This window comes from Xenopus laevis, chromosome 6S, assembly GCF_017654675.1.
Source record: "Xenopus laevis strain J_2021 chromosome 6S, Xenopus_laevis_v10.1, whole genome shotgun sequence".
Taxonomy (NCBI): domain Eukaryota; kingdom Metazoa; phylum Chordata; class Amphibia; order Anura; family Pipidae; genus Xenopus; species Xenopus laevis.
Genome location: NC_054382.1, coordinates 129,265,343 through 129,409,521, shown reverse-complemented (window position 1 = coordinate 129,409,521; position 144,179 = coordinate 129,265,343). Strand labels below are relative to the sequence as shown.

The 144,179-nt window shown below is 39.6% G+C and overlaps 1 protein-coding gene across 7 annotated transcripts; it reads right to left on the bottom strand.

The window, feature by feature from the left end:
* Positions 1-41,120: 41,120 nt before the first annotated feature.
* phf20l1.S (PHD finger protein 20 like 1 S homeolog) lies at positions 41,121-117,812 on the bottom strand. 7 transcript variants are annotated; one of them, XR_005962328.1, is made up of 22 exons: positions 117,579-117,790; positions 115,351-115,470; positions 110,675-110,846; positions 107,440-107,524; positions 104,215-104,303; positions 103,118-103,349; positions 98,743-98,868; positions 95,939-96,021; positions 72,615-72,813; positions 64,484-64,633; positions 63,595-63,774; positions 60,987-61,187; positions 60,014-60,064; positions 58,755-58,856; positions 56,671-56,829; positions 54,483-54,664; positions 52,233-52,332; positions 49,294-49,489; positions 47,459-47,798; positions 46,711-46,867; positions 42,943-44,698; positions 41,122-42,798 (listed from the first exon to the last, which is right to left on the bottom strand). XR_005962328.1 is itself a non-coding variant. In XM_018223975.2 (21 exons), the coding sequence occupies exons 2-21, from the start codon at positions 115,431-115,433 to the stop codon at positions 44,556-44,558; spliced, it is 3,030 nt and encodes a 1,009-aa protein (XP_018079464.1). In that variant the 5' UTR covers positions 115,434-115,470; positions 117,579-117,790; the 3' UTR covers positions 41,122-44,555. The 7 variants fall into 7 exon arrangements, 6 of the variants coding, with proteins under 6 accessions (XP_018079466.1, XP_018079464.1, XP_018079465.1 ...); XM_018223975.2 differs by having other exon boundaries at positions 41,122-44,698; XM_018223977.2 differs by lacking the exon at positions 115,351-115,470 and having other exon boundaries at positions 41,121-44,698; positions 117,579-117,812.
* Between the last annotated feature and the right edge of the window lie 26,367 nt (positions 117,813-144,179).

The following is a 144,179-nucleotide window of genomic DNA, read 5'->3' as shown; positions in this document are numbered from 1 at the left end:
TTTTTTACTCAGAAATCCACACACCAGAGCCAGTGCAATCCAGCCAGGAGCATCCTGAAGGCATTGTGGCAGTTATCAAGCCTGGAGACCACACTTACAGACGTGTTCCGCCTGCTCCACGGACTGGAGAAAAGGGTGGACCTCCTGGACGAGGGAAAAAAATTAAAAAAAATTAAAAAAATTTTTGTAAATAAACATTTTTTGTACATTCAAAATGGTCTGTTCTTGATTCAAAAAATATATGTTGATGCAAAATATATGTTCTAAAGAATATTGATAGAACGCGTAGGGCTTAAACATTGTTAAACATATACAGCATACATATCGAACAATCGAGTTTTCAGCTATAGGAAAAACTAAAAAGTGAGAAGCTGAAAACAAACATGATTGTTATAGTTGAACTACAACACTTTGTTAATGCGTGGGCCACAAACCGTCTAAAACAAACTACAATAAATTCACCTCCCTTTGCATCTACAGGGCCGACACAATCCATGCAAAATGCTGTGAAACTAAGAGTATTGAAATGATCAATGCAATTTGCAGTCAACGAACAGGTTTGTGCGATAATAAAGCAAGATGACAGAGAATAACTCAAAATATCTTGATGTATTTCATTCAAAAAATAGCATGAAAAGGGGGAATGAATTGTGGAGAGGATTCAGAGACGTCCCACTAAGCAAACTTTAAAGCGCATCACAGTTGTCTTTAAACATGAGAACATCGTCATGGAGGATATCCTGTTCTGGCTAAGGCGGCATGGTCTCACCCCTTCCAAGATGCCTCAATCACCATAGATTATGGGATGGCTCTTTTAAAGTGACCATAAAGCTGTGGACACGTGGCCAAGCCCAAGTCCACTTGCCAAACTACTTTTTCATCTGTAAAGATAGAGGGCTCATCTATGCCGGACAACCTAGTAGTCTGTGTTTTCACTGTGGGAATTTAGGACACTATGCCTCCACCTGCATCATTCGAAAATGCTCCAAATATGGAGAAGTAGGCCCTGAAGCTAGCTCATGCCAAAAGATTTATTGCAATTTGTGCGGAGAACCAGATCACATTCATGATGATTGTCCTATGGCGTGGTATAATACATACAAGCTCATGGATATTGCGGCGGCTATGCTCACTGACAACAATATCGAAACGACCACAGGTAGCCTCAAAAGAATCGGAACCTGCAACTGTCAGTGCACCAATTGTCACTCAAGCATCAGTTACAACCCCCACCTTCCAAAGTTCATTCTCCTGCAGAAATCAGGCAGTCTCTTGCAGAAGCTCACTCAGGGCAACTGGGTCCTACTACTACGGAAACCAACTGCACTTGACCCTGTCTAGAAATCCGGCCATGTTTCTTCTGTCCCCAATTCTAAACCAGTTTCTCCTGAAAAAAAAGTATGGCCCTGCCACTACTGTTCACAAATCGGCATAGTTGCCACAGATAGCATACAGATAAAACTTCTGGGAAGAAAGCAACATCGACAAAAACTTGTCAGGGAACTAACGAGAGTCAGCCATCTGCTTCCAAGGTCCCTTTCACTGGGGCCATCAACACACACCTTTCCAAAACTCCTCCTTGAGATATTACACCAGCCCAAAAATGGCAAGACCCACCAGATACCTCCCAAGAGCTCTCCTGTGAGGAAGTAGTTTGCTCAGAAAGAATTCCTGCAGAGGAAAAGAAGCCTTTCCTACTTCAAATAGGTATGTGATACTAACAAGACTTGCTGATAGTGACTATGGAAACTTCCAAGGAGCTTGGGGCAACTCCATAGATCCTGGGGACATCAACAGTATGTTGTTTACTCATGTCAGTGACACTCCCAGCCTCAGTCATCAGGGTTGACCGAAGCTGAATCATCCAGTAGTTCTGGTGAGAAACAAGACAAAAGGATTGATGAATCCTCTGAAGGCTTAAAATTTAAGAAATCATTATGGCTTATCCTCAATTTCAATTACTCTCTGTTAACTCATGCAGCATAAAGCCCGACAAGGCCAGGTTTCCAGCTTATGACTGTCTAGCATCATCGGGAGCAGACATCATCTGCTTACAAGAAACCCGTCTCAACAACAAACTGCAAATAGCTAAGGCCAGGAGCAGGCCTGGACTGGCAACCTGTGGATTCTGGCAAATGCCAGAGGGGCTGCCACAAGATGCCATAGAAAGTCACTATTTAGTGGACTGGTGGGGATCAGATTGGGCCTCTCTGCAGTAGTTATGCCAGGGCCTATTTTGACTCCCAGTCCAGATCTGGCCAGGATGGACTGACGGCTATGAGTCTCCTTTTGTTCTCTAGCCAAAGAGCCTGCCGCAGGAGTTGGAATCCTCTTTAGAGAGCTGCTCCAGCATAAGATCCACAGGCCGGCTGAAATTATGATCGGAAGATGTCTCTTACTCAATATCTCTCTAGGCAATGAAAAGATCAATGTCTACTCCTGTGCAACAGAAATAGTTACGGGCAGAAACAGCCCAGTATCATCATCTTCTGCCCCACGTGCTACTTGTGGTCGGCGATTTCAATCAAGGCCTAATTTCTTCAAAAACACTTCTGGGTCGTTGAGAACAATGGTGCACGAGGCCGGCCTTATGGACATTTTCTCGGCTAATGGGAGAAAGCCTGCACACAGCTATATTTGAGATGTTCGAGGATTGACTTCATCTTTGCCAACCAAACTGTTAATTTTACAGACTGCAAAAAAGTAGGGGTAGAATTATCAGCCCATCAAGCTAAGTCAGTTATTGGAGCTTCATCACTCCCACAAAGGAGAAAAGGCATGTGGAGGCTGGGGGCATTAGCCCTTGTCGACCCAGCAATTACAGACTCCTTTAAAGATTTATTGCTATTGCAGTTAGACAGAATAGACTTTTATGAATCCTTATCAGACTGGTGGGAACAAGAAAATACTTCCTTCATGCACTTGTTTCAGTCGAGGGCATCAGTCAAGGCCACTAAACACTATAGGGGCTATCTTGCTTGGGGATCCAAAAAAATTGGCCTTTGAACAGGGATTCTATTCCCCGAGCACAACAGTGTGGGTCAACTTACATCAAAAAGTTAAGCAAATGTGAAAGATCATGCAAGTTTCATAACCAATGCTGCAGGTCAATAATCTGCTATATGCTGCCTTTAAAGATTCTTACCTGCAACAAGTAAGTAAAACTTCAAAGAATCAGAAGCTAACGCCAACAACGTTGAAAGCAGCAGAAATGTTGCCTTACATCATTGATTGGAAGATTTGAACAAAATATCTAGCACATTTGTTGCCGTTTACTGGTGATGCCTTCTTTACACTACTGCTTTCTTTAGCCTTATTTCCAGCCTTTGAATTTTCTTTGTGGGATTTTCCTTAGAAGTTTTCTAAGTCTTTGCTGGACCTTTTACTGGCAGTACCTTCTTTGCTGAACCTTTTACTGGCAGTACCTTCTTTGCAACACTTTTTAAGCTTATTTTCAGCCTCTGTATCATCGTTCACGTATTGCTCCTCAGAACCTTGCCTTTTCAGGATGCTTTGCCTTCTTCTACTTCCTCTAAATCCCCTTTCTTGGAACCAAGTCACAGTTTGTGCGGCCTCTGTCAGTTGGCACTTTGTTTTTCATTAGAACTTTGAGTCCCGCACAAAAAAAGTTCAAATTTAAACACTGGTAGAATTTTGCGTTTTGCAAATATTTCGCTAAGATTCGCCCATCACTAACTCTGACTTGATCTATTCAATTCTTACACCTTCACATTACACATAAGGTAACAAGAGATTAGGGACTGATCGTAATAAAGAGAGGGAAATGCATTAGTGATCTTATAAAGGCCAAAGGAACCAATTTGGAAAGGCCAAAGGAACCCATTTGGAAAAGCCAATTTCTACTAGGTTCACTACAGCAAAGGGTACGGCCAAAGGAACCCATTTGGAAAAGCCAATTTCTACTAGGTTCACTACAGCAAAGGGTACTTAACCATGTATGAACTGTAGACACTGCAATGGCATAATACCAAGAAATATGGTAACGCATCCCCAACATGGTTATACATATGCTATAAAAGGTTTCTTTACTTGTGACAGCAAGGATGTAATTTATTGCATTAAATGCCCTTGTGGACTGGCATATGTAGGTCAAACTAGCAGAGCTATAAAATTAAGACTCAATGAGCATAAATCCACCATACGTCCACCAGCCCACCCGTTATAAAAGATAGCCAAAAAAATGAAACCAAGAAGTATAAGAGTGAAACTTTATTAGAACACTTTTTCAACCAAGGACACAAGTTTCACAGGTTAGATGGCAGATTTTAGAAAAAGTTACAATTAACAAGGTCATGATAAGAATTAAATATTTTTGCAAAGGGAGTGCTATTGGATTTGGTTGCTACAATCCAGGCACCCCAGAGGATTAAATGAGGACTTCATTATGTCCTTAAGCGGGCAGGCGGGCCTTGGGGTAGCTCTCTTGTGAGGGGAGAAGAGGCAAATAGGGAGAGGGGAGAGCTGGAAGCAGAACAAAGGAGTTGGGGGAATACTTTTGATTGGAAGCAACTGCGAGAGACCGAAGGGAGGGGAGAGAAGGAAAGGTAAAGTCCAGATAGGGAGGGGACAAAGTGATTTGCTCTCTTGGCGGAGGCCTGTTTCCTCGCGGCTGAAGAGGAAGAAGATGTGTCCTTGCAGGGGGAGACAACAGAGTTTTGCCTCCCAGGAGAGGCCTCTCCGCGAGAATGCCGGGCCACCTCAAAGGTCCAGCGAAAAATAAACTATGCAGTTCATCAACTAGAGCATCATGAGAGGGCTGCAAGGCAACATGCTCGAGATCAAGTAAAGGCCTGTCTGGCAAAATGGTGGCTTGGGCACACTGTGTTGCGCACTCACATTAGGAGCATTTGCAAACAGGCTCCAGAGCGGCGTTTGAGCAAGGATCCCTGGGCCTGATGGTTTGGTTATTGAGAAGCCCCATCCCGCTTATTATGTACCACATGATGTCACCAAGCGGTGGTTCCAACGTATGGTGTGAACCAGTTTTTTTTTTCTTAAAACTGTCCGAAGTGTGACAATAAGTCCAAGTTGAATGAAAGTTAATCTGTTGTAAAAGACAACAGATCTCTTATTTCGGGACTCCCACCTTTTCTCCGGGGATGTGATGTTTTCGAAATTATGCCAAGTTGTGTCTTATCTTATTGTTATATTGCCTAATCAGTATATTTGCAATAACCTTATACAAGAAATAAGGCCAATTTTGATGATTATAAAAAGTTTATAGCATCTCATACTATTGTGTTCGTCTTACTTTTTGATATGTATGATTGATATGTATGTTTGTAATGAGAGGAAGAATGCACGAGGACGTGCTTTATATAACCGGGCGTGAGTGTAAAGTGGATCCAAAATGATGTCATCAGCAGCCTTTTTATTCCATCATCTTAGACACCACTGCAGACATATCAAAAAAAGGATCAGCTTAGTGTGGTTGTTAGATTTTCTCTCCAAAAACCATGAAATAGTTATAAGAAATTCAGACAAGGGAGGATCCATAGTGGTGCTTGATAGGCACTAATATGAATCTGAAATTATGGAACAATTGAATAATCAAGAATCCTATCAAAAACTGGGAAGAGATCCTACTGAGAGTTTTCAGATGATACTAAATGAGTTCCTACATTTTGGCAAAAATATGGGGATTTTAAATGAGAATGAAATTGAATATATCTCGTGTCCCTACCCAAAAATCCCAATATTTCATACTTTCCAATACTTTCATACACAAAACTTTAGAACAGCCGAAAGGCCGCCCCATAGTCACAGGTATAGATTTGCTAAATGAGGGTCTTAGTGAGTATGTGGATAAACTTATCCAAAACATAGTAGTCCAATTACCCTCTTTCCTAAAGGATGGTGGGGATGCCATTAATAAAATAGAATGATTAAGTGGCAACAGGGATCCATGTGGTTAACTATGGATGTCACAGTTCTCTATTCTTCTATAGTACACAGACATGGCCTGTATGCTCTCCAATATTGGTTAAGAAAAAGTGAATTATATACGGTTGAACAAAATCAATTTTTATTACAGGCAGTTGAGTATTTACTCACACACAACTATTTTATGTTTAATGGAGATTATTATCTCCAGAAGTGTGGGACAGCGATGGGGGCACGATTTGCGCCCTCATATGCAAATCTCTTTATGGGATGGTTTGAAATGTGTCATACTTTTGGAGACAATACACCGTTTGCATCCAATATCAAATCATACCATCGCTATATTGATGATCTGATATTAATATGGGAGGGCACTGAGGTACAGCTACAAACATTTGTGGACTATTGTAATAACAATGATAACATTAAGTTCACATATAAATGTGATTATAATACCATAGAATTTTTGGATACAGTTTACCTCAATCTGTGATGACAATATACATACTGATATTTACAGGAAATCGATCAGCAGGAATTCCCTATTATGGAGAAAAAGTAACCATCCGGAACCTCTCCTGAAGGGCATACCGACTGGACAATTCATTAGACTACGCAGAATTTGTTCCACTTGGGATGCCTTCCAGGTGAATGGGATCGGTTACTATTAAGGGGGTATAAGACAGAAAGTATTAAAAAAGCACATGACAAAGCAGTTTTGTGCAATAGGAATGAATTACTATCCAGTCACTCTAGTAGGAATAGACAGGACACTTCTGACAAGAGAATGAGGTTTATTACTACCTATTCTTCTGAGGGTGTGGCGCAAATATCTGCAAGTGCAGTAGATTTATAAAAAGGATCGACTTAAATTCAGAGTATAGAAACTGGGAAAACATATAAGAATACAACATATGTGAATTGTAGAACTACTAATGTGATCTATTTGGCAACTTGCAGATGTGGCAAGCAATATGTTGGCAGGACTCTAAGAAAATTTAAAGACCGAGTCCTGGAACATATATAGTTTGTATTAACAGACTGGATGCGTCCTCTGCAATAGCTGAACACATAATTGAGACACATGATGCTAATGAGAACTTTGTATCATTTCAGGGGATTGAAACAGTGAGATTGGAGAAGAGGAAAGGAGCCATTGAAACATTAATATCCAAGAGAGAGATCAAGTGGATGTCTGTATTGGATACGGTCACACCTAATGGGTTAAACAAAGAATGTGACATTAAATACTTTATAGACTAAATTTCATTGATAGCAATAAATATATATATTTATATATAAAAAGTTGCTTGTATATAAAAAATAAAAGCCAATTATTTAGTACTATATTGTTGGGGAGCTGCGCTTTAGATATGCAATCTTAATCAGTGTAATACCCATTTTTATAATAGATGACATGAGTGCGATAGAATGGTATAAAACTAAATAAAATGTATTAGCTATATATTTAATACAATGAAATGCGAATCGATTTAGTGCTTTAAAGGATTAAGTATAAATATATACGTTTAATACCATATAATCTGCATCTTGTAACCTTTTTTGTATATACTCTACACAGAAATATGAATTGTCACATGGAGATATATAAATGTATTCGTGTTTAAAATCAACATCATATTGGAGAGTAGTTTTAACAGTAATTATAGATTATGGATCTTTTTTAAGTTACGTTGAAGAGTGAAGTCACAGCCATTGCCTTGTAATGAACTAAAAGCACATTATTTATTTATTTAAACACAATATAAGCATATGGTAATTTTTAGATTTTTAACACAATATGTGCATTTTTTTATAAATTTTTGTGTTTAATATTTATAGCAATATTCTAATTGCTACCTCTTCTCTCTCTTGTCCTAAGGGTCCTTGGATTTGTGTTTTTTTTAAGGAAGTTAGCCTCTACTCTATACAGTCAGGTAAGGTAAAATTTGAGACCACAGTCCCCGGTACTCACCTCAAAATTGAAGTAGTGCTCATGGGACAGCTCCACCTTCTATGAAATTTCCTTTTCCTTGCTTTACTTTGATTAATTTTGAGCACAAAGCTTAATTAACTGAAATTGATTAATATTTATTAAATCGCTTAGTCAATAACTTTTATGAATTCAATTATAACTAGTTGATTCAATCAATGCACTGCACTTTAAGAAGTTGTAGACTACTTACCGTAGACTCAACTGAGAAAATTTATGAAGCATAAATTATAATTTAACCTTGAGAAAAAATGAATTGATGGTAGTTAATGAATTGAGTAATTAATTCTGGGTGTTTAATTCATTGGTTGAGTAGATTTGTAAATAATTAATTTTGATCACTATAAACACTATTGGGGTACTTACAATTAATAATAAATTGATTTGTTTGCTGTAGAAATTTGGGAAGTATGGGGTACTACTTTTTCTGTATATTTTCACAATTATGGATGGGTGAAATTGACCAGTTTCGTCAAAAATTCGCTGCTGGCGAAATGTCGCAGACGACTATTTACTATGGATGCCAAAAAATTTTTGTTGCACGTCGCCATATAAGTCTATGAAACAGAAAGCAATTTAACTCAATAAACAATATGCATAATACTTAAATTCTACCTCATTATTCAATGTACAGGCATGTTAAGTCTGGAAATGTACTGTATGTGGCTTTTGTATTTTAATTATCTGTCCTAAGCTTGTTGCTGTACTTTCAAAAGAACAGGTAATGGAAATGTTACCAAACAATTTTGTGCATGAAAAAATAGTTTACTAATACCTGTAAAAGTTTTTAAAAGTGTTCAGAATACGCAAAATTATTATTAACATCACATCTATAGTGTGTACTCCCTTTAGCTATGTGATGTTTCAGACTGTTGCTGAAATAGAAAGTGAAAATTGTTATTTGCCTAATTTGACTTTTTTTTTAGAATTTTTTTGGCTTGTAGGGATGGGTAGACTTTAATGGGCGTTGGCGAAACGAAACAGGTCAAATACGTCAAAATACGCCCATCCCTATTCATAAGCTCAATACATCTTCTCTACAGTCAAATTTTGCACATGACTTTAATCCAGTCAAACTGGAGAGTAGATGAAAAAAGGAGAAATCATGTCTTGTAAAACGTCGGGCCTAAATTAATAACTACTTTTAATAGTTCATCCACCCCTGCTGAGCGCAGGTTAAATGCAGCACATAAAAGGTAAAGACTATTAATTGAATTTACATGGTACTAAAGATCTGATTCCATTGTTTGGGCATTTGTGGGTGTCCTTCAGTATTCAGCTGCCAAATTTTATATTATATTAGCAGAATGCCTTTTGCACAATTTAGCAGTTGACAATACCATGTTTGTGGGTGTATTATTTCCTAAAGAAAATGAAGACTCAATATGAAGATAATGCAGTCTGCCAGCAAGTAATTTGTGGACAATTCTTGTATATGTTATTGTAAATTGCAACATGAAATTATACTATTTAATAGGTGAGAAATGGTATGGAAAATACCACCAAATTTTGCCCAGGTAGCCTATTTACATTATCCATACAGAAGTTCCCACAAATATATAGGCCCCTGTTGTTTCACCTAGAAGGCACCTTTCTCTCCACATTTCCATATAGAGTATTGGCAAAATGTCTCAATAGCCTAGGGATCCCCAAAGATCATTTCAAATCCCATTCATTCAGAATTGGGGCAGCTAACAGCAGCCCTTTGGGGGTTACCCGATTCCTAAATAAAAATAATTGACCGATGGAAGTCCATGTGAGACCCGAGCGAGTAGAATTTATGCAATCTCTCTTAAATTCCTAAGAGAATGATTTGGATTTTGCACTCGTATTTTTGGAACAAACAACGAGCAAAAAGACAACCTTATGAAATTAATGGTCTGAATAACAGAACTTTCAGAAAATGTAGAGGGGCATTATAGGCCTCCACTGGCTTTCATGGATATAATTGCTGCAATGACTGACAAATGGGTTTGCCAGAAGTAATTAGCATTCAACCCAGGAGGCAAACAAGTTTGGAAACATAAGATGACTTTCATCAGGGTCATGAAGAGAGATTCATAAGAAAAGTTATTATTGCCAGAGACTGCAGTTAGTTTGGTTAAAAATTACACTTAAAACTGATTTGTCAGACAGCAGCTCAATAACCACTGGGAGAAAAAAAATGATTATACCATTAAAATTATACCATCTACAAATTTAAATGAACATATAATTTGACTACCCAGACATGTAAATTAGAGAATAACCAGTGACAGAGTTCATTAAAATGAAATTGGCAAGAATATATTTAATGTCAGGTTGAAGGCCATAAAAAGCTTGCCATTTGGGGAAAGGCCAAGACCTAATGAGAGGGTCTCGGCAAGGAGATTTCTTTTTAATTTAGCTCTTGGCCATGAACTAAAGGGTAGGTTCAGGGCCTGGAAGCAGCATATTATATTGAAGCACAACAGAAGTGAACCTGTTTGGTTATACGTTTTAGTTATAAGTTATGAGTCAAATTTTCTTGTTGGTTTACTGAAATCCTATGGCAATACAATTTCCTTAATACCCAAATGTGCACCAACCTGGTATTGAGGTTTCTGTGAGTGGATCTGGATGTTTCCCTTTTGAGTGACACATTTTGTAGCACTACCTACTTGCTTCCCATTGGCTCTTAATTTTAAATAGTGTGTATGTAATGTTCAATGTTTAGCCTATGACTAAGTGTCCTTGGTAGGCCCTGGTTCTTAATTTTTGAAAAAATAATATTTAAGCTTTTTATAACCTTTTACCATCTGACTCCGGCTTTACTATTTTTTGGGCAGCCTCCTTTGAAGTTTCCTGGTATTTGCTCCCCTTGCTGAAGGTCTGGGGCCCACCATGTACAGCGGTAAGCTCTTTCAACACATTTAAACGTAGCATATACTGGTTACATATTTGTAAAGCTGGTTTAAACAGTTTGCTTCTTCCATGACATAACTAAAGTAAAGCAAGGTCTAAGTGGAATGGTTTGATTTTTAGATGAAAGTCAGGGGGCACCATCTGAAGGAGACGTTAATCCTGTTGGAATGGCAACTGTCTAAGAGTTTAACAATGTTATTCCAGAAAGATCGGAAACTTGCAGATCTGGCTTTTTTTGTTTACATTTTTGGAGGTAAAGAGATATTACTAGTGATGAGATCCATTTTTAACCAAGTTTTGTCCCAAAAAAAAAGATGGCCACAGACCCCAATGGGTGAACAAAAATTGTTGCATCGCCCATAGACTTCAATGCATTTGGCAATCTTCGCCATTTCACAAATTTTCAGTGAAGAGAAATGGTTTAGATATCACTAAATATTATGAACTAATTTGCCATCAAACAAGCAACAAAAAGGTTTTATGATTATTTGACAATAAAAAGGTGGCACCTATTTAATTACAGATTTATATAAAAATTGATTACACACCCCTGCTTTGAAAAAGGCCTTTACCTGAAACTCAATTTACTACGATCAAACAGGTTGGAGAGTAATGGAGACTGAAAGAGATGTAAGAGATTTTTAGAAAAAAGCAACTTAAAGTGATACACAAAAAAATGCATTTTCAAAATATTAATCTACATTAAAAGTTACCTATAGATCACACGGATCATTTTGTCACTGATTGTTCTGCTTTTCTAAGTAATTATTACTTGAAGTTCATAAACCTGACCAACCTGTCTTTTCTTAACCTGTCAGTAGTTTCTAATGCTAACGGACTACTGCTGCAGATATGGCAGCCCCCTCATACAGGAACATGGGTGTAAGAAAGGTAATGTACTTTTATGGCAAAATTATAAATAGCATTCAAAGGGAATGTTATTATAGATATAAAAAATGATTATTTTCTGGTGTCAGTATCTCGATATAGAGAATATTTCTATGATGTGTAGAGGTAGTTGAAAAAAAAGTCTTCCAGTGATTAAGGAAAATCAGTTAAAGACGCTAGTATATTTTACAAACACATGCATCCCCATGTTTAAGCTTTTACTGAATATCATTTTGTGCGAATTACCGTACTTTTACCAGCTGATATTATTGAGATATTGGTTCATAAACAAATCCATGGATATATTATTGTCTGTATTTGCACTTGTTTCTTTTCCCTTCTTCTACAGAGTAAATTAAATGTAGAAAATATGCTGGCTCCTACCATGGGGAGTATTAATGCCATCTTTATCATCTTTTAGGAAATAAAAATGTAGCATACTTTAGCAATTTACAATGCCAGCAAATTACCATAATAATGTAATAATAATAATAATGTTATGTTTTATAAAAGGACATTAAATATATTTGTGAAAAACGTTACATTTAAAAACCTTTTTAGATAATTTATTGCATACCTAATAAGATAACCAAACTCTGGTATCAATTTGCACAGATACTATTCAGTATTAATATGACTGGTTTTGACATGTATTACTTTATGTAATTAACATGTATTATTACATATCCTTTCATTTTAGAGGTGGACATGAGAAATCCCCTTCCCTTAATGCACCTATTTAAAGGGGTTGTTCACCTTTGAGATAACTTTTAGTATGATGTAGAGAGCGATATTCTAAGAATATTCTATTTGCAATTGGTTTTTATTTTTTATTATTTGTGGTTTTTGAGTTGTTTAGCTTTTTATCCAGCAGCTCTTCAATTTGCATCTTAACCAATCTGGTAACTAGGGTCCAAATTCCCCTAGCAACCATGCACTAATTTGAATAAGAGACTGGAATGTGAATAGCAGAGAGCCTGAATAGAAGGATCAGTAATAAAAAGTAACAATAACAATACATTTGTAGCCTTACAGAGCATTTGTTTTTTTAGAAGGGAGTCAGCGACGATCATTTGAAAGCTGAGTCAGAAGAAAAAGGCAAATAACTATAAAAAAATAATGAAAACAAATTGAAAAGTTGCCTAGAATTGGCTATCCATGATAAAACCACACTGATTTTAATTTATAACCTATAAATCAAGATTGTGAAAACATTACTTTAGATTTTAAATTGAAATCTTAAAAATCTAATTTCCTGTTTGCTCACAGTGATACAGTGATACACAAGAGACCTTGTTTGGACTACATTTGTTTATTGTGTCTCTGCATCCCTCGTTTTTTGTTTTTTTTTTTGATTAGTGTTTTATTTATCCTTCTCTTCCCCGAAATCTCCAGGTGTTGAGTCACAGGTCAGCATGCTGAATGAGGGTGCCACTTATGATTTTTTACCTGGACTGGGTGGAAACCCTGACAAATAAGAAAAAGAACACAAAAACATTTTTTGACAGCTGGTTAACACAAAAACTCTACCATTAAACACTAGACAGCTAACTATACAAACATTCCAACATACCACTTGGTAAGAAACAGAACTACTGCATGGAGCCAAACCTGTCCAGGAGGCTGAACAACTACTCATGAGTGCAGAAAATCTACATCTAAAAAATACAATGGAACCCCCCAGGAGTCATTACCTCAATAGACTGTTAACAGGTCATCTACCACAAACATTAATAATACTAGTAACCTGGCAAACCACCTACATAAAACAAACTGATATAAGTACTGTATATCACACCTGTACTGTATAATGGTAAAATTTAGAAATGCTAATCACTATTTCTGATTTCATAACTACTTGATTTGTACTTGAGTTGTTTTACTTTATTACATGTTAATTCATGTGTAAAACATAAAGAAATAAAATTATAGAAAAAAAAATGGCGTTATCCCTGAACATGTCAGATTTTCTTGTCACAAGGTATCCCCGATTTACTCCCAAAGATCAATAAACCCCTAATGAATCCACTAGGTAGGTCTATTGTATCCAGGATATGTTTCGTTCTTGAAGCATTATCAAAATTTGTAGATGGCTTTCTGCAACCATTGGCAAATGAAATACCAGTTTTCCTAAGAGATACAACCAACCTGACTCAACACAGAAAACTGAAAACTTAAACTGGACACTTATGACCTCATATGGTCTCCCTGGACTGCCACAGCTGGCCCTACCTAATTTGCTCATTTGCTCCTGCATCCACTATCTCCCTGTTTTTTGCCTATACGGTTACTGTGACTCGGTGACACGGTGACACTAGACATTGTATGCAACATGTACTTTTATTTTTTTATTTTATTTTCTTCTGTTTGTTTTCCTTTTTCTTTGTTTATGTCTATGTGTTATAACACAGGTTTGCAAATCACAGCTATCTTTTGACATTCTGTATCTGATGATGCACCTGAATAAACACAAAGTTGAAAAAAAAAAAAAGAAAACTGAAAACTTGGGGCATGATGTTTAATTGTGCAGCATATACACAGTTTAAAGGTTATGGAGGATACACTCCTCACTACTAAGTTTTTATTTCATTGTCGATTGCCCTTCCCTGGTTCTGCATAAGAACAATTTTAGGTTTGCAGGGGAATACTATTGGCAGCAGGGTGCTGTGGTCACACAATCTTTTGCCGATCTATTTAGCTATCATTTAGAGAAAGAATACTTACATCAATATTTTCGCTTTAAGGATGACATCCTAGTATTGTAGAAGAGCCCTGTACAACTTTTTGAAGAAATGATTCACGTTGCAAATAAGGCATACAATACTATAAGTTTCGCAACAGAAATTGGGCCACTTCATTTCTTGGATGTATATCTAGCAATTACATATGGAACACAATTTTACATGCTGCCAGTTTTTTTCCCTAAGTGTAATTAAAGCATTTTCAAAAGGCCAATTTTTAAGGACCCGTAGGACTTCCTCAGACAATAATTGCTATGCAGAAGTGGTTAGCAACTTGAAGAAACAGTTTGTTAAGAAGATATAGCCAAAAATGTATTAATAAATGTGCTGAGGAAGCTGTACAAGTGAATAGGACAAACTGCTATCCGATAAACATAAGGAAAGAGGTTTCTCCTCTTTGTCTCTGTTTGGAAGCCACAGTAATTTATATTTTTATTTTGTTTAGGAACTTTATTTAGCCGTTTAAGACCCCAAATAGGAATGAGAGTCATGTCATTATGCAAACTTATTTATTGGCTTTTGGGAAGGTTAACTGATTATTGGCATGAATGTCATTTGTTGGTGGAGATATATTGATGATAGGAAGTTCATAAGGAAGGGATCCAAAACTGCCACTTCAAAGTGTGGTAAAGCTGATATAGAATGACAATATTTACATACCAATATCAGCTTCCTTGAGTTACATTGAGGGAAAAATCTATTTTAACGCGTAATTTTATAAAGTTGATTTTTGTAATTATATTTTAGTGAATCATATGCACCCCCCCATTGAAATAGAATATCCTATAAGGGCCGTCCTGTAGGTTAAAAAAAACTGTTCAGAACCAAAGAGAATTTGCTTCAGGTAAAGAAGAGAATACAAATCCTTGCTGGGTTGGGGCATAAAAAGTGCACCATAATTTAAAGATGATCATTTTAGTGATGAACTATTTTCAATTTCATATTTTTTATGAACAAAGATGCAAGATGGCAACAGTCTTGAATGTGGCTCCCATCTATGCCAATTTTTGATTTTTTTTTTTTTTAAATCTACTGGAACAGTTCTATAATGACTTGAAAATGTTCTCCTGTTTGAAATTTACAATGCAATATGACCAATATGACTTGAATTTGTACGTTAGTTGTATATGTGAAAAATGGAAGCTTAGTTGTTTAACCAACTTGTTTATTCCGCATTTCATCCAGCACACATTAAAACACCTCTACCTGAGGAATACATTTTGTAAAAGAGGTTATCCGAGTGGTGTTTTAGAAAGGCGATGAGGCAGTCTCGAATAATAAGGGTATGAAATGTAAAAAAGAAAAGACAAAGCTATTATAATGTGCTGTCTAGACAATGAGAAAGCAATTGTAAACATTAGATTATCTGGGGGGTCAGTCTTCTAACAATTGATGCTTTTCAACATCCACCTCTGTTATATAAATGCTTGAAAACAAACCACATTTTCATTCTCAAAATATAGTAACTCTAAGAAGGTTTCAAATATACATTTCACATTTGCAATGCATTTCGTAATTTGCAAATGAACCTGCTATTAAAAGCAGCAGCTTCTCTGGCTATTTATATTCTTTGTGATATTGGGTGTGGGGGATCTATGAAATTTGTATATTACCCTACTACCTATAAAATTATCCCTACATTTTTCACATTTTCATCCAAAACACATTTAAAAAGGCAATAAGTGGAGATTTTTTACAAATAGAGAAATTGTTCAATAACATTGTTTTACAGTTCAGGCAAAAGAACAGCAGTTTCCCCCAACGGGAGATAAAAGCAAGCCACTTAGTTAAAATTAATTGACACCCCACCTAGAGTTTGCCTGAGGGCACATGGGGATTCAGCTGGAAAAAGGTTCTATAGTCTGGTGAGGCCAAAATTGTGCTGTTTGGCCATCAGACTAAACTTCATTTTTTGACACATAATCCCCACCGAGAATCATTGTGGTGGCACCATGTAATGGTGGTGCTTTCTTTGCAGCAGGCCCACAAAGTCATGTTGGTGTAAAAGGAAAAATGAACATAATAAGTTAGAGAAACCCTAAGCAAAACCTGATGCAGGCAAAAAACTTGCATTTGGGAAATGTCGTACAGCAATTAAATGACTAAGCATATAGTCAAAGCAAGAATGGCTTAAAGCAAATATTATTGTCCTGTACTGGATACGTCAAAGTCCAGCTCTCAATCCAATAAAGAATCTGTGGCTGGACCTGAAAAGGAGGAGTCAGGAACTGTCTGGAATCAAACTATGGATTGTGTCTTTATCTGTGACTGAATTAATCTGATTCCTTGGTTTTGACATCTGGTCTGTTTACCCAATCTTGCGTGCATGCCTGCTGTCTGCCATTGACCTCAGCCTGCCTTGTGGACCTTATTTGTCTTCCGGCAGCCCTGACTCAGCCTGTTACTGGACTCTAGCCTTTTTCTGCCACTAGCCTCAATCACAGCCCTGTATTTGAAATTACTGTTCATTGCTATTGATGAGCAAATCAATAGACTCCAATCGGTGAAAGCAAATTGGTCGCCCATCGACTAGAGAAATTTTTGCTATTTCGCAATTAATATACACAGCAGTGAAATAAGTATTGAATACATAGGTTTAGTCCTACTTGATAGCCTATAAAAAGGTTTCTCATTACCAAGGTCTCACACAAGAAGCATCTCATGATGGGTAAAAGCAAAAAGCTCTATCAAAACCTTTGTAACCTTATTGTTGCAAAACACTGACGCCAATGGTTTCAGACATATTTCCAAGCTTCTGAATATTTCAGTAAGCGCCATTAAGGCCATAATCTGAAAGTGGAAAGAACATAATTTCACCCTAAACCAGCCTCGACTAGGTGACCCTTGTAAGCTTTCTGACAGGAGTCAAAAATATAATCAGAAGAGTTGTTCAAGAGCCAAGGATCACTCGCAGAGAGCTGCAGAAGATACAGTTGCTTCAATGAAAACAATAAGTAATGCACTCAACTGACATGGCTCGCTCACCAAGCAAAACTCCACTGCTGAAGAAAATTCATGTTGATGCTTTGCTGCACAACATTTGGAGAAGCCAATGAAATTCTGGGAGAATACAGTCTGGTCAGATGAGACCAAAATTAAACTCGTTGGATGTCATTGCACACACTGTGTTTGGAGGAGAACTGGCACAGCCCATTATCCTAAAAACATCATACTAACATTGAAGTTTGGAGGTGGAAACATCATTGTGGGCGGTTCAGCATATGGTACTAGCAAACTTAATATAATTAAAGGAAAGATGAATGGAGAAATGTACCGGGATATTCTTGATAAGAATCTGCTGCCATCTACCAGGACACCGAAGATGAAACAAGGGTAAATCTTTCAGCAAGACAGTGATCCCAAACACACAGTCAAGGAAACTCTCAATTGGTTTCAGAGAAAGAACATAAAGCTACTACAATGGCCCAATCAATCACCCGACTTGAATCCAATTGAAAATCTATGGAAAGAACTGAAGATCAGAGTTCATAGAAGAGGCTAACAGTACCTTCGAAGACATTTAAAGACAGTTGGTGTGGAAGAATGGGCCACAACAACGGCTTTTCTATTAAGTATTAAATACATTTCAGTAAGCGTGTTCAATAATTATTCCCAGGGGCATTAATAGTCATTGAGTCATGAAAAGTGGGAGTCAATTTCTCTGATTCTAGAACTCAAGAATTTAGGAAACATGATTTCTACTCTATTTACCTTACAAACCAAGATATCGTCATGTTCCAAAACCAAGTAGAAAGAGATCTAACTATTGCATAAAGAAACCTTTGCTTAATCTAAATATACAATGGTAAAAATCAAACTGCATCCCAAAAGCAAGCATTTAATACTCTAAAAAGGTGATGAGTTATAAGAGTAGCCGGCAAAGGACGGCTAACAGTTATACACTCAAGATTACCTGAATGAGGCACTACGACAATTGTCATAAGGAATCAAGAGATACTTCCAACCAACCTTTTCAAAAAGTTGGATTAGAACTAAATAATTTTTATATGGTAGCTCAATATTGTATTATAGATGAAAAAATAGCTGACTACCTAACAGTGGATAAAACCAGTAAAACCCATTTTTCGCTGTCTACTTAAAATGTATAAAATTAGAGAACCACTAGGTAGATCGATCCATAGCACGAATTGGATATTTAGGTGAATCTTTATGCAAACTTGTTGTCCTTTGCCTCCAACCACTTCTCCTGAAAATACTAAGCTATTATGCAATACAAGCCCTAAAAAAATTATGATTTAAAACTTACAACTGAGCTTCTACAGATGTAGTCCGACTTTATTTATATATTCCACATTTACCTATGTCATTATTCCATTATCAATCACCAACACATATACTAACCAAATTATTTTCTTAAAATCAATTAAGTATGTGTTTTCAGGGGGTTGTGGTACAGCTAGGAGTACAAAATTTGCACCAGCGCTATCCTTTATTCAACATTACAGTTATATAGATGATCTATTGACCACCTGGCCAGGGACCTCAATTGCAATTAATCGAATTTGTCAATTACAAATATGTAGTCTCATAATTATGTATTTTAAATTACCTAAGTCTTTCCACTATCAAACACCATTGCATGAAACAGAGCACTTATTATACTAACCAAATTACTTAACTAAAATCAATTGTGTACTTGTTATCCTGAAACTCTCCTTATAGATCCACTGTATGCGTGTTTTAGATATGTTTACTACTATCCAGGTTTGTAATACATATTTGTAATTTACACTTGGTTGATCCAAATTCAATACAGCATCATTTATGTTTCAGGAAGTAGCTCCAGAAGTCTGTTACATAAACAGCCCTACAGCTAATATAATGTTGGCCAAACATGAGCCAATAAACATTGAAACATTTTACTATTAACCATAACAGGAATCATCAATTCCTTATGGAGTTATTGGTAGATAGGATGTGTATGAAGCACATGAATGGGAATTTGTTAGCTTCATTAAACAATGTAGAAATGTATTGGGTTTCAAAAGTCATATGCTTTAGAATTTCATTAGACTTTTTATTTAGGGTCTCTTTCTAGGGTTAAGTAAAATCTATACTGTGTTTATACACAGCTCACTGCAAGTCTCCAAACCGTCACAGGGATAGGCACCACTTGTGTTAAAAATGCTGTTCTGGTAAGGTGCTTAACCACCATGCTGGAATTTTTGCTTTATTTCTGTGGATTTCAAATGTGTTCTTTGATGGGACCCTTTTTAATAAGAAATCTGAGCGTATATTCAAAAAGGGGGGTTGTGGGTGCACTCCTAAGGCTAAATTATAATATGTTTAATTACAATGGAAGTTCTTCTGACCTGGCCAATTAATCAATGCACGTTCCCTGGTCCCCTAAATAATTCAATAAATATGCAAGTGCATGTATTTTAAAAAAAACAGGGTTTTTTGCTACAAAGTTATGATCATAAAATTGATAAGCCTCCATACCTTGTCAAGGTAAACCCCACACAGTGGTCCCTAACTTGCTTACCTGTGGTCATAGTATAAAAGGTCTTTACCTCTCTGCTTAATAGCATTACTTGGAGTAAATGTCTCCTGAACCTTGGTTTCAACCTGTGGGCTAGATCCCCCCACACCTGCTTTTGCGGCTTTTAAGGGAGAGACAAGACTGCCCAAACCAACAATATTGTATTAGAAATATATTCATTTTATTACAATATTACACTAATTGTTTTCTTCAGTATATGGTTCACACATCAACAAGATGAATAGGATCTACTGACCTCAACCAGAGATTTTTATCTAGATGTGTGTTGGCTCATACAGCATCCAGTGTGCAGTAAAACTCACCCATTATCATTGATATGGTCAATTTTAGGTTAGTCATACATTTGATTCAAAATGTACAGCTTTAATAGCATACTGCAAATAACATTTGTTGGTTTTAGATTTGAAGTACTGTGTAGTTGACCTTCAGCCCATATAAATGAATACCTACTGAGACCAATGAATTGGTTTTTGGGAGTTCAGACCCATGTGTTTTTAAAAGATATCTCATACGCTATCATTTCACCAGTATTTAGGGCAGTGTTTAGTCCGTGTTGGGCACATACAGTTTTGGGAAGACAACTGTGCATACTCCTTGAACAGAGTACCATAACTTAATGGGCAGCAACAGACTACTTTTGTAAATATAAATGCAATGTCTAGAGCAGGCATGGAGATACTGCTCTGGAGTGTGGTAAATGGCCTGCTTAATTGAACTATTAAAGGAACTTTTAAAAAGGATGATACAGAATGTTAACTTGCGTTCCCTTGTCAATAAGCCATTTATAACACCAGGCAAGTGAATTTTCAATATCTTTATTACAAATAGATTATTATAAACTGTAAAGCCAGACAGATTTTAAGATTTTGAAGATATATCAAGCTTTGTCACATTAACCGAGACAGTTTGAAAGGGTAAAGCAAAAGTTGTGCTCATGTTCTGATACTGGGACTTGTCAAAATAGTATGAGGAAATTACACTACCCATTGAACTTAAAAAAAAACCACAGCAGAGCACAGCTTTCTCCTCCAGACCCACTCCTCAAAGTCTGGCATCCCTGCATGAATTATAGATCCAACATCTGATTTACTGTTTTTTGTGTGAATAAGTGTACCCAAGATTCCCAATATTACTTATTTTCCTGATGCTGATAAGAAAATCCTTTAGAATAATATTACGACTGTACTTGTTTATTAGTTAAATGTGCCTTTACTGACTGATGGTATAGCCTACCTGTCCTATTTTATATTTTTACCAAATCGATTCCTCATTTTTAATTATTCTGTTATCTTGAGCTTAAAACTCATTTTGCAGTGGCCTTGCAGCCCACGCCAATGTGGTATATTTTACACTTGCAAAACACCAATAAAAATGATTGTTTAAAGAAAAAGTTGTTTTTCCCATGTTTACACGTTTGGACCAACTGCTTTACTCCAGAAACATACAGGCAGGTTAATTTGATAACCTTAAAACTTCTGCATGCAAATAAGACAGAACAGATTCTAATATCTAACTTGATGTTTTCCCAAACTAAATTTTTCTCAAGTACCCTCATGCACTTTTTGGATTGACTTAATCCAAGTCCCCATTTCACCAACCTTCCAGTGAAATACAGCCAGCCTACTGGAAAGTGACTAAAAAAAATTCCTAAAACCAAACAGACCATTTACAGTACAGCAGGTTTCTATCTTTTTCTTCATTAGGATTATCAACATAGAAACGTCATAAGGTGTGGGACCGGTTAACTAGAATGCTCGCTAACCGATCTTTCCTTAATTTGGATCTTTATCCCTTTAGTCTGCTAGAAAATCATGTAAACTATAAATAAACCAGATAGGCTGGTTTTGCTTCCAATAAGGATTCATATCTTAGTTGGGATCAAGTTTAAGGAACTGTTTCATTGTTTAGAGAAAAAAAAACGTTTTTAAAAATTGGGATAAAATTATTGTAAATCTGAGCTTTTCTGGATAATGGGTTTCCAGATATGGGTGGATCCCATGTCTGTACAGTAAATTTCACCATCAGACTCAATCCCACTTGAGCCGCTCTTCAGTACAACCTAAACACAGTTCTTCCCCTGGTTACTTGGCCTTTATAGTGTTTTCTAGTGCTAAAACCACCCTCATTCAGTCGGAAGCACTTTATTATCGGGAGAAACTGCCCTTTCCCACCCACTTCCAACACAAGAGACGGCTTCTCCCTCACTCCGCTCTGTATTAGTATTATCTGGGGGTATACTATCTGGTCTCACTGCATTAGGCAATTCTAAAGTATTCGCTGGCACACGGGGCCGACCCCTCCATCACATGCACCAGGCGTTAATGTAAGAAGGCCAGGGTGGGCAAGCTGTGCCATACATTCTAGTTCACTGCATTAGGCAACAGCCCTACCCCATATAATTCTGCTTTAGTTTTACAAGCCAGAGGTTACCCCCTCAGGAGGCCCAATGTTCAGCTAAAAGCCCACTTAGGAAGCCCAGCTGTAAGGCCTCTCATTTATTACCTCATTGTTGCCCCTAGTCCCAGTCAGCAAATAAAGCTGACACAGTAGCAGCACTTTCACCAAACAAGTCCCCTTTCCAGTGAGCTCTAACACCCAATTCTAGGCCCCACGTTCAACACCAGGTGTTCACATAGTAACACGCGCCCAATCCCTCCTCACAGAGCTGAGCGACACTTCCCATCCCCCTCAAAGTGTAAACATTCTTAAATCCTTAATTAAACCGCAGGCTCTACTGAGTAAACAGCGGGAGAAAGAAAAGCCAGCGAGGTCACTTCTGTTGTATCGTTCCCGCCATTATTTCCCTACTCTATCATTAGGCCGTTACAATTCCATTCCCCTCACCCCCGCCACTCGATGTTCCCCCAAGTACACCCTTATTTCAGAATGACGCAGCGCGCTCCGGAGTCGCCTTTTAAAAACTACCTCACGTGACAGTAACTGGGCGGGACATAAGCGTAAGGAGACGTAAGAGACTCAAACTCGATAGCCAATGGCTGTATGGAAAGGAATGAGCAAGAGGCGGGGTTTGGAGATAGTTCTCTTGGCGAGGGGCTATATGGGCGAACTACAATTCCCGTCATGCCTTGGCGCCTGATATAGAGAAATGGCGACGTTGGGAGTTGTAGTTCTTTGATTTTTGGTATTTTTATCCTGAGCTGAGCCTGATTTTAACATAGACACAGGGGTGTAATTAGTGCAGGGGCTGCACATTGTCTCCCACTCAAATCTAATTGATATTTGAGCAATATATAAGTCTAATGCGTGTTTACTTCAGTATTTGTATCTGGTGAGCAGTGATTATTATTATTATTATTATCCTCATGTGGGGTCTCCCAGTATTTGCTGAAATGACCGACCTGTTACCAGATTTACACAGCCGGCCCCATGACTCGCTCATGTTCGTTGTCCCCTCCCTTTTATTGGCCCAAATTTTCATCATCGGGGCCGAAGCAATGGGGATTGGCGCACGGGAAATGTAAAAGACTTTTATCTCTTGCGCATCCCCAGTATTTCTGAACCAATGTGGTTGGGCTTCATGCCGCCCCCTAAAATGCTGTAACTGGTGTTGCCACCCGGCCGCTATTGGACTGTCTGAGCCGTTATATCACTAGAATCACAACATTACTGATAATTTACTTGCCTGAAAGTTTTAAAATGTCCCATAAACCCTCCATCCTCTTATTCACTCCACTGCCAACCTCCCCTTCTACCCACAGACCACCCATTTTCCTACTCCATCCCCCCCCAGCCCAGCCCACCTGTTTTCACGCCCCACACACTATGGACCCGCCCCTAGTGACATCATCGACCATCTCCAAGTGACATCATGGGCTGCCCCCCAAGATAAAGGCCGATATAAAAAAATGTTTTACAACCCTACCTGTAATCCAGAAGTGTTTCAGCTGCCCCTAAAGGTGGCCATAGATGCAGAGATCCGCTTGTTTGGCGATGTCGCCAAACGAGAGGATCTCTCCCCGATATGCCCACATTGAAGTGGTTGATATCGGGCTGATCCAATCGTGGGCCCTAGGGCCCAACGATAGGATCAGAAAGCATTCGTAGCAGGTGGTCAGATCACGGGACCTCGTACACGCAAAGATGCGGCCACTATCCAACGGGAGTTGGATAGCCTAACACATGGGCCGTTAAGTTCCCGACTCGGTCTGTCGGCAGCTTTTATCGGCCCCTGTATGTTGGAGCTTTAGTACAACAACAGATGAAGATCTGGCATCCCTGATTAACATTACAGTTTCTCTGTTGCACAAGCCCCCCCCTCATACTTAAACTTAAAGGACAAGGAAATCCTGATTCACTTGCAGGGGCCAAAACATTAGGTATTTCCAAGTAGGGTTACCACTGGTCCGGTTTTGACCCAATCAACCTGGTTTTCAGAAGGGCTGCCCAGGTCAAGACTGCCTGCCAGATTTCAAAATTAAGAAAACCTTAGATTTTCCTAGATTGATGCAGAATGGCCCATCACCATGTCATGGCCGCCCCATGGCATCACTCAGTCAACCTTGCGAGGTCGCAGGCCCACCTCCCCTGCCTGGACCTTGAAGTCTCCAAAGGTGGTGACCCCACTTCCAATTGACTTCTTTTAGAAAAAAAAAAAGTAAAAAACATTTTTTTAAATGCCATCTTAGCTTATTCCCAGACATCCTTGGCTTGTGTGAGCACAGTAGAGAAAGCAGCATAGGCCAATCTCTTACTGGTCTCTCTTATAGTTTCCCACCTGCAGTAGCGAGCGCTTATATAATGCCTGGTTATGCCCCATGCTCCTCACTTGTGTCAATGGACAGACAAAGGCAGTGCCCTTTTAAAGAATTCCCTTAATCCTCGGTAAGGTAATGGGTACAAGAAGAGCAAATTAAAAAATATGAGAGGTAAGTGATAAAAGCAATGAATGGAAGAGAGGAGAGAGTGAACATTTCAGAAGAAGGGAAGAGCACAGCAGAATTCTGTACAGAGTCAGGAAGAGTATAGAGGAAGAGGGCAGAAGAAAAGAGGAAAATGTGAAAAAAAGAAATGTGATGAAGAGCCAGACATCACACCCCTACTGAATTCCTTCATAGTCATCGGTGTAACTGCCACATAACTTGCTCACATGGCACCACTACATTAACATGTTGGTGTATGGGAGGGAGACCACAAAATGAGCATACGTATTGCCATGACTGAGCTCTAGGCATCCACAAGACCACCACACTGCCTTATTTTTTATGCATGGTAATGTGTTATTATGTGTAAATTGTCCCCCAATATTGTATATTACACATTCTGAATAATTCCAAACAAATAAAAATGTCTTTCTATTCCAAAGTAGAAACTTGATGATACAATGGTTGGTTGTGCTGTTTGTGAGGAGCCAATGCTGTGTATCTACTCACTAACATGACAGAAGTTTGGCACAAACTGCACTACATATATGTAATAAAGAAAAACTGAAAGTGTGGACTTCTGTTGAATGCAGTAAGGAAGTGGCACAAATGCAGTGTATGGGTTCAGCTACAGGGTCTGGGCAGGCAGCAAGAAAAACAAGAGAACAGGCATAAGGTCAGGGCAGGCAGCAAACAAGCGGAAAACCAAAAACAGGCCAAGGATTAAAATTGGCAAGTAATCAACAGAGGTGACAAAGGCAGAACTGAAACAGACCTAGAGGACTGGGCAAGAACTTGAAGCTCGGACGAAGCAAATGGGCTGATGATCCAGCACCAGAGTATAGGAGAGGCGGCTTAAATAGCCCCTTAATGAGCTGTTGCCTGCAGCTGGATCATGGGCATGGTTATCAGGGACCACTGACAGGGGGATACTTCACTGACATTATCCACCACATTCCCACTGCCTATGCATAGTATGTGGGTATGCAGAAATACAAAAATATTGAATCTAATCTTACTACTAATAGTAGAAATCTAGGCGAAATTGAAGATGAATTTGCAGTTTAATGGGAAAGAATGATTCCATTTCATGAACCTCCACAATCTCCAGACATAACGATAGATTGTTTAACCGATCCACATTAGATTAATTACATTTAGGATACCAAGAAATAGGGGGTCTACAAAGAACCTAAAACTTCAAGATATTTTTTCATTTAAATTACTGAGATTAATTTGACATTTGGTAAACTCGTTGAAAATGAAAGGTTCATTGTGTACAGAATTTATGTTTTTATGCGATCCAGTTTTGGAGATTCAAGTTTGGCGAGTTATTTACTTTTTTACAGTTTGCTTTTTTTTCTCGGTTCATGAAATTTGTGTTATTTTTATTTAATAGCCTAGTGCTTGAGAGGAAAAAAAAAACAATTGTGATAAAAGCTGTGTGCTTTTTCTTCTGAGATTATGTTTATAAATCAGTTCATTTAGTGCGTTATCAAAAACATTGAGGCACAGACTTAACAATTAAATCTGGAAAATACACTGACTATTTAAATGAATATTTTTAAGAAGATTTATTTTTTCCCTTTCTGCCATAATGCCTGGGAAGTTGGTTCTTCCATAAAGCATACTATTCAAAGCTAATGGTTGTTCACATAGGGAAAATTACTTTTTTCTCAAGTATTTCATTTTTTTTTAATTCAGATTGATGTTTTTAAAGGTTTTGCTATCTTAATACAACTCTCTTTGATAGATTTACAGGAAAGTATTTCTTCCAAATTTAGATCACAATGACCTTTCTCGACTTTCATGTAAAGTATATGGAAAAAAACATGATCAAATGATCTCCAGGGCATGGGAAAAATCCCCAGGATTTCTGACCGAAAAAATCCTTAATGATTTAAGGATGTTTTTGCATTCAATTTAAGGTAATTCAGAGCTTTATCCAGAATCTTATTTATTGTGAATATATCAAAACAAAATTTCTCAAACCACTCCAGAATTAAACCTTTTTTAGAATTTGGATGAGAATATAAGGACTTATTTAATTATGATGTAAAGATGCAATTTTGAAAAATCTTAACTATTTCCTCAGATCATTTTACATTTCACCCTTATTATCCATCAACTTTACAAATTTACATTTTTTTGGTGCCCTGGTTGCTGTACAGAAACTGAATAAATCCAACTAAACAAAAGTTGATAGGGGGAAATTCATTTTCTAAACCACTCCACTCGTTAAACCTCCCCCTGGGATCATTATCATCAATAGACTTTAGAGCTGGTCTCGGTTTGGTCTGCTAATAAAGAATATTTATGATAAACAAATCAAAGAAAATTAAATGAACCCAAATGAGACACGCTGAATCTTCACACTGTCCCAAATGTGACCAACCATGATAATGCAAAATTTAGGCAAGTGGTATGGGAATATAGTTGTCTGTTAAATCAATCTTACTGCCAAATATTTGTTAGATTTATGATATCCTTGTTTATAAAAAATTGGGTCTATAAAAGGAAGTTACAGATAGATCAATTTCCTCTTTCATTTCTCAAACATATTCAAAGAAACTAAAGGTAAATATGCTTTCTTACAAAACAAAAAATCCTTAGCATTAATCTAACTGCCACATTTTTGTTAGATATGTGATATCTTGGTTAATAAAGAAAAATAGGTCTACAAGTTTTTCAAATATTTTTAAAGAAAGCTTTAATTTTTTTTTCATCTCTAAAATTTCCAAATATTTTTAAAAGGGGGGCAGGGAGACCATACAATACAAAATACAATACAAAATACAAAAAGGAAAATTTTGGACCACCTATCTATACAATTTTGTTTCTAGATGAGTAACTTTCAGTGAAAAAAAAATATGTTTTAAACTACTCCACTCTTGAGCTTTCATTAGAATCCAAAAGTAATTTCATAAAATTTTCAATAGTTTGTGAAGATTCTCCATGGTGTTCTAGTAAAAAGGCTCTGAAACTTGCCTACATCAAAGACCCCAAGCAAGCAGCTAAGCAGCATTGGGGGGGCGGGGATAACAGAGGAGCGAGATCCAGGTGGGCTGAGATGTATGAAGTGCCAGATCATTTGTAAAAAGCCAGTTGCCTCAGCCTGGCATCTATGGCACCTCCTTTTGTCTCTCCTGCCAAATATGTGCACTTTCACTGGTGACCAGTAGACTTGATGCAGGAATTTCTATTGTATTCGTCTGTTGCAGGACAACAGACGAATAAAATAATTATAGGAAACAATGAAAATTTTATGAAATTACTTTTGGATTCTAATGAAAGCTCAAGAGTGGAGTAGTTTAAAACATATTTTTTTTTTCACTGAAAGTTACTCATCTAGAAACAAAATTGTATAGATAGGTGGTCCAAAATGTTCCTTTTTGTATTTTGTATTGTAGCAGATTTATTCTGTTTGGAAGTTCAGCAGCTATGCTGCAGGCCAGGCTTCCATGTGGTTGTAGCACCCCCATACCTGTCTCTTTAAATGGTGGAACAATGCCTTTGGAAATGGGTGTTGGTCTGGGCAGTTTCTCTCTCTTAAAAGCCGCAAGCGGGGGAGGGTTAATCTCATGGAACCAATGCTGGGGTCTAGGTTATCTCTCCCCTTTGAAAGCTAATGGCGGGGGAGGACTAAGCCCTATGATGAAAACCAATGCCCAGGTCGGGAGACCTTATTTTTCAGGTAATGCTCTTATGCCGGGAGGCTTTAGCATTTGAAATTATGACCAGAGGTAAATAGTTAGGGACCGCCATATGGGTTTTACCTTGACGTGGTATGGTGGCTTATCAATCTTATGATCATAATTTTGTAACTAAAAAACCCCCTGTCTTTGTAAATACATGCATCTGCATAGATTACTGATATGACAGGGGACCAGGGAATGTGCATTGATCAATTTTTCTTCTTTTTTTCTATGTCTGTAGTTAATTTGGCCAGATCAGTAGCACTTCCAATGTATTTTAGTACATTTTTATTTAGCCATGGAGTGCTCTCACAATTTTTCCTTTTTGTACTTTTTTTTTATAATACAATAGTTTGTGAAGATTCTCCATGGTGTTCTAGTAAAAAGGCTCTGAAACTTGCCTACATCAAAGACCCCAAGCAAGCAGCCAAGCAGCATTGGGGGTGGGGGATAACAGAGGAGCGAGATCCAGGTGGGCTGAGATGTATGAAGTGCCAGGTCATTTGTAAAAAGCCAAAGGCACATCCTTTTGTCTCTCCTGCCAAATATGTGCACTTTCACTGGTGACCAGTAGACTTGATGCAGGAATTTCTATTGTATTCGTCTTTTGCAGGAGGATATCAGGAAGTGGTACAAGTTGCTTCTTCCCATTGATCCTCTTCCAAGTCTCCTAATGTGTCTCACCATTTGAGGTTGGTGAGGTGGAAGGGAGCTATTGAGGCTCTGGCCAGTAGCCAGTAAATTTGGGAATCCAATTTTGCAGGAGGTTGATTGAAAACTTAGTAGCATTAACCTAATTGCTATATTATTGATAACAAACCATTCACTTATTATTTACTTACTTATTGTAAACTGATCCTGGTCTGAGCGTTTTTAGTTCCATTGTTGAGTACAGAGATAGTAAATGAGACAAATTTTTATCATTTATTGTTAATTTAGAATACTTTGTTATTTCTGTGGAACTGGATATATATATATAAACTTAATGAGAGGACCAGCACTCAATTTCATTGTGAAATCAATGTTTCTTTATTTTTCAATGCATATCCTAAAGACAATATATAATAATAATAAAAAATAAAGATACATTGATTTCACGATGAAATGGAGTGCTGGGCCTCTCATTAAGTTGTACTACATATTTTGACCATTACACCTGTAATCATTCCTGATCCGGTAAGTGAGAGCACAGTACATAAAGTATATATATATATATATATATATATATATATATATATATATATATATATATATATATATATATATATATGTGTGTGGATATATAAACCTCTCCCTGGGATCATTATCATCAATAGTCATTATATTTTAGACTTTAGAGCTGGTCTCAGTTTGGTTTGCTAATAAACAATATTTATGATAAACAAATCAAAGAAAATCAAATTAAATGAACCCAAATGAGACACGCTGAATCTTCACATTGTCCCAAATGTGACCAACCATCAAAATGCAAAATTTAGGCAAGTGGTATGGGAATATAGTTGTTTGTCAAATCAATCTTACTGCCAAATAGTTGTTAGATTTATGATATCCTGGTTAATAAAAAAAATGGGTCTATAAAAGGAAGTTACAGATCAATTCCCTCTTTTATTTCTCAAACATATTTAAAGAAACTAAAGGTAAATATGCTTTCTTACAAAACAAAAAATCCTTAGTATTAATCTTATTTATTAGATTAGATTAAATTAGATTTGTGATATATTGGTTAATAAAGAAAATACGTCTACAAGTTTCTCAAATATTTTGAAAGAAAGCTTTACTTTTAAAAATCATCTCTAAAATGTCCATATATTTTTAAAATGGGTGGGGGGACCATCTGGACCACCTATTTATACAATTTTGTTTCTAGATGAGTAACTTTCAGATGAGTATATGTTAAACTCTTATCAGAATCCTGATGCGAATATAATGACCAAAAGTTATTTCAGAAAATGTTCATAATTTCCTATAATTATTTTAAATAAAATTTTTTGCTATCCTCATCCTTAACTTCGGAGCTGGAGAAGGTTTTGTCTGATCTTTTGTGATTTTTGCTAATAAAGAATTAGCTGTATTGTTTAAATTATTAAGAGTCCCTTTTATCAAAGGTTGAATTAGAATTCATGTGATTTTTTTTTCATATGAATATACTCAAAATTCGACTGGGAGGTTATTCAAGAAAAAATGTTAATGCGTTTTGTTTTTTTTGTGGTTATATGACTACTTTAGCAGGTGGGCCAGACTTCATTGAGATGCTAAATAAAATATAAGACAAAATGATGTTGAGTAATAAACAACATAAAGTAGACCTTTCATTAATTTGGGATACCTGTAAGGCAGTAATTAGGGGGAGGGGGTTACTATCTTACAAAGATATGTATTAAATAAATCTAAATAAAGTGTTTATTAAATAAAACACAATTAATTTATTATAAGATTTTATAAAGTATGATTTTTAAGCTCAATCCTTCAAGATAAAATAACGTGGAGAAAATTTCTAAGATTACTTTCAAAATCTGAATCCTTAGATTTAGGGGCAGATTTATCAAGGGCCCAATAGTAAATTCAAATTCAAATTTCCGGGTGTCAAAATTCACACATTCGAATTTTAACTCCCCCTATTTTAATGTAAAATAGAATATCAGATTTATCACACCACAACCATGGAAACAGTCCTAATTCGAACATTCGCCACCTAAAATTGGCCAAGTTCATTTAGTCAATGGCAGAGGTCGTTTTGAACCATTCGGAGATGTTAATAGCCTTGCTGAGATTTGTATGAATCGAATATGATTTGAATTTTAGCTTGGAACCAGTCGAATTGTGAGTATATTCAAATTAAAAAAATTCACATGAATTCGAAATTCGACCTTTCATAAAATGGGCTCTTAATAATTTAAACAATAAAGCTAATTCTTTATTAGCAAAAATCACAAAAGATCGGACCAAACTTCTCCAGCTCTGACGTTAAGGATGAGGATAGCAAAAAATTTAAAATAATTATAGGAAACAATGAAAATTTTATGAAATTACTTTTGGATTCTAATGACAGCTCAAGAGTGGAGTAGTTTAAAACATTTTTTTTTTTTCACTGAAAGTTACTCATCTAGAAACAAAATTGTATAGATAGGTGGTCCAAAATTTTCCTTTTTGTATTTTGTATTGTATCATTGTATCATTCTCAGGTGGATGGGTCCTCAAACGTCTACATAAAAGAAACGAACAAGCTCACTTACCTTGCCAGGGATTCACCAACCAAATTTGACAAAATCCGACAGCACTGGATTGATGTGGAAGGACTGGTTCTTCTTTTTTTTTTTTTTTTTAAGATTTTCTTTATTGAACATTTTCCATAACTTTTGTTTATAAAGACTAGAGATGAAGAAGAAAAGAAGTTAGGAAAGAAGAGAAAAGAGAGAGACGGGTTCCCGATTTCACCATCACAGTTAAAACATGACCGTGGCAGTTTAACAATGACTTTTAGGCTTGGTTGTCTAAGTCCGGTGCTGTATCATCTAACCAGCGATCCCAGATTTTCCCAAATTTTTCCGGACAACCACGGGCTAGATAAACCAATTTCTGCTTAGGAAGTGTGTCGTCTATCAGTTTTTTCCAGAATCCCAGAGTGGGCGGTTCCATGGCTTTAAAGGTCAGTAGTATTGCCTTTTTAGCATAATGGAGAAGTTGGTGGAGGCATATCCTGTCCCCCGAGGGGAGCCTTAGGTCTCCAATCTGCCCCAGTAAACAAACTTCCGGTGTCCGGATATTAGATAGACCCAAAGAGGAGTCAATAAAAGTGAGTACTGAGGTCCAGAAACATTGTATCTTGGGACATTCCCAAAACACATGGAAATAGTTGCCTTGTTCTACCCCGCACTTCAAACATTGATCAGGATAACCTGGGTAAATTCGAGCCAGCCTGTGTGGTGTGTAATAAACCCTATTCAAAAATTTTGTGTGAATGTATCTGTCTTTTATTGACATGTTTATTTCAGGTATCTGCTCAAGTATTTCTTTCCAGGATCCCTCGTTCAACCCAGGTACGTCCTGGACCCATTTACTTCAAATAAGCTCTATCGGGTCAAAGTTCCCCTGTAGGAGGATGGTGTAGAACCAACTAACAGGCTTAGTGAGCTCAGGCCTGCTTTTTTAGCGTTCCAAAGTGGTTTCCATAACACTGAGAGGTTCTCTGGTAAATTGCGCTACAAACGCATACCTGAGCTGTAAGTACCGGAACAACATATAGTTAGGTAATTGAAATTCTTGCTTCAATTGGGCAAATTGCTTCAAACTCCCTGAGGACACAATATCATTAAGAGACCTCACCCCTGCATTAGCCCACAGACTAACACTTGGTACAGCCCTGAAGTGGGTGAGATGCTTGTTGCCCCATAATGGGGTCCATTTTGACCATTTATCTCCTTTCCTATACTCTGCAGAGACAGTCCTGTCAAATATTTGGATCACTGATTTCATATTTGGGTATATAGAGGGTAACCCTCTGTGAAGCTGGTTTGTCAGAGCTTCAAAAGAGGAGATTACAGCAGCATCCAGAACAGTCGCCTGATTGTTAGGATCAGGATTCAACCACCACCATGCATAGACTAGTTGACTAGAACAAAAATACAGATAAAAATTTGGTAGAGCTAAACCACCCTTTGACACAGGGGCCTGTAGCATCTGCAAAGAAATACGAGGTCTTTCTCCTGCCCAGACTGCATTTCGTATACAAATGTCCAGCTCCTTGAACCACCTCTTACTGGGTATGATGGGTGCATTATGAAATACATAGAGGAATTTTGGTAAAAAGATCATTTTTATCAAATTTACCCAGCCTGGTAGGGATATCGGAAGGGTACTCCATGTTTGTGTTCTCCTTCTCAGGGCACCAACCACCAGGGAGAGATTCAAATCTATGTATTTTTGCGGGTTTATGTGAATTATGATACCTAGGTACATAAAGGAGGTAACCCATTGTAGCTGCACCCCCCGAGGTACCTACATTGTCATTGGGGAACAGCACAGATTTTGCCCAGTTGACCCGAAGGCCAGAGTTGTTGCCAAATCCTTTAACTTCCCTTAAGAGCTCTACTAGGGAGTCCCTGGGGTTGGCCAGATATACAAGCATGTCGTCTGCATATAATGAGATTTTTTCCTCTAACCTTTGTAGTTTAAGTCCTTCAATTCCAGGGTTTTGGCGGATTAGGATAGCTAATGGTTCTATAGCAAGGGCGAACAGTAAGGGGGACAATGGGCAGCCTTGTCTGGTCCCTCTGGCTAGCTGGAATTCTTGGGATAGCTCTCCATTAACCAGTATTCTGGCTCTCGGAGCATCGTATAGCGCCTTCACCCAGGTGACAAATTTTTCTCCCAATCCGTATCTTGTTAAAAGAGGCCAGAGATATGACCATTCTACCGTATCAAAAGCTTTTTCCGTGTCCAGAGATACTACCACCCTTTCCCCAGCAACCTCATGAGTGGCCCATATGTTAGTGAAAAGCCGTCTGATGTTGATATCTGTTGCCCGATTGGGCATAAAACCTGTCTGATCGGGATGAATTAGTTGACCAACTACCCGCTTTAGTCTGGTGGCCAAAATTTTTGCCAATATTTTAATATCGGTGTTCAAAAGGGAGATGGGTCTATACGATTCACATCGGTCTGCTGGTTTACCTGCTTTTAAGATAAGAGTAATTGTGGCTAGTTTAGAGCTTCTCGGTAAAGATTCCCCCTTCAGTATAGAATTAAATAAGGAGCACAACCTAGGCACAACCAGGGCTTTTTGAGGACTGGTTCTTCTTGATGGAGATGGTGCAACTCATGTACATTGTGAAACATGCAGGGTACTATATGTTAGCTGATCTGACTGACAGCACCACTATGGAACCCCCAGGTGGGACTACCTCTCAGCCCCCTTATCCTCTTCCTTATCCTTTTCCCCCCTAACTATTACAATCCAATAAAATGTTATGTTTTTTTGAAAAAGTTTTCAGTCAACAATCCCCATCAATTTATGGATGAATTGATTTTGTTGTCATCTGAAGTAAATTGCCCACCGTTGTCTCAACTGTCTTCTCAAAGATTGATTGCCTACCCTATTTCTTATAGCCTCTTGTAGACAAAAATGATATAGGTATGAGAGTACAGCCTCTAGTGTGCCATGAATAAAAAGCAGAACTCTATTCTTTAATCAGAAAAGTCAAAGGGTAAGCCAAGTGTAACGAAAAAAATCAACATTATGCTTTTTGCATTTCTGGCGAAATTATACCATCTGAAAATCAAGAATTTTATGATATATTGTGCTATAACCCAGGTGAATAAAACTAAACTCTTGGGGGCAGATTTATCAAGGGTCGAATTTGAAAGTGGAAAAAACGTTGAAATTCGTCCATCGAAATTGGATTACTTCGACTTCGAATGTCGAAGTTTTTTTATCAAATTTGGCCGTTTCGGGCGAACAAAATAGTTCGATCGTACGGTGAAATCCTTCAAATCAATCGATCAAACGATTTTCCTTCGACTTCTAAAGACTTAGCCAAATGTTGGCTATGGGTTCTAGGAGGTCCCCATAGGCTAACATAGCAATTCAGCAGGTTTAAGATGGTGTAGTGTCGAAGTCAAACTTTAGTACTTCGATTTTCGAGGTCGAACTTTTTTACTTCGCATCAAAGTTGAATTTAGGCCTATTCGATGGTCAAAATACCCAAAAGTTAGTTTGAAATTCGAATTTTTCAATTAGAAAATTCACTTTGACCCTTAGTAAATCTGCCCCTTGGTTTTCCCAACCTTTAGAAAGAATACATTTTCTATAATTTTGTACAGCCATTACAAGTTCTCTAGAAGTGATTTTTGTTCCCAAAAAGGATAAACGTTTTCCCCCTGATTTATCCAAAGGATGATAGCTTTAAAGTATATATTCAAAAGTGTTTGAGATTAGTGATGGGCAAATTTGTTGTGTTTTGCTTCAATTAAAAACTTTCTGCCGCTCGCTCAATTTTGATGCCGGCGTTAAAGTTGACGGGCGTCCACATTTTTTTTGACACTAGCAGATTTCACAAATGTATTCACTGGCCGCAAAACGCAGAAATCGACGGGAATTTGCACCTGCCGAATTTATTCGCCCATCGCTATTTGGTATGTCAGTGGAATGCTGTTCAAATTAGAATCATCAATTAGATTTGAGACAGACCCATAAAAATTGTGTTTATTTAGCGTTAGCTTTGTTTTTCTCCCTATTAAATTAAAGCCATATTAATTGGGAATAAATCAATCTTTTTCTGATAGAGTGTTTATTTCTTTAACTGTTTTCCAAAGAAAAGGTTTCACCAGAATCTGGTTCTACTATATGCCTAATTTGGTAAAACTCCTTTTTATTCCATTTAGGGGAATTCTGACCCCTCTCCTTTTTAGGAAAACCCTTTATATAAGGGGAAAGGAACGGAGAAATATTACAACAAATGACTCTTAGAGAGAACTTTCCATTATAATAGTGTAATCATCGATTTTAACTGTAAATCTTGTTTATTTTTCCAGAATTTTTATTTTCGACGTTGAGGATGTAACACATTAGTCTTTAAAGAGTCTCTAATTAGTTCTAATGTTTGGTTATGCGTATGTATTTTCCCTACTCTATTTTATTATTTCATTCTGCAGTTTAATAATTTCAAGGGCCTATCGGCTCCTAGAGGAGAAGTCCGGAAAGAGAATCAGGGTCAAGCCAGGGGTCAGGAAACAGTAATTCTGAGAATTTAGGAAACCCAGGAACACGATTCAGCAACTCCTATGTTATTTTTTTTTATTTTCAAAGTTCATACATAGATGATATTATCCTATATATATAATATCAAAACAGGGGGGTTGTGGGAGCACTCTAAAGGCTTTAAAGTATATATGTAAGTATAATAAATGCTATTGCATATGTACCCAAAACAGGGGTTATTTTGTTACAAAGTTATGATCATAAAATTGATAAGCCACCATACCACGTCAAGGTAAACCCCGAATAGCGGTCCCTAACTTGTTTTATATTTTATGTGCATTTTAGCATTACCTGTAATCAATGTCCATTGAACGCTGTTTTTTCACCGCCATTCGGGGTTTACCTTGACGTGGTATGGTGGCTTATCAATTTTATGATCATAACTTTGTAACAAAATAACCCCTGTTTTGGGTACATATGCAATAGCATTTATTATACTTATATATATACTTTAAAGCCTTTAGAGTGCTCCCACAACCCCCCTGTTTTGATATCCTATATATATATATATAGATTTAGATCCTTTTTTAAATTAAGATTATCATTAACATTAAACAGGAAAAACAGTATCTTGTACTTGATCCCAACTAAAATATAATTAATCTTTATTGGAGGCAAAACCAGCCTATTGGCTTTATTTCATGTTTATATGATTTTCTAGTAGACTTAAGGTATGAAGATCCAAATTATGGAAAGATCTGTTATCCAGAAAACCTCAGGTCCAGAGCATTCTCGATAACGGGGTCCCATACCGGTGATAATAAAACAGTCGCTTGTAGTTGATCCCAACTAAGATATAATTAATCCTTATTGGAGGCAAAACCAGCCTATTGGGTTTATTTCATGTTTATATGATTTTCTAGTAGACTTAAGGTATGAAGATCTAAATTACGGAAAGATCTGTTATCCGGAAAGTCCCATTCCCGAGCATTCTGGATAACAGGTCCGATACCTATGCTTATATTTTTATATGTGAGGCAAACTACAACATTTTTGCACTTTTTAAAAAAATTTTTGTAATGCTTTTCAAGTATTGTCAACATCATGGTCAAATGTTTAAGCGGAAACCATTTGCGATCCATTCAGCCAGTGGGTCAGTGTGTATTTCAGATGAACTGTTAGTAAACTCGGTTGAGAATTCACATGAGTTGTATTGAGTTGCTCTCAGTGTATCACTTATTAATCCCACATCTTGCAGTCAGAAGATCTTGGTGTACAGTATATATGACCACTTGGCCTCCGTATTGGGATACATCCCTGTTATGTTCTATTCTCTTTATTTTACCATTTATTTTTGTAGTACAGGTATGGGATCTGTTATCTGGAAACCTATTATCCAGAAAGCTCCGAATTACGGAAAGGCCATCTCCCTAGACTCAATTTTATCCAAATAATCCAAATGTTTAAAAATGATTTCCTTTTTCTGTTAAATAATAAAACAGTCGCTTGTACTTGATCCCAACTAAGATATAATTAATCCTTATTGGAAGCAAAACCAGCCTATTGGTGATTTTCAAGTACGGAAAGATCCGTTATTTGCAAAACCCCAGGTCCCGAGCATTCTGTATAACAGATCCTATACCTGTACTGGGAAATGTTCTTAAGCATAATGGTTAAATGGTTTCCATCCCTTCTAAGGTGCTTAATGGTATAGAGATGTCCCTCAATACTCAAATAAAGATATAATAAAGGTGCTGATGATGTAATGAGTAGGCGGACGCCATGTTAGATCACGATTATGTTTTTTGTTTTACCTGCAACTCACTTGCTTTTAAGCTTAAAACTCTCAAACTTGGTTGCCCTTTTATTGGCCACCACTGGGACCACCTGTAGCTGGAAAGGGTGGGAACTACAACACGGAGCTGGTCACTGCTCCTGTATAACTATAACAAACAAGGGAAAGTTGTGCTCACCACTAATTTTTAAAACCATTAGGCGGGGGTGCAATGAGGCTGTGACCACAAAATACATATAGACAAATACAAGAGTCCTCTGCACTCAACCCATTATCAATATATTTAAGACAGAGACATTTTAGGGGGAATGTAATGAAATTTTTTACAATTATGCAATATAGAGGACTCTAAAAATGTTGGATAATTTAGATGGGCCATTCAGTAAGGATCCTTGTTGATCTCTGATTTTAGTCTGATTTTAGTGTCAAGATTTAGAGAGGTTAACGGGAACATTATTTGCTTTATTGGTATAATTGGAAAATCTTTCTTTAGAAAAGAAGGGGTTGGATGGTGTTTAGCAAGTGAGGGAATACAGGGATATGGGAGATAGCTCATAGTACAAGTTGATCCAGGGACTGGTCCCATTGCCATTTTGGAGTCAGGAAGGAATTTTTTCACCGTCTGAGGCAAATTGGAGAGGCTTCAGATGGGTTTTTGCCTTCCTCTGGATCAACTGGCAGTTAGGCAGATTATATATAGACTTAAAAGGTTGAACCTGATGGACGTGTGTCTTTTTTTCAACCTTACTTACTATGTTACTATCTATGGAACCTATTTCAGCTCTGATGGTTTTACAAACCAGAACGAAGAAGTGAATAGGGACCTCCTTTTTCCATTTGAAGCAGAGGTCTGCCAAATCTCTAAGAGAAAAGCTATCAGAAAGGAGAGAACCTCCAGCCAACATGGATAAGACAATGAGTAATTCTAACACCATGTCATGCTCACTCAAAAGTGGTGGAGGTACTGCTGAAGATGACAAAGGAGACCTTGATCTTGATCTCTGCTTACAGCCAAGGCCTTGTCTAGACTCTTTGGTGTGTATTTGAGTTAGTTGATGTGACATCTCTGGTTTTCTTCCTCTCTGATCTCTTTTGGGGAGAGAATTACTACCTTCAATTTTATTTTTAATAGAGCAAGGAGAATTTGAACAAGTTTGATTCATGAGATGTTCCACAAAATGGGCAACCATTCCGATTAGAAGAAAAGAGGTTCTGCCTAAATATTGGGAAGGGGTTTGTTACAGTGAGAGCTGTGAAGATGTGGAATTGTCTCCCTGAATCAGTGGTACAGGCTGATACATTAGATAGGTATAAGAAGGGGTTGGATGGTGTTTAGCAAGTGAGGGAATACAGGGATATGGGAGATAGCTCATAGTACAAGTTCATCCAGGGACTGGTCCCATTGCCATTTTGGAGTCAGGAAGGAATTTTCCCCCTTTGAGACAAATTGGAGGCTTCAAATGGGGATTTTTGCCTTCCTCTGAATCAACTGGCAGTTAGGCAGTTTAAAAGGTTTAACTTGACGGACATGTGTCTTTTTTTAAACCTAATTACTATGTTACTTTGTATTGGAAGCAAAACCAGTCTATTGGGTTTATTTAATATTTACATGATTATAAAGTAGACTTAGGGTATGAAGATCTAAATTACGAAAAGATCCCAAGCATTCTGGCTAACAGGTCCCATACCTATACCAGGGATGCATGGGTTGTCATGGCATCAGGGTTTTTTGCCCAGCAAGGTGCAGGGGTGCAATATAAATGTGCAGGTTGAGAAGGTACTTGAAGGCATAAGTCCCCTTAGGTTACACCAGAGCTGATGTCAGAAGGGGCAGGCTCCAGAAACAGTATCCCGCCTATGGTGAGAATAGAGCCCAGCCGCCATACTGCAGCTGGCCAATGACAACCTGGGCCAGCCCACACCCAAAGTAACAGCCCATTTTGTGGCCCAATCCTGCTGACCTGTGGGTAAATCCACTGGTTTTGGATTGGCCTGCACAAATGTGATATAATGAGAACCCTTCCATACAGCAAGTGTCGGTCGGGGTCCAGGCCACACCAGGACTGCTGCCTCAAAAGCATGCACACCCCCAGTTGCAAGTCCCCCTTTGCCTCCAGGGGCCCCCTGCTCAAGCTGCACCTCCTCCAGCCAGCCTCTTGCAGTCTCTATCGGGGCCACAGGCAGCTCAAATAGTTTGAGCCGGGGAGTGGGTTTGGGTCGGGGGGCTGCCAGTTTTTTCCCAGTTCAAACCTGCATACAGCTCATTTACACACGGCACACACGTGGAATAAACACTCCATTCCACTGGGATTTAGAGAAGCTTTTTTTTTTTATTGAATCTTTTCCTTTGCACAATTGTCAGATACAATATTTATAAATGGCAAACTCTTCCCTTTAGCCTTTGGTTTGTGAGGATTTCAGTACAGACTAAACTCTGACAAAAGTAGGATCAGGGGGACCTCTAAAGAACTGCAATAAAACACATATCTTCCATATAGTTATTTTAGTGGTTGCGTGGCGCTCAGACATGACCATTCGCTGTCATTTCCTCATGCCCGCTGAGGATGGGCGCACACAAGAAAAAACAAAATAAGCCAGCGTTGAATTACAGTTATATAAAAAATAATAAAATATATACAGATTTATTCAGAACACTGCAAAAATATAGGGTTACAATGCATATAAAGTATCTCTAGATCAACCAGCTCCCGGGACCGCCAGCACCACTGTAATGGGATCGTCCTGTTCCCTGTAGTAGTCATTTTGGCACATTTATTTAAAAATGTTGGCATAAAATACCGTATATACTCGAGTATAAGCCGTCCCGAGTATAAGCCGAGGTACCTAATTTTACCTCCAAAAACTGGAAAAGCTTATTGACTCGAGTATAAGACGAGGGTGAGAAATGCAGCAGCTTCTGGTAAGTTTCAATCAAAAAATTGAGGGTTTCTGCTCCCATCGGAGGTGCCGGCGTCTCGGTTTTGGATGCCGGCGACCATTCTTGGACGCCGGAGAATATTCTTGGAGACTATTCTTGGACGCCGGCGACTATTCTTGGACACTGGCGACTATTCTTAGGCGCCAGCGACTATTCTTAGACGCCGGCGATTATTTTTGCGCTTGGCCCGAGTATAAGCCGAGGTAGAGTTTTTCAGCATATTTTGGGGGCTGATAAACTCGGCTTATACTCGAGTATATACGGTAGGTCTAAAAATGATCATTAAAACAGCATTGTGTCCACCAGTTAGAGACACTCCGGTAGAACTCAGCACATCATGATGGGGATCTGCACCTCCACAAATGAATATCTATGTCTCTCTGTTTAGTACTGATGAGCAGTAAGGAAAAATATATCCATTTCTAGAGACTCAGGTCTCCATCATGATGTGACAGTATTTCAAGTGCTAAGTTCTACACCAAAGAGGAACCTGGGACTATGGCCTGAAACATAGCTCCTGAATCTGTAGAACCTGGCCACCCTAGGGTGTCTCATACCATTTACATCACAGAGGATCCTGGGAATATGGTCAAACATAAATTCTCAAACTGTAGTACATGGCCATCCTAAGGGTCTCATACCATTTACACCAAAGAGGAACCTGGGACTATGGCCTGAAACATTGGTTCTCAAATTGTAGGACCTGACCACCCTAGGGGGTCTCATACCATTTACATCATAGAGGATCCTGGGACTATAAAATGAAACATAAATTCTCAAACTGTAGTACATGACCATCCTAAGGCTCCCATACATTAGAGGATCCTGGGACTAAAGCCTGAAACATAGGTTCTCAAATTGTAGGACCTGACCACCCTAGGGTGTCTCATACCATTTACATCACAGAGGATCCTGGGAATATGGTCTGAAACATAAATTCTCAAACTGCAGTACATGACCATCCTAAGGCTCCCATACATTAGAGGATCCTGGGACTAAAGCCTGAAACATAGGTTCTCAAATTGTAGGACCTGACCACCCTAGGGCGTCTCATACCATTTACATCACAGAGGATCCTGGGAATATGGTCTGAAACATAAATTCTCAAACTGCAGTACATGGCCATCCTAAGGGTCTCATACATTAGAGGATCCTGGGACTAAAGCCTGAAACATAGGTTCTCAAATTGTAGGACCTGACCACCCTACCAGGTCTCATACCATTTACATAATAGAGGAACCTGGGACTATGGCCTGAAACATAGGTTCTCAAATTGTAGGACCTGACCACCCTAGGGGATCTCATACCATTTACATCATAGAGGATCCTGGGACTATAAAATGAAACATAAATTCTCAAACTGTAGTACATGTCCATCCTAAGGCTCCCATACATTAGAGGATCCTGGGACTAAAGCCTGAAACATAGGTTCTCAGATTGTAGGACCTGACCACCCTAGGGTGTCTCATACCATTTACATCACAGAGGATCCTGGGAATATGGTCTGAAACATAAATTCTCAAACTGCAGTACATGACCATCCTAAGGCTCCCATACATTAGAGGATCCTGGGGCTAAAGCCTGAAACATTGGTTCTCAAATTGTAGGACCTGACCACCCTACCAGGTCTCATACCATTTACATAATAGAGGATCCTGGGAATATGGTCTGAAACATAAATTCTCAAACTGCAGTACATGGCCATCCTAAGGGTCTCATACATTAGAGGATCCTGGGACTAAAGCCTGAAACATAGGTTCTCAAATTGTAGGACCTGACCACCCTACCAGGTCTAATACCATTTACATAATAGAGGAACCTGGGATTATGGCCTGAAACATAGGTTCTCAAATTGTAGGACCTGACCACCCTAGGGGTTCTCATACCATTTACATCACAGAGGATCCTGGGACTATGATCTGAAACATAGGTTCTCAAACTGTAGTACATGGCCATCCTAAGGAGTTTCATACCATTTACACCAAAGAGGAAACATAGGTAGGACCTGACCACCCTAGGGGATCTCATACCATTTACATCACAGAGGATCCTGGGACTATGATCTGAAACATAGGTTCTCAAACTGTAGTACATAGTCATCCTAAGGAGTTTCATACCATTTACACCAAAGAGGAACCTGGGACTATGGCCTGAAACATAGGTAGGACCTTACCACCCTAGGGGGTTTCATACCATTTACATCATAGAGGATCCTGGAACTATAATGTGAAACATGAGTTCTCAAACTGTAGTAAATGGCCCCCATAAGGGGACCATTTACACCACACAGAAACCTGCTCTTTGCTAACAAATTGCATCAGCCCAAAGTTCTTTCTCTACAAGCACAGGCATCTTGAAGGTATCCCTTGGGGTTGTCCAGGCCAGTCACAATAGTGGACACTTTACTATACTGAGCATGTGAACAGCCCCAATGGATCCTGAAGATGGTGGGGCATCATTTAAAGGAAAAGTATCCTAGGTGTTTTCATCAAAGGTAGCACTGGCCCAGGACCCAAGGGATGCGCCTACATTCACTGGGCTTGTGCCCGACAACCTGGACCTTCCATTAAACTGCACTTTTCTTATCCTTTCATCATTTTTCAGATGTTACGGATCCCGGAATGATTATAAATCACAATAATCCACAGTGAGAAGGCGGGACTTTTTGTTTGAACCCATAATAAAAATTGATGATTAAAGAAAAGCAGATGGTCGGCACAGAATGAATGACTTGGTGCCTTACTGCAATGTGGGGATGATCCAAATCCATTCTTGCTGTTCAGCCAAATCAAATCTGAACCCTCTAAGTCATGTGACTTTGAATATGTAAAACGGGGTTCAGATTTGGTTCGGTTGTGGTGATATGGATTTGGTGCATTTCTATCGGAGACATTAATTACGCTGGATTGGCAAAGATGGACACCACCAGCTGCCTGATTGGTTGATGTGGTATACTGGAAGTCATATCACCCCCCTTTTATTCATCTCACCCTGAGCTCAAGCCTCTATACTACTGAAAGATCTATAAAGTGCTAAAATCCAGAATCCATTTGTAAGTATTGCAGCAGTTCCATAAAGCCTGGACTGATCTCAATTTCAGCCTTGCTAATGACTAAGAGGATGGAGCCAACTTTAGCAAAGCAATTAGCACACACAGATATTCCTGCTGTATATCAGACACATCCTCCCTCCAGCTGCTGGAGGATGCTGGGAGTTGTATAACAACGGCTGGAGGGACCGCAGATGGAGCCTTGAATATTCAGTGCTGCTTTAATGAGAATCTGCATGTTGGATTCCAATCTGAAGTTTGTGTGAAGAAGAGACCAAAATTAAATGCTAAAATACACCGGGGACACAATGATCATCCGCCATCTTGTTAATGGAGCTACAAGTGTTCTCTTCCGTGGCACTGCCACTCCTTGCGCCACGCCTTCCATCTCTCAACTAACTGCTTATCCCTTTGCCGGGTTAAAAAGGATGTATTAATAATCCTCTCAAAGGATCAATACTAATAATATATATATATATATTTGTTTCATAAAAAATTTTTTTTTCTTTTTTGTATCCTAAATAGCAAAAGAGTTCGGCACAGACCGCCTCCTGCTGCTTTTTCTATCGTCATACGGAGCAGACGGTGGCGATTAGCTGCACTTTGCCCATGTCCATAAGAAGCTGCTTCATGCGTCTCTTTAACTGCTGCAATCTCCCGAGCGGATCCGGCGGCTCCAGCTCCCCAGTGAAGTCCAACCAGCTCTCTAGGACTTGGAATGAGAAACAAAGGGTGGATTATACTTGTACCGAACCCTCCTTTTAGATTGTAAACCCCCTTTACCTCCTGCACCACTCAGTGGTGTAACTATAGAGAAAGCAGAACCCGCAGTCACAGGGAGGCCAGATTGTGGGGTCTGCTTCCTCTATAGTGAATAAAAAAAAACTCCTCCCCAGCTGCTCTCTTAAAGGAGAATTCAAAAAAACTCTCCCCCCTACCCAGGGTAGACCCCCCTCTCTCCTCCCCCCAGCTTACCTGCCCCCACCAGGCAAATGCCCCTCATTGTTTACTCACCCCTCCGTGCAGATCAGAAACGTAATTAGAGGGGGGCGGGCCCTGGCGCAGGATGCGCAGCCGGGCCCCCCGCCCCCCTCCGTACACCCGGAACTGGCTGGGAATATGCGCCCCGTTAGTTCTGCCACTGGTGCAGATTCTGGCCTTGGAGTTCACGGTCACTGTCTTCTTTCTTCTGTCTTTTTCTGAAGTTTCGGCACATGCGCAGCTGGAGAAAATTTACGGTCCCGAACCACTGCGCATGCACCGAAAGTCACGAAAATGTCCGAAATTTTTTGGAAAATGTTTGTGACTTCCGGCACATGCGCAGTTGTTCGGGACCGGAAATTTTCTCCAGCTGCGCATGCAACGAAACTATCCGAAAAACCCCAAAGAAAGAAGATGGCAGCCATGAACTCCGAGGCCAGAATCTGCACGGAGGGGTGAGTAAAAAATGAGGGGCATTTGCCCGGGGGGTAGGTAGGCTGGGGGGTTGAGGAGGGAGGGGGATCTACCCAGGGTAGGGGGGAGGGTTTTTTTTATATTACAGGTTGAATTCTCCTTTAAAGGTGGCCATACACATATAGATCGGCTTGTTTGGGATTTCACCAAACAAACAGATCTCTCCCCGATATGCCCACTTTGAGGTTGATGATATTGGGCTGATCCGATCGTGGGCCCTAGGGCCTAACGGTCAGATCATAATGAAAGAATTACAGGTGGTTTGATTGCGGGACCACATCAACAAACAGATTCGGCTCAGGATCAGACTGGATTTTTAGCCCTGTCGGATCAACATCTGCCCAACTTTTGGCCAGATATTGATCGGGGAAGCCGTTTGGAGGTCCCCATACATGGGCCAATAAGCTGCCAACTCGGTCTGTCGGCAGTTTTTATCTACAAGTGTATGGCCACCTGGCGAGCAAGGGGAAAGCAAGTCGAGTGGGCAGGGCCGGGGCAGGGCCGGGGCAGGACATGGGTGGGGCAGAGGCAGGGGAGGAAGTGGGTGGGAGGATGGGAGGGGCCCAGCGGACTCTAGTTACACCACTGACAGCGCTGTGGAGTATGTTAGAACTTTAGATACAAGTGTGCTGTGCATATTGATGTAGGCCACTAAGGGAATCCTGGAGCTACTGACTGGTCCGGAGGTGGGGGGTTAGCTTCTGGGTTCCCCTGCTTCAACTGGAGCAGCAGCACTTACATTATTAGCTACTGACTTAAAGGGGACCTGTCACCCAAAGAAAATATTCCAAATCCTATTTTATAACATTAGTCAAGCAAATGAACTTTAATTACTTTTAAATTATTAGAATCTTGTTTCCATCTGTCTGGGAATTCATAATTATAACAAGCAGGCAGGAGCCATTTTGTGGACAAGTCTTGTATCATCTCAGAATCTTGTTTGTGCACCAGAATGAGGGACCTGATGTCCATCCCCATGTCCTGGCTACACAATTAAATGGTGAAGAGAACGGGGGAATGTGGGGAGAGCAGTGACATGTAGGAAGTGCTGAATGGAAAGTGAAAGTAATTGCCTAAGGCATAGAGGAGGGGCAGACAATATTTGATTGACAGCTGAGATTTTTAAATGAGTTTACAACAGCTATGAATGCTTTAATAAAAAATGAATTTGCTTTTCATTTTTAATTTGAAAAGGACTTTTATTATACAGCTTTTTATATCTGGGTGACGGGTCCACTTTAAGGTTTATTTGCAGTATATGAGACTTACCATCCACCTCCTTCTCTATGAGGTCCATTCTGCTGCTGACTTCATTCTGCACATTCTCTATGTGAGCCAAGAGGTTCAGCTGCCACTGAAGATGTGAGTCCACTTGCTCCTCCGTTCCTCTCCTCTCCTGAGCCACTTTATTCTCTTCCACCTCATTCTGAATAAGGAAAAAACACCAGGGCATGAGAAGGACTGGGAGCTGGATAGATAAATATTATAGTCAGGGCACCGGCTGCACTGTGGTTAATGAATATGTATTATCCAAAGCTCCACTAACCATGGCACATCAGGAAGCCTGAAGACAGCAGAGCTAATAATAAATACATTAAACGATAAGTAAACCTTTAAAATAGGTGAATGTAAAATGGATGAGGGGGCTATTCTAAGCACTTTTGCAATGTACATTCATTATTTATTTTTCTTTAATTCCAAGATATTAAGGGATACATCTACTGTTAATATGAATGAATTTTGTTACAACGGCGCCACCTGCTGGTCAGTTTCCCACCAGTCTGACCACCAAGTAGTCAAGGAAGTTGTCAGGAGAAAGAAAGAGGCTGCTCTGATGTTCTTCTGCTTAGTAAAAAAAAATAGAAACCTTTCTCAAAACTTTCCTAAGCAGAAGAACATCAGAGTAGCCTCTTTCCATAATTTGGAGCTTTCTGGGTTTCCGTATAACAGATCCCATGCCTGTACAAGCTTGTTCAATAATGAATTTACAAGAAGTGGTCAGGATGATGCCCATCACCTGTTCGTTCTTCTTCTCTGTCTTTAAAGAACATGTTTTTGTGTCGCCCAGAATTTCCCTTTTTCCAGTGGCAAGGAATGTTCCTGTCTCATTATTGCAGCAGGGGGGTTCACTGGATGAATTGAAGTTGGGGTCACCGTTTGGAGGCCTCTGATAACTGTGCTTGTTGGATATATATGTGTCTTCTGATTTACAAAGCCGACTGGGGGACCCTGTGTGGTTTTGCCCACATGTTCTGTCCGATTGGTTAATGCAAAACGTTCTTTTCTCATTGGCGTCTCCGCCCTCCTTCTGCTTCCCGGGACACGCCCACAGTCGCAGGTCCGGGTGTTCTTTGTTACTTATAGGCAGAAAAACGATTTAGTGACAGTCCAGGTAAGGAGAGACAGAAGGGTTGCACCTCATGACAAATAGAGTGTATCCATGTCAATACACAGGAAAATACCCAGGTATCATGTATTATTATTATTATTAGAGGGAAATACATCAAGGTGTGTATATCCAGCTCCATGACTGTACTCAAAGCTCAGCTCTATATTAGTTGCATGCTGGGATGTGGCAGACAAACTTAACTTTATTTAAATACAGAGAAGTGATCTCAGTAAGGAATGACTCTACTCTGCAAAATAGAGACACTTGTAAATAATCATTAAAGGATAAGTAAACCTTTAAAATAAGTGAATGTAAAATTGATGAGGGGGCTATTCTAAGCACTTTTGCAATTCACATTCATTATTTATTTTCTTTTAATTCCAAGATATTAAGTGATACATGTACTGTTAATATGAATGAATTTTGTTACAACAGCGCCACCTGCTGGTCAGTTTCCCACCAGTCTGACCAGCAAGTAGTCAAGGAAGTTGTCAGGAGAAAGAAAGAGGCTGATGTTCTTCTGCTTAGGAATAAAATTAGAGAACTTTCTCAACTCTTCCCTAAGCAGAAGAACACCTATCTCCAATATACTTTAATTAAAAAATGTGTACTGTTTTTATAATATAATAACCTGACTGTGTGCAGATGTACAAACAAAATCTAACAAAATAACTGCCTTTTGCACAAATCCTGCATGTAGAGAGACATGATGTCTGGTGAGTTTAATAGAGTGAGCTCTAATACATCTTCTAGGCAAAAGGAGCCCCCCCTATAAGATATATTGGATCTAACTGTCAGTGACTATCTGACACCCAACTGCTGCATGAAGACAGAATGAAGAGAAACAGATGCTGAGAGAGGAATAGTGAACATAAACGTCATTATTTCAGAAAAAAATACAGAATATTTAATTGATTGTATTTAGAAAGTTTCTTATTTCAGTATGAAGTACCCCTAATGTATAGGCGCTAATTAAGTGAAAAAAAATATTTCTTTTGTATATACAGTAAGAAAAAAGAGGCAATCTATATTGTAGTCTCAACATCAATATGGCAAGACCAACAATTGACAGTTGATGATGCAGTTCAAATGTCATCTTGTACCACAGATTCCCAAACCTGTCTTGAGGCTTTGTGCTCAGGGATATATTTTGGGAATATCGGCACAGAAAATAGATCCACCCACAGCTGCTGCATCAGGATCTACAATGCATGAACCATTGCTATGATCAAGGAGAGGAGTTGGGCTGTACTCAAACACCACAAGTACAAATGGAAACCAGTTATTTCCTCATTGTGTATTTTCTTAATCAGCCAAAGTAAATAGAACGGACCTTAAAATTCTACTTTGACATTTTTGGAATATTCCCCCTTTACATGGGAACCCCCCGCCCCCACAAACACATCAAAGCAGAATAAAACAGCAAGCGGAACCGCTCCCTTGAGTTAAGCAGCGGCTCTTACTTCAATATGGCAAACTTGAGCGGCAGCCCGTACATGATCTCCGTTACACTGAAGATGTCGGCCAGTAAGTGGTGAGTGGAGACGATCTTTTTAGCATTCAGGTAGGAATAGTTCTCGCTTACAAAAGACAAGCCGCATAGGTGGCCTTTATTGAACCAGTCTCTGTCGTATCGGTATTTCGCACTCCACCTCTGACCTGTGGGAGTTAAGAGAAAATCAGAGAGTTGAAAGCAATGAAGTGGAATTCTTACACATAACAATCATTGGGATTTACTATTCCCCCCGGGGAACAAGTGACAGAGCACTAATGGGCACAAGAGTATGTCCCTTATTTCCTATTTAACTTGAACCCTGAGGGGTGTTGCACTGGATAAAAAACTGCTTTTGTCCACTGCTTTACTCTAGGAGGCACCGAGGAAATAACTGTTCCAGAGCACAAGCAGCACAGCATTTTTAACACATATATATGTGTGTATGTATATATAGTGAATAAAGTACCCCCTTTTGTAAAATATAGGGATATTATAAGTTACCGAGGAGTTTCATGACCATATAAAAACACGAGGCCGAAGGCCGAGTGTTTTTATACAGGTCATGGAACTCCGAGGTAACTTCTAATATCCTCATATTTTACAACTGGGGGTACTTTATTTATTATAATACACAAATTTCAATGAGTCATGTGACAGAAATGACATCAGAACTCACCGTTTATAACTGATGACATCAGAACTCACCGTTTATAAGGATATAATTTACAGGATATTCATGGCTTTTGTGTATTATATATATATATATATTTCAAGATGGACCAGCACTCCACTTTCAATTAAGTAGTTTATTTACAACATCACTCATGTATCAGGCCCCAACGAGGGTTGAAATGTTGGATACACAACTGATGTTGTAAATAAAGCTACTTAATTGAAAATACTTGGAGTGCGGGTCCATCTTGAAAAATACATGCATTATTTGACCAAGCACCCACGAACGGACTAAGGAGTAAGAGTGCGGGTACCTTCAGAAGTACTATATATATATATATATATATAGTACTTCAGGATCCTGACGACGGCTCCAGGTGAGCCGAAACACGTTGATACACCATGCACCAATAAATAATCTTTTGATACACGCTAGATGGCGTCTGCTGTGAGTGCTTTCGTGGACTGTAATAATTATTGATTGGTTAGCACCCAGTAATTGATCATATGAATGGTGAGTGCTGATAACCTCTACATATATATTTATATATAACCTACCTATCTGCCAGTTGATCCAGAGGAAGACAAAAACCCATCTGAAGCCTCTCCAATTTGCCTCAGAGGGGGAAAAATTCCTTCCTGACTCCAAAATGGCAATGGGACCAGTCCCTGGATCAACTTGTACTATGAGCTATCTCCCATATCCCTGTATTCCTTCACTTGCTAAACACCATCCACAGCGCCGGATTTCAATGACGGGCGCCCCTAGGCCGCGCGGTCCGACCAGGCAGCCGCGTGGTCCTAGCGCTCACCTCCCCTTCCCAGCACGCCGGCGAAGAAACGCCGGCGCAGCTGCTGTATTTGAATGGGGACGCACACGTCCCCATAATGCAGCTGGGCGGCATGCCGCCAATATTTTTTTGCCGCCCTAGGCCCGGGCCTATGCGGCCTTGCAACAAATCCGGGCCTGACCATGCAACCTATCTAATGTATCAGCCTGTACCACTGATTCAGGGAGACAATTCCACATCTTCACAGCTCTCACTGTAACAAACCCCTTCCCAATATTTATGCGGAACCTCTTTTCTTCTAATCGGAATGCATTGGGAACACTGCACATTCTATTCCAAATCAAAACATGAAGAAACATCATATATATGATCATATATGTGTTATTCCTTTACAGAAAGTGAAGAAAAGGGAATATCAGACTGTTCCAAATCCCCATATCATGATGCTTGTGCCCCCGGCTTCACTCTGTACTGTGACTTCAATTCAGTGTTTGGGGCTCGTCTGACAAACTGTCTGTGGCCCCTAGACCCAAAAAGAACAATCTTGTTTCATCAGTCCACAAAATGTTGTGCCATTTCTCTTTAGGCCAGTCATTGTTTGCTTTGGCAAATTGTAAGCTCTTCAGCACAAGTCTTTTTTTCACCAATGGGACTTTGCCGATAACTTGGCTTCACATAGTCGCCTTCTAATTGTAACAGTATCACAGGGAACTTTACTCCTTCTTTCATCGTCCTGGAGCTGATCATTGGCTGAGTCTTTGCCATTTTGGTTATTCTTCTATCCAGTCCAATAGTCGTTTTTTGTTTTCTTCCATGTCCTTCAGGTTTAGGTGCCAGTTTAAAGCATTTGAGATAATTTTAGCTCAACAGCCTATCATTTTCTGCACTGCTTTATGTGTTTTCCCCTACTAGGAAATTATTTGTTCTTCTGCTTAGGAAAGATGTGAGAAAGGTTTCTAATTTTATTCCTAAGCCGAACAACATCAGCCTCTTTCTTTCTCCTGACAACTTCCTTGACTACTTAGTGGTCAGACTGGTGGGAAACTGACCAGCAGGTGGCGCTGTTGTAACAAAATTCATTCATATTAACAGCACATGTATCCCTTAATATCTTGGAATTAAAGAAAAATAAATAATGAATGTACATTGCAAAAGTGCTTAGAATAACCCCCTCATCCATTTTACATTCACTTATTTTAAAGGTTTACTTATCCTTTAAAACGTGAATGCCATTACTGAACACTATGTATTGTTACAGATCGGTAAAACAAACACCAATGTTTTTCTAAATCAGCTCCAAATTCCCAAATAAATGCGTTTGTGTTTTATCAAGTGGTGCCAATAGAGCTGGCACTTCCTCTAGAGCCGGGCGTGGCAGAGCTATGTGGGCTCAGTGAAAGGGGTTAACAAGAGAGGTGGTGACAGGTGACTGATGAAGACTAACCTGGGGGGTCTCTGCAGATGTAGCACAAGTATTGCTCCGGAATACTCTCCTCCAACAGCCCCATACAGGCACTATGCTGCCAGCACAGACATTCTTCACACTACAGCAAAAAGATGGAGTCAACATCAAAACAACCATGAGGGAAAGGTAACAATATGTTAATCTGGGATACAGAATGAGTATACAGGTATGGGATCTGTTATCTGGAAACCTGTCATCCAGAAAGCTCCAAATTACAGGAAGGCCGTTTCCCATTTTAATCCAATAATTACATTTTTAAAGAACGATTTCCTTTTTCTGTGTAATAATAAAACAGTAACTTGTACTTGATCCCAACTAAGATATAATTAATCCTTATTGGAGGCAAAACCAGACTATTAGGTTTAATTAATGTGTAAATGATCTTAAGTTATGGAGATGCAAATTACGGAAGATCTCTTGCCCAGAAAGTCCCATGTTTCGACAGGGTCGGACTGGGCTGGCAGGACACCGAGAAAAAACCTGGTGGGCCCCCAGACGTCCCAGACCCGCTCCCTGCATTCCTTTTACTAACCTCCCTTCCAGACACCGGCAGCGATTGCGCGCCGTAAAAAGTTACATTTGTGGACACGCGGGGCAGGCTGTTGCCCGTGGCATACCCAGTCCGAATATTGGGTTCTGAGCATTCCGGATAACAGGTCCCATACGTGTATATATACAGTTAGGCCCATAAATCTTTGGACGGACAACTTTTTTCTATTTTGGTTCTGTACATGACCACAATGAATTTTAAATGAAACAACTCAGATGCAGTTGAACCGCAGACTTTCAGCTTTAATTCAGTGGGTTGAACAGAAAGATTATATAAAAATGTGAGGAACTAAAACCTTTTTTTTTAACACAATCAATTCATTTCAGGGACTCCAAAGAAATTGGACAAATTAAAAAAGTGAAAATAAAATGTTCATTTCTAATACTTGAAACCCCTTTGCTGGCAATGACAGGCTGAAGTGTTGAACTCATGGACATCACCAGATTCTGGGGTTCCTCCTGTTTAATGCTCTGTTTGTTTGTGGGCCTTTCTGTCCCAAGTTTAGTCTTCAGCAAGTAAAATGCAGCTCAATTGGTTACAAATCAGGTGACTGACTTGGCCATTCAACAATATTCCACTTCTTTGCTTTAATAAACTCCTCGGTTGCTTTGGCTGTATGTTTTGGCTCATTATGAAACGCCTCCCAATCAATGTGAGTGCATTTAGCTGGATTTGAGCAGACAGTGTATCTGAAGAGCTCACAATTCATTCTTGTGCTTCTGTCCTGTGTCACATGATGGATAAACACTAGTGTCCCAGTGCCACTGGCAGCCATGCACGCCCCAAGCCATCACACTGCCTCCCAAATGTTTTATCCATCATGTGCTATGCTTTGGATCATCAGCTGTTCCAAGCCTTCTCCAGACTTTTTTCTTGCCATCATTCTGCTAGAGGTTCATCTTGGTTTCATCTGTCCAAAGAATGTTTTTTTAGATGTTTTTTTAGCAAAGTCCAATGTAGCCTTTGTATTGTTGATGCTTATGAGTGACTTGTACCTTGCAGTGCTAACTCTGTATTTACTTTCATGCAGTCTTCTCTTTATGGTAGACTTGGATATTGATACTCTACCTCCTGGAGACTGTTGTTCACTTGTTTGGCTGTTGTGAAGGGCTTTCTCTTCACCATGGAAATGATTCTGAGACCACTGTTGTCTTCTGTGGACGTCCAGGTCTTTTTGCGTTGCTGAGTTCAGGGATTTCTTTCTTTCTCCGGATGTACCAAACTGTAGATTTTGCCACTCCTAATATTGTAGCAATTTCTCGGATGGGTTTTGTCTGTTTATCTGCTTCCTTGATAATGACATAAAGGAATTGCACCCACCTGCCCATGAAATAGCCTTTGAGTCAATTGTCCAATTACTTTTGAGCCCCTGAAATGAAGTGATTGTGTTAAAAAAAAGGCTTCAGTTCCTCACATTTTTATACAATCTTTTTGTTCAACCCACTGAATTAAAGCTAAAAGTCTGCGGTTCAATTGCATCTGAGTTGTTTCATCTAAAATTCCTTGTGATAATGTACAGAACCAAAATTAGAAAAAAGTTGTCTCTGTCCAAAGATTTATGGGCCTAACTGTAGATTTGCAGCTCCTAACACTACTTTCAGGATTCAAGAAGCTCTTCTATGATGGTACATTGTTTTCCACGGAGCACCACCCAACCTGAAGAGCGACGTCCCACTTACCTGAATCATGAAACCATTCTCCTCGTCCATCTCACAGACGCACCGCACAATCTCATTCCCAGCGCCCTCTTCCTCCTGCGACTCCTCAAAATTGGCCGAATCAAACTCCTGGTTGTATTCGTCCCCACTAAGAATCAGGCTTTCCGTAGAAGAATCATCCAGAAACTCCATATCAGAGAGATCTAGATTAGGACCAAAGGACTGAGCTTTACATAAAGTCCCCCTAGATTTATCTTTTATAGGCACAACGATGTCTTCTATTCCCCCCTTTAATAATATTATCTTCTGACTTACCCTTTATTCACCTGTTCTACAGACATTTGATTGACGGTTGCAAACAGTTTATCCTCTAGTCTTTAATGTGCTCTGATTGGACCACAAGTTCACACAATTACAGCACATCTAGGGGGTTATTTATCAAAATCTAATTTATCTCATTATTTTCTGAAAAATATTTTGACCAAATCAGCAGGGGTTATTTCCCCTTATTTATCAATACATTTTCCCTAAAAATTCCAGTGCGGGAAAAAAATTAAAAACAAAAAACATACAACAATTCGAATTGTACAAATTTTTCGGATTTTTTCCCGAAAACCATGAAATCTTTGGATTTTTGCACGAAACCCAGCGCAGATCAGGATATCTTCGAGACTTCTCCCATTGACCTATATACAACCTGGGCAGGTCTGAGTGCCTGATTTTCAAACATCTTTGGGGTATAATAAATCCTGAAAAAATTTGAGCATTTTATGATTTTACAGTATAAAAAAACAGTAATTATTCGAGTTTTTGGCATTCGGACTTTAATAAATAACCCCCAAAGTGTAATGTTCAGAAACAATGGCAAGATTGTGTACCAGGAAAATTGTGATTAATTCTAAGTTACTTTAAATTTTACAATAAAAATTTGTATAACATTAATGCCAGTACCTGTCTGACTGGTTATAAGATCTGCATTGCTGGTTCTGATCCATGAAACAATGATGCAGAAGCCAGCAGATATACAGACCTGCAAAAACCGGCAAAAATTTGCCAGCATTCTCTTCACACCCATTGCAACACTTCGCCAGGCGAAAATTCGCTCAGACAACAACAATTCACTAACATGTGGAGTTTCGTACTGGGCGCGGAATGCTGGCGACTATTTGCTAGCGTTACTTTGGTAATGAGAGCATTTCAAAGCGAAGATGCTCTAGCGTTCATTTCTTAATTTTCATATGGCGGGAAAATACATTACATTTCCACTGTTAATTATACAAGTCTAGGGAACCTTAATAAATACAAGAGAGTTAATATAATGCCCTACACATGAGCCCACTGTATAGTTTATGTTCCATATGTTACAGAATGTTTGGAGAAAACTGGTTACAAAATTTTTTTTTAAGGACTTTTGCAGCCCATCACTCTGAAAAAAGGAAAAGTCGCCAACGACTTGATGCCTTTTCCACTCACAGAATATGATGTAAGTAGCAGAAGACTGAGGAAGATCTATGCACTCCAATCTAGAGTCCTGTGTGGGTCCTTATTTTGGAACCCGTACCCGACCCGTATCCGCATTCCGCAACCCGCATTCTTACGCACTTGGACCCGCTACCCGACCTGCAAGTACCTTATCCGCAACCTGGACCCGCTGACCATCAAGAATCAGAAAGGGCTGTCATTGTAAACCGGAAGTTACATCATAGGAAGTAGGCGTGATCAGAAAAAGGAGTAAAAATCGATATTGAGAAGACCTGCGGTCCGACCCGCAAAACCGTAGAACCGCCGACCCGCGTCTATACCCGTACCCAGAACTTCTACCCTCAATCTGCAGGGTACCGCAGGTTTTCGGGTACCCAACCCGCTGCAGGACTCTACTCCAATGCACCTCACCTGGTCTGAGCTGATGAAGGCAAGTCTGGCGAAAGAAGTAACGTTCAGTAAAATCCGCGCATAAACGTCCATTCCCCAGAGCAAAAATTTGCTTGCGACGGAGTTTGAATGACCACTAGCGTCTGTCTCTTTCACTAGCGAATTGGCGTCTGCGCCCGTTATTAAATTGGCGATGTCCCTGCGGGTGGTAACGCTAGTGAATTGTCGCTAACGTAAACGCTAAGTAAATCTGCCCCCTCGGGAGAACGGACCTGCTACATTGGTTCAACAAACGTTTGAAATATCTTCAGAAGTCTTGATAGAGAACAGCACTTACTTTCTCCAGTGAGATCCACAGACAAGATTGCTCGTGGGAACGGAAATGAATGATGATTTTTCACAGTTAATATGTTGCGGAGAGATAAAGTGCGGGGGGATGAGAATGTCACTGGGGAGGAAGATCTGCTCATAAATGCCTCCTCATCATCTGAATATTCTTTTACAGGACAAAAGAAATGCACATTACATACAAGAACTGCATGATATTGTAAATATAGATAGTGAAATAAATATATAGTGAATAAAGTACCCCCTTTTGTAAAATATAAGGATATTATAAGTTACCGAGGATTTTCATGACCATATAAAAGTACGAGTGTTTTTATACAGGTCATGGAACTCCGAGGTAACTTCTAATATCCTCATATTTTGCAACTTGGGGTACTTTATTTATTATAATACACACGTTTCAGTGAGTCATGTGACAGAAATGACATCACTACTCACCGTTTATAAACGATGACATCAGAACTCACCGATTATAAGGATGTAATTTACAAGACAAAAAAATGTGCAGTATATTAAATCACCAGTAGGTGTCACAACCACACCTTCCTTACTACAATTTAATAAAAAAAACTATTTGCATTTTTACAGGTATGGGACCTGTTATCCAGAATGCTCAGGACCTGGGGTTTTCCAGATAACAGATCTTTCCATAATTTGGATCTTCATACCTTAAGTCTACTAGAAAACAAAGGGAGGGGGTGATATCACTCCAACTTGCAGTAAACTTGAAGTTTATCAGAGCACAAGTCACGTGGCTGGGGGAAGCTGGGAAACTGACATATGTCAGATTTCAAAATTGAATAGAAAAAAATCTGTTTGCTCTTTTGAGAAATGGATTTCAGTGCAGAATTCTGCTGGAGCAGCACTATTAACTGATGTGAAAAAAACATGTTTTCCCATGACAGTATCCCTTTAATGTAAAAAAGCAAGTAAAGGAATAGGTAAGGCCGATGCCAATGTGCAGCGCTGTGTTCATGGGTCACACGCTGGTCTGTGCCCTGCACCCCAGGGCTTTGCTGACGACAACCCATTCAGAATGACTGGTTGCTGCTAGGAATGCAACAAACCCACTATTTTGGCATTCAGCAGAACCCTGAATCTTTCATGGAAGATTCTGCAGAACCACAACCTAATTTTTAAAGGATAAGTAAACCTTTAAAATAAGTGAATGTAAAATTGACGAGGGGGTTATTCTAAGTGCTTTTCCAATGTACAATCATTATTTATTTTTCTTTAATTCCAAGATATTAAGGGATACATGTGCTGTTAATATGAATGAAATTTGTTACAACAGCGCCACCTGCTGGTCAGTTTCCCACCAGTCTGACCACCAAGTAGTCAAGGAAGTTGTCAGGAGAAAGAAAGAGGCTGCTCTGATGTTCTTCTACTTAGGAATAAAATTAGAAACCTTTCTCACATGTTTCCTAAGCAGAAGAAGATCAGCCTCTTTCTTTCTCCTGACAACTTCCTTGACTACTTGGTGGTCAGACTGGTGGGAAACTGACCAGCAGGTGGTGCTGTTGTAACAAAATTCATTCATATTAACAGCACATGTATCCCTTAATATCTTGGAATTAAAGAAAAATAAATAATGAATGTACATTGCAAAAGTTCTTTGAATAACCCCCTCATCAATTTTATATTCACTTATTTTAAAGCTTTACTTATCCTTTAAGGGCTAAACTCTACAAGTGTTTTTGTCAGATGGTGTTGGATCGACAAAACAAAACCGACAAGTTGGATGTAGTCGCATGGGTCAAAATTTAATGGGGCTGATAAAAAATCTTATTCATAAACTACATGAAGCATTTTTCATCTGACACAACAATCCGGTCGGATGGGAATGCTGCGACTTCATCCTACGAGGTAAAACGGATGGTGTCGGAAAAAAAACTGTTTTCTCACTGAAAAATATAGACTGTCGGGAATTAAATGGACAAAAGACTCGATCAGCTTGTGTAAAATCCTACAATCCTACAAGACAATTGATTAATATACTGTATATAGGGCTTTACACCCCCATGTCTTTTTACTGAAGCCTGTGCAATTAGAACCATATTCTCTAACAGTTACCGTGCTGCTTTGATTTCCTTTTTTTCTTTTTCTTCTTTTTCTGTTTGGATTTCAAGTGACCCTTCTGTATTTTTTCCTTCCGATCTTTGTCTTTCTTTTTCCCTGTAAAAGCAACCGTACTGTGACTCTATAGCACAACGCTGTTAATGAAACATTCTATTAGCTCTGCAGTTTAAAAGCAAAGGGTTATACCCAATATCCTAGTCTGCTAGGATTGCTCCCGTCTGCAGTACACTAAAGGCTAACTTAAAGGGATACTGTCATGGGAAAACATGTTTTTATAGTTAATAGTGCTGCTCCAGCAGAATTCTGCAGTGAAATCCGTTTTTAAAAAGAGCTAACAGATTTTCTTATATTCAATTTTGAAATCTGACATGGGGCTAGACATATTGTCAGTTCCCCAGCTGCCCCAGTCATGTGACTAGTGCTCCGATAAACTTCAGTAACTCTTTACTGCAAGTTGGAGTGATATCACCCCCTCCCTCCCCCCCCCCCAGCAGCCAAACAACAGAACAATGGGAAGGTAACCAGATAGCAGCTCCCTAACACAAGATAACAGCTGCCTGGTAGATCTAAGAACAACACTCAATAGTGAAAACCCATGTCCCACTGAGACACATTCAGTTACATTGAGTAGGAGAAACAACAGCTTGCCTTAAAGCAGTTCCATCCTAAAGTGCAGGCACAAGTCACATGACTGGGGCAGCTGGGAAATTGACAATATGTCTAGCCCCATGTCAGATTTCAAAACTGAATATAAAAAAATCTGTTTGCTCTTTTGAGAAATGGATTTCAGTGCAGAATTCTGCTGGAGCAGCACTATTAACGGATTCATTTTGAAAAAAACATGTTTTCCCATGACAGTATCCCTTTAAAGGAGAAGGAAAGGCTTATTTACTTGGGGTGCCAAAAGTTAGGTTATTATATTTACATACCTGACACCCCTATCAGGAGAAAACTGCACCGGTCCAGGGGTTATTACAACAAGCACCACAGAGAGATCACCTTCCGGCTTCTTGTTTCTTCAGATTTCTCGGGGCAAACGCATGCTCAGTAGAACAAAACAAATAAAGTTTGGATTCTCACGATACTGTGCATGCGCACCCACGTAAAGAAAGAAGAAGCCGAAAGACGATCGCTCCGTGGTGCTCACTGAAATAACCCCAGGCCCAGTAAAATAAATAAGCCTTTCCTTCTCCTTTAAATGTAAACCTCCCCTTTAACATTTCTACACAGACTCAAACAAAACATGGACATACCAACTGATGTAGGTTTCTCCTCAATTTTTACTTTCTTTTCTTTTATGACCCCTGTTAAATGCAGAATATATATCTATTTATAAGGACTGCAGTCAGTAACCCACTGGGCCCCCTATAGCTACTGGGCCTCCTATAGATACTGCGCCCCATATAGTTACCGGCCCCCCCTTTAGCTAATGGGCCCCCTATAGTTACTGGTCCCCCTATAGCTACCAGTCCCCCTATAGATATGGGTCCCCTCATAGCTACTGGGCCCCCTATAGCTACTGGGCCCCCTATAGATACTGGTCCCCCTATAGCTACCAGGCCCCCTATAGCTACTGGTCCCCTTATAGATACTGTTTCCCCCTATAGATACTGGTCCCCCTATAGCTACCAGGCACCCATAGCTTCTGGGGCCCCCTATAGCTTCTGGGGCCCCCTATAGATACTGGTCCCCCCAGCTTGAATGGCTGCCCCCATGGCTACACAGCAGCTTGTTTATATAAACTATAGTAGTACTTATCTGTTATCTACTGTGTATCCTGTGCTTGAATGGCTGCCCCCATGGCTACACAGCAGCTTGTTTATATAAACTATAGTAGTACTTATCTGTTATCTACTGTGTATCCTGTGCTTGAATGGCTGCCCCCATGGCTACACAGCAGCTTGTTTATATAAACTATAGTAGTACTTATCTGTTATCTACTGTGTATCCTGTGCTTGAATGGCTGCCCCCATGGCTACACAGCAGCTTGTTTATATAAACTATAGTAGTACTTATCTGTTATCTACTGTGTATCCTGTGCTTGAATGGCTGCCCCCATGGCTACACAGCAGCTTGTTTATATAAACTATAGTAGTGTTTCTGCAGTAAACACACCAGTTGTACCAGTGCAGGGCAACAGTACATTATATTTTCATTCCTTTAAGTGAATTGGAAAGATGTCGGTGACAATTTGATGTGGGGAAAACAAAAGGAAGGGCGGTTTACCAACTTCTGAATGCTTGTCCTTCTCATTCACTTTCTTTAGGATTTTTTCCTGCACATTATTAGGGATTTTGCCTGATCCCCCAGCAGGGAGTGTTTTTTCTGTTCCTTCTGAAGCAGAATGTTTCTTCTTTTTATTCCCCTTCGCAGGCCTAATGCTGTTGGGCAGGGCTGATTTCAAGGCATGAACTTGAGGGGACGAAGCTGAAAAGACAAAAGTGTTGCAGAACATGACAGGCTTCTTTGTACAACTCTTCTGGGTGCAGCATTGAGTACTTTGGGATGTAGTATTGATACCTCTGAGAAACAATGTCTCACCAGCTATTCTCTATTCTCAAGTGAAGTGGATTCCAAGTCTTGTTTTACAATTACTTATACTAGATATACCGTGACCTGGAGGAACGAAAATCTTCATAGTCAAGTCTCCCGCAAGGTTTCTTTAAAGGATAAGTAAACCTTTAAAATAAGTGAATGTAAAATTGATGAGGGGGCTATTCTAAGCACTTTTGCAATGTACATTCATTATTTATTTTCTTTAATTCCAAGATATTAAGGGATACATGTGCTGTTAATATGAATGAATTTTGTTACAACAGCGCCACCTGCTGGTCAGTTTCCCACCAGTCTGACCACCAAGTAGTCAAGGAAGTTGTCAGGAGAGAGAAAGAGGCTGATGTTCAGAGCAGCCTCTTTCTTGTTGTGAACTTTAAGGGTTTGGCCACAGGAACAGATTCGGGGAGATTAGTCGCCAGGCGAAGAAAACAGATTTGTCGCCTGGCGACTAATCTCCCCGAATCTGCTCCTTTAGCCAGACCTTAGATGGATATTTTTATGATGTAGTTTTTATTTCTAAATGACACTGTTTACACTGCAAATAATTCACTGTACAATATAAAATTTAATTCCTGAACAAGCAAGTGTATTTAGTTGTAATATTGGTGTGTAGGTGCATCTCAGGTCATTTTGCCTGGTCATGTGATTTCAGAAAGAGCCAGCACTTTAGGATGGAACTGCTTTCTGGCAGGCTGTTGTTTCTCCTACTCAATGTAACTGAATGTGTCTCAGTGGGACCTGGATTTTACTATTGAGTGTTGTTCTTAGATCTACCAGGCAGCTGTTATCTTGTGTTAGGGAGCTGCTATCTGGTTACCTTTACTGCAGTAACTGACCAATGCCTGGGCTTCTAGAATTCAGCAGGGGACAAGGTGCTAAATTGAACACAACTCCAAATGCCAAAACCCAGAATAATTTGTTTTCCGAATTTTTATTGGAAAAAAAAGTTATTATACCCTGAGGATGGAAAAAGTCGGAATCTGAAAATCCAGCTTTTCAGAGCTGCCCAGGTTGTATATAAGTCAATGGGAGAAGTCCTGAAGATATCTTGATCTGTGCTTGGTTTTGTGCAAAAATACGAAGATTTCATGGTTTTCGGGCAAAAATCAGAAAAAAACAGGTGGAAAATCAGAATCAATTAGTACAATTTGTTTTTTTCAGAATTTTTTTGGGTTTGTTTGCACAGGAAATTTTCAGGAAAATGTATTGATAAATAAAGGGGAAAAAAAACCTGTGCGCATTTGGTCAGAGTATTTTTCAGAAAACAATGAGACAATTTCAGGCTTTTATAAATGGGGGGTGATCCAGTGCTAAATGTCTGTCAACCACTAAAGCTGTCCATAGTTTTCTGTGCAACAGGACAAACAGCGTGGCAGTATAGATTATAGATTATATTCCAGCTCTGGTGCCCTACAAAAGAAGTTTCCATCCCATGTGATCACTAGGGGGATATAAATTCATAGATGGACTGGGATCACAATTTCAGTTTCCTGCCATGTTCTTAGCAACTACAGCTCCCAGCATCCTCCCCAGCACCAACAAAGGCCTTATTTGTGTTTGTTAACAGGCTGCTCCTTTCAAGGGGCACACACATAATAAGGTAGGTCTGATTTTATCTCAACATTTTCTGCTAAAAACTCAGATCAAATCCGCTCGGGTCTTTTTGTGCTTATTTATTATTACATTTTCCCGAAAATTTGCTTTGCGGGAAAAAAATAGATTTTTTATGATTTTTTATGATTTTTCATCCGATTTTCGTGATTTTTTTGTTTTTTTTTAACTTGAAAACTCAGATTTTTACCTAAAAACTCTCGGGGTATTGCACGAAACCCAGCGCACATCAACAAACTTATATGCAACCTCGACAGGTCTGAGATTCCGGATTTTCAGATTCGGACTATTCCATCCTCTGGGTTTAATAAATTCTCAAAAAATGTGTGATTTTTTTTAAAAGTCCAATTTTATTTAAAAAAAAAATCATGAATTTTTCATGATTTCTGCATACGGAGTTTAGTAAATAACCCCCTAAATCTCTTGTGTGTGGCATTTCAGATGCTATGATCAATGCAAAAGGTAATAACATTTAAAAAAAAAAAAACAGTGACAATGAACCTTAGTCCGGTTCCCTAGCAACCAGATATAAGATATATAGAAAGCCCCTTTAGAACCCCACACAAAATGAACAATAGCAGAATTGCTGACATGAATCTCATATGCAGCATATTAAATGAGCTTTACCTTTAAACAAGCTATACATGTATAGACAGAGGAGATGTACCTGACGAGGCTGTACTGCTATGTGCTACCGATTTGGAAGAACAGGACAGGCTTTGTATATTTTCCTTTTCTTTACTGGGGCAGGTCACATGGTCGGAGGATTCAGGGAGTAAAGGTGCCGTGGGCTCCGCACTGTGGCTCAGATCCAGAGGCTCCGGCTTCTCGGGGGCATTGGCGGGTACTGAACAAAACAAGAGAATACTTTAGTACATTGCTGGATCTAGCCAGGTCCGTATATATATATATATATATATATATATATATATATATATATATATATATATATACTGTATATAGACACTCTTGGGTGGGCGTTGGGTGCCTATAGAACTGACAGCTCTCACTGGAGACTAACAGCTCAAATCCAGATTTCTATTCTATGTGTACTGTATATTGTGAGTGGGTCCCTAAGCTCAGTAAGTGACAGCAGCACAGAGCATGTGCAGTGAATCAGCAGAAAAGAAGATGGGGAGCTACTGGGGCATCTTTGGAGACACAGATCTTTACTGCTAAAGGGCTGTGGTTGCCTTGGGCTGGTATAAAAGCCAAAAACATAATGTATAACATTTCTAGCTACTTCTTTAGTTTTACTTTCCTTGTCCTTTAATCAACATCCAAGTGCATGGTTCCTAGGGCAATTCAGTCCCTAGCAACCAGCTGTAGGCTGAATTCTAAAAGGAGTTCTAAAGTCAAGAGCTGCTGATCAAAAAGCGAAATCGTTCACAAAAATAACGAATTGCAACTTCTCCATCTAAAGGTTCATTTGAAAGGTGAACTGCCCCTTTAACTAGACTATTCTGGGAAGTTTTTCAGACATATAGGTAGTTTCCAGCCACACAGGAGTTAATCAGAGCCCCGTCCCTATTGCCACCCGCAATGGAAATAATTACCCGCGGCTGCTGAAGGGCTTTGCTGCAATCCTTTCCCATTGCCGAGTGGAGGGCAGGGGAAATCTTCAGACAATGGAAGGTTTGATCTCGGAGGCCTCCTTCGATTCTTGCGCCCTGAAGTCTTAGCAAGAGCTGCAGGCTGTGACGGACCTAATTAACAAAAGAAACTTTCATTCATTAGCAACACGGGGGGGGGGGGGGAAGCCAATGAGTGTCTGGTGCAAACCTGCTCATTAGGAAATATCATTCTAAGCAACTTCCCCCATAGAAATTCATTACAAAATCTCAGCTTGTAAATGGAAATCGCCATTGAAGGCCATAGAGCTCTCCCTTTTTGTGTCCAGGGAAACATTCGTGTCTGTTAATCGGCTTCTCCTACATTGTCCCAAATGCATACCTCCCAACTGTCCCTTTTTCGGAGGGACAGTCCCTCTTTTGACAGCTCAACCCGCAGTCCCTCATTTGTACTGGAAAGTCCCTCTTTTCTCTGCACTGAACAGCCAGAAAAAGAAACTAAGTTTCTCACTCAATTGGCTTTTAGCAGAGAGCCCAGAACAGCTAACAGGTGCAAATAAGATACTTTGTAACAATTTTGAGACACAAAAACACAGTTTAGAGGAGAAATATTTTCAAACTTTCATAACCTGCCAAATTTTGTAAAACAAACATGGTAATTAGGGGGTGTGGCCACAGAAAGGGGTGTGGTCAAAAAAATTGCTGCGCTACATGAGGAAAAAATTTTTTTGTCTCTCTTTTTACTTCCAAAATGTTGGGAGGTATGCAAATGTCAGAGATCAGAAAGAGACTGACGGGCCTCACAGAGCAGTTACAGTCACAAAGAGTTGGAGATTCTGTAATTAAAGGGGAACTATTGCAAAAATTAAAATTTAATATAAGCTCCATTATTCTGAAATAAGACGTTTTCTAAATAAAATCAATTGAAAATTCTGCAACTAATCAAGTTTATCGTCACTATCCCTCTCTCAGTATCTGTTTCTCTTCATTCTGTCTTCATGCAGCAGTTGGGTGTCAGATAGTCATTGACAGTTAGATCCAATATATCTAATAGGGGGGCTTCTTTTGCCTAGAAGATGTATTAGAGCTCACTCTATTAAAATCACCAGACATCATGTCTCTCTACATGCAGAATTTGTGCAAAAGGCAATTATTTTGTTTGTACTGGAATGAGTTATTTGAGTGAGCTCTAATACATCTACTAGGAAAGGGAACCCCCCTATAAGATATATTGGATCTAACTGTCAATGAATATCTGACACCCAACTGCTGCATGAAGACAGAATGAAGAGAAACAGATGCTGAGAGAGGAATAGTGAAGATAAACTTGATTATTTCAGAAACAATGCAGAATGTTAAATTGATTGTATTTAGAAAGTTTCTTATTTCAGTATGCTTAAAATTTCATTTTCGTGACACTTCCCGGTTAAAAGACCAGTAACATAATTTTCTTTTAAAAAACAAATTGTCTCTAAAACACCAAGGCAGTTTTAACTTTCAATTCACAAAGTCTTTATTAAGACTTTGCTCCTCTTCAGAAACGGCGACCGGGCGACAATCCATCATGCGGCGCTCGATTTCTCCTCCCTGCCTTCTATAGGAGATAGCCATGGAGGAGAAATCGAGTGCCGCGCCATGGATCGTCGCCCTGTCGCCATTTCTGATGAGGAGCGCATGCAGAGAATCGGTAAGTAATTTCTTAATAAAGTCTTTGCAAATTGAAAGTTAAAACTGCCTTGGTGTTTTTTGTTTTTTTGTTACGTTGAAATACATTTTTTATAACTTTTTTTTTATGTCACTGGTCCTTTAACGTACATTGGAACGTTGCTTAGAATGACAAGTTCTTTCACTTTACAGTTTTCTATCTTAGGGTTTAAATGCCCTTTAGGAAAGACTTCGTCCAAGGCAAGAAAGAGAGCAGCTCCATGTCTCATGGTGGAGCCTACGCTAGAGCGCAGTGTCATCCATGGAAAGGAAATGACAAATTTATATTTCTTTTCAGCTAAAAATGCTTATTTTAATTATTTTTTTAAAATCTTTAAATGGATCTGGAGAAGAATTGCTTTAAAGAAAAGGTCTCCAATTAAAGGGGGGAAAACTGTCGCAGTTTCCTTTGCAAGCCTGTGAATTTCAAGGTAATTATTTGAAGCAAAGTGTTGATACTCTCCCCCCCTCCTGATGAGTATAGTTAGTATTCTGCGTCACACACCAGCCATATTCCTTATTCTAATCCATTTTACAGGGAGAGGGAGCAATCAGATAAGGTAATAGAGGTGGAGGGGGGGAAGTGATATAAAGCAGGGGATCTAATAGTGTTGTTTCTATACAGGTTATCTGGAAACCCGTTATCCAGAAAGTTGAGATTTACGGAAAGGATGTCTCCCATAGACTCTATTATAAATAATCTAAATTTTTAAAAAAAATTAATCCCGTTTTCTCTGTACAGGTATGGGATCCCTTATCCGGAAAACCAGTTATCCAGAAAGATTCGAATTACGGAAAGGCCATCTCCCATAGGGGCAAATTCACTAAGCGCCGAACGCTAGCGTCAATTCGGTAGCGTTGGGCATTTTCGTTACTTCGCAAATTCACGAACGCTGGCGTAGATTCGCTAGTGTTACTTCGCACCCTTACGCCTGGCGAATTTTCGCTACGGACGTAACTACGCAAATTCACTAACGCGCGCAGTGTACTGAACGCTACCTTTTACGCCAGACTTCCTTCGCCACCTCAGACCAGGCGAAGCGCAATAGAGTAGATAGGGATTGCTTCCAAAAAAGTCAAAATTTTTTCTAAGTCCCAAAAAACGCTGGCGTGTTTTCTATATTATGGGTGATGGGCTGAAAAAGATCGAAAATTTTTTTAGGGCTCCCCTCCTTCCCCCCTACCTTTCCTGACTCATGGCAACTTACCTATACAGTGGGCACATGTGTAGGGAAAAAAAAAAAAATTATTTGATGATTTGAAGGTTTTCTAGGCATTTGTAGTGCTGATACGTATTCCTCCATTGAAATTTGAATTTGGCGCCGTATGCAAATTAACCTTTGCTAGCGTAACTTCAATTCACTTAGCGAATCAACGCTAGGGCAACTTCGCAACCTTACGCTACCCCTGAGCGCAACTTCGGATTTTAGTGAATTTGCGGAGCGCTGGCGAAACTACGCCTGGCTCAACTACGAATCTTAGTGAATTTGCCCCATAGACTCAATTATAATCAAATAATCCAAATCTTTAAAAATTATTTCCTTTTTCTCTGTAGTAATAATAAGGGCAGAAACTGCCTCCCCTGCCGGCTAGAATGTAAATCGCAGGCGGAATGGTACTCAGAGAGATTCCTTTTCTGAAGTCGCCTGAAGTTTCCTCGTGACTTAAGGTATGAAGATCCAAATTACAGAAGGATCCATTATCTGGAAACCCACAGGTCCTGATCATTCTGTATAAAAGTTCTCATACCTGTACTTGATCCCAACTAAGATATAATTAATCCTTATTGGAAGCAAAACCAGCCTATTGGGTTTATTCATGTTTACATAATTTTCTAGTAGACTTAAGGTATGAAGATCCAAATTATGGAAAGATCCAATATCCGGAAAACCCCAGGTCCCGAGCATTCTCGATAACGGGTCCCATACCTGTGATAATAAAACGGCACCTTGTACTTGATCCCAACTAAGATATAATTAATCCTTATTGGAAGCAAAACCAGCCTATTGGGCTCATTTAGGGGCAGATTTATCAAGGGTCAAATTTCGAAGTAGAAAAAACTTTGAAATTCGGCCATCGAATAGAATCCTCCGACATTCGAAGTCGGAGGGTTTTCTACATCGTACAATCATATTCCGATCGTACTTCGAATCTAACGATTTTATCATACGATCGTTCGATTTTCCCAAAAAATCCTAAGAAAACTTAGCAAAACACACAGGAGGTCCCCCATAGGCTAAACAGCAATTCGGCAGGTGTAAGTGGCCAAGTATTGAAGTCGAAGTTTTTTTTAAAGAGACAGTACTTCGATTATGGAATAGTCGAACGATTTTACTTCGAATCGAAGGTCAAAGTCGTAGTAGCCTATTCGATGGTCGAAGTATCCAAAAATTACTTCGATTTTTTTACTTCGAAAATTCCCTCGAATACACTTCGACCCCTGATAAATCTACCGCTTAATGTTTAAATAATTTTCTAGTAGACTTAAGTAATGAAGATCCAAATTATGGAAAGATCCGTTATCCAGAAAAAAAAACCTACGGTCCAGTTCATTCTGGATAACAGGTCACAATGTGTAATAATAAAACAGTAGCTTGTACTTGATCCCAACTAAGATATAATTAATCCTTATTGGAAGCAAAATCAGCCTATTGGGTTTATTTAATGTTTACATGATTTTTCTAGTAGACTTAAGGTATGAAAATCCAAATTACAGAAAGATCTGTTGTCTGGAAAACCACAAGCCCTAAGCATTCTGGATAACCGGTCCCATATCTGTATCAAGAAGCCTAAAGAGAGATGGGCTGGGGTGTTCTGGCAACACAAGCCTTTCCATGTACCCCTTTACTTGCTGCCTGATGAATTCTCATCCCGGGATTCGTTAAATTACAATAAAAAAAAAAGAAATCTTTCTCGAATCAGCATCGCTAATAACGGAGCAATTTATAAATAGAAAGGGATGTTGCTGGGCAGAATTTCTCAGCTGGTGTAGCAGCTCCTTCTCACAGAGCGGTATACAAAGGGTTAATCTGAATGCTCAATACTGTAATGATTAGAGGCCAGAGACAGACTCGAGAGGTTTCAAATAAACGGAGACGGCACCAACATAGATCTATATTCAGTATGGATGGGGGTATTCTGGGAAGCAATGGAAATGTCCCACCGGCTGGTGACACAGGGCTCTGGCCTCTCATACTGCCTGTGATTGGTGGGGAGATGCAGTGTTATCCAGTACAAGTATAGGACCTGTTATCCACAATGCTCGAGACCTGAGGTTTTCCAGATAAGGGATCTTTCCATATTTGGATCTTCATAGCTTAAAGGGATTCTGTCATGATTTTTATGATGTCGTTTTTATTTCTAAATGACACTGTTTACACTGCAAATAATTCACTCTACAATATAAAATGTCATTCCTGAACCAACAAGTGTATTTAGTTGTAATATTGGTGTGTAGGTGCATCTCAGGTCATTTTGCCTGGTCATGTGATTTCAGAAAGAGCCAGCACTTTAGGATGGAACTGCTTTCTGACAGGCTGTTGTTTCTCCTACTCAATGTAACTGAATGTGTCTCAGTTGAACCTGGATTTTACTATTGAGTGTTGTTCTTAGATCTACCAGGCAACTGTTATCTTATGTTAAGATGGCCATAGATGTATAGATTTTTAAAAGATCTTTTCGTTATCGCGAGACCACGATTATCTCAAAACAATCGTTTAAATGTACGATTTGTCCATCAACTAAAAGGACCATTTCAAGCAATATTGCCAGGAAAACCGAGGGTAGTTGTCTGCTTGGCCCTGCAAACATAGACAGATTGCACTGCTGGGACCGACAACATTTTTTTTAACTTGGCCGATCAATTTTCTGACAGATGTCAGACGAAAAATCGTTAGCTGCTATCTGGTTACCTTCCCATTGTTCTGTTGTTTGGCTGCTGGGGGGGAGGGGGTGATATCACTCCAACTTTCAGTACAGCAGTAAAGAGTGATTGAAGTTTATCAGAGAACAAGTCACATGACTTGGGGCAGCTGGGAAATGTCTAGCCCCATGTCAGATTTCAAAATTGAATATAAAAAAAATCTGTTTGCTCTTTTGAGAAATGGATTTCAGTGCAGAAGTCTGCTGGAGCAGCACTATTAACCGATTTGTTTTGAAAAAATTATTTCCCATGACCGTATCCAGTTAAGTCTACATTTATCCCTTTAAAGGAACAGTAACACCAAAAAATTGAAGTGTTCTAAAGTAATGAAAATATCATGTAGTGTTGCCCTGCACTGGTAAAACTGGTCTGTGTGCTTCAGAAACACTACTATAGTTTATATAAACAAGCTGCTGTGTAGCATGGCGGAATTTGAAAAAAGGCTATGGCACAGGTTAAATAGTGGAAAACAGAAAACCCCATTATGTTCTAGAGAGCTTATCTGTTATCTGCTCTGTAACCTGAGCCTTTTCTCCTTTGAATAGCTGCCCCCCATGGCTACACAGCAGCTTGTTTATATAAACTATAGTAGTACTTATCTGTTATCTACTGTGTATCCTGTGCTTGAATGGCTGCCCCATTGCTACACAGCAGCTTGTTTATATAAACTATAGTAGTACTTATCTGTTATCTACTGTGTATCCTGTGCTTGAATGGCTGCCCCCATGGCTACACAGCAGCTTGTTTATATAAACTATAGTAGTACTTATCTGTTATCTACTGTGTATCCTGTGCTTGAATGGCTGCCCCCATGGCTACACAGCAGCTTGTTTCTATAAACTATAGTAGTACTTATCTGTTATCTACTGTGTATCCTGTGCTTGAATGTCTGCCCCCATGGCTACACAGCAGCTTGTTTATATAAACTATAGTAGTACTTATCTGTTATAAAGAACAACTGGATGAGGCAAGAACAACCAACTCATCTCTAATAATTATATTACATTAAAATAAAAAAAATTAATCCCACAGGATGATCACTCAAAAATATTTTGTCATTACAAATAATTAAGGATGCACCGAATCCACTGTTTTGGATTCAGCCGAACACCAAATCCTTTGCGAAAGATTCGGCCGAATACCGAACCAAATTCTAATTTGCATATGCAAATTAGGGGTAGGAAGGGGGAAACATTTTTCACTTCCTTGTTTTGTGACAAAAAGTCACGCGATTTCCCCCCCACCCCCTAATTTGCATATGCAAACTAGGATTTGAATTCGGGCAGAAGGAATCGGCCGATTCCAAATGTAATAGTCCCACGAAATACAGCACCTCAAATAAGGTTTTTTTTTTCTTATTTGGGTGGGTTTGTAAATTAAAGGGATGTTCACCTTTTAGTTAAAGGGAAACTATCACAAACATTTTATATAAGCTTCATCATACGGAAATAAGAAACTTTCTAAATACAGGTATGGGACCTGTTATCCAGAATGCTCGGGACCTGGGGTTTTCCGGATAACGGATCTTTCCGTAATTTGGGTCTTCATGCCTCGAGTCTACTAGAAATTAATTTAAACATTAAATAAAACCAATAGGCTGGTTCTGCTTCCAATAAGGATTAATTATATCTTAGTTGGGATCAAGTATAAGCTACTGTTTTATTATTACAGAAAAAGGAAATCATTTTTAAAAACTTGGATTATTTGGATAAAATGGAGTCTATGGGAGCCAGCTATTCCGTAATTCGGATATCGGGTTTCCGGATAAGGGATCCTATACCTGTACAAATTAAATATCCTGCATAGTTTCTGAAATAATCAAGTTTATCTTCACTATTCCTCTCTCAGCATCTGTTTCTCTTCATTCTCTCTTCATGCAGCAGTTGGGTGTCAGATATTCATTGACAGTTAGATCCAATATATCTTATAGGGAGGCTCCTTTCCTATCAGATGAATTAGAGCTCACTCAAATAACTGATTCCAGTACAAACAAAATCTAATAATATAACTGCCTTTTGCACAAATCCTGCATGTAGAGAGACATGATGTCTGGTGATTTTAATAGAGTGAGCTCTAATACATCTTCTAGGTAAAAGGAGCCCCCCTATAAGATATATTGGATCTAACTGTCAATATTTGTAAGTATATATGGAAACTGGTATAATGGCTCCTCCTCTAGATCCAGTGATTGGTATTTTTGGCTTGCATGGTGCTAATATGCCAAGCTACATAGAAAATAACCCAATTGTTCCCCTCTTTCCGCTTACATAGAAACATAAGGAACAATATAAACAGGAATTGGGTTTCTGTGGATTTACACTACATGAATTGTGCAAAACTGTCAGATTGCTCCTAAATGTCATTCATAGGGGAATTATGCTTTGGCCTCCAGCCCACAAGTTCCACTAAACCCAAGCTCACTACACGCATTTCTGAAAAGAAGAAAAAAAAAAAAAGGAGAGAATTTGGGGATAACGGTCGGGTCCTCGCCTTGCGTTAAGTCTGGAACAATAGGGGACATGGGAATCTTTTTACACCCTGAGGCATCTCCAACATCTCGTTTGTCTTTTCTGCTGCGAGACTTCCCTGAAGACAAAGCTGCCGGGAGCAGAGTGGGCTTCAATGTGCTGCGAGGGTGGCTAATGTCACCTTCATTTTGTTTCTGACTCTGAGGTTTGGGAGAAATCGCCTGAATAAGAGAAAATAAGACAGTTATATTTGCATTACGTACCATTCGAGTGTTGATGTAGGGTGTGTGCAGATAAAGAGAGGTCATATGAATATACAGAATCCATTAATAATGTCAACACCCCCCCTCTGAACAAATTTACCAGATTCAGTGAACTGTTGTAGCCTTCATTTTCCCAAACATAAGGGATCTCATCTAAACTCTGTATCAGATCCCTGGATGTCAGACTAGAAGAGATCCAGGCTCAGATAATGGACTTCAAATAAATGTAAATTATTGTTCTTTAAAGCAAGTCCTATGAGCACCTACATTTATTGTAGATAAAGGTACGGGACTGATTATCCAGAATGCTCAGGACCTGGGGTTTCAGGATAAGGGATCTTTCCATAATTTGGATCTTCATACCTTTAGTTTACTAGAAAATCATGTAAACATTAAATAAACCCAATAGGCTGGTTTTGCTTCCAATAAGGATTAATGATATCTTAGGAGGTTAAGAAGGAGGACCAGACCCAGGAGGTTAAGAAGGGGGACCGAAACACAAACCCCAGGAGGTTTAGAAAGAGAACCCAAAGGAGGACCCAGACCCAGATGTTTAGAAGGAGGGCCCAGACCAAGGAAGTTTACGAGGATCCAGACGCAGGAGGTTTAGAAGTGAGGACCAAGACCAACGAGGTTTAAAAGGAGGACCCAGACCGAGGAGGTTAAGGAAGAGGACCCAGACCCAAGAGGTTAAGGAGGAAGACCCAGACCCAGGAGGTTAAGAAGGGGGACTGAAACCCAAACCCCAGGAGGTTTAGAAAGAGAACCCAGACCCAGAAGGTTCAAAGGAGGACCCAGACCAAAGAGGTTTAGGAGGATCCAGATGCAGGAGGTTTAGAAGGAGGACCCAGACCAACGAGGTTTAGAAGGAGGACCCAGACACAGGAGGTTAAGAAGGAGGACCCAGACACAGGAGGTTAAGAAGGAGGACATTATTACAGTATTACATTTTTATAAAAAAAATGGAAAACCGGTATAGGAATACCAGAATACTTGGACCTGGGGTTTTCCAGATAAGGAAATGTATATATGTAATATGAATTCCCATATCTTACATTTACTATAAAATCATTTAAACACAAAATTAAAGGCAATAGGACTGTTTAGCCTCAAATAAGGATTAATTATCTTATTTTGGCTCAAATACAGAGCACAGTTTTGGAATTCCAAAGAAAAAGTAAGACATTTTTAAAAACTGAAATATTTGATTAACATTAAAATGGAGCCTATGGTAGATGCCCTTCCCGTAATTCGGATAATTCAGGATAATGGATCCTATACCTGTATTTTTATATTGAATTAAAAAAAAAAATACTATTATTGCACCAAATTCAGACTCTTATAATCAAATGACCGCATGACTGAACTTCCAAATTTTTGTTTGCAGATGGCACGTCTAAAATCTTTTTTAAATGGACGTGCAAATAAGGGTTTTTGCATTCAGTTCAGTATTGCCGAACCTTGAGCGATGCACATGCAGCTGGAATACACGATACATCATTAATCAGGGGGTATGATTAGGAAGATTTTCATTCACCCAGGTCATGGTATATCTAATATAAGTAATTTAAAAACAAAAAACAACTGAGTAATTATTAAGAAGCTGCTTGGATATGTAGTGAAATGTCTTCAATAATTACTCAGCAAGTCCAGTTTATTTATTTTTTTTTTTTTTAAATTACTTATATTAGTTAATCAGGGGGTAATTAAAAAATTTAGGAAAATGTTTACTATACATATTATTGCATATACGCATTGGTCAAAAGATCCAATATGGCTACATTTGGAATATAAACCACACCGCAACATATAATGAAAGAATAAAGTAAAATTCTTGCACATAAGTTCAGCCTGATATGATAGATGGCCTTGCGATAATCCGGTGCTTGGAGTTTTTCGGAGAGCTGGTTTCCAGATGAGAAATCCCACATCTGTACACAAGTTTCATTCATGTCACATTGCCAAGTATCATTCATAAGTTTCGATTTTAAAGGAACAGTTCAGTGTGAAAATAAAAACTGGGTAAATAGATAGGCTGTGCAAAATGTTTCTAATATAGTTAGTTAGCCAAAAATGTAATATATAAAGGCTGGAGTGAACAGATGTCTAATAAAACAGCCAGAATCCAACTTCCTGCTTTTCAGCTCTCTAACTCTGAGTTAGTCAGTGACTATAAGGGGGGCCACATGGGACATAACTGTTCAGTGAGTTTGTAATTGATCCTCAGCATTCAGCTCAGATTCAAAAGCAACAGATATGACCCATGTGGCCCCCCCTCAAGTCTCTGATTGGTTACTGTCTGGTAACCAGGGTAACCAGTCAGTGTAAACCTGAAAAGCAGGAAGTAGTGTCTGACTGACGTGTTATACATCAAATCACTCCAGCCTTTATACATTACATTTTTGGCTAATTAACTATATTAGAAACATTTTTTTATTTTTCACAGCCTATCTATTTACCCAGTTTTTATTTTTACACTGAACAATTCCTTTAAAAGTTATGTTTGTGTCTGTCTGTCTCCATCACTCGGGCGGCCTATTACAATCATGCAGTGTTATATAAAATAAAAGCAAAGATCTGATTGGTTGCTATGAGCAACATCACCGGTGATGTTTTTCTCCACTGTTACTGTTACACAGCACTATATATATATATATATATATAGGCCTCTGTGTGTATAGCCTTAAGATCTTAATTCTCAGGTTCAGAGAATGCGTCTCGTTATCAGATAATTGCTTTCCAGACGTGCATCTCATGGCAAGCTTTTTTGTAAAGCCACAGAAATGTGCCAAATACAGGTATGAGATCCGTTATCCGGAAACCAGTTATCCGAATTACAGAGAGGCCATATCCCACAGACTCCATTTTAATCAAATAAGCCAAATTTTTTCAATGTATTTTCTTTTTCTGTGTAATAATAAAACAGTCGCTTGTACTTGATCCCGACTAAGATTTAATTAATCCTTATTGGAAGCAGAACCAGCCTATTGGGTTTATTTAGGGGCAGATTTATTATCGAATGGCTTTACTTCGACTTCGAATATCGAAGCCGAAGTATTTTTCACCGAATTTGAACGTTTTGCGGTCAAAGTAAAATCGTTTGATCGAACAATGAAATGCTTCGAATCGAACGGTTCGAAGGATTTCATCCATCGATTGAACGATTTTTCTTCGACTCCAAAAAACGTAGAAAACTGCTCTAGAAGGTCCCCATAGGCTAACACAGCACTTCGGCAGGTTTAATTTGGCGAAGTCTTGAAGTCTAAGACAGTAGACAGAGACAGTACTTTGATTATCGAATGGTCGAACATTTGAACTATTCGAAGTCGTAGTATCAAATTCGATTGTCGAAGTATCCAAAAAAATTACTTCGAATTTAGAATTTTTTTACTTCGAAAATTCCCTCGAATTCATTTCGACCCTTGATAGATCTGCCCCTTAATGTTTACATGATTTTGTAGTAGAATTTCGAATTATGGAAAAATCCGTTATCCGGAATACAGCAGGTCCCGAGCATTCTGGATAACAGGTCCCATTCCTGTACTATCATAAAAACATGGGAGAAATATCATCAATATATATATATATATTTCTATGGAAATGAATGGGAATTGCTACAGCTTGCTTGGACATCCCAGCTAATTCCATAAACGGAATTGTATTGTATTTATTGATATAGCACCGCATATGTAGGCAAGGCTTTCCAAGGCTTAACATCAGCAGGGATATCATTTTTAGAAATGAAGACAACGAGAATAGATACGCGAAGTAATACTCCCACGAAAAATAAAAATAATCTTTACATTTTTAAAAAATTATTTCCTTTTTCTCTGTAATAATAAAACAGTAACTTGTACTTGATCCCAACTAAGATATAATTAATCCTTATTGGAAGCAAAACAAGTAAGGTATAAAGATCCAAATTACAGAAAGATCTGTAATCCGGAAAACCCCAGGTCCCGAGCATTCTGGATACTTTTTTGCTGCTTTTGTAATGAATTGATACTTGAAGTTCCCAAACCTCACTGTTTTGCCAACGCCGACAATCCCATCTCAACCTCCCAAGAGTTTCTAATGGAGATTTCCTTTTTAAGTGCTAGGTGTTTCAGTACATAGTTGGCATGAAGCCCCTGCCCTGAAGAGCTTACAATCTATTAGAAAGAGGAGACAGAAACACAAAGGGGTGGGGAATAGTGATGTGCGTGTCAGGGTTTTCCTGACCCGCACCCGACCCTAACCCGCCCTGCTCCAGCCCGCACCCACGCTTCCGGGGTCCTTTTATAGATCCGCCCGCCGAAGACGTCACAATGATGTCACAAAAGGGGCGGGTCGAGCAGAGGCGAGACTATAAAACCGGAACCTGGAAGTCGGCATTTGAAGTTGGCGGGCGGGGAGAACAGGGGAAGAGCTCAACCCGCAACCGCACGAGAGGAGCAGTGTGAGGTCGACCCGAAACCACCCGACCCCCGGGTCGGCCCGCACATCACTAGTGGGGAACAAGTGCATAGTTCAAGAAAATATTGTTATGGGGAAGACTAGTGAAGTGCTCCAGTAGAAAGTGATTTTTGAGGAGTTTTGAGAAAATTATTAGGGTACGGCATTCCAGAGGTGTGGTGCAATCAGAGGAAACATATTTTCTGTACAAATCAGTTCTTGGGACGAGTATAGTATGTTGTGAGCTGGGCACAGAGCCTGGGAGGGAATGCATGGGGAGATGAGAGCAACAAAATAAGAATTTATACTTGTACAGGTATGGGACCTGTTATCCAGAATGCTCAGGACCTGGGGTTTCCGGATAACGGATCTTTCTGTAATTTGGATTTTCATACCTCAAGTGTACTAGAAAATCATGTAAACATTAAATAAACCCAATAGGCTGGTTTTGCTTCCAATAAGGATTAATTATATCTTAGTTGGGATCAAGTACAAGCGACTGTTTTATTATCACACAGAAAAAGGAAATCGTTTTTAATAATTTGGATTATTTGTTTATAATGGAGTCTATGGGAGACAACCTTTCCGTAATTCTGAGCTTTCCGGATAACGGATCCCATACCTGTACCCAGGAGACTATCAGCAAGGTGGTTGAGAGTTCTGCAGTCGAAGCGACACGACTGGATAACGTTGACACATGGGAATTACTAAATATTCATACAGTGTTATCAGATGCCCCCCCAAAAAAACTCCCCTGCAAGGGAAGCTACATGAGCAAATGTCATGGCAACCAGTGAGTTCTCATAAATAGCGAGTGTTGTACGAGACAGTTTGTCTGCAAGTTGATTATACGAGGTCTCTGTCTCCGCATGGTCTTCCTCCTGGTACTCCTGTTTCCTTCCACACCCCAAAAACACAGAGGAAGGTTAATGGGCTTCGGATAATATTAACAATAGTGAGTGCGTGTGTGTATATGCAGGGACCCTGTGTATATGGGGCAGTCTCTGGAAGGTTTTGTGCAAAATGCCGGCACAGTTACTATAAAAGAATAACACGTCAATGCTGACAGCAGCTTTCATGTAAAATAATGCATTTTAGGTTTAGCGCTTCTTTAAACTCCTTAAGAGTCAGATGCAAAGCTTAACAGTTTGATTTGTCATTGAAGCAGGAAACTCAAAGGGGCTCATTTATAAACACTGGGCAAATTTGCATCTGGGCAGTAACCCATGGCAACCAATCAGTGATTCGCTTTTTACAGTTAGCTGCAGGGTGAATACTGAAAGCGATTATCTGATTCGGTGCAATGGTTTACTGCCCGGGAGCAAATCTGCCCAGTGTTTATAAAGGAGCCCCACAGTTCCTAAATATCCCACATAATGTACAGAACATTATAAACAATCGTTAAAGGATAAGGAAACCTTTAAAATGTGACTGTAAAATTGATGAGGGGGCTATTCTAAGCACTTTTGCAATGTACATTCTTTATTTATTTTTCTTTAATTCCAAGATATTAAGGGATACATGTGCTGTTAATATGAATGAATTTTGTTACAACAGCGCCACCTGCTGGTCAGTTTCCCACCAGTCTGACCACCAAGTAGTCAAGGAAGTTGTCAGGAGAAAGAAAGAGGCTGCTCTGATGTTCTTCTGCTTAGGAATAAAATTAGAAATCTTTCACAAATCTTTCCTAAGCAGAAGAACATCAGAGCAGCCTCTTTCTCCTGACAACTTCCTTGACTACTTGGTGGTCAGACTGGTGGGAAACTGACCAGCAGGTGGCGCTGTTGTAACACAATTCATTCATATTAACAGCACATGTATCCCTTAAAGTGGACCTGTCATCCAGACATAAAAAGCTGTATAATAAATGTCCTTTTCAAATTAAACATGAAACCCAAATATTTTCTTGTTTAAGCATTCATATTTAATATGAACTAATTTAAACATCTCAGCTGTCAATCAAATATTGCCTGCCCCTCCTCTATGCCTTAGGTAATTACTTTCACTTTCCATTCAGCACTTCCTACATGTCACTGCTCTCCCCACATTCCCCCAGTTCTCTTTACCATTTAATTGTGTAACCAGGACATGGGGATGGACATCAGGTCCCCCATTCTGGTGCACAAACAAGATTCTGAGATGATACAAGACTTGTCTTAATAACAGTGTCCACAAAATGGCACCTGTCTGCTTGTTAAAATCGCTGGGGAAACTTTTGCGCTGGCGTCTATGGGGAATCGCGTAAAATCGCCAGCGTAAAAACACACGCGGCGATCTTTTTTCTATTGTCGCTCGAAATCGCCTAGCGAGGCAATTTCGAGCGACAGTAGAGAAAAGATCGCCGCGTGTGTTTTTACGCTGGCGATTTTACGCGATTCCCCATAAACGGCAGCGCAAAAGTTTCCCCAGCGATTGCTTAAAAGTCGCGGCGAGAAGTCGCCGCGAGTCAAATCGCGGCGCTATCGCCTAGTGTGGCCTTAGCCTTAAAGGGATACTGTCATGGGAAAAAATTATTTTTCAAAATGAATCAGTTAATAGTGCTGCTCCAGCAGAATTCTGCACTGAAATCCATTTCTCAAAAGAGCAAAAATTTATATTCAATTTTGAAATCTGACATGGGGCCAGACATATTGTCAATTTCCCAGCTGCCCCCAGTCATGTGACTTGCGCTCTGATAAACTTCAATCACTCTTTACTGCTGTACTGCAAGTTGGAGTGATATCAACCCCCTCCCTTTACCCCCCCCCCAGCAGCCAAACAAAAGAACAATGGGAAGGTAACCAGATAGCAGCTCCCTAACACAAGATAACAGCTGCCTGGTAGATCTAAGAACAACACTCAATAGTAAAATCCCATGTCCCACTGAGACACATTCAGTTACATTGAGAAGGAAAAACAGCAGCCTGCCAGAAAGCATTTCTCTCCTAAAGTGCAGGCACAAGTCACATGATATGGGGCAGCTGGGAAATTGACAAAATGTCTAGCCCCATGTCAGATTTCAAAATTGAATATAAAAAAATCTGTTTGCTCTTTTGAGAAATGGATTTCAGTGCAGAATTCTGCTGGAGCAGCACTATTAACTGATGTGTTTTGAAAAAAACATAGTTTTCCGATGACAGTATCCCTTTAACAAGTGACTAGACTGAAATGAAAAAAGTATCAAGAGGCTGGAACAAGGAAATATAAACAGAAAGGCAGCCCAGTAGCCGACATAATGCAGCGGACACATTCATGGAACTTTAAACTACTAATTATTAACAGATATTTAAATGAAACATCCTTACGGAAAAGAGAGATCTGGTCAAATCAGAACAATCTTGTTTCATTGGGAAGGAAAGACTTGTATAGGGGGAATGTAATAAAAGTCGGTAATGGAAAAAGCATTCGCAATGCGAAAAGTTATGTCTTTGCGCAAATGAATTTTGCTTTGCACGAATTTAATATCGCTTTTGTGAACCTGAAAACAGTTTAGCGATCACATCCGACAGTGGAAGAAAGTTTGGGAATTTTAACGTTTGGGCCAGTGCACAGTGAATGTAATAAAACGTGTTACTGAAAAAGTTAAGTTTGCTCCAAAAGATGACGAGACCTTCAAGCATTTCTTAAAAGTGCACAAGTAAAATTTGCAATGCAATAGTTTAAGGACGAATATTACATTGCGAGATTTGAACTTTTATTCTTAGGGCAGAGACAGACGAGACAATTCGAAGAGATTTAGTCGCCGGCGATAAATCGCCTCTTCTTCAGGCGACTAATCTCCCCGAACTGCCTCCATCTACAATCTAAATCGCCAGCTCTTGGTTTTCTGAAGCTCAAAGTGGAAATCTCCTCGTCTGTCTCTGCCCTTATTGGTGAGAATGGTTTTTCTCTTTGCGACTTTTATTACATTCCCCCTTAAAGGGGTGGTTCACCTTTAAAGGGATACTGTCATGGGAAAAAAAATTTTTTTTCCAAAATTAATCAGTTAATAGTGCTGCTCCAGCAGAATTCTGCACTGAAATCCATTTCTCAAAAGAGCAAACAGATTTTGTTTATATTCAATTTTGAAATCTCACATGGGGCTAGACATATTGTCAATTTCCCAGCTGCCCCTGGTCATGTGACTTGTGCCTGCACTTTAGCAGAGAAATGCTTTCTGTCAGGCTGCTGTTTTTCCTTCTCAATGTAACTGAATGTGTCTCAGTGGGACATGGGTTTTTACTATTGAGTGTTGTTCTTAGATCTACCAGGCAGCTGTTATCTTGTGTTAGGGAGCTGCTATCTGGTTACCTTCCCATTGTTCTGTTGTTAGGCTGCTGGGGGAAGGGAGGGGGGTGATATCACTCCAACTTGCAGTACAGCAGTAAAGAGTGATTGAAGTTTATCAGAGCACAAGTCACATGACTTGGGGCAGCTGGAAAAATGACAATATGTCTAGCCCCATGTCAGATTTCAAAATTGAATATAAAAAAATTTGTTTGCTCTTTTGAGAAATGGATTTCAGTGCAGAATTCTGCTGGAGCAGCACTATTAACTGATTCATTTTGAAATTTTTTTTTTCCCATGACAGTATCCCTTTAAGGTAACTTTTCATATGTTATAGAATGGCCAATTTATTATTTATAGTTTTTGAATTATGTGCTTTTTTCTTCTGAATCTTTGCAGCTTTCAAACAGGTGTTGAGGACCCCATCTAAAAATCAAATGCTCTGAAAGGCTACGAATGTATTGTTATTGCTACTTTTAATTGTTTATCTTTCTATTCAGGCCTCTCCTATTCATATTCCAGTCTTTTTTTCAAATCAATGCATGGTTTGCTAGGGGGATTTGGACCCTAGCATTCCGATGGCTGAAATTGCAAACGGGAGAGCTGCTGAATAAAAAGCTAAATAACTCAAAAAGCACAAATAATAAAAAATGAAAACCAATTGCAAGTTGTCTCAGAATAGCACCCTCTGCATCATACTAAAAGATTTCTCAAAGGTGAACAACCCCTTTAAGTGTTAAGTTTTTATATTTTTTTAAGGTTTGTTTGTTTTTTATCTCCCATCAAGCAGGATTTAATAATAAAAAGTCATTATGTTCGACTTCACATTTTAGAGACTTATTTTCCTTCGAGCGAATGGTGGCTCTTCTTCCCAATTAATATCCGTCGTCTTCTTCCAACAGAAAATGTCCAGGCTAAATCCTTGTTCTTGTCCTTCCATACTGTGCCTCATCCTCAGTTACGGTTCCGCATATTTCATTTGTATGAATTATAGCCACAACATGTAAATAAACAGACTTTATTGCACATTTTCACATCGGTGAAAGGCATGAACTACAACTCAATAATAAACGGCTGCATACATCATCAGCTCCATAAGAAAATAGACACATTGCTTTCAACACTTAAGTGCAACTCGTTTCTACTTTATGCAACAATCTCACATGAAAAGGAAAAGAAAAAACATCAACAACACCGGTCAGTTTTGCATTATTTCCTCTGCACAAACAGGTAACACTTCACAGTAATGAAACCTACTTTATTATTATTATAATGTTTCAGCTTTGGATTAAAAAGGAAACTCCCGACCGTACACTAGTGAGTGTTGTCCTTTAAAAACCTATTAAAATATTTTTTTTTTCCCCGTTGGTTTTATTAACAAAATACATTGTCGGTAACTAGCACGCTTATAAAATAAACGGAGTTGTAAGAGAATGACAGATAAAGCGGGTTTCCGTTTGCCAAGTGCGAGAATTATCTTACAAAAAAGTTCGGCGAAAAGTGCTCTAGGTTAGTATTTTAGGTAAAGGTGTAAACAGCCAGGACCACGGCTCTGCGAGTTTCAAGTTTTATTTTTGTTTTCCCAAAAGGGGAAAAAAAATTGATTAATGGAATTTATAAATGTTCTAGTTGGTGTGAAGCAGGAATGTCCAGCCTCCAGCCCCAGTGTTAAAGGATAAGTAAACCTTTAAAATAAGTGAATGTAAAATTGATGAGGGGGCTATTCTAAGCGCTTTTGCAATGTACATTATTTATTTTTCTTTAATTCCAAGATATTAAGGGATACATGTACTGTTAATATGAATGAATTTTGTTACAACATCACCACCTGCTGGTCAGTTTCCCACCAGTCTGACCACTAAGTAGTCAAGGAAGTTGTCAGGAGAAAGAAAGAGGCTGATGTTCTTCTGCTTAGGAAAGATTTGAGAAAGGTTTCTAATTTTATTCCTAAGTATAAGAACATAAGAGCAGCCTCTTTCTTTCTCCTGACAACTTCATTGACTACTTGGTGGTCAGACTGGTGGAAACTGACCAGCAGGTGGCTCTGTTGTCAAGAGAAACAAATAGGCTGCTCTGATGTTCTTCAACTAAGGAATAAAATTAGAAACCTTTCTCAAACCTTTCCTAAGCAGTAAAACATCAGAGTAGCCTCTTTCTTTCTCCTGACAACTTCCTTGACTACTTGGTGGTCACACTGGTGGAAACTGACCAGCAGGTGGCTCTGTTGTCAAGAGAAAAATAGGCTGCTCTGATGTTCTTCTGTTTAGGAATAAAATTAGAAACCTTTCTCAAACCTTTCCTAAGCAGAAGAACTTCAGAGCAGCCTATTTCTTTCTCTTGACAACAGCGCCACCTGCTGGTCAGTTTCCCACCAGTCTGACCAGCAAGTAGTCAAGGAAGTTGTCAGGAGAAAGAAAGAGGCTGCTCTGATGTTCTTCTGCTTGGGAAAGGTTTGAGAAAGGTTTCTAATTTTATTCCTAAGTAGAAGAACATCAGAGCAGCCTCTTTCTTTCCCCTGACAACTTCCTTGACTACTTGCTGGTCAGACTGGTGGGAAAATGACCAGCAGGTGGAGCTGTTGTAACAAAATTCATTCATATTAACAGTACATGTATCCCTTAATATCTTGGATTTAACGAAAAATAAATAATGAATGTACATTGCAAAAGTTATTTGAATAGTACCCTCATCAATTTTACATTCACTTATTTTAAAGGTTTACATATCCTTTAAATGACAATACCCAGTGTCGGGATGATTGAAGGACAGGCTGGACTGCCCAATAAAATACCAAAAGGTTTGTTTTTCCTCATAGATCCCCTATAAAACAATCACAGCGCTAATAGTAAGTAAACATAGCTGGAGAAGTATATATGGCTCAACTGACGAGGCAGGAATCTACTGTAGATTCCAGACGGTTTACACCTGATGCAATGTCAGTTTATTCCCGATATAGTCACATAGAAAAATGGATTCCAGACTTGGTCTAGCCAAGAGAAAGTGACCGCTTGATACACATATACAGCAGGGAAAGCAACACGGTTTCAGAAACTCATGAGAATAATATTGGGGTTATAACCATATATTCCTGTTGCCAAACCTCTCTGGCAGCGATATACAAAATACATTGTAGAATGTGCTTAGATCATATTCCGTGTGAGCTGGATGGACACATTAAGGGGCAGATCTATTAAGGGTTGAAGTGAAAATTCGAATTTTTTTTTTGGTCAAAACCCTCAAATTTGAATTGTGAGTTATGCAAACTCCCAGTTTTAATTCGAATTTCGAGATTTATAATACTCTGGCCCTTTAAGAATTAAAGCTCGACTATTCGCCACCTTAAACCTGCCGAATTGCTGTATAAGTCAATGGGAGAGGTCCAGGGAAGTTTTTTAAATTCGATTTGAGTTTTAATAATTTGTATCAAATTCAATTCGAGTGTTCGGGTCAATTAAAAAAAAAAAGCGATTTAAAAAATAAATTTAGTTTGGTCGCATTTCGAATTTATGGAAGCTAAAAAAAAAACAAAAAAAAAACTCACATGAATTCAAAATTCGACCCTTGATAAATGTGCCTCCTAGAGTTTCTATTGGCCCAGCTAATTATGCTGTATAGTTCCATTCTGTCTTTGAAACATACCGAATTTCTCTTCACCTTGCTTGGAGCACTCTGCTCCTCTGAGGACAAAGGCTTGCCCATATGTTTAAATATAAAAAATATTCACACAAAAAAAAAAAGAAAGAAACTAAAGGACTTATTTAGAAACTTAAGTGCAAAGCTCTATATGTACCCAAATTATTATTTTTTTTTTTTTTTTTACCCACAAGCAGAATTTTCTAAAATTTCCAGGGATGTAGAAGTTTCCGGATCATAGAGGAGTTTGAGGTCTTCGGGCATCAATGTACTGTAAACGATCACTGGGCCAATTCTGGAGATAATTACAGTAGGGAACATTTTTCAGGAGCAGTTTAAGGTGCAAAGTGCAAAAACTGGCACAATCCACCAAATTTTCTGCACTTTTTTCCATGCCCTGTACTTTAAAGGGATACTGTCATGATTTTTATGGTGTAGTTTTTATTTCTAAATTATATTGCAAATAATTCACTCTACCATATAAAATTTTATTCCTGAATCAACAAGTGTATTTATTTTAGGGATGCACCGAATCCACTACTTTGGATTCGGCCGAACTTCCGAATCCTTCACAAAAGATTCTGAATCCGAATTTGCATATGCAAAATAGGGGTGGGAAAACATTTTTTACTTCCTTGTTTTGTGACAAAAAGTCACGCGATTTCCCCCGCCCCTAATTTGCATATGCAAATTAAGATACGGTTCGGCCTGGCATAAGGATTCAGCCGATCCAAATCCTGCTAAAAAGGCTGAATCCTGGCCGAAACCCAAGCCAAATCCTGGATTCGGTGCATCCCTAATTTATTAGTTGTAATATTGGTTTGTAGGTGCATCTCAGGTCATTTTTCCTGATCCTGTGTTTTCAGAAAAAAACAGAACTTCATAATGGAACTACTTTCAGGCAGGCTATTGTTCCTGCAACTCAATGTAATGGAAGAAATCGCAGTGGGACTTGGATTTTTACTGAATGCTGTTCAAAAATAAAAAATGCTGCAAATGTATGTTACATAGTTACATAGTTGTGAAGCTCAGAGGCCTTCCTTCCCTCGATGGACACATGGCAGGTAAGGGCTGTGCTCTGTACTTCGTGTTATTACTCTTTGAATGAGCATTATGGGGGTGTGCATTTGTCTGGGGTCTCTATAAAGCACCCCCAGTGTTAGCGAGAAAGAATAAAATTCTGTGTGTGCAGATTCCACCAGGACCCCCCCCTTACTTGGATGGATTCTGTTCTCAAGCTAACTTGGTCATTATCATCTTGACCTTGAGGAAGAACCATCTGATAATCTGATAAACCATCTGATAAAATGGTAATTTGAGCAGCTCTTTGTTTTTCTGTGCTGTGAAGCGAAATCTCTATGCTCTCGCAATGGTAACGCCCTTTTATGCTCGTCATACGTCCCCAAATTTATAAAAACTTTGTGATTTCTTTGTTTGGGGGTTCTGACTCTTTGTGAGTTCAGAATCCACGAAGCTGGTGTCAAATATATGTCATTTTTTCACCTCATGTGGTCTCCAGTTCTTGAAGTTAGGGTGTATTTCATTAGGGACAAATTTGTTGTATGCATTAAAGGAGAACTAAAGCCTAACTAAAGAAGTAGGTAGAAATGTTATACATTATGTTTTGTGATTCTGTACCAGCCCAAGGCAACCACAGCCCTTTAGCAGTAAAGATCTGTGTCTCCAAAGATGCCCCAGTAGCTCCCCATCTTCTTTTCTGCAGATTCACTGCACATGCTCTGTGCTGCTGTCACTTACTGAGCTTAGGGACCCACTCACAATATACAGTACACATAGAATAGAAATGTCACAATATAAGGCTGATAAGTAATTAATACAGATAATTACTACATGGCAGCACAGAAACCAGTGCAATTAGCATCAGAATTTAATAATCAGCAAACCTGTAGCATCAGCTTATATTACAGCCAGGGAAGCTCATTTGCTGCTGGATAATTAGTGACGAGCCCTAAGCTTAGCTTCTCAACAGCCAATCAGAGCCCACTGAGCATGTGAGTGTCACAGACACTTTCCAAGATGGTGACCCCCTGTGACAAGTTTGAAGTCCTGGATCATTGCTGCTATTGACAAGCTGAAACTTTAGCCTCGTGCAATAAGTTCACTATATAAAATATGGCATTTTAGCCATATTTACTTTTAGGGTTTAGTTCTCCTTTAAGGAAAACCCTGGCAGTAAGATCTCCACACGGTGCTAATTCCAAGGCTCTGTTGCATTTGTATTTTCTGTTCTCTGCACCTTATTGAGAAGGCAGAATTCAAGGGCATTTTGTCATGCAAGTAACTTTGAGAACAGTATATAAATCCATGCAATTTTGAGCCTTGCACTTGCGTTCCTAAATGAAGCCCCTTCAAAAAAAACCCAACATACATTCAGTTGTATAAAAGAAAGTGCTTGCAAAAGTATTTCCCTATTACCATGGAAGCCTGTGAGTGGAAAGACAAGATAATGATGCCACAAGCAACTGGGTTACGGGTTTAATTCCTGTCCACTGGTAGAGTCCTGCCGCGGGTCGGGTACCCGCAAAAAATGAGAGTACCCTGCAAAATCAGGGTAGGATTTTCAGGTGCGGGTATAGATGCGGGTCTGCTGGTTCTGGGTCTCATCTAAATTTCTTATGTTATGTTGTCTATATTTTAGTCCTTTTAAAATTTTACAAAACTTTTTTCTGACACGCCCACTTTTGATGATGTCAGCAACATCACTTCCTGTTTGATGGTGGTCAGCGGGTTGCGGGTCGGGTTGTGGAAGCGGATCATAGTGGGTAAATAGGAGGGTTACGATTTGGGTTGCGGGTGTCTGGGTCTTAGAAATTGGTTCCGCGCAGGACTCTTCCGCACTGCGAATCTTGACAGCGCTATATAAATAAATGATGATGATAAATGATGACTCTATCCACTGGTTCCCTAAATAAGCTTCTATCAGAGACACAAAGATTCCCAGGCAAAAACACACTTTGGCCAAACTAGTTGAACAAGCAGCTCTTTGTGAGATCGACCTGCAAGCAGCCAGTCCCCCCATTGCTTCTCAGTAAGAACAAATGGATAGGTGCCATATATATTGTATTCACAACTTCTGCCCCGATGATGGTTTTATTATATATAATGCTTGCTAGAACTATACAATGTAATCATATCCCTGTAGGAACTCAACTTTCACTGGTTTCAAGCATACCAAATATTAAAGGAAAACTTCAGCCCCAAAATGAACACTTAAGCAACAGATAGTTTATATCACATTAAGTGACATATTAAAGAATCTTACCAAACTGGAATATATATTTAAATAAAGATTGCCCTTTTACATCTCTTGCCTTGAACCACCATTTAGTGATGGTTTGTGTGCTGCCTCAGAGATCACCTGACCAGAAATACTGCAGCTCTAACTGTAACAGGAAGAGATCACCTGACCAGAAATACTGCAGCTCTAACTGTAACAGGAAGAGATCACCTGACCAGAAATAATGCAGCTCTAACTGTAACAGGAAGAGATCACCTGACCAGAAATACTGCAGCTCTAACTGTAACAGGAAGAGATCACCTGACCAGAAATACTGCAGCTCTAACTGTAACAGGAAGAGATCACCTGACCAGAAATACTGCAGCTCTAACTGTAACAGGAAGAGATCACCTGACCAGAAATACTGCAGCTCTAACTGTAACAGGAAGAGATCACCTGACCAGAAATACTGCAGCTCTAACTGTAACAGGAAGAGATCACCTGACCAGAAATACTGCAGCTGTAAATGTAACAGGAAGAAGTGTGGAAGCAAAAGACAGAACTCTGTCTGCCAATTGGCTCATGTGACCTAACATGTATGGTTTGTTTGTGTGCACTGTGAATCGTAGAGTCCCAGGGGACGGCCCTTATTTTTGAAAATGGCAGTTTTCTATTTAAGATTACCCAATGGCACATACTGCTAAAAAAGTATATTACAATGAAAACGGGTTATTTACATGTAGCAGGGTTTTACATATGAGCTGTTTAATGCAATATCTTTTTATAGAGACCCTACATTGTTCGGGGGGTATAGTTTTCCTATAAATAGGAACGGGTCCGTATCAAAGAGGTGCTGCACGCTAAACATTTATCTCCAAAAGCCCCCATAGCCGCCCCCAGCCCCACAAACTTTCATGAAGCCGACCCTCTGACACTGAAAATGGTTCCTCTGCAGTTGTTTCAGTCACGCTGGGCTGGGGTCGGAGCAATCCTTCCATAGGCTAATTACAAATGAAAACAGGGCTTCAGCCTATGGAAGGATTGCTCCGCCCCCAGCCCAGCGTGACTGAAATAACCGCTGAAGAACCATTAGCAGTGTCAGTGGGTCGGCTTCTCGAAGGTTTGGGGGGCAGCTACGGGGGCTTTTGTAGGTAAATATTTAGCAGGCAGAACCTCCATGATTTTTATAGGAACATGTCAATATAGGGAAGGGAATATCATTTAATTGTGACTGGATCTTGGGACTTTTCAATGCACAATCACACAAGCTCAGGCCGGGAACCAGCCGGTCCACTGACTCGTGCCTACATCGAGAGGCACTTCATTGTCCTTGGCAAAGTCACATGGAGCTGATGTCTTAAGGAACACTCATGAGTTTCCTTGCCAAAATATGCCCCACGTGCACAAAGGCCAACTCCATGGCTCTCCATTCAGACACAGGCTCCAGCGGATCTGCGGATTCTCACCCACACAAGTCGAGACTACCACGTCTAGCTGCGCCCGAGCTGAGGCTATGTATTCGGGTGGCAGCGGACGAGTGGATGATCCCCTACATGTGGCTGTAGCCTAAACGTGTATCATTAACCACAATTGTCAGCAGGCTTTCAATAAAAGTGATGCTAAAACTTGCATTGCACACTGGGGCTCATTTATAAAGTTTGCGCAGCGCATATTTTTTCGCAAATGGTTGTATTGCCTATGTTTTTTCCTGAATGCTAATATATTGCACTGCTCAATGTGCGAAAATAGCGCTGACAGTAACTTAAATTCGCACTTTGCGAAACTGTTTTGAGAATATTTTCTCCGCCACTAAAGTTTTGGCGTAATTCAGTCGCAGAGTGTGCGCATAAATAGTCGCAATTTTTGAAATATTTAAAAAGCTCTTATAGACATTCGCATTGTGAAAAAAAATTCACATTTTTGTTTGCACCACTCTTATTCAGCTTTATAAATGTAACCATGTACAGGGCAAATATATTCACTTTGCGAACCAATCTGTCTGGCGCAAAGTTTATAAATGAGCCCCACTGTCTTTTCCAGCTGAAGCTCTTGTCTTTTCTAAAAAGATTTCTGTTAGTCAGATAATCCCATAAAGACCAGCAACAGTGGGCGTTACTCTGAGATTCTCCAGGCCGAAAGCTATGAAAAGTATGAACATCTGAAGATCGAAATTACAGAAAGATCCATTTTCGGAAAACCCCAGGTCCCGAGTAATCTGGTTAACAGGTCCCCATACCTGTATAACAGTGGCTCATGAGCAACGTGTTGCTCACCAACCAATTGGATGTTGCTCCCAGAAGCCTCAAAGAGTATAATTATTATTGAATTCCAGGCTTGGAGGCAAATTTTGGTTGTATAAAAACCAGTTGTACTGCCAAACAGAGTCTCCTGTAGTCTGCCAGTCCACATAGGGGCCACCAATAGCCAATCACAGCCCTTATTTGGCACCCCGGGGACTTTTTTTTCATGCTTCTGTTGCTCCACAACTCTTTTAACATTTGAATGTGGCTCATGGATTAAAAAGTAGGGAACCCCGATATATAATATGCCAGCACAGGAACTAATTCAGCAGGAACAGCCCCTAAGTTTGCTCATAGTCTGTACAGAAAGATCCCATACAACTATGACACATAGGTATTTCCTGTACTAAGCACAATTCAGCAGGAACAGTCCCCTAAGTTTGCTCATAGTCTGTACAGAAAGATCCCATACAACTATGACACATAGGTATTTCCTGTACTAAGCACAATTCAGCAGGAACAGTCCCTAAGTTTGCTCATAGTCTGTACAGAAAGATCCCATACAACTATGACACATAGGTATTTCCTGTACTAAGCACAATTCAGCAGGAACAGTCCCCTAAGTTTGCTCATAGTCTGTACAGAAAGATCCCATACAACTATGACACATAGGTATTTCCTGTACTAAGCACAATTCAGCAGGAACAGTCCCCTAAGTTTGCTCATAGTCTGTACAGAAAGATCCCATAAAACTATGGCAGCATAGGTATTCCCTGTACTAAGCACAATTCAGCAGGAACAATCCCCTAAGTTTGTTCATAGTCTGTACAGAGAGATCCCATAAAACTATGGCAGCATAGGTATTCCTCTGTACTAAGCACAATTCAGCAGTAACAGCCCCTAAGTTTGTTCATAGTCTGTACAGAGAGATCCCATAAAACTATGACACATAGGTATTCCCCTGTACTAAGCACAATTCAGCAGGAACAGTCCCCTAAGTTTGCTCATAGTCTGTACAGAGAGATCCCATAAAACTATGGCAGCATAGGTATTCCCTGTACTAAGCACAATTCAGCAGGAACAGCCCCTAAGTTTGCTCATAGTCTGTACAGAAAGATCCCATACAACTATGACACATAGGTATTCCCTGTACTAAGCACAATTCAGCAGGAACAGTCCCCTAAGTTTGCTCATAGTCTGTACAGAGAGATCCCATAAAACTATGGCAGCATAGGTATTCCCTGTACTAAGCACAATTCAGCAGGAACAGCTCCCCCAGCCTGCATGGCTAATTAGAACTGCTAATTAGCCATGCAGGCTGTGGATTCCATATGTGTTTGGGTTTTAAGGGGCGAGGTGGCAACCCTAGGCTTTGAGGAGATGTGAGAATTTGTGCTGCAAATGTGCCTATACTTTGCAAATTAGAAGTTACCCCTGCCTCTGTATCATCAGGCCACATCATAATGCTATACAGGTATGGGACTGGTTATCCAGAATGCTTGGGACCTGGGGTTTTATGAATAAAGGATCTTTCCATAATTTGGATCTTCATACCTTAAGTCTACTAGAAAATCATATAAACATTAATTAACCCAATAGGCTGGTATTAATTACAATAAAGATTAAAGGAAAACTATACCCCTCAAACAATGTAGGTCTTTATAAAAAGATATTGCTTAAACAGCTCATATTTAAAAAGACATGTAAATGAACCATTATCATAATAATATGCTTTTTTAGCAGTATGTGCCATTGGGTAATCCTAAATAGAAAATTGCCATTTTAAAAAATAAGGGCCGCCCCCCTAGGATCGAAGGATTCACGGTGCATACAAACAAACCAAACATGTTAGGTAACATGAGCCAATCAACACACAGCATACTGTCTTTTGCTTCCACATTTCTTCCTGTCACAGTTAGAGCTGCAGTATTTCTGGTCAGGTGATCTGTTCCTGTTACAGTTAGTGCTGCAGTATTTCTGGTCAGGTGATCTCTTCCTGTTACAGTTAGAGCTGCAGTATTTCTGGTCATGTGATCTCTGAGGCCTCACACAGACCATCACGAAATCGGGGTTCAAGGCAAGAGATGTAAAAGGGCAAGATTTACTTAAATATATAGAACAGTTTGGTGAGATTCTTTAACATGCCACTTAATATGATGTAAACTGTCTGTTGCTCAAGTGTTCATTTTGGGGGTATAGTTGGGATCAAGTACAAGCTACTGTTTTATTATTACAGAGAAATAGAAAACACTTTTTTAAAATGTGGATTATTTGGATAAAATGGAGTCTATGGGAGACGGCCTTTCCATAATTCAGAGCTTTCTGGATAACGGGTTTTCGGATAACGGATCTCATACCTGTACAATAGCGTCTCCTAAGTAAATGACAATACAGCAGAACTAAGAATGAAATAGGGAAAGAATATATGCTGTTACCTTCTATATGGTAAGAACCATACCCTAAATCCATATTGATTTCTTCCAAAAAGGAATACGTGAGTGCAAAAATAAAGGCCCCTCTGCATTGGGATCAAATGAAAAATTAAACATGGTCCCTCTGTTTAAAATGAATATACCTTTTGTGGAACTGCCCACCAGGATGAACCCTAATGTTCAGTGTTGCCCTTTGCATACTTGTTTTGAAGAGAAACTGAAAATAAACAAAGCTATTGGGCTACAAATGCTGCACATTACAATTTGTCTTTCTGTACCAGCCCAAGGCAACCAATGCCTTTTAGCAGGGAAGATCTGTGCCTCTGAAGATGCCCCAGTAGTTCCCCATTTTCTGAGCTCATGGACCAACTCACAATATACTGCATAATGTAGACACACAATGATAGCTCAGAAACCAGTGCATTTTGCATTACAATATAAAGGAAAACTAAAGCCTAACTAAAGAAGTAGGTAGAAATGTTGTACATGATGTTTTGTGCTTCTGTACCAGCCCAAGGCAACCACAGCCCTTTAGCAGTAAAGATCTGTGTCTCCAAAGATGCCCCAGTAGCTCCCCATCTTCTTTTCTGCTGATTCACTGCACATGCTCTGTGCTGCTGTCACTTACTGAGCTTAGGGACCCACTCACAATATACAGTACACATAGAATAGAAATGTCACAATATAAGGCTGATTAGTAATTAATACAGATAATTACTACATGGCAGCACAGAAACCAGTGCAATTAGCATCAGAATTTAATAATCAGCAAACCTGTAGCATCAGCTTATATTACAGCCAGGGAAGCTCATTTTCTGCTGGATAATTAGTGACGAGCCCTAAGCTTAGCTTCTCAACAGCCAATCAGAGCCCACTGAGCATGTGAGTGTCACAGACACTTTCCAAGATGGTGACCCCCTGTGACAAGTTTGAAGTCCTGGATCATTGCTGCTATTGACAAGCTCAAACTTTAGCCTCGTGCAATAAGTTCAGTGTATATAATATGACATTTCTAGCCACATTAATTTTTAGGGTTTATTTCTCCTTTAATAATAATCCCCACAGCATCAGCGTGAAAGCTCATTTTCTGCTTGATGATTTTCTGAACAGCAGCCCAGAGCCCACTGAGCATGTGCAGAGCCACTGACACACAAAAGATGGCCTAACAAGATCCAAGATGGGGACCTGCTGCGGACAATTTTGAAAGCCTGGATTATTATGGTTAGGGCTCTTACTGAAGAGCGGTTGACGCTGCACTCCCCTGTGTTCCGTTTTTCTGCATTTAGCCGCAGGGGAGCGCAGGAATAGACACATTAAGCTGTTTTCAATGGGGCTGTACTCACACAGGCGCGTGTAGGCGCCGAACGCAGGAAAAATGCAGCATGTTGCGTGTCAACCTGCGTTCGGCGCCTACACGCGCCTGTATGAGTACAGCCCCATTGAAAAAAGCTCTATTCCTGCGCTCCACTGTGGCTGAAAGCAGAAAAACGGAACGCAGGGGAGCGCGGCTTCAACCGCTCGTCAGTAAGAGCCCTTATAGAGCTGCTGAACCTCTCTGTTGGTAGTGTAAATTCAATGTAGTATAAATTCAATATAAAAATACACGCCATGGGCATATTTTAGGCATATTCGTTTTTAGGCTTGAGTTTTTCTTTAAGTACTATATTCTACAAGATACTGAACCATAGGCATTCTCTGTAAAGTGCTGCATTACATGTTCCTTTCATAAAAACATCATAGGATAATACTAATGAAAATTCCATTTTCAGATATACCTCTTTGCTATACAGGTATGGGATCTGTTATCCAGAATACTCGGGAGCTGGGGCTTTCCACATAATGGATCTTTCCATAATTTGGATCGAAATACCCAAAGAAAATCATATAAACATTAAATAAACCCAATAGGCTGGTTTTGCCTCCAATAAGGATTAATTATATCTCAGTTTGGATCAAGTACAAGCTACTGTTTTATTATTACAGAGAAAAAGGAAATCACTATTAAAAATTTCGATTATTTGAATAAAATAGAGTCTATGGGGGATGGCCACTCTGTAAATCTGAGCTTTCTGGATAATGGGTTTCCGGATAACGGATCCCACAGCTGTATTTGTTTTGCAGTGGACAGAGCGGGCTCTGAAGTCATGTTAAAGCTGTATCTTCTCATTTTGCAAACAACAACCTTTCATAATTAATCATTAACTATACGGCAACAATAAACCTATATTATATGGCTTTGTATTTCTTTGCATTGACACAATAAACCCCTGCTCCGAAGAGCTTACATTCTAATGTTGTTGGCTGGCATACAAAAAAAAGATACAATTTTATCTAAAAACCAAGAGGTTAATATTAATTTTTCCTTCATTTAGAATTTCCCGATTATGATAATTGTAGTTTTAATTGAAAACTGTGATATTTTAAAATACCAGATTAAATACTCATTATTTGTTTTTGTTTTTTTTGCTTTTCAGGCCATGACATTGATTAAACTAGTTTTATAGGTACAAATGAAAAAAGGCAACACAATGGTAGCCCGTGAGGGACAAGTAAAGTAGTATAAGTACCACTACAAGAGGAGAACTATTAGCACCTGATTCCAAGTCATGGTGGATATCTGATCTGCCTTTAAGGGCCATGAAAAGGCATGCACAGACGATAAATGTGGGACAACATATAGAGGCTGGTTGGCAAAAACCAAGTTAGAAAAAAGAAAAATCAGCGTATGGATTTTACAGCTCAAAGCACTGATCCAGAAACAGGCACTGATTTTAGCGGCTTGAGAATAGTTTCGGTAACTTAAAGCCCTGTAGTGGGTCCCTGCTGGGATCTTGCAAAAGACAAATTCTCCCATTTCATACCTCCTCCAGCCTTGATGTCTTTTCTGAGACGATGTCCTTCTGTTCTGTGTCGTCCAAAATAACGGCTTTAGATGCCAATAATCCTTTAATGAGAAGAAATGAACAACAATGCTAAGAATAATTGTATTATAGTATAATGGCATCAACTCAGTCTGCCTAATGGTGGCCATACTCAGGGAGATCCGCTCGTTTGGCATATGGAGATCCACTCATGTCTCCAAATGAGCGGATCTCTCTCCGATATACTCACATTGAAGTGGGTGATATCGGGCTGATCCAATTGTGGGCCCTAGGGCCCAATGATCGACTCAGAATGGAGGCCAAACGGGCGGTCGGATCGCATCTACGAAAAGTTGCAACAGGATATTTTAACCTACCTGATCAGATGGGCGCACACATAGGGTTGCCACCTTTTTAAAAAAAAATTTACTGCCCAGTGGTGGAGGCGGGAACTATAGGGGCGGGCTGTGATGCAAAAAGGGGCGGAGCAGCCCGGGTGTGCCGTAAAAGGGGCCGGGCCACGCCACGCGAGGGCAAGATGACGAAGAAAAGGTATGTTTCCACTGGAGGGCAAGGGTTTTTGTTAAATTAAGTAAGCTTTATCAGAAAGGTCTCTATAAATATACCAGTAAACCCTCAAAGTAATGCTGCTCTGAGTCCTCTGTCAAAAGAAACAGCACATTTCTTTCCTTCTATTGTGTACTCATGGGCTTCTGTATCAGACTTCCTGTTTTCAGCTTAAACCTCCAGGGCTAGGGCTTGAGCATGCTCAGTTTGCTCCTCTCTGCCTCCATTTTCCCCCTCCCTCCCTGCTGTAATCTGAGCCCAGAGAGGGACTCAGGCAGAAACTGATGTCATACCAAGCTAATATGGCAGCTGCTATCCTAAATAAACAGAGAGCTTCTAGAGCTGTTATTATAGCTTATCTATTGTCGATATTGCTTCGGTAGCTTTCCTTCTCCTTTAAGGGTATTACAAATTACCGGCAGCTAGTAAATTTGTAATACCGGCCCGGTAGGTGTTTTACCGGCTGGTTTTACCGGCCGGGTGGAAACCGTACCCACACACGGGCCAATAAGTTGCCGACTCGGTTTGTCAGCAGCTTTTATCAGCCCATGTATGTGGGTCTTAAAGGTGGCCATACACGTGCAGATTAAAACTGCCAATTTGGGTCCTTTAGACCGATTCGGCAACTTATCTGCCGTGTGTGGGGGGGCTTCCGACAGGTCCTCCTGATCGATACCAGGCCGAAAATCGGCCACGTAACGATTGGGCTAGTTTGATTTTTTTTCTGTGCAGTTGATGCGGTCCTGTGACCCTGTCGGCACCCATTCACAGCATTGCTATCTGATCGTTCGGATTCGCCCAATATCGCCCAGCTGTTAGTGGGCATATCGGGTTAAGATTCTCTCTTTTGGCTACCTCAGCAAACGAGCGGATGCAATAGTGTAAGGCCACCTTAAGAGCGCCACCTGGTGGACTGAGCTCTGAATATTAGACAGTAGAAGACTTGGGCTACACAGAGACGCCCCACATGAGCATTGATAAACACTATAATTGATAAGAAAGCACAAGCACTCGTAAAGTGTGCGAGAAGGTTGCATAATTCAAGCTTTACAGCAGTGAGCAAACAAGGTTTTATCCATTGGCTGGCCACATACACAACGCCCATGCATATGTAAATTAGGGAATGCCTCATTATAGCCACTTCTTTATATGCCACTGTCTGAATCTGACATGTCCTGTGCAATTTATGCTGCTGCTGTCATTTTGGATTTTTTGAAGGGACACAGATTCCATGTATGGGGATAAATGGACTTTTTCCGCAGGATTTTGATTTAGCTGAATCCTTTAGCCGACCAAACCAAATTTAAATCCTTAAAGGGATACTGTCATGGGAAAACATTTTTCAAATTGCATCAGTTAATAGTACTGCTCCAGCAGAATTCTGCACTGAAATCCATTTCTCAAAAAAGCTGATTTTTTTATATTAAATTTTGAAATCTGACATGGGGCTAGACATATTGTCAGTTTCCCAGCTGCCCCCAATCATGTGGCTCTAATAAACTTCAGTCACTCTTTACTGCTGTTTTGCAAGTTGGAGTGATATCACCCCTTCCCTTTCCCCCCAGCAGCCTAACAACAAAGGGAAGGGTAACCAGATAGCAGCTCCCTAACACAAGATAACAGCTGCCTGGTAGATCTAAGAACAGCACTCAATAGTAAAATCCAGGTCCCACTGAGACACATTCAGTTACATTGAGAAGGAAAAACAGCAGCCTGCCAGAAAGCAGTTCCATCCTAAAGTGCTGGCTCTTTCTGAAAGCACATGACCAGGCAAAATGACCTGAGATGCACCTACACACCAATATTTTAACTTAAAAAAAATACACTTGCTGGTTCAGGAATGAAATTTTATATTGTAGAGTGAATTATATGCAGTGTAAACAGTGTCATTTAGAAATAAAAATCATGACATGTTCCCTTGAAGGGCAGAGACACAGGGGCATGGATTCAGGGAGATTAGTCTCCCGGCGTAAGTCGTCCAAAGTTTCCAACTTAAGGCGACTTCGGAAAATGAAGTGCTCCGAGTGCTATTCCGGTGCATTCGGTGCACATTTAATCCCCAGTCTATCAAGTTTTTTCCCCACTTCCATGCCCAGAATCATTTGATTTTGCCAAAGTTGTAGGAGTTACAAAACAGCAGAACGACTGGGGTGGTGAATAAAATCGCTAGGAAACAGTATGGAGACACTATGAATGAGTTTTTCTGCCTGGGGTTTGACTGCAACATAAGCAAGTACCTGTAATTTTGTTCAGACGAGCTCTCTTTGCTTGAAACGAACTTGTCTGACTAAGTTTTCTCTTCAGTAAAAGCTCGTCCTCTTGTGGCTGAATACTGATCTTTGGAGTCTCTGGCAAAGTAATATCTAATTAAAGGGGGGAAAACAACAAAATGTTAATTTTGGATCCATAATGGATTTAATATATTGCTACGTATTTACAGTAGAACCCCCATTTTACATCCCCTGATTTTAAGTTTCCCCTCATTTTACATTGTTGTTTTGTGGTCCCACCTATATATTATGCATAATACATTTCCTTGATTATACATTTTCCTGGATTTTACATCATTTTTTTCTGATCCCCTGAAAAATGTAAAATGGGGGTTCTACAGTATACATTTATACAGTCGTGAAAAAATTAGGACACCCCATTAAATATTCAGTTCTTTATTAAGAAATGTTCACATATCGACGTTTAATCTTGTTTTTATTTATCTCTGGAAAAGAAAGTACTTTAATTGCAGGTAAACAACAAAAATAAACCTTGATTTACTCATTAGACAAAAGATATCAATAAAAAAAAATGTGTATTCTAACTGAGGAAAAAGTCAGGACACCCTTCCCCCTAATACCTACTTGCTGAAATAACTGCAGTGAGATGCTTCTTGTTGCCATCTACTAGTCTCTGACATAGTAACATTGTGCATAGTAACATAGTAGGATGAAAAAAGACACATGTCCATCAAGTTCAACCTTTTAACTTTTTTTTACCTGCCTGCCAGTTGATCCAGAGGAAGGCAAAAAAAAACCCACCTGAAGCCTCTCCAGTTTGCCTCAGAGGGGAAAATATTCCTTCCGGACTCCAGATTTGGCAATCGGTGGGTCGGAGGAAAGTTTGCCTCACTACTCAATGCAGAATTCTTTCAGCTGTAAGATGTTTGAAGGTTTTCTTGTACGTACGGCCAGTTTCAAGTCACCCACAGCATCTCAATGGGATTAAGATCTGGGCTTTGACTCGGCCACTCCAGGAATCTCCATTTTTTTAAGTTTTCAGACAGTCCTTGGTGGGTTTACTGGTATATTTTGAGTCATCATCATGTTGCTTCAGCTTTAATTTTCTTACAGATGGTCTGACGTTTCTCAAGCACGCTCTGATACACAGTAGAATTCATGGTGGATTCTATGATGGTGATCTGGCCATCCCCAAACCAGGGGCGTAACTATAGAGGAAGCAGACCCTGCGGCTGCAGGGGGGCCCAGGAGGTATAGGGGCCGCACGAGGCCCTAATTCATATACAATTTCAATAAATATATGAGAAACAAGTCAACCTCTAAACATTTTGGGGGCCTGAAAAATAATTTGCTGTGGGGCCCAGTAATATCTAGTTACGCCACTGCCCCAAATAATGCCACTTCCACCTCCATGCTTCACAGATGGTATGAGGTTCTTTTCCTGGAATGCTGTACTTGGTTTACGCCAAACATGTCCTCTGTTCTGCTGTCCAAATAATTACATTTTAGACTCATCAGTCCAAAGAACATTATTCCAAAAGTCCTGGTATTTGTCTGTGTTCTCTCTGCAAACTTCAGTCTGGCCTTGATGCTTCTCTTGAAGAGCGAAGGTTTCTTGAAGAGCGAAGGTTTCCTCCTTGTACACCTCCCATGCAAGTTAAAGTTGACTGTAGAGGCACTTTCACATCAACAGTAGCAAGAGCCTTCTGCAGGTCCCATGAGTAGGGTTGCCAACTTTTTTGGAAAAAAATACCGTCCTTCCTATATATTTAGATGTTTTCCCTATTAATAACATTGGGGTCAACCATCATTTTTGGGCCGGTAAAATAGTGACCAGGTGGCAAAACCCTACCCATGAGGTCAATTTAGGGTTTCTAGAGGCTTCTTTTAACATTTTGCGGTCTACTCTCGGAATGAACATGCTTGGACGGCCAGACCTGAGCAGTTGGCAGTTGTTTTGAAAGGCCTTCACAAATCCAAATGCCAAAAATTTTAGTGAAAAAAAAAATATATAACATTTTTCATGATTTATTCCACCCCAAGGATGGAAGAAGTCAGAATCCAAAAATCCAGCATCTCAGACCTTCTTAGGTTGTATATAAGTCAATAGCAGAAGTCCCAAAGATATCCTGATCTGCGCTGGGTATTGTGCATTAATCTGAAGATTTGGTGGTTTTCGGGCAAAAATCCGAAAAATTCAAATAGTTTGAATTTTCAGACGATTTTCTCGGGTTATTTTCCCGAACTGGAATTTTTCGGGAAAATTTATTGATAAATAACGGGAAATAACCCGTGCGGATTTGGTCGGAGTATATTTCAGAAAATAATTCGATAAATTTGGATTTTGATAAATAACCCCCTAAATGTCTGAGGTTTAAATATGGCAAACCTCCTTCAAAATGCTGAGTAATGATGTTCTAATCGTGCACCTGATGCCTACGTGCGTGTTATCTGAGCCATTTGAAGTGGGGGTGTACTAATTTAATTTATTCCTCACCTAATGGTGTCCTGGATTTTAATCTTGCTAACTGCAAGGGGTATGAACGTTGTCCCCATGTTTTAAGCAATTCAAAAGAATACAGGTATATATATATATATCTATATATATATATATATTTTTTTTTTTTGTCACAAAACAAGGAAGTAAAAAATGTTTGCCCCTTCCCACCGCCCATTTGCATACGTATATTAGGATTCGGTATTCGACTAAATCTTTCGCGAAGGATTTGGCCGAATCCAAAATAGTGGATTCAGATCAAAACTTGCATACCCCAGTTCTTAATACCGTGTATTGCCCCTTTAACATCAATGACAGCTTGAAGTCTTTTGTGGCAGTTGTGGATGAGGCTCTTTATCTTCTCAGACGGTAAAGCTGCCCATTCTTCCTGGCAAAAAGCCTCCAGATCCCGTAAAATCTTGGGCTGTTTTGCATGAACTGCACGTTTGAGGTCTCCCCAGAGTGGCTCAATGATATTGAGGTCAGGAGACTGAGATGGCCTCTCCTGAACCTTCACTTTATTTTGCTGTAGCCAATGACAGGTCGACTTGGCCTTGGTGTTTTGGATCATTGTCATGTTGGAATGTCCAAGTACGTCTCATGCACAACTTCTGGGCTGATGAGTGCAAATTTTTTTCAAGTATTTTTTGTATTTCATCTGAAGTTATTTATGGGTTTTTCCTTGCATCACCAAAAAAATTTTTTATGGCAGTTGTTGCTGAAATTTTAGTTGGTCTCCCTGACCGTGGTTTGGTTTCAACAGAACCCCTAATTTCCACTTCTTAATTAGAGTTTGAACACTGCTGATTGGCATTCTCAATTCCTTTGATATTTTCTGATATCCCTTTCCTGTTTTATAGAGTTCAACTACCTTTTCCTGCAGATCCTTTGACAATTCTTTTGCTTTCCCCATGACTTAGAATCCAAAAAACATCAGTGCAGCCCTGGATGAAAGAGGCAAGGGTCTGTCAGGAGTCCAGAAAGTCACTGACCTTTTATACACAGCCTCGAATTACAAGCACACAGATCAGAGGTAAAGATGGTTACCTTTAATAGCCATTCTAACCCTTTTGTGTCAAGTTGTGTGAATGTTATCAGGCCAAAAAAACAGGGTATGTAAACTTTTGATCAGGGTCATTTGGGTAGTTTGTTTAGTGATTATGATTTAAAAAGAGTAAACACAGTTGTTTGACAATAAGGGGCCCATTTACTTAGCTCAAGTGAAGGAATAGAGGAAAAAAACTTCGAATTTCGAATGTTTTTTTTGGCTACTTCGACCATCAAATGGGCTACTTCGACTCGAACAATTCAAACTAAAAATTGTTCGACTATTCGACCATTCGATAGTCGATAGTCGAAGGCTTCCTAACAATTTTCTGATCAAAGGAATATCCTTCGATCGATGGATTAAAATCCTTCGAATCGTTCGATTCGACGGATTTAATCGTTATTTGATCGTAGGAATATCGCTAAATCCTTCGACTTCAATATTCGAAGTCTAAGGATTTCAATTCGGCAGTCGAATATCGAGGGTTAATTAACCCTCGAAATTCGACCGTAAGTAAATTTGCCCCTAAATGTCTTCAGCCAACCACTAAACCATGTAAACTTATGAGCACAACTGTATATATATACACGACTTCTTTGCTATAAGGGGAAAAAATATGCCCCCTTTAGACATGAGCTCATAGAGTCGGCCTTACCTAGAATAAAGACTCCCTGTACTGCCAAGTCTGTGCAAAACAAATTAAATATATCTATATATTCAGCATCTGAGAGAGTGTATGTTTAAATGCCTTTTTCTTTTTTTTACACAAGTCCGTATGAATGAGTTCATGTCAAAAAAGAGGAGTAAACTTCCCCACTTATTAACATATTAGAGACCTGTAAAGACTGTAAGTGGACTGGCCAGGTTCCTGCTCGATGTAGGTTCCTCCTCCTCTTTGTGGAAGATGCCAAAATGTTTGCACAGAACGGTCTCTTCCTTCTTGGAGGGCCCTTTGCTCCACTTTCTCTCCTCTTTGTCTTTAGTGCTGTTAATGCTGGACCGAGGCTTGTTCCCTGATTTATTCTTTGCTGCCACTGCTGCAGCTGCTTTAACAAGCGCGATCCAATCCTGAAATGAAAGGAAGAAAGGAAACTGTGAAGTTTTATTATTTGTAACATTCAATGGGTTGTTCACCTTTCAGTTAACTATTACTATGATGTAGAGAGGGATATTCTGAGATAATTTGCTATTGGTTTTCATTTCATTATTTGTGGTTTTTGAGTTATTTAGCTTTTTATTCAGCAGCTCTCCAGTTTGCAATTTCAGCCATCTGGTTGCTAGGGTCCAAATTCCCCTAGCAACCATGCATTTATTTGAATAAGAGACTGGAATATGAATAGGAGAGGCCTGAATAGAAAGAGGAGTAATAAAAAGTAACAATAACAATAAATGTGTAGCCTTACAGAGTATTTGTTTTGTAGATGGGGGTCAGTGACCCCCATTTGAAAGCTGGAAAGGATCAGAAGAAAAAAGCAAATAATTAAAAAAAACTATAGAAAATAAATAATGAAGACCAATTCAAAAGTTGCATAGAATTGGCCATTCTTTAACAACAAATTAAAGGGATACTGTCATGGGAAAATAATTTTTTTCAAAATGAATCCGTTAATAGTGCTGCTCCAGCAGAATTCTGCACTGAAATCCATTTCTCAAAAGAGCAAACAGATTTTTATCAGAGCACAAGTCACATGACCAGGGGCAGCAGGGAAATTGACAAAATGTCTAGCCCCATGTCAGATTTCAAAATGTAATATAAAAAAATCTGTTTGCTCTTTTGAGAAATGGATTTCAGTGCAGAATTCTGCTGGAGCAGCACTATTAACTGATGTGTTTTGAAAAAAACATGTTTTCTGATGACAGGATCCCTTTAACTTAAAGGTGAACCACCCCTTTCAGAAATAAAAACACTGGAAGATTGGTTGTAAAACCTTACCTGCCCCCTTGCATCTTCTGGCATGGATTTAATGTGAATTTTCTTCAGACATCGAATGACTCCATCATAAAACTGCACAGTGTAGGTTCCTATAGAAGAAAAGACATATTTTCATGCTAAGGCTGTGATACAACCCCTTGTAAAACACAATTACAACACACTTGTGTTGACATAAGAAAATAATTAAATCTCTGGGTAACACATAGTGGGTGCTCTTATAAGGCTGCGATTCCCCAGAAGCTCGTCCCTGGCAGCCTCTACATGTATGGGATCCATTATCCGGAAACCCATTATCCAGAAAGTTCTGAATTGCGGAATTGCCATCTCCCATCTCCTAATAAAACAGTAGCTTGTACTTGATCCCAACTAAGATATAATTAATCCTTATTGGAAGCAAAACCAGCCTATTGGGTTTATTTCATGTTTATATGATTTTCTAGTAGATTTAAGGCATGAAAATAGAAAACCAGTCAAGGGTGGTAAAAAAATACAAAAAGTTTATTAGGACATAGTAGACAACGGCCTAACGCGTTTCGTGCCTATTGGGGCACTTACTCACAATGCATCAAAATAAACAAAAAAGAAATACAGGTATAGGATCCCTTCTCCGGAAACCTGATATCCAGAAAGCTCCGAATTACACACGGGCTGCCTCCCATGGACTTCATTTTATCCAAACAATCCATTTTTTTTTCTGTGTAATAATAAAACAGTCGCTTGTACTTGATCCCAACTAAGATATAATTAATCCTTATTGGAGGCAAAACCAGCCTATTGGGTTTATTTCATGTTTATATGATTTTCTAGTAGACTTAATGTATGAAGATCCAAATTACAGAAAGATCCATTATCGGGAAAACCCCAGGACCGAGCATTCTGGATAACAGGTCCCATACCTGTATCCATAAAAATATATTTTAATAAATAGTACAAGGAAGTTTTTCTGTTCTCTTGCATTTCTTTCTTTTTTGTATTCTTTTTGTTTATTTTGATGCACTGTTGTATCCCTTCTGATCTGCTTCATGTAGATATGTGACAATCCAATGTGGGAAGCCTGTATGTAAACAGATAATTAAACAAGGAAATTGGTAATTTGGCTTCTCACTTAGGGGCAAATTTTCCAACCTTCGTAAATTCGCCAGCGACGGCTTCACTCACATTGCAACACTTCGCCAGGCGTAGATTTGCCAGGACAGCACTAATTCACTAAAATCCAAAGTTGCGTCCAGGGCGCCAAATGGCGAAGTTGCACTAGCGTTGGCTAATTTGTATACGTTGGGAAGTTAAAGTACAATGGACGTATATGTTGCAGCAAATACATTACACTACACAATCCCGGGAAACCTTAAAAAAATAAAGTTGTTATATTGCCCTACAAATGAGCCCAGTGTATAGTTTATGTGCCATATGTTAGGAAATGTAGGGGGGGAAGACAGGTACCCCAAAAAAATTGACTCGTTTGCAGCCTATCACCCTGAGAAAAGTAAAAGACGCCAGCGTTTTTTGGGACTCAACTATCTACTCTATTGCACTTGGCCTGGTCTGAGGTGGCGAAGGCAAGTCTGGCGCAAGAGGTAACGTTCAGTAAAATCCGTATCTTAGTGAATTTGCGGAGTAACGTCCATTCGCCAGTGTGCAAATTCGCCAGGCTTTGGGAAGCGAAGTACCGCCAGAGTCTATCTCCTTCGCTAGCGAAGTTACGACAGCGACCGTTAGTAAAGCAGCGTTAGTAAAGTTTTATAGTTATTTGCCTTTTCTTTCTGACTCTTTGCAGCTTTCAAATGGGCGTCACTGACCCCTTCTAAAAACAAATCCTCTGTAAGGCTACAAATGTATTGTTATTGCTACTTTTTATTACTGATCCTTCTATTCAGGCCTCTCCTTTTCATATTCCAGTCTCTTATTCAAATCAATGCATGGTTGCTAGGGGAATTTGGACCCTAGCTACCAGATTGCTTAAGATGCAAATTGAAGGGTTGCTGAATAGAAAGCTAAATAACTCAAAAACCTTCTATAATAAACAATGAAAACCATTTGCAAATTGTCTCAGAATATCCCTCTCTACATCATGCTAAAGTTATCTCAAAGGTGAACAACCCCTTTAAAGAGAAAAAATGAAGACCAATTGAAAAGTTGCTAAGACTTATGCATTCTATAACATACTAAAAGTTAGATTTGAAATGAGAGAGAAATGATTAGGGATGCCCCGAATCCACTGTTTTGGATTCAGCCGATTACCGAACCGAATCGCAAATTAGGGGTGGGAAGGGGAAAAAAATGTTACTTCGTTGTTTTGTGACAAAAAGTCGTGTGATTTCCCTTCCTGCGCCTAATTTGCATATGCAAATTAGGATTCGGATTCGGTTCGGCCGGGCAGAAGGATTCGGTGCATCCCTAGAAATGATAGAGAGAGATATAGATTTTAAACAACATTATCTCCTCCCATTGTGGGACATTCACTAAGATTCGTAGTAACAGGCGTAACTTCGCCAGGCGTAGTTTCGCCAGCGCTCCGCAAATTTACTAAAATCCGAAGTTGCGCTCAGGGGTAGCGTAAGGTTGCGAAGTTGCGCTAGCGTTGATTCACTAAGCGAAGTGAAGTTACGCTAGCGATGGTTAATTTGCATACGGCGCCAAATTCAAATTTCAATGGAGGAATATGTAGCATCACTACACAAGCCTGGGAAACCTTTAAAACATCAAATAAAATGTTTATTTTGCCCTACACATGTGCCCACTGTATAGTTAAGTTGCCATGAGTTAGGAAATGTAGGGGGGAAGGAGGGGAGCCCCAAAAATTTTTTACATCTTTTTCAGCCTATCACCCATAATATAGAAAAAACACCACCGTTTTTTGGGACTTAGAAAAATTTTTAACTTTAACTTTTGAAGCAATCCCTATCTACTCTATTGCGCTTCGCCTGGTCTGAGGTGGCGAAGGAAGTCTAGCGTAAAAGGTATCGTTCAGAACAATACGCGCGTTAGTGAATTTGCGTAGTTACGTCCGTTGCGCAAATTTGCCAGGCGTAAGGGTGCGAAGTTACACTAGCGAAGTTACGCCAGCGTCCGTTAATGAATTTGCGAAGTAACGAAAATGCCCAACGCTAGCGAACTGACGCTAGCGTTAGGCGCTTCGGCGCACAGTGAATTTGCCCCATAGTCTTTCTATTATGTTACAACGGGGTGTGGTCTACAAAAACAATATAGAGTAGCAAATAAACGTACCTTCCTTGTTTATAGCTTCAATCTTGGCTGGGTAATATCTGCAGTCAGTCCATCGGGCCAACACCTCTTCCCCTTCTTTAAAATCCTATGCAAAGATCATTCAATTAGCAAAAAAATAAATATTTTTTTTAATATTTTTAAAGGCATCTTACAGAGATGAGATAGTAAATATTAAGCAGATGAAGCACATTAATATTATTTATTAACAAGTTCAGGACCTGTTATTCAAAATGCTCGGGATCTGGAGATTTCCGGATAATGGATCTTTTTGTAAATGGGATCTTCATACATTAAAGGGGTGGTTCACCTTTCAGTTAAAGGTAGTGTGTTATAGAATGGCCAATTATAAGCAACTTTTCAATTGGTCTTGATTATTTGTATTTATAGTTTTTTTTTAAATTATTTGCCTACTTCTTCTGACTCTTTACAGCTTTCACATTTACAGCTTTTCACAGCTTTCACATGACCCCATCTAAAAACATATGTTCAGTATGGCTACACATTTATTGTTATTGCTTTTTTTTTTTACAAATTTTTCTATTTAGGCCTTTCCTATTCATATTCCAGCCTCTTTTTTAAATCAATGTATGGTTGCTAGGGGAATTTGGACCTAAGCAACCAGACTAATGAAATGGCAAACTGGAGAGCTTCTGAATAAAAATTTAAATAACCCAAAAGCCACAAAATAAAAAATGAAACCCAATTGCAAATAACCTCAAAATATCACTCTCTACGTCATACTAAAAGTTAACTCAAAGGTGAACAACCCCTTTAAGTCTACTAGAAAATCATATAAACATTAAATAAAGCCAATAGGCTGGTTTTGCTTCCAATAAGGATTAATTATATCTTAGTTGGGATCAAGTACAAGAGACTGTTTTATTATTACACAGAAAAAGGAAATCATTGTTTAAAAATCAGAATATTTGTATAAAATGGAGTCTATGGGAGGCGGCCTTTCCATAATTTGGAGCTTTCTGGATAACGGGTTTCTGGATAACGAATCCCCTACCAGTATTTATAAAGGACATATAACACATTCAGCAATAGAATGGTATATACAAGTGATGTGTGGGTCAATCTGCAGCCAACCCTAAATTAGCCCTTATTAATAGGCTCCGCCCCGTCCCAGTCATCTCTGATGTCACAAAGGTGCTGGGTGCAGCAGACGCATGCCTATAAATTAGGGATGGACCAAATCCAGGATTCGGCCATTTTCAGCAGGATTCGGCCATTTTCAGCAGGATTCGGCCGAATCCTTGTGCCTGTTCTACCAAATCCGAATTCTTACAATCATGTGACTTTAATGTCACAAAATAAGGAAGTGACATTTTTTTTAGCCGCACACGAAGCAGCTCTCTTTTTACCTCCCCCTCACTGATTTGCATATGCAAATTAGGGTTTGGTTCGGTATTCGGCTGAATCCATAAAAGTGGATACGGTGCATCCCTACTATAAATAGAGGCTGCTGGAGGCAGAAGTGAAGTAATGTAGAGTCACAGTAAAAAGAAGATTGGCTCATACCTGCTATACATGTGATTAGGGCTTTAACCCAGAGGGGTCAGGCAGAGCTGAATATCACTAGTATATACATTAGACATACAGATACAAATACTGACCTCAACAGGAGGAAGAGAGGCCCTGCTCATTAGAGCCTACAATCAATCAATCTTAAAGGACATGTAAACCTCCCACCCAAAAATGTAATCACTGAAGAGCCTCTTTGAAATATCTAAATGACTGGCCCTCTGGTTGCTCAAGGTGGCATTCCCTTAATCACTTAGGATTCCTTCTGCTCCTCTAACCCAGCCAGACCCCTCTGTGGAATTTCCTTTGGCTGTTGGCTCATGAGAATGCTCAGTTCTTCTCAACACAGATCCTATTTTTAAATACAATCAGGACTTGTCATCATAGTAAATTTTGCCTGTGTTAGCATGCATTCTTCAATTGCATGGCGCCCAGGTGAAAGCTGCTGTTTGTTTTAGAAAAATGTGATGGCACTGGCAAATGGAGGGGATGCTTGCCGTAAAAAGAATGTCATTTTGGTGGGGGAGATGTGCCCAACTTATATACATGGTAGAAAAATGTAGCCTTTACATGTCCTTTAATCACTTAGAATTCCTTCTCCTCCTCTAACCCACTCTGCCCCCTCCCTCAGGAATTTGCTTTGGCTGTTGACTTATAAGCATGCTCAGTTTTTCTCATCTCAGATTAGTAAACACACCCTCGAGTCTAACAGCCAATGAAGAGATAGTATTACTGGTTCCCATAGAAACTCTAGCTGTCTTTTCCTATTTTTTTCTCCTAACCACCTCTCCTGAGCTCAGTTTAACCATTACACTGCTCAAGCCCAGAAGAACTTTTTTTATTTTTTATTTTTTTATCAAAGTATGTTGTGCCCGTGTAACCTGCATTCTGCACTGCATGAACTTTACATCATACAAGTCTCAATGTTATTGATGATGTGTCAGAGGGAAAAAGGCTGCAGGGTGAAAGCTGCTATTTGTTTTAGGAAAATGTGATGGTGCTGGTAAATGGAGGGGTATATGCAGTACACATTATGTAGCTTGGGTGGTGAAGATCTGACCAACTTCTATGCATGGTAAGAATGTGTAGGCTTTACATGTCCTTTAATCACTTAGGATTCCTTCTGCTCCTCTAACCCACTCCCTCTGGAATTGCCTTTGGCTGTTGGATCATGAGCATGCTCAGTTCTTCTCAACTCAGATTAATAAACACACCCTCCAGTCTAGCAGCCAATGAAGAGATAGCATTGCTGGTTCCCATAGAAACTCTGCTCTAGCTGTCTGATCCTATTTTTAAATCCTAATCCCCTCTCCTGAGCTCAGAGTAACCATTACAGTGCTCAATCCAATCAGGACAGGATGTCTGGTGAGTTTAATAGAGTGAGCTCTAATACATCTTCTAGGCAAAAGGACCCCCCTATAAGATATATTGGATCTAACTGTCAATGAATATCGGACACCCAACTGCTGCATGAAGAGAGAGGAATGGTGAAGATAAACTTGATTATATCAGAAACAATACGGTATATTTAATTGATTGTATTTAGAAAGTTTCCAATTTCAGTATGAGGACGATTATATTATTTTTATTTTTGCGATAGTTCCCCTTTAAGCTCCATCTTGATTGCAGCAAACTAAATGATCACATATAACATTTAGAAAATACTCATTATTCTGCCTCGACTTTAAAAACTGAAAAATGCCCTTACGAAATTTTCTTCATCATCTCGGAGCTCCTCCTTCATCAATGAGTGCTCCTCGAGAGAGCGGAGTCGACTGCTGTCCCAGTGGATCCACTCATCATATCGGCTGCTCCAGTGTTCAAAATGGATCAGCAGTTTTTCCTCTTCGTAGTCTATCTTCTCTATCTTTGAGGGGTACCTGCACAGAGCACAGACCAGAAGTTGAAGCACCACAAAACTTATATCAAAAAGATATGGCTGTGTACAACACAAACAATTATTTCCTTCTGGAAGGGGAAACAAAAGGTTTTTGTTTTTTTGGTTGTTTTGCAAGGGGGGAATGGAACTCCTGATGACATAGCCATGTTGGGACACACATTATACATGATTTTCATCCAAAAATTGGACTTTATTTACAAATGCCCTTTCATCAGTGGTGTAACTAGAGTGCGCCGGGCCCCCCTGCAAAAATCTTAAGAGGGGCCCAGCCCACTCTCTGCCTGGACGCCGCCCACTATTTTTTTACATTCTGATTTTGCAATAAATAAGTAAACATGTGTAAATTTGTTAAAGTGGACCTGTCACCCAGACACAAAAATCTGTATAATAAAAGTCCTTTTCAAATCAAACATAAAATCCAATTTCTATTTTTTTATTAAAGCATTCATAGCTGTTGTAAGCTCATGTACAAATCTCAGCTGTCAATCAAATATTGCCTGCCCCTCCTCTATGCCTTGGGCATAGAGGCGGGGCAGACAATTACTTTCACTTTCCATTCAAGGAACAGTAACGTCAAAAAATAAAAGTGTTTTAAAGTTATGAAAATATAATGGTAAAACTGGTGTGTTTGCTTAAGAAACACTACTATTGTTTATATAAATAAGCTGCTGTGTAGCAATTTGGGCAGCCATTCAAAGGAGAAAAGGCTCAGGTTACACAGCAGATAAGCTCTGTCTGTCTAATGGTGTTATCTATTATCCATTAGTTAACCTGTGCCATATAGCCGTTTTTCAATTTCCTCCATTGCTCCACAGCAACTTGTTTATATGAACTATAGTAGTGTTTCTGAAGCAAACAGATCAGTTTTACCAGTGCAGGGCAACACTACATGACATTTTCATTACTTTAAAACACTTTCATTTTTTGGTGTTACTGTTCCTTTCAGCACTTCCTAGATGTCACTACTCTCCCCACATTCCCCATTCTCTTCACCATTTAATTGTGTAACCAGGACATGGGGATGGACATCAGGTCCCCCATTCTGGTGCACAAACAAGATTCTGAGATGACACAAGACTTGTCTTAATAACAGTGTCCACAAAATGGCTCCTGCCTGCTTGTTATAATTATGAATTCCCAGACTGATGGAAACAAGATTCTAATAATTTATATAGTGTAATTAAAGTTCATTTTGCTTGACTAACATGATAAAATAGGATTTTTTTGGGGTGACGGGTCCCCTTTAATTTATTCGAAGTAGAAAAGGAATTCTAGAAACATATTTAACTTTGCTAAATATGTTCCTTAATGTAATGTTACCCTGCCCTGCTAAAATGGGTACGATTGGTTGAGAAATACTACTACGGTTTATATAAACAAGCTGCTGCCATCTTTATTACATCATGATAAAATCAGCCGGTGCTATATAAATAATCAATGGTAAATTCTGATGGTGCAAGTGGCCTTGGGATCTAGTGATTTGCTGGCCGATAATTTCTCAACTTGACCGGACCCGAAACCTCCCAAACCACACCCGGACTGGACCTCTGCTACCCTCTATTTATAGACCCCACAACAGCCCCGCAATGACATTATAAAAGGGGCAGGGCGGAGGCAGGCGGAAGTCTATAAATTCAGGCGCCGGAACTGCTAGGTGGCGGGCGGGGAGAGCTAGACCCGGACCTGCCCACGACCCCAAGATTTTGTGTAGGAGTAGACCCGAACACGCCAGACCCGCGGGTTTCAGGGAGGCCCGCACAACACTATTGTGAGCATAATTGTACAGTATCTCACTGAGCAGACCATGAGAAAACATTGAATATGAACTTGCACAATGAAACATCTTTTGGCATTTATACACTGAATTTCAATTTCATTAGCAATTCTGAGCAAAAGGTATCTAAAGGAGTTAATCACCCTTAAATTAATTTTCAGTATGATGTAGATAGGCATATTTCGAGACAATTTGCAATTGGTTTTAATTTTTTATTATTTGTGGTTTTCAAGTTATTTAGCTTTTTATTCAGCAGCTCTTCAGTTTGAAATTTCAGCCATCTGATTGCTAGGGCACATATCACCCTGGCAACCATGCATTGATGTGAATAAGAGACTGGAATATGAATGGGAGAAGCCAGAATAGAAAGACAAGTAATAAAAAGTAGCAATAACAATAAATGTGCAGCCTTACAGAGCTTTTGTTTTTAGCTGGGGTCAGCGACCCCCATTTGAAAGCTGGAAAGAGTCAGAAGAAGGTAAATGATTCAAAAACTATAAGAAATAAATAATGAAGACCAATTAAAAAGTTGCTTAGAACTGGCCATTCTATAACACACTATGAGTTAACTTAAAGGTGAACCACCCCTTTAACCAGATTCTCTCTCTCTCTCTCTCAGTTAAACCCCATGTATAATGCGCCCTTTCTTAACACTTAGGGCTAATTTCCACAAATGGTGGATCGAAAAAACGCATTCGGCTGTAGTCACATGAGTTGATACATAATGGGACTAACAGAAAAATCTGATGCATAAACCACATGTAAAGTTTTCCAACTGACGCGACACGACTGTTGGATGTCAACGCTGCTTCTTCATCCGACAGGTGCACAGCCCTGAGCCCTCAGCACAGGGAGTAGACAAACCGAAAAACATTTTGGAGCAGACACTCAATGAAGGCAAACTTCCACCAGGCGATTAGTTCAAAGTGAAGACAGTCTTTTGTGTCCACAGCCTTACGCGTTTCGCGTTATCAACACGTAAAGATAGCCTATGAGTAAGTGTTTATGACACGAAACGTGTAAGGCTGTGGACACAAAAAACGAATCGCTTGGTGGAAGTTTGCCTTCATATTCTAGCCTAGGGGATCAGATTTTGTAGAATCCTACAAAATCGCGTGCTATTGGGTGGTCTTGTATGTTGGATCAGATGAAAAAAATCAGATGAAAAATGCTTTTGGAGTTTTACCCTTACAGTAGAGATATTGGTCAAAAAATGGAAGCTCAGAAGACTTCCATTAGCAACTTTTTTTAAATAAAGGATAAGTAAACTTTTAAAATAAGAGAAAGTAAAAATGATGATGGTGCTATTCTAATCAATTCTGCAATGTAAATTCATTATTTATTTTTCTTTAATGCCAAGATATTAAAGGATACATATACTGTTAATATGAATGAATTTTGTTACAACAGCACCACCTGCTGGTCAGTTTCCCACCAGTCTGACCACCAAGTAGTCAAGGAAGTTGTCAGAAGAAAGAAAGAGGATGATGTTCTTCTGTTTAGGAATAAAATTAGAAACCATTCTCACATCTTTCCTAAGATGATGTGTACCTATGGGGGCAGCCATTCAAGCACAGGATACACAGTAGATAACAGATAAGTACTACTATAGTTTATATAAACAAGCTGCTGTGTAGCCATGGGGGCAGCCATTCAAGCACAGGATACACAGTAGATAACAGATAAGTACTACTACAGTTTATAGAAACAAGCTACTGTGTAGCCATGGGGGCAGCCATTCAAGCACAGGATACACAGTAGATAACAGATAAGTACTACTATAGTTTATATAAACAAGCTGCTGTGTAGCCATGGGGACAGCCATTCAAGCACAGGATACACAGTAGATAACAGATAAGTACTACTATAGTTTATATAAACAAGCTGCTGTGTAGCCATGGGGACAGCCATTCAAGCACAGGATACACAGTAGATAACAGATAAGTACTACTATAGTTTATATAAACAAGCTGCTGTGTAGCCATGGGGCAGCCATTCAAGCACAGGATACACAATAGGTAACAGATAAGCAGTGATCAATAGAATGGTGTTATCTGCTATGTGACCTGTGCCTTTCCTAATTTTTCCAGCTTGAATGGCTGCCCCCATGGCTACACAGCAGCTTGTTTATATAAACTTTAGTAGTACTTATCTGTTATCTACTGTATATCCTGTGCTTGAATGGCTGCCCCCATGGCTACACAGCAGCTTGTTTATATAAACTATAGTAGTACTTATCTGTTATCTACTGTGTATCCTGTGCTTGAATGGCTTCCCCCATGGCTACACAACAGCTTGTTTATATAAACTTTAGTAGTACTTATCTGTTATCTACTGTGTATCCTGTGCTTGAATGGCTGCCCCCATGGCTACACAACAGCTTGTTTATATAAACTATAGTAGTACTTATCTGTTATCTACTGTATATCCTGTGCTTGAATGGCTGCCCCCATGGCTACACAACAGCTTGTTTATATAAACTATAGTAGTACTTAACTGTTATCTACTGTATATCCTGTGCTTGAATGGCTGCCCCCAAGTCACATTATACAGTGTGATTAAGCTCTCAGACTGCAGATGCAACGCTGTAGACCAGTGCCAACATATCCTTAAACATTCCTGTCCCTTTAATGCCCACATGTGCCGTCACAGACACGTTCTTATACCAAAGACAAAAAAAGGAAACAATAAGAATCAGATAGATAAATACCATTTCTGTAAGTAGTCTTGTGCTTCTAGACGTGCACCAATTTCAAAAGTGATTCCAGGGCGGCTTGGAGGCTTCTTACTCATCCTGGCTCCTCCTCCTCCTCCTCCTGTCTTCACGGACCTTGGAACAAATCACAAAAAAACCCAGTGTAAATTCATGAATATTATTATGTTTTAAAGGGCAAGTCAACCCAAAAATTCAAGTTTGCCTAATCAAAGAACACAATTTTCCAATATCCGTTTATTAGAAAATTTGCAGAGTTTTAAGTTATTTGTAAAAACAATTGTCATTGAACACAGCATTTGCTTAACTCCGGCTTGTTGCTTTTTAAACAATGTTGCAAAAGTCTTAGTTCCACAGCAGCAAAGACAGATCTGTTAATCAGCTGCTTGTCTTACATTGTATCAACAGTGCAGAGAAAAGACAGGGACAGAAATACACACATATATATATATTAAAAACAACAGAAAATCTGTAATACAGGTATATTACTAAATTGCTTAGAACTATGTCATCTTTTATTAGGCATTGGATTGGCATTGGTTTTAATCTGAATTCCTCACAGGCTACAAATGACCTGCTTCTCAGACTCTTTATCTTTCAATAAAAAAAAATTAGAGCTGGAAATCTATTGTGTATCATTTGCTCAGCCACTATTAAAGGAACAGGAACACCAAAAAAATGAAAGTGTTTTAAAGGAATGACAATAAAATGTAGTGTTGCTCTGCACTGGTACAACTGGTTTAATTCGAAAACTCTACCACAGTTTATATACAAGCTACTATGTAGCCATGGGGGCAGCCATTCAAGCACAGGATACACAATAGGTAACAGATAAGTACTACTATAGTTTATATAAACAAGCTGCTGTGTAGCCATGGGGGCAGCCATTCAAGCACAGGATACACAGTAGATAACAGATAAGTACTACTATAGTTTATATAAACAAGTTGCTGTGTAGTCATGGGGGCAGCCATTCAAGCACAGGATACACAGTAGATAACAGATAAGTACTACTATAGTTTATATAAACAAGCTGCTGTGTAGCCATGGGGGCAGCCATTCAAGCACAGGATACACAGTAGGTAACAGATAAGTACTACTATAGTTTATATAAACACGCTGCTGTGTAGCCATGGGGGCAGCCATTCAAGCACAGGATACACAGTAGATAACAGATAAGTACTACTATAGTTTATATAAACAAGCTGCTGTGTAGCCAGGGGGGCAGCCATTCAAGCACAGGATATACAGTAGATAACACATAAGTACTACTATAGTTTATATAAACAAACTGTTGTGTAGCCATGGGGGCAGCCATTCAAGCACAGGACACACAGTAGATAACAGATAAGTACTACTATAGTTTATATAAACAAGCTGCTGTGTAGCCATGGGGGCAGCCATTCAAGCACAGGATACAGAGTAGATAACAGATAAGTACTACTATAGTTTATATAAACAAGCTGCTGTGTAGCCATGGGGGCAGCCATTCAAGCACAGGATACAGAGTAGATAACAGATAAGTACTACTATAGTTTATATAAACAAGCTGCTGTGTAGCCATGGGGGCAGCCATTCAAGCACAGGATACACAGTAGATAACAGATAAGTACTACTATAGTTTATATAAACAAGCTGCTGTGTAGCCATGGGGGCAGCCATTCAAGCACAGGATACACAGTAGATAACAGATAAGTACTACTATAGTTTATATAAACAAGCTGCTGTGTAGCCATGGGGGCAGCCATTCAAGCACAGGATACACAGTAGATAACAGATAAGTACTACTATAGTTTATATAAACAAGCTGCTGTGTAGCCAGGGGGGCAGCCATTCAAGCACAGGATACACAGTAGATAACAGATGAGTTCTGAAGAATTACATTGTATTTTTCAGCTTTGCTTGAATGTCTGCCCCCATGGCTACACAGCAGCTTGTGAGTCTCAGTCCCACCAGTCTCTTCCAACATTCCCAGGTACATTAGTCTCTATCACAACTTTGCTTGTTCCATATGAGCCCAGAGCTCCCAGTGTCTCCTGCCTCCCCCAACTTTCACCAGTGTCTGTCTCTCCTCTATCAGTCACTCCCCAATGTCTGCCCTTCCCCCTGTGCCCTCATATGTGCCCTATCTGTGCTGCATTAGCTGTGCTGCCCTCCCTCCCCATCAGTGTCTGTCTCTCCTCAGCGCCCCTGTCTGTCCTTCCCTGCCTCTCCCGCCTGCATACCGCCCAACAGTCCGGTTTCCTTAGTCCAGCCCGCAGTTCAAACGTCCCGCAGTTGCATTAATGTCCAGCTCCTCGGATCCTGCCGGACAGCTGAACCCAGACGTCGGAAAAATTCGCGTCGCGAGAGTGTGACGTCACGCACCACATATATAAGCGCGGTGACGCAACACGTAGTCGCTTTGGGAAGTGACGAGCAGAGCGTCTGACAGGCGGAAGCTGCTGTTAATCAGGCAGCCTCCACTTACAATTTAAATTTCCTCCCTCGCACTCTGGTGTTTGTCAGGGATAACAAGAAGAACACAAAGGACTTTGTTGTCTCGGGTTATTTATTGGTTTACTTTGCGCTGCTCTGAAACGAACCCACTTCCGGGAGACAATATCCAATAGCTGCTGCTTCCGCTCAGTCATAATATTCCTTCACAAGGAGTTTGCTTTGCTCTTACTCGTGCTGGGGGAGAAAGGCGCTTGTTTTACTGTTGGTTACCAGCAGTGGCTCATAGTTACCCGCACCAACACTGCAGCTACTCCCTATAGGTAAAGGGCTGGTTTCCTTTAAGTCAAACCTTTGGGGTGTCATGTGATACAAGGCACTAGGTTTGCCCAGGAGCAGTAACCCATAGCAACCAATCAAAAGGTTGCCTTTATTGGTCACCTGCTTAAAAGCTCTGGGATCAGGCTCTTATGCACAGGCATTTTTTCCTTCACTCCCCTGTGTTGTGCTTTCTTCCGCTCAGACGCAGGATTAGACACTCAATTGTTGTGAAGTTTGCATACCTCCCAACATTTTGGAAGTAAAAAGAGGGACAAAAATTTTTTTCCCGCACGTAGCGTAGCAATTTTTTGACCACACCCCTTTCTGTGGCCACACCCCTAATTACCATGTTTGTTTTACAAAATTTGGCAGGTTATGAAAGTTTGAAAATATTTCTCCTCTAAACTGTGTTTTTGTGTCTCAAAATTGTTACAAAGTATCTTATTTGCACCTGTTAGCTGTTCTGGGCTCTCTGCTAAAAGCCAATTAAGTGAGAAACTTTGTTTCTTTTTCTGGCTGTTCAGTGCAGAGAAAAGAGGGACTTTCCAGTACAAATGAGGGACTGCGGGTTGAGCTGTCAAAAGAGGGACTGTCCCTCCGAAAAAGGGACAGTTGGGAGGTATGCACAGTGTGAGTACAGCCCCCTTCACAATAATTCAGTGTGTCTACTGCTGCGGCTGAACCCAAGAAATGAAACGCAGGGGAGCGCAGGAAAAACTGCCCGTGTGTAAGAGCCGTAACTGCTTCTGGACAAACGTAGTGCCTTTTATTACATATGGGGGTTAGTTTGTTATAGAATGACTAATTCTAAGCAACTTCTCAACTGGTCTTCACAGAAAATTCAGTCAAGGCTCCTAAATGATTGTCATCCTCATTTGGTCCAGAACATGGGAAGGGCCACCATCAGCAATCCCAGGGCCCCATACAGCAACATTTACTGGGTTTCTACCCACCCCAGCCTGGTCCCCAAGGCCCACCCTCCCCACACAACAGTAAAAAGTCCACACAGACATCAGCAATAAAAATGGTAATCCCCCCACTCCAAAGTTAAAAAAACATTGGTAGCCAGGATCAGACATACATTTTTGTTTTTAAAATCATTGGTGATCAGGGCACCCCTACACGTTAAAAAAAATCATTGGTGGCCAGGGTCCATCCAATAAATTAAAAAAAAAACCATTGATGCCAGGGCCCCCCATAAAAGTTTTAAATAAACATTGGTGGTCAGGGCCCCGTTGCAAGTTAAAGAGAAACATTAGTGCTCAGGGGCCCCATAGAATATTTTTAAAAAACATTGGTTGCCTGGGGTTTAATACAATTTAAAAAAAAACACATTGGTGTGCAGTGGAACTTACCTTAGGTTCTTCTTCAGCTTCTTTGGTTCATTTTGTGACTTTGAATCTTTTCACGGATTCAGGGCTTCGACTTCGGGTCTTTTAGCAGCTTCGGCTCTGTTTGACACTTCAGGTCATTGGCTCTTTAGTGACTTCGGCTCTTACGGGACTTCGGTGGAGCATCACTTCGGCTGGCCCCCAAGGCCAATTTTCTGATCGAAGGAATATCCTTCGATCGATGGATTAAAATCCTTTGAATCGTTCGATTCGAAGGATTTAATCGTTCGATCGAACGATTATTCCTTCGATCGTAGGAATAGCGCTAAATCCTTCGATATTCGAAGTCGAAGGATTTACATTCGGCAGTCGAATATGGAGGGTTAATTAACCCTCCATATTTGACCCTATGTAAATCTGCCCCATAATGTCCATATAGTGAGCACACTCTTTTCGGATTTAGGATATAGAGATGGGTGCGTTGGTCAAATCTTGTAATACATTGTAGTAAATGGACACGCACTCCTTATTCATAGTGAAGAAAATTGATGTGCTTTATTCACAAATGCATTTCCAACCTTTCGTTCCTCTCAGGTCTTAAGAAAAAATGTAAAAAAATGTTATTCTTACATACGAGACTGACGTTTCGGCCTCCTCCGAGGCCTTTCTCAAAGTGTCTAATCAATTGTGAAAAAGCCATATATACAAAAGTTGGCAGGAAAATAGACACAATGAAACTGACGTATTAACATCATCACCGAAATGCAAGTATATTTTACATATCACTCATTAAAAACATGTCAGTATAAAAAATATACGCCTAACTCAACATCAATTGCAGCTATTGATAGTCTCCACATTTAAACATTACACACATTCAACTGGATAACTCTAATTAATGGGTTTGATTTTGTACATGAGAAATCAACTCCCCTTAAACTGTACCCACAAATTTGAGACAGTGGTATTGGTAACACATGAGTTCATTTTTGCACTCAAGGAAGTGAGGTAGTTAGCGGATATACGGGATTTGATTTATTTGAAGCACGAAGCATAGGATGTTTGTTTTATTGTTTTATGTGAGGGGTCACTGTCCCAGCATATATACATCAGTAGTTATGGCCTGTATGAACATGACGACATAGTGGGTAGAGTATAGTTCCACAACAGAGAGATTACGTCCATATTGATTTACTGTCACTAATGACATACTGTGTTAAGGTGTTAAATGATAGTAGTTTTTTATCATGTAGGAGCGGGGCTCACATTTAGGGGCCGATTCACTAAGCTCGAGTGAAGGATTCGAATGAAAAATACTTCGAATTTCGAAGTATTTTTTTGGTACTTCGACCATCGAATTGGTTAAATTCGTTCGAATTCGAACGAAATCGAACGAATCGAACGAAAAATCGTTCGACTATTCGACCATTCGATAGTCGAAGTACTTGCCCTTTAAAAAAAACTTCGACCCCCTACTTCGGCAGGTAAAACCTACCGAAGTCAATGTTAGCCTATGGGGAAGGTCCCCATAGGTTTGCTAATCTTTTTTTGATCAAAGGATTTTCCTTCGATCGTTGAATTAAAATCGTTCGAATCGTTCGATTCGAACGATTTAATCGTTCGATCGAACGAAAAATCCTTCGATCGATCGATCGCAGGATTAGCGCTAAATCCTTTGACTTCGATATTCGAAGTCGAAGGATTTCAATTCGAGGGTCGAATTTCGAAGTATTTTTAACTTCGAAATTCGACCCTTAGTGAATCTGCCCCCTAGTGATTTAGGGAACAGATTAGCCGTAGGCACCATGAAGCTGTAAACTGAGTAGTAATTCTCGATACTGAATTAGTTGGGTAATACAAGTCATGAAAGGTACTCCAAAGCAGGCCTATTATCTTATCTCTTAATTTTGATACATTTTTGCAACATAGTTTATTATTGTGATAAGGTAGCAGTAAATGACAGCTAAACTAATGTAGTGAAACAAACTTGCAAAGTATCGTGTTTTTAACAGTGTGTAATGTTTAAATGTGGAGACTATCAATAGCTGCAATTGATGTTAAGTTAGGCGTATATTTTTCATACTGACATGTTTTTTAATGAGTGATATGTAAAACAAAGTCGCATTTCGGTGATGATGTTAATACGTCAGCTTCATTGTGTCTATTTTCCCGCCAACTTTTGTATATAAGGCTTTTTCACAATTGATTAGACACTTTGAGAAAGGCCTCGGAGGAGGCTGAAACTCGTATGTAACAATAATTTTTGTCTCGTATGTAACAATAAATTTTTTAAAAATTTTTCTTAAGACCTTAGAGTGCGGATCCTACTTGCTGAATGTGTATTGAAATGATTGATACTGCACCCTGGCAACTTATACTATTTCTCGAGAGTGCTGGCTACCTCATGGACTACATATATATATATATGGAGTCATTGTTCAACCGCACACCACTCAATTTAACCATTGACCCAGGTGCTACTCACAAATGATATGTAAATGTAGATCCAAGTAAAATGAGTGCACACTGGGAAACTTTTTAAAAAAATACATTTACCTAGGGTCGAATATCAAGGGTTAATTAACCCTCGATAATCGACCGTCTAAGTAAAATCCTTCGACTTCGAATATTGAAGTCAAAGGATTTAGCGATATTCCTACGATCAAACGATCGAAGGAATAATCGTTCGATCGAACGATTAAATCCTGCGAATCGAACGATTCGAAGGATTTTAATCCATCGATCTAACGATTTTCCTTCGATCAGAAACTTGTTAGAAGGCCTATGGGGACCTTCCCCATAGGCTAACATTGATGTTCGGTAGGTTTTAGTTGGCGAAGTAGGGGGTCGAATTTTTTTTAAAGAGACAGTACTTTGACTATCGAATGGTCGAATAGTCAAGTGATTTTTAGTTTGAATCGTATGATTCGAAGGTCGTAGTCGAAGGTCAAAGTAGCCCATTCGATGGTCTAAGTAGCCAAAAAAAACATTAGAAATTCAAAATTTTTTTCCTCTATTCCTTCACTCGAGCGAAGTAAATGGGCCCCATAATGTTTTATTTAGAAAAAATTAAAACAGGCCAAATGATCTCCTTCTAAGACCATTATCAAGACCATGGGGTAAATTTATCAAAGAGTGAAGTTCCGCCACTAGAGTGAAATTCCGCAGCTCTCAATTCTTTTCTATGGGATTTTGAAAGGCGTATTTAGCAATGGGTGAAAGTGAAAGTTCACCCTTTGATAAATACGCCTATAAAAATCCCATTGAAATGAATGGAGAGTGGCGGAATTTCACTCTAGTGGCAGAACTTCACTATTAACTTCACTCTTTGATAAATATACCCTTTGACTGTTTTAAAAACACAGTTTTAAATAGACAAGATGTGTTAGCACTCACCCAATCATATGTGAGGAATAAAGTCACGTGTAGAGGAAAGATCATCCAATCACCAAAGAATCCCAACCTACTGTGTATCTTAAACGCAAGCAGCCCTGTGTCAGAAAAAGAGCATAGAAAATGAGAAAAAAGTTACATTTAGGGGCTGATTCACTAAGGGTCGAATATCGAGGGTTAATTAACCCTCGATATTCGACTAGGAATTGAAATCCTTCGACTTCGAATATCGAAGTCAAAGGATTTAGTGCAAATACTGCGATCGTACGATCGAAGGATTATTCCTTCGATCGAACGATTAAATCCTTCGAATCGAACGATTCGAAGGATTTTAATCCAACGAACGAAGGAATATCCTTCGATCAAAAAAACTTAGGAAAGCCTATGGGGACCTTCCCCATAGGCTAACATTGACTTCGGTAGCTTTTAGATGGCGAACTAGGGGGTCGAAGTTTTTTTTAAAGAGACAGTACTTCGACTATCGAATGGCCGAATAGTCGAACGATTTTTACTTCGAATCCTTCGATTCGTAGTCGTAGTTGAAGGTCGAAGTAGCCCATTCGATGGTCGAAGTAGCCCAAAAAAAAAGTTAGTGAATCGCCCCTTAGTGAATAATGCTGATTGCTAAAAACAGTATATCCACAAGATTAAAAAGAGACATGTATATAGCAGTTATTGCCTAATAAGGACAGAGATTATCCGCTTTATCGGCAGGGCGGATAACTATGTTGTTGTCACTCATAAGGGTTTTTAGTGCAGTACATTCTTGATTGGATAAATTGTTCCTATATACACAGGTAGAAGATTGTTTCATTTCTTCCGTCTCGACAGATTGTTTAAACAATTTAATAGCCGGATTAACAGTTGATGGAGAGAAAGTAATTTTCAATTTCAAAGGAGACGTCATGTTATAAACCGGATTCATGTTTTTAAAGTGATCCTTTAGATTTAGAAGGCGCCCCACAACGCTTAGAATGGGAGAAAGAACTTAAAATAGATATTTCTGATGATTTATGGAGAGGTATTCTCAGAACAATAAACAAATCTGCAAAAGCGTCCAAAACAAGAGAATCAGTATACAAACTGATCATGAGATGGCATCGCACACCCAGCAAACTTAAAAAATGGTATCCAAATCTTTCTGGGAATTGCTGGAGATGTAACTCTGCGGAAGGCACACATGTACATATTTGGTTATCATGCCCACTAATGCAAAAATATTGGGAGAACGTACTAGCAATACTTAATAATGTCACTGGCTCAAAATTTAAAATGGAATGTCCAGAAACAATTCTGTTAAATATAACATTTGACAATAGTAAACCAATTACTAACCCACTTGCCTCTCATCTCCTTCATGCTGCAAAGTCGTTAATCCCGAAGAAATGGAAATCTCCTGAACCTCCAACTCTTAATGAATGGTTAGCCGCGGTGGAAGATGTGAGGCAAATGGAAGAGATCACATATATTATACACAATAAAAGTACCACTTACTGGAAGACATGGTCTCCTTGGTTAAATTTTCTTGAAAATACTAAAGTCCCCTCTCCTTGAAAGATCTTTGGTTCTGATCATAGATAATTACCAGCTTGAATTGGTGACCTATTTAATTATTATACTCTGTTAATACTAAAAGTGATTGTGCAGATTGTTCTTTTGTGGATTGAGACTCGCTAAAATGTGAGTAATAACTTGTTGTAAACTTGCTCATAAATGTTCTTGATCTTATGTGAATTTTGCAAATCCCTACCCTACCCTCCCCCTCTCTTCTTTCTGTACCCCTACCCCGAAAATTCAATAAATAAAGAATTGATAAAAAAAAAGATTTAGAAGGCGCCCAAATTTAAAGCAGTCAATTTCCCATTCCAATGCATTAAATCGAATTGAGGGCACAAAAGATAACCCCTTGTTCAAAAGAGGGTTTCCGTTGGGGCTAACATATGCTGGGACAGATTATAGATAGGCACTGTCAGGTTCTGCGACCCCGGCCTCTTCTTGCCCCTCCGCGTTGGGTACTTTTTACCCCTCCTGCTCCTCTGTCCGCAGGGGGCCTGTCCTTCATTGGGGGAGACTCTTCTAAGCAGAAGAACATCAGAGATGGTGTAATGCCCTGTACAAATGAGGCCGCAGGAATAAATTACAGGAAGTAATATCCTCAGGGGGCACAAACCTAATTACACTAATTACCAAGCAGAACATTAAACATTGAAATAAATGGTTCTTAGCCATGTGTGCATTAAATTAACTTAGAGGGGAACGAATAAAAAAGGTAATAGGTAGCACTGGATCCCGTAAGACTGTTGACATGATTTGGTGCTGATACAATAGCTTAAGCTAACATACAGTTAGGTCCATTAATATTTGGACAGAGACAACTTTTTTCTAATTTGACTTCTGTACATTACGACATTGAATTTTAAATGAAACAACTCAGATGCAATTGAACTGCAGCCTTTTTTTTATAACACAATCACCTAGGGGCAGATTTACATATAGTCGAATATCGAGGGTTAATTAACCTTCGATATTCGACTGCCGAATGTAAATCCTTCGACTTCGAATATCGAAGTCGAAGGATTTACTGCAATTAGTTTGATCGAACGATCGAACGAAAAATCGTTCCATCGACCGAAAGATTTTTCTACGACCAAAAAAAACATAGGAAAGACTATGGGGACCTTCCCCATAGGCTAACATTGCACCTCGGTAGGTTTTAGGTGGCGAAGTAGGGGGTCAAAGTTTTTTTTAAAGAGACAGTACTTCGACTATTGAATGGTCGAATATTCAAACGATTCTTAGTTTGAATCGTTCGATTCAAAGTCGTAGTCGAAGGTCGAAGTAGCCAATTCGATGGGCGAAGTAGCCAAAAAAAACATTAGAAAATTCGAAGTTTTTTTTAATCTATTCCTTCACTCGAGCAAAGTAAATGTGCCCCCTAATTTCAGGGGCTCAAAAGTAATTGGACCGGGGTTCAAAAGTAATTGGACAATTGACTCAAAGACCTTTTCATGGGCAGCTGTGGGCAATTCCTTTGTTATATCATTGTCAATGAAGCAGATAAAAGGCCTGGCGTTGATTTGAGGGGGGGGTGCTTGTATGTGGAAGATTTTGCTGTGAACAGACAACATGCGGTCAAAAAGCTCTCCATGCAGGTGAAACAAGCCAACCTTAAGCTGCAAAGACAGAAAAAACCATCAAGAAATTGCTACAATATTAGGAGTGGCAAAATCTACAGTTTGGTACATCCTGAGAAAGAAAGAAAACACTGGTGAACTCAGTAACACAAAAAGACCTTGACATCCACGGAAGACAACAGTGGTGGATGATCTCAGAATCATTTCCATGGTGAAGAGAAGTGAACAACACTCTCCAGGAGGTAGAGTATCCATATCCAAGTCTACCATAAAGAGAAGACTGCATGAAAGTAAATACAGAGGGAGCACTGCAAGGTACAAGCCACTCATAAGCATCAACAATAGAAAGGCTGGATTGGACTTTGCTAAAAAAAAACATCTAAAAAAGCCAGCACAGTTCTGGAGAAACATTCTTTGGACAGATGAAACCAAGATGAACCTCTAGCAGAATGATGGCAAGAAAAAAGTATGGAGAAGGTGTGGAGCAGCTGATGATCCAAAGCATAGCACATGATGTATAAAACATTTGGGAGGCAGTGTGATGGCTTGGGTTGCATGGCTGCCAATGGCACTGGGGCACTAGTGTTTATCCATCATGTGACACAGGACAGAAGCACAAGAATGAATTCTGAGCTGTTCATTTTGCCTCGTAAAGCAGCTGTAGCACAGAAATCATGGGGTACCATAATACTTAAAGGGATACTGTCATGGGAAAAAAATTTTTTTTCAAAATGAATCAGTTAATAGTGCTGCTCCAGCAGAATTCTGCACTGAAATCCATTTCTCAAAAGAGCAAACAGATTTTTTTATATTCAATTTTGAAATCTGACATGGGGCTAGACATATTGTCGATTTCCCAGCTGCCCCAAGTCATGCGACTTGTGCTCTGATAAACTTCAGTCACTCTTTACTGCTGTACTGAAAGTTGGAGTGATAGCACCCCTTCCCTTTTTCCCCCAGCAGCCAAACAAAAGAAAAATTCAAAGGTAACCAGCGCCGATTCTAATGAAGACGCCGCCTGAGGCGGCTCCTTAAATGCCGCCCCTCCCGTCACAGAAACACTAGTGCGGAGAGCGCAACTGCGCTCTCTCGCACTAGTAAAGCCGAATTTCCGGTTTCAAAACCGGAAATTCGGCTCTTTAAAGTGACAGGAGCGGCTTTTTGCCGCCCCTGGAAACTTATCTGGCGCTGCCGCCTGAGGCGAGCGCCTCAGCTCGCCTCATTGGCGGAGCACACCTGAAGGTAACCAGATAGCAGCTCCCTAACACAAGATAACAGCTGCCTGCTAGATCTAAGAACAGCACTCAATAGTAAAAACCCATGTCCCACTGAGAAACATTCAGTTACATTGAGAAGGAAAAACAGCAGCCTGCCAGAAAGCATTTCTCTCCTAAAGTGCAGGCACAAGTCACATGACTGGGGGCAGCTGGGAAACTGACAAAATGTCTAGCCCCATGTCAGATTTCAAAATTGAATATAAAAAAATCTGTTTGCTCTTTTGAGAAATGGATTCTGCTGGAGTAGCACTATTAACTGATGCCTTTTGAAAAAAACATGTTTTCTGATGACAGGATCCCTTTAAATACTTAATTAGCTGTGCCCATTAATCTGACTGACTTGATCCCCTGTGAGGAGTACCCTGGCCACAGAGTAGCATATAGGACCTTCTCTCAGGCAGTGTCGTAACTAGATGTTACTGGGCCCAATACCAAATTAATTATAAGGCCCCCAACGTATCCAGAGGTTGTCTTCTTTTACCCATATATTTTGAAATTGCTCATTAATTTGGGCCTCATGGGGCCCCCTATTACTCCTGGGCCTCCCTGCAGGTGCAGGGTCTGCATCCTCTGAAATGACACCCCTGCTCTCAGGGCCCCTAAATGGACGTCCTATTGAATATATTCTTTCACACAGCCGCATCTGAACGTACATTCCACTCTGCATAGCAAATCACTTATACAGCCTCAATGATACTGTACATTCTGTTCAGTAATGCAAAGCAGTTGTACAGTCTATAACTGGTAAATAAATGCAAATACTGATGAATAATGTTGTTTTCAACCTTTTCAACGTTTGTTTTTAACCTTCCAGGTAAAATGACGCAGTCCTCAGAAAAGTGGGTAAAATTAAATATTTTCTGAATAGAGCCTGTTGGAGCAAGTTGATGTTCAAGCGCTGGCGTAACACCTTCCCTGGTTTTATTTCATAGAATATACAGATGAAGGTTCAGATTTAAACTGCAAATCCAATAGTCAAATAAGAGCATAGCGCCAACCAGTGTTACAGTGTTGAACATTCTGTATTTAAATGAGAAGGAAAGCTAGCGAAGCAGTTTATTGCAAATAGATTAGTCACAATAGTGCAAACTATAAAACTATATTTATTCTACAGAATGCTTTACCATACCTGAGTAAACAGCTCTGGAGCTCTCTGTTTGTTTAGAATAGCAGCTGCCATATTAGCTTAGTGTAACATTACGTCCTGCCTGAGTCTCTCTCATAGCTCAGGGCTCAGATTACAGCAGGAAGGGGAGGGAGGAACAAACTGAGCATGCTCAAGCCCTAGCCCTGGAGGTTTAAGCTGAAAACAGGAAGTCTGATACAGAAGCCCATGAGTACACAATAGAAGGAAAGAAATGTGCTGTTTCTTTTGACAGAGGACTCAGAGCAGCATTACTTTGAGGGTTTACTGGTGTATTTATATAGACTTTTCTGATAAAGCTTACTTTATTTTAACCTTATCTTCTCCTTTAAAGATCTAGCAATATGGAACATCGTTTATCTTTGCCTTCTTTATAAATACTTCATTGTGTTTATTTCTGCAATTGCTTTGGAAGGATTGCTTCTGCGAATTAATTGCCAGCGTGGCATGAGCTAAAGCTTCTGCAGTGTATTCAAGCACCATCAATTATGTAGGTTTGTGCTGGAGAACTTTGGCGCACTTTAAAATGCCAAATTACCTCTAGCATATGTTCTGATTGCTCTGTTTTAAATAATCTTAACTGATCTAAATATAATTGTTGTTTCTCTTGAAGTGGTTAGATGGCAAGGAGATAGAGCACTCTAAAATAATTCAGACCGTGCAGGATTATGCCCAAGTGCAGGGAAAAATTAAACAGCAAGAAGGAGCTTACCTACGGAAAAGAGGCGACGAGAGGGAAGAGGCAAAGAACAACTTACAAGAGAAGCAAAAGGAAGGCAGAAAAACACAAGAAAAAAAGTCTGGATTTGACCAGCGTTGGTATACCGAAATCTACAATACTATGGGGCCCATTCACTAAGCTCGAGTGAAGGAATAGAGGAAAATAGAGGAAAAAAAATTAGATTTTTGAATATTTTTTTTGGCTACTTCGACCATCGAATTGGCTACTTCGACTACGACCTTCGACTTCGAATCGAACGATTCGAACTAAAAATCGTTCGAATATTCGACCATTCGATAATCGAAGTACTGTCTCTTTAAAAATTTCTTTGACCCCCTAGTTCGCCACCTAAAACCTACCGAGGCCAATGTTAGCCTATGGGGAAGGTCCCCATAGGCTTTCCAAGGTTTTTCTGATTGAAGGATAATCCTTCGATCGATGGATTAAAATCCTTCGAATCGTTCAACGATTATTCCTTCGATCGCTCGATCGAAGGAATTGCGCAAAATCCTTCGACTTCGATATTTGAAGTCGAAAGATTTTAATTCGGCAGTCGAATATCGAGGGTTAATTAACCCTCGATATTCGACCCTTGATACATCTGCCCCTAAGTAAGTGTTAGTATTTGGTTGATCCAGGTACTGATATGATGACTTTTGGGGAAAATAATAATTTAATATTACCCCACTGTGGTTAATCAGAGACAAATTTCCTCTGGATCCCCTAAAAAACTTGATAGATATGGGTGTTGTTTCAGCTTAAGCTAAGGTTGTTGGTCTTGATGGAGCTATTTGTAAATGGATAGAGAAATATTAAGAGAGTAGCTGTCAATAATGATACATTTTGCAGTGGGATTAGAGGTCTGATTTACTGAAAGTGAGGGCAAAGGGCAAACAGATGCACATGTTACATACTTTGCGCCTGTGGGCGCTGGGGAGCACAAGGACCCATCTCATAACTTGTGCATCATTCTGATGTCTACGTTTGGGAGTGATCCCACCAGTATCCGTCACAAACCAATTTTTTTGTGCCCTAGCTTGTTTGTCGTTCATAGATGTCTGAGGGAGTAAAACAAAAGGAAAATATATATCCAGCTGTTAATGTTTTAATTGGAAAAAAAATCAAGGTAAATTGGCCAATGTGTAAAAGCACCTTATGTATAATGTCCTATCCATTTTATTATCAACATACAGATATGGGGTCCGTTATGAGGAAACTTGTTATCCAGAAAGATCCAAATTATGGGAAGGCCATCTCTTTTTTAATTAAATAATTCAAATTTTTAGAAATGATTCCCTTTTTCTCTGTAAAAATAAAACGGTAGCTTGTACTTGATCCCAACTAAGATATAATTAATCCTTATTGGAGGCAAAACCAGTCTATTGGCTTTAATTAATGTTTCAATTTTTTTTTTAGTAGACTTAAGGTATGGAGATCAAAATTACAGAAAGACCCCCTGTCAGACTTACCGAACCGGGAGGGACCACGGATGGGAGGAAGACAAACCTTACAGCTCCTCTACCGAAACACCCTCCAATGGGAACAGAGGGAGATCAGAGAAGGTGTAGTAGGGGAGCCTGGGATTCCTGGCAGGGTGCGCTGGTCTGTGAAGGAGCAGGTCTGGTGTCTGTAGAGATATAGGAAGACGCAGGATTAGTTGCTGAGCAGTTAGGAGTAGGGAGGACGTCACAGGAACTGGTGCAGCAATCACCTTAGCGTCAACTGCAGGTAATTATGGAAGAGTAGTTGGCAGAATGATGATCAGCACAGATGACACAATAACCGCTTCACTAGACTCGGTTGATGGAATATCACAGGAAAAGGGTTCCCAGGGTGAAGACTGAAGCATAGTCGAGAAGGATAAACTGGATCGGCAGTGGTGATAAACGTTCAGATGGTAGACAAGAGTCAAGGCAAGAATGCGTAAACGATAACAGGCAAAAGTTCGGCAACAGGTAAACAGGTACAGGCAGAGTTCCAAGGGTTAATACAGCAGCGAAGTCAGAAGGCAAGCAGGTTCTGGCAACAGGAGTTCAATAAATCAAGCAGGGTTCAAAGGGTTAACACGGAAGCGTAGTCAAGACAAGCAGGTTCGGCAACAGGAGTTCAAATATAACAAGCAGGGTTCCAAGGGTTAAGCAGGAGCGTAGTCAACAGGCAGAATCAGGGTCAAAACCAAAGTTCAATAATAATCAGAGAAACTTACTCACAACAGCTAGGAAAACGATGTCCGAGCACTGGGAGAAACTCTGCGCCAAAAGAAATACCATCGCCAGCGTCAATACGCTGCACCCAGCAAATCTCCTGCGCCGGCGTCACGGCGCCCACGTTGTGACGTCACTGGAACGCATCGCGCCAAAGAGCTGTATCTCCCGGAAAACTGGTAAGTACCTGACACCCCCTTATCTGGAAAACCCCAGGTCCCGGGCATTGTGGATAGCAGGACCCATACCTGTATTCATTTATTATGTAAGTGAGGGCAGCAGGGGAAATGGTGGAACCAATCTGTTACTTGCATTCTGGAAACTGTTTTTCAGGGAACTCAAATACAGATTTGTATTTAATTAAGTGCAGAACGCCATCCTCTCAGCAAGCAAATCTGTATAATACGAGTTACAGGAGAGTTAGATTTATTCAGCAGCCATCCGTTCTCTGTTGGAAATATTGGTCTGTACTGCACATCTTTTTCTCATCTATTTCCCTGCATTCTCGCTTCTCTGTATTCCCACTTCTTGCACAGTCGCACACCCATTGCTTATGAAGATATAAATGTTGTGCAAGACAGCACAAGCTACAAACCTGGATGGCTTTCTTTCTGTTATTATTCTTAAGGTTTTTTTTGCCAGAAATAGTTGTACCTTGTTTATACATCAGCATTTACACAATACTGTACAGTATCAGTTCTGCAGGTTACTTACTGTAGGTATCATTCATCTCATCTTATAATATACACACATATATAGGTTTACTTTGTAAGTGAACATTGGAAGCAAAGTTGTGCAGGTCATACATACAGGTACGGGACTTGTTATCCAGAATGCTCGGGCCCTGGGCTTTTCCGTAATTGTGATCTTCATGCCTTAAGTCTACTATAAAGTCACGTAAACATGAAAAACCCAACAGGCTGGTTTTGCTTCCAATAAGGATTAATTATATCTTAGTTGGGATCAAATACAAGCTATTGTTGTATTATTATTATAGAGAAAAAGGAAATTATTTTAAAAAATTTGGATTTGATTATAATGGAGTCTAAGGGAGACAACCTTTCCATAATTCAAAGCTTTCTGGATAATGGGTTTCCAGATAGATCCCATACCTGAAGCAGTGAATAGTGGGAGTCCATCATCCTTTTAAAGGGAGGTTGACCTGGATGTGCATACCGATACATATAGATGAATGGCCAGGCTCCATCTTACTCTATGAAGGAGGCTGAGCAGTATATGCAGGCCACATATACTAGTGCAGGGATCCCCAACCTTTTTTTTTTACCCATCAGCAACATTCCGATGTAAAAAGAGTCAGAGAGCAACAAAAGCATGAAAATTTTTCCCGGGTGGTTAAAAAATAAGGCTGTGATTGGCCATTTGGTAGCACTTATGTGGACTGGCAGCCTACAGGAGACTCTGTTTGACAATACACCTGGTTTTTATACAACCAAAACTTGCCTCCAAGCCTGGAATTCAAAAATAGGTTCCTGCTTTGAGACCACTCGGAGCAACATCCAAGAGGTTGCTGAGCAACATGTAGGCCATGAGCCACAATTTGGCAGGTGTAGGGGCTTCCGACGGGTCTCCCTGATCGTTATCAGGCCGAAAATTAGCCTATATCAATCTGGCAGGTTTGATTTTTCCTGCGATTGAGGACCACATTGGCTAGTTGATGCCGTCCTACGACCCCTCACCGCCCATTCTCTTCATTATAATCTGATCATTCGGCACCAGGGCCAAATGTTTGAATTAACCCAATATCGCATGCCATTGGTGGGCACATTGAGGAAGATCCACTCGTTTGTCGACCTCACCAAAAGAGCAGATATTATCATGTATGGCCACCTTAAAAGAGAAAGAAAGGATAAAATTAAGTAAAGTTTATCAGAAAGGTCTATATAAATACACCAGTAAACCCTCAAAGAAATGCTGTTCTGGGTCCTCTGTCAAAAGAAACAGCACATTTCTTTCCTTCTATTGTGTACACATGGGTTTCTGTATCAGACTTCCTGTTTTCAGCTTAATCCTCTAGGGCTTGAGCATGCTCAGTTTGCTCCTCTCTCCCTTTCCCCCCCCTCGCTCCTCCCCTCCTTGCTGTAATCTGAGCCCATAGCTATAAGCGAGCAGGGAGAGACTCAGGCAGGAAGTGATGTCACACCAAGCTAATATGACAGCTGCTATCCTAAACAAACAGAGAGAGCTTCTAGAGCTGTTTACTCTGGTATGGTAAAGCATTCTGCAGAATAAATATAATGTTATACCTTGCACTATTGTGGCAGACCTATTGGCTATAAACTGATTCGGTAGCTTTCCTTCTCCTTGTACTTCCTCTTCTGCTTGTAAATGCATCTTATCTGCAAATTGCGTAATCATTCCAAAATGTTTGAGGCAATTTAGAGATAGCATTGACACATGGGGCAGTTGGCAGCATTTTACCCCCTTGCAATTCCTGAATAGTAAAGACTAGTTCAACAGCATTTTCAGTGGCTGGCAACCATAAAAAACCTTGAGCGTTGGCAAGAGCTCAGCCTGATTTAGGAAGAAAATGAATTTAAAATGAATTTAAATGCCTGCGTGCTCTTTTAAACTGACACAAATTGAAGGTCACCTAGGGTAATATTTAGGGTGGATGCTTATCTGCTGTCCTAGATATTCTAGGAACTATGGCTGAATGGCTAATAAACTGATATTTCCCTATAGCTTTGGCCTTGTTATTTGCTAAATGGACCTCCAAGAGGGAATTGAACTTAAAAGGACTGACAACCACTGGCATATTTGTGTAACAATAACTGGTGGTCTAGTGGGGCGGTGGGGACACCAGCATCCTCCTCGTTAGGTTCGGTGCATATGTCTTTATCTTTTTACATGCTGCATGACTTCATCGAACTTGGTGCGATATTCAAATATTTAAAGGCATTTGACCCTTTTCTTGTTGCCCAACGTAAGTTCTGTTTGTATAGTTCTTGGGTGTGATTTCTGTATTCCTGTGTTTGACCTCTGCCTGATCCTGACCTTAACGATTGCTGCCTGTCCTTGTTGTCTGTTCTTGACTTCATTTTTGGATTCGGATTTGGTACGTCTCTGTTCTCTTGGTTATTGACCTCGGCCTGCCCCTTGACTACACTCTGGTTCATCCTTGTTCCTTCCATTTCTGCCCAGAACCTGTGCCTTGGTTCTCTCATTTTAAGACTTGGCTGCATCCAAGTAGTGGAGATATCCTCCTGAAGCAAAAGGCGGCTGTTATAGGCAGAAATGTGAGCCATGACCAGAACCTTGGCCCTTGTTCTGGCTGACAATTTGATCCACAAGAACCCCAATTAATGGCACAAAAAAGCAGTGGTACAAAATTCAATTGCCCTGTTTACCATTTTTGCTTAGCTTGGTCTCAGCTAAAAGCTAAAAGCTAGTTAGAAATAACAAGACATTTTCTTTCAACTCATAACTGTGTAATAAAGTATAATTTCTTTGATCTCTTCAGTCAATGAGACGCTCAAATATTTTTTTTTATGGGAAACTGCTCTTTATAAAAACCGAACAGCTTTCATTTAATAAGTTTCAAACAAATATTGCAGTTGCTGAAGGTGCCCATTTGGGAGATGAAACCAAGAATCAGCCCTACACAAATTTGCAATTTGTAAAGTACTGCTCCCGTAATTTCATAACGGCACCCGTAAATCATTGTATTGAGAAGGCGCTACATGAACCAAGGCACTCGCTTCTTTATTGCCTTCTGATTAAAATTCACACTGGAGAACTATGCTACCGCCTGATAGAATTTGCTTCTTATTGGAATTGCTGCTCGGAAAGCTATTCGCTGTTGGATTTATGCTGCTAGATGCTCATATGTGCCGGGTGCATTGATCATTTATTTTTTATTGTGTGTTTATTACTTCATTTTATTATTCAGTCGCAATTGTTTCAGCTTTTTCCTACAGCAATTGATATGCGTAGTATGAATGCAGACATATGAACTCATGCGGAACAATAACAGGGTATGTTGAATAAGATGCATCAGAATAATATTTGGGGCCCTTTTGCATAATCTTGACTCTGATTAGAGAAAGATGTGGATAATATAGAAAGAGCTCAGACAAAAGGACTAAGATGCCCTAAATAAAGAAGAGAGTCAGGAGAGACTTGAGCATGTACAAGCTTAGAACTGAGGAGAGAGAGAGAGAGGTTATATAATAGAAACATTCAGATATACCCAGGGAATTAACAGAGTTCAGGTGATAAGGATTTAATGGAAGCGAAAGATGGTGGATACATAGGGACACAACATAAAGCTGCATACCTCCCAACTGTCTCTTTTTTGGAGGGACAGTCCCTCTTTTGACAGCTCAACCCGCAGTCCCTCATTTGTACTGGAAAGTACCTCTTTTCTATGCACTGAACAGCCAGAATAAGAAACAAAGTTTCTCACTTAATTGGCTTTTGGCAGAGAGCCCAGAACAGCTAACGGGTGCAAATAAGATACTTTGTAACAATTTTGAGACACAAAAACACAGTTTAGATGAGGAGAAATATTTTCAAACTTTCATAACCTGCCAAATTTTGTAAAACAAACATGGTAATTAGGGTGTGTGGCCACAGAAAGGGGTGTGGTCAAAAATTGCTGTGTTACGTGCGGGAAAAAAAATTTTGTCCCTCTTTTTACTTCCAAAATGTTGGGAGGTATGAAGCTGGTGGGATGAAAACATATTTTTTTTGTATCAATAGTTTTTATTAATTTCCATATTATTTTCACAACATCATTTCTTTACAATGCATTTTATATACATTTCACTAAATTTCTAGATTCTGATTATGAACACACATTGCGTACAATAATATGATATCGATGCTATGTTATACAATCAAAGTTAAACTAAAAAACTTCAATTGCCTCAATTTGTTATTGCTTTCTTTCCTTTTTATTTGTAAATCAGAATTGTCAAAATAACATTTCAACCCTACAGGGATAGAAGGTGTTGCAAGAAGGTCCCCTGATATCGATCAAGCCATGGTTGCCAGACCTTTAGAAAATTGTAATGCTGATCATTTAGTACACTGGTTAATTTCTCATTACAGAATATCCAGTCCATTTTGATTTTGACCAACTTAAAATGAACAAATGTGGACTTCCAAGATTTTGCTATCACTTGACGCGCTGCAGAAAAAAGACCGTTTAGTAATTTTCTTTGATTTTTTTTAAACAGAATCTGGAATGGCCCCCAAAATATGCTGAAAAACTCTACCTCGGCTTATACTCGGGTCAAGCTCAAAAACGGTCGCCGGTGTTTAAGAATAGTCTCCGGCGCCTAAGAATAGTCGCTGGCGTCCAAGAATAGTCTCTAAGAATATTCGCCGGCGTCCAAGAATGGTCACCGGCATCCAAAAACAAGACGCCGGCACCTCCAATGGGAGCAGAAACCCTCAATTTTTTGATTGAAACTTACCAGAAGCTGCTGCATTTCTCACCCTAGGCTTATACTCGAGTCAATTTTCCCAGTTTTTGGAGGTAAAATTAGGTACCTCGGCTTATACTCGGGATGGCTTATACTCGAGTATATACGGTAGTTCATCAGTGTGTGTATGGGGCCCTCCCATCAGCATACCTGACCAAAATTGGGCAGCTATCTATCAAGCAGGTTTAAGGACCACAGTGGTCTGTTGATGCAGCCCTCTACCAACTGATCTCCAGTCCTTGACTCCAGTCCAACAAGCACATTAACCTGGTTCAGCCTGTATGTGACCAAATCTGAGAACAATCATCTTGCTTGAAAGACCCCACAGAATAAAGATAAGATGAAGCTAATCCATGTTTGGTCCTTGCAAGGTAGAGAATTAGAGACCCCGGTCAGCAAAACAGTCAGAACAAAGGGTAAAAGGAATGGGTTATCTACTGCTAATTATGCAAGGACCAAATATGGAGTATCTTCAATGTTGCTCACAAGCCACACTGTTCTAGGCTGATCTGTTTCCCACGGTGAGGCTTCGTCAGAGGGATTTTCCCATCACAAGGATCTCTGGGAACAAGTTAAAGTGCATTGATTAAGCTTAGACTACTAGAGGGAGCTGTAGTCTACTCAATATTGTTTCCTCTGGCCTTGAACACAGGGGGATTTTCAGCTCAGCGAGTCAGTGGTTAAAAGCTCGGAATCGTCCCTCATTAATTTTAAAGGCAAACACTGACAAATGCATTTTTGAATGGAGCCATTCCAAGAACATTGTTTTTCCTGCTGAGCAACAGGACCTCAAAAACTCAGTAACATCAATGGGCAGGTCCAATTCCTATTCCTCTGATGGTAATGGGTAGGAGAACAGCACAAAATAGAAACAATCAGAGCTGTTTTCCTGTGTCCTGGGTTGGTTTCATACAACCTGGACTTAAAGGATAAGTAAACCTTTAAAATAAGTGAATGTAAAATTGATGAGGGGGCTATTCAAAGAACTTCTGCAGTGTACATTCATTATATATTTTTCTTTAATTACAAAATATCAAGGGATACATGTACTGTTAATATGAATGAATTTTGTTTCAACAGCGCCACCTGCTGGTCAGTTTCCCACCAGTCTGACCACCAAGTAGTCAAGGAAGTTGTTACATTCACTTACTTAAAGGTTTATTGATCCTTTAAATGAATAAATGCTTGGTCTGTATCTTATTAATTTATTAATGTACCTAATAACTCATTATACATCCAGCCTCGTCATTTTTCTTAAATACTTATCCAGAAGAAAAGCTTTTTTTCTTTTCTTCCACTCTTAGTTTGGCAAATAAAACAGAAACGCATATTAATGTTTTATTCTACTCTGGTTTTTTTTTACTTCCACAGCGAAGAAGAAGAAACCTCTGAGGACTCTAATCACCGCCGAGGGACGTGTTTTGAATGTCAACGAGCCGAAGTAAGGAAATAATATCACGCACGGAATAAAGGAAGTTTTAGAAAACCTGCATTTAATAACAGCGTGTTGTGTACAGAAGTGATCTGACAAGTCTCGGTGCTAGAACAGGTTTGACAGATCTTTAAAAATGTTCTTATAGCTGTTTAATTTCAAGGTTAATTATAGTTCTCTTCCTGAAACTAGGCAACCACCAATGAATTTGCAGTTGCTAGAAAAACACTGATGCCAATGTTTTGTTTTTTTTAATGTTCCACAGGAACCATTCATAAGAAAGATTCCAACATACATATATATATCTCTCTCTATATATATCTATATATACACACACACACATATATATATATATATATTTTTTTATTATTATTATTATTATCTTATTTATACACTGAATAGTATTAATGATTATCTGCAGTCCTGCTGGAATACCAAAAGTTGATATACTAGGCCTCATTTACAAATCCAGTGGGCACAAGAGCATTGGCATTTGTGTGGAGCAAGCAATTTGCACCTTGTGCTGAATCTGGCCCTGCTGCACCTTGCTCCAGATTGCATGTAACATCCCCAGCATGCTGAGTTCATGGAAGAAATCCTGAAAATACCTGCACTTATAGGTACTAGGTAGAGGACAGGACACTATGCTCAAAAAGCATGACCAGGGCCGATCCTGCCATGAGGCAAACTGAGTAGCCAGTTACAAGGGGCATCAAAAATCCGCCTCTTTTAACTTTAAAGGATAAGTAAACCTTTAAAATAAGTGAATGTAAAATTGATGAGGGGGCTATTCTTAGCACTTTTGCAATGTACAGTACATTCATTATTTAGTTTTCTTTCATTCCAAGATACTAATTAAGGGATACATGTACTGTTAATATGAATAAATTTTGTTACAACAGCGCCACCTGCTGGTCAGTTTCCCACCAGTCTGACCACCAAGTAGTCAAGGAAGTTGTCAGGAGAAAGAAAGAGGCTGCTCTGATGTTCTTCTGCTTAGGAAAACAAATAGAAACCTCTCTCAAATCTTTCCTAAGCAGACAACGTCTTTGACAAATACAAGAGTCCTCTGCACTCAACCCATTATCAACATATTTAAGACATTGAAACATTTTGTGCTACTGCTACTAAAAAATGCCTTACCCATTAAACAAAACAGGGATTGTTTGTCCATATATTGCAATATATTTAAGCTGTCGAACTACGTCAAAGTCATCCCAAATCTGGCCAGTCCTACACTCAACTTGCATCTGATTCATTAAGAATTCTATTGCTTCATTATACATTTTACACAGTTTTTCTTACTTGCTGCTTACAAAGTAAAATTCATTCATATTAACAGTACATGTATCCCTTAATATCTTGCAATTAAAGAAAAATAAATAATGAATGTACATTGCAAATGTTCTTAGAATAGCCTGATAGGGCAATTTATCTAGCATCTCTCATAGTTACATAGTTACATAGTTAAATTGGGTTGAAAAAAGACAAAGTCCATCAAGTCCAACCCCTCCAAATGAAAACCCAGCCCCATACACACACCCCTCCCTACTTTCACATAAATTCTATATACCCATATCTATACTAACTATAGAGTTTAGTATCACAATAGCCTTTGTATTATGTCTGTCCAAGAAATCATCCAAGTCCCTCTTATAGTCATTAACTGAATCAGCATCACAACATCACCCGGCAGTGCATTCCCCAACCTCACTGTCCTGACTGTGAAGAACCTCTTTATGCCTTTTTATAGGTCCCTGGTAAGGCCTCATCTGGAGTATGAAGGGCAGTATTGGACTCCAGTCCATATGTGCTTTTCTTCTAGTCTGAAGGGGAGGCCTCTGGTACGGTGATCCACTTTATGGGTAAAAAGGTCCCCTGCTATTTGTCTATAATGTCCTCTAATGTACTTGTAAAGTCTAATCATGTCCCCTCGCAAGCGCCTTTTTTCCAGAGAAAACAACCCCAACCTTGTCAGTCTCCCCTCATAATTTAACTCTTCCCTCCCTCTAACCAGTTTAGTTGCACTTAGTCTCTGCACTCTCTCCAGCTCATTTATATCCCTCTTAAGGACTGGAGTCCAAAACTGCCCCCATACTCCAGATGAGGCCTCACCAGGGACCTATAAAGAGACATAATTATGTTTCATCCCTTGAGTTAATGCCCTTTTTTATACAAGACAGAACTTTATTTGCTTTAGTAGCCACAGAATGACACTGCCCAGAATTAGACAACGTGTTATCTACAAAAACCCCAAGATCCTTCTCATTTAAGGAAACTCGCAACACACTGCCATTTAGTGTATAACTTGTATTTATATTATTTTTGCCAATGTGCATAACCTGCATTGCAGAGATGCCCTTATACTGTCAAAGTTTGTCTGAAATTTTGTGTTTTAGTTACTCCCTTATAGAATTGCTTCTGCAACAAACAAGGTCTGCAGGGGGGATAGAAAAAGACCAGAGTAGCCCTATGATCTGTAACCAGATTCCATACAGACTGTTATACACAAATGTTATTCACATTATGTAACAAGTTTCAATCACTGTTGCCCTCCTGCTGTGTCACAATGTTTTCCATCACCTGCTCCCATCACTATAATGTAGCATAATGGGTTCCCCACAAAGGGTTGAATGACACATATAAATGATTTTGGGGTGCGCCTACATTCTCTATGATAACAGAATTCCCAGAACACACCAGGCTTCCACTCTTGTGTGTCATACAGGTAAGTGGGTGCACTGTGTAGCTATGTAGCTTCCTATTTATATACTAATTTCCCTTCCTTCTGGGTAGGTTCCTTACACTCCTATAAATGGCCACAAACAATGGGATGGAAATGCATACTTACAGTCTTGTGATCATACGTGACTTCAGTTAATGAGGCCTGTGGCTTCCCTGCTGTGACTCTCATTCCTGCATTTCAGGCTACTGGCGTTTAAAGCCCGGGTTGGATGTATGGGAAGAGGGAGACCAGAACCAGCGAAATGTACAATCTGGGAGATGTTGGTTCATTCAGAAAACAGCTCATTGTGATTTTCTCTATAAAAGGAACAGCAACACCAACAATTTAAATGGTATTACAGTGTAATACCCAGTTGCATGTAACTGGTACAACTGGTATGTTTGTTTCAGAAACTGCTGTGTAGCCATGGGGGCAGCCATTCAAGCACAGGATACACAGTAGATAACAGATAAGTACTACTATAGTTTATATAAACAAGCTGCTGTGTAGTCATGGGGGCAGCCATTCAAGCACAGGATACACAGTAGATAACAGATAAGTACTACTATAGTTTATATAAACAAGCTGCTGTGTAGTCATGGGGGGCAGCCATTCAAGCACAGGATACACAGTAGATAACAGATAAGTACTACTATAGTTTATATAAACAAGCTGCTGTGTAGTCATGGGGGCAGCCATTCAAGCACAGGATACACAGTAGATAACAGATAAGTACTACTATAGTTTATATAAACAAGCTGCTGTGTAGCCATGGGGGCAGCCATTCAAGCACAGGATACACAGTAGATAACAGATAAGTACTACTATAGTTTATATAAACAAGCTGCTGTGTAGTCATGGGGGCAGCCATTCAAGCACAGGACACATAGTAGATAACAGATAAGTACTACTATAGTTTATATAAACAAGCTGCTGTGTAGCCATGGGGGCAGCCATTCAAGCACAGGATACACAGTAGATAACAGATAAGTACTACTATAGTTTATATAAACAAGCTGCTGTGTAGCCATGGGGACAGCCATTCAAGCACAGGATACACAGTAGATAACAGATAAGTACTACTATAGTTTATATAAACAAGCTGCTGTGTAGCCATGGGGGCAGCTATTCAAGCACAGGATACACAGATAAGTACTACTATAGTTTATATAAACAAGCTGGTGTGTAGCCATGGGGGCAGCCATTCAAGCACAGGATACACAGTAGATAACAGATAAGTACTACTATAGTTTATATAAACAAGCTTCTGTGTAGCCATGGGGGCAGCCATTCAAGCACAGGACACATAGTAGATAACAGATAAGTACTACTATAGTTTATATAAACAAGCTGCTGTGTAGCCATGGGGGCAGCCATTAAAGCACAGGATGCACAGTAGATAACAGATAAGTACTACTATAGTTTATATAAACAAGCTGCTGTGTAGCCATGGGGGCAGCCATTAAAGCACAGGATACACAGTAGATAACAGATAAGTACTACTATAGTTTATATAAACAAGCTGCTGTGTAGCCATGGGGGCAGCCATTCAAGCACAGGACACATAGTAGATAACAGATAAGTACTACTATAGTTTATATAAACAAGCTGCTGTGTAGCCATGGGGGCAGCCATTCAAGCACAGGATACACAGTAGATAACAGATAAGTACTACTATAGTTTATATAAACAAGCTGCTGTGTAGCCATGGGGGCAGCCATTAAAGCACAGGATGCACAGTAGATAACAGATAAGTACTACTATAGTTTATATAAACAAGCTGCTGTGTAGCCATGGGGGCAGCCATTCAAGCACAGGATACACAGTAGATAACAGATAAGTACTACTATAGTTTATACAAACAATCTGCTGTGTAGCCATGGGGGCAGCCATTCAAGCACAGGATACACAGTATTAACATCTTCAGATACAGTAGTTCAAGGGACCTCTGCCATTGACTTCTACATGAACTCGGCAGGTTTTAGGTGGCAAATATTTGAATTAGAACTGTTTGCAGGATCAAAGTGTGATAAATCAAGAATTTGTACGTTTTGACCTAAAACATTTTTTGAAAATTCGAACTTGAATTTATTGATCCTTAAAGGAAAACTATACTCCTCAAACAATGTAGGTCTCTATAAAAATATATTGCATAAAACAGCTCATATGTAAAACCCTGCTTCATGTAAATAAACCATTTTCATAATAATATACTTTTTTAGTAGTCTGGGCCATTGAGTAATCAGAAATAGAAAACTGCCATTTTAAAAAATAAGGGCCGTCTCGTACAATTGCACACAAACATACCAAACCAACCATACATGTAGGGTCACATGAGTCAATTAACAAACAGAGTTGTGTCTTTTGCTTCCACACTTCTTCCTGTTACAGTTAGAGCTGCAGTATTTCTGGTCAGGTGATCACTTCCTTTTACAGTTAGAGCTGCAGTATTTCTGGTCAGGTGATCTCTTCCTGTTACAGTTAGAGCTGCAGTATTTCTGGTCAGGTGATCTCTTCCTCTTACAGTTAGATTTTCAGTATTTCCAGTCAGGTGATCTCTTCCTGTTACAGTTAGAGCTGCAAAATTTCTGGTCAGGTGATCTCTGAGGTAGCACACAGACCATAACGAAATGGGGGTTCAAGGCAAGAGATGTAAAAGGGAAATATTCACTTAAATATATATACAAGTTTGGTAAGATTCTTTAATATGCCACTTAATTTGATATAAACTGTCTGTTGCTTAAGTATTCATTTTGCGAGTATAGTTTTCCTTTATTTTAACATTTAGTATGTTATAGAACAACTAATTCTATGCAACTATTCAATTGGCCTTCATTTTCTCAACTTTCTTTGTATTATTTGCCTTCTTCTTCTGACCCTTCCCAGTTTTCAAATGGGGTCGTTGACCCCATCTAAAAACAAATGCTCTGTAAGACTACAAATCTTTTGTTATTGCTACCGATGAGCCACATTTTTGCCAAGTTTCGCTGTGAAAATGATGAGCCATAGACTCTAATGGAAAAAAAAACGTGAGTTTTTTTTCCGGCGGAAAACTCAATTAGAATACAATTCAAATTTTCAAGTCGTTCCTATTCGAATATTAGACGTTCAAGTTTTTTTTCACAAATAACCCCCCCCATTTGAATTTATTCGAATTAAAAAAAAATTCACATAACTTCGAAAATTCGCGCTTTGATAAATCTGCACCTTAGACTATGTTGCTTTTGTAAGCATTATCCCAGTAATACTGTATGTGTC

What these genes read in the sequence shown, in the direction of transcription:
- phf20l1.S (XM_018223975.2), bottom strand. Translation starts at nt 115,433, where the DNA reads ATGAGTAAGAAGCCTCCAAGCCGCCCTGGAATCACTTTTGAAATTGGT. An exon ending in CAGAAGATGCAAGGGGGCAG is followed by an intron (nt 103,350 to 104,214) that starts GTAAGGTTTTAC and finishes CTTTCATTTCAG; the next exon opens with GATTGGATCGCGCTTGTTAA. An exon ending in TAGCAGTACAGCCTCGTCAG is followed by an intron (nt 61,188 to 63,594) that starts GTACATCTCCTC and finishes TTGTCTTTTCAG; the next exon opens with CTTCGTCCCCTCAAGTTCAT.